The sequence below is a fragment of the Talpa europaea genome, assembly GCF_964194135.1.
Source record: "Talpa europaea genome assembly, chromosome: 4".
Taxonomy (NCBI): domain Eukaryota; kingdom Metazoa; phylum Chordata; class Mammalia; order Eulipotyphla; family Talpidae; genus Talpa; species Talpa europaea.
Window position 1 is genome coordinate 4,367,426 of NC_140070.1, and position 119,774 is coordinate 4,487,199.

Consider the following 119,774-nt stretch of genomic DNA (forward strand, 5'->3'; position numbering starts at 1 on the left):
CTCCCACCTGATTTCTGTAGCTGTAGTTTCACGTGTCCCAGGACCTCATGGAAATGGAATCATACAGTCCTGCTCTTCTGTATCCCCTCCCCTCGCTCAGCATTAAGAGTCAACAAAGATATTGTGTGTGTTGACCGCTTGCTCCTTGTGTTACTGGGGAGAATGATCTCCCACAATTTCTTTATCCACTGACCTGTGGATGAACACTTGAGTTGTGTTATTTTTCCTTTGCCATTATGGATCCCACCCAGCTGTGAATAGCACTTGCAAGTGTTTGTGTGGATGTGTTTCATGTCTTCTGGGTGAATACCTAGTGTTGGAATTGCTGGCTCACAGATTCAGTATGTGTTCAAGTTGACAGGAAATTTCCCACCTTTTTCAAAGGGGCTGTGCCCTTCCACAATCATAGCATGACACACAAGAGTTCCAGTTGCTCCACAACCTCATTGACACTTGGTACTGTCAGTTTTTAAAAACTGGCTCATGTTAGTGATTATCTCTTTGTAGTTTACTTTGCATTTCCCTGACGATTAATCAGGTTGAACACTTTTTGTGTATCTTCTTTTGCAAAATGTCTGTTGAGGTCTCTTGGCCCCCTCTATGGCGTTGAAAGTCTTTTTCAAATTGAATTGTAAACCTTCTTTATACTCCTGAATACAAGTCCTTTGTCTAATATATGAATTATGGATATTTCCTCCCAGTCTGTGGTTTGCCTTTTTATTTTCTTAAAGATTTTCAAGAACAGAGGGTTTTGATTTTAATAGAGTCCAATTTATCAAGATTTTCCCTTATGACTGCGACCGGAAGATTTATTATCACTGAGGACGGCTTTTCCTGAAAGGCACATCCTCTCCAGGAGCAGAGGCTGCCATTCCGGTGCTGGTGGTGACTCCACTGAGCTGACTGGTGTCTCTGACCTCGGGAGGACCCTGCCAACCAGATAGGTCAGAAGGTCCCTGTGATTCCAGCGTGTGCTCCCACACATGAGTCCACAGAACCGTGGCCAAGCACAGAGGGCTGATGCCTGTGTTTCATGGACGTCCACCTTTTCTAGTTACAATCACGGCTTCTGGTGATTTGATCCTGCTGGGAGCTGAGAGGAGACCAGGCTCAGCACCTGTTGGAGATGTCCCTACACATGTCAGTGAGCGTGTCTGGGGCACCGTTTCTGGGCAGTGAAGTTGCAGAGTGACGCTGGACGATGTCCGGGGAAGGAGAACTACATTCCTAAGCATTGGCTCTGAGTCAAGGGACTAAAATTTCATTTCATCTGCATTACCACGCTATGAAGTAAGGATTCTTAGACTTATTTTTCGAAGAAAGCTGGGCCCCAATGAATTTGCAGTGACCGGCCCAAAACACAGCAGGTAAATAACAGAGCAAGGATTCAAACCAACACTTTTCGGGCTCAGAGCGGAGCTCTTCACCATACAAGGGTCTCTCCCCAGAAGGATGTCTAGTAGGAAACCTGGTCAAAATTCCTATAGTTCCCTGACTTATGAGGTGGGAATAAAGTGCAGAAGATGTGGGGTGAAGGAGACCACAGGCCTTGATGCAACTTACCAGGTGTGGGGTCCCTCTCAAAACCTCCCCCCAGGAACCCGATTAACCTGGGCGGGCTGGAGAGTGTAGAGGAGGCTGGAAGAACGCACCCAAAGGATCAGAGATTTTAGGCATTAAAACCTGCAGAAAGGGAGTCAGAAATCACAAGGAAGTGGGCACAAGTTCTCAGGAGAAGGGACTGTGGATGATGTCAGGAGGAAGTATAACCCGAGGTAACAAAGGGGAATTCAGCACTGAAACTTACAGGAACCCCCGGAGGCAGGACTAGTGGAGCAGAGTGCCTTCCCAGAAGCCACTCACCTGTGCCGCTGCGGGACTGTGCCGACATCAGTGATGACCAGGAGAAAGTGAGCCATGAGCCTGGAAATGCTGGCATGTGAGGAAAGCACACTGAAACGAGGCATGATATCATGGCAAGAGCAAGCAGAAGGGAAGGAGCAGAGAGCTTGAAAAAAAAGAGAAAAAATGTGTAATGTGGGGTGGAAAAGAAGCCAAAGTTCTAAGGGAGAGAGATTGAGCTGGGGGGAGGGGTTAAAAAATGTGGCCCCTAGAAAGCCCCACTCCCTGGCGAGTCCTGACCATGGCTAAGCGCCCCCCATCTGGATTAGATGTGAACACTGCTTGACGGGGACGGGCTGCTTGCCTTCTGTTTATATCTGAAAATGCAAACAACTGCTATCACATTCACAAATCCCAAAAGAAAAAAATACTCAGAGAAACGTAGGTTTTCCTTGCACCTGTTGCTTCTTCCACGGGTCCCTTTCCAGGTTTCCAGAGGCAACTGCGTGGACCCTTCCAAATACAGTCACAGCAGGTGAAAGCAGCCAGATTTAGATTTTTTCAAACAAACGACAGCATGCAGTACATGCTCTTTGGCACTTTGCTATTTCAATGTTTAACTTTTGAAGTGTATCTGGGACTTTTTCCTTAGGACTACTGAGAGAACGGCCTTATTAATTTTTAGTAGCCACATTTCTTCTATCTCATATGCAGTTGAACCTCCTGGTCCACAGACTCAACCGGCCTCACGTGGGATCCCACACAGTGATGCCCGCGGGGGTGGCATCTGTCCTGAACACGTACAGACGTCTTGTCATTATTCCCTAATCAGTACAGCACAGCACTGACTTACACAGCACTTACACTGTATTAGGTTGCTGAGTGATCTAGAGGTGATCTAACTTACAGGGAGGGTGTGCGCAGGTGGTGTGCGACTGCTAGGTCGTGTCTCTAGGGACTTGAGCACCTATGGGGTCCTGGCACCAATCCTGGCGGATTCCAAGGGACAGCTATGGGTTTATCATAATGTAATGAGTCTCCTATTAATGGGAAGTCAGGTTCATTTCCAATCTTTTGCTATTATTGCTGCAGTAAGTATCTTGAACACACATCGTTACGTGCATGTGGTTTAGGATCAGAGTTGCAGTTTCAATGGATGCTCACCTTTTACAGCGCGGGGGGTGCCGTCTCCCTGTCTACGTGCCGGCCGGCTGGCCCTTGTGCACAGGTGAGGCTGGCCTGTCGCCTGATTGACAGGAGGAAGCCGACCCGAGCTACCATTACAGATGCTGTTCGTCTCAGTTCTACTGGCAGCACTGTGGGGCTTGGAGGCACGTAATCCTATGGTTTGTTCGAGAAGGTCCAGCTCAGCAAGGTGCCGGCAATTCTAGAGTAACCGAGCAACTTCAGGTCAGTCTCCAGGGAAACCTAATACCAGACAGGCTGCGTCTCTCTGGATGAAGGATACAGACACCGGGTCTCGAGACGTCTGTGTCCTTCATGCTAAGTTCCTGAGTCACTCTGTGGTCCCAGCTGATCTTGGGGAGGACCCAGACCGTCAGTTTGAGCAGAACTGAGAGCTCACACCTGGGCCTCTCCCATCCCAGGTGTGAGACCCTGGGGCCTTAAGATGACCTGTCCAGGCCCCCCCCAAACATAGGGTTTCCCAGATTCAGTAGCAATTAGGTATCTCCTCAGCACCCACACATCCACATCCAAACACAACAGGACTTCTGTGTCCCAAGTCAGGGCCTGGGGAAACCTGTTCTGCCCACTCCTCCGCGGTGTGGGAAGACAATGAGGCCACAGCGGACACAGCTCGGGGCGCTGTCAGCGTGCACTGGGCCACACGCCTGGCGCGGAACCGCGGGGAATAATCACTCTTTTGATCAGCAGCTCCTGTTTCACTTCCTCGTTCTGGGCACCGTCCACCCCTGGCCTGGCTCGCAGCCCATTCCCGCTTTGCTTTCCAGATTCTGAGCAAACAAAGCTGTTCCCACTGTCCTCTCCAGTCAAGCTGTGGCCTAGAACCGGGGGACCCGTGGGCCCCCAAGCCCAGAGATGAGCAGCCCTGACACTTCCAGAACCGGGCCTCATATTTGTCGCTCAGAGCCTTTGGACACGCGCCTGGGGGCCATTCCTGATTTCCAGGCCTTTCCTGCTGGTCAGCTCAGGTCATTAACAGTTTCATATATTTCCCGTGAACCCCAGATTCCAGGGAGGTGCCTCTTTAACCAGCGTTCCCCTGCCCCCTCCCTTTTAGAAACCTGTGAACTGTATCACACAGAAAAGCAAGCAAATGCGTAGGCGCCATTTTTAAAGAGCTCTGAAGCCAATGCCCGCACCCCCTTCACCAGGTGGAGGAAGAGGTCTCTAGGGCCGCGGCGGCCTCCTTCCTGGCCTCCCCGGACTGGGCTGTGTTGAGCTTCAGGGAAGATTTCTCCTCCTGAGCAGCTCTGAAAAAACACAGCGGTTAGCTCTGAGGTTGGCCCGCCTCCACCTTGCACCCCCCACCCATGTGGGTTAGGAAGAGGTATGAGGAGGTTGAAAAAGAAAAAGTCTTAAATAAAATCGCAGTTGAAGGAGAGCAGGTTCTCGCTGGTTCATCTTCTCTTTGCCTTTTTTTCCCTTTTCGTTGGGAAGTTTTTTTTGGCGGAGGGCACTAGCCCAGAGTTTGGCAGGCCCTTCCCTTTATCTGTGTCCTTTCCACCCCCTTACGCCCCGCCTTCCCGTCAGAGGTCGTCACTGTGCCCCAGTCGTGAGTCCACAGAGCAGCTTCTCATGTCGGGGGGAGTAATTCTTGAGCATAGCAAGTCCCCGAGTAACGTTCTATTCGACATCATGTCGTTGTCACCTTGATGTAAGCAAAAGGAGTCACCCCCGACCTCCTAGACCTCTGCACCCCCGCTCTCCCACCATTGTGTGGGATTGTTTTTCTTCTTGCTCGTTATTTGTACATGGGAATGCAATCGATTTTTGTGCATTAATTTTGTAGCCTGCACTTGGCTTAACTCATTTATTGTATTTAATAGTTTCTTGGTGGACTCTTCAAGGATATATATATTTTATCATATTACCTGCAAATAATGATAATTTCACTGCTTTTTAAATACATATTCTATCTATTTCTTGTTTTCTAATTGCTCTACCACCAAATTAAATAGAAGTGGTGACAGTGGACATTCTTGCATTGTTCCTGATCTTAATGGAAAAGTTTTCAGTTTTTCACCATTGAATAGGATACTGACTGTGGGTTTGTAGTATATGACTTTAGTATGTTGAGGTATGTTCCGTCAATACACATTTTGTGAAGAGTTTTTGTTAAATGGGTGCTATAACTTGTCAAATGCCTTCTCTGCATCTACAGATGTGATCATACGATTTTTGTCCTTCATTTTCTTGATATCTTGTATTACATTAATTGATTTGCATGTATTAAACCCTGGACTAAATCCCATTTGGTCATAGTGTACGATTCTTTTAATGTGTCATTGAATATGGCTTGCTAGTGTTGAGTGAGAATTTTTGCATTTATGTTCATGAGAGATAATGATTAGCGTCCTTTATGATGTCCTTGTCTGGTTTTGCAACTGTGGTAATGTTGGTTTAAACTCTCCTCAGGTAAGTTACCTAGTTTTGCTGGATTTAGGTTTTTCCCAGGGCCTTTTTGTTCCATTGTTTGTAGCACATTCCTCTATCTCTTTATTGTCAGTTTTTATGGGCTGAGCTAAACAACTTTCTTTCCTTCACTTCATGTGTGGGTCTTGTTTTAAGATTGCAGGTTGTACAATATAACTCTAGGTTGTTTGCCCAGGATCCTGGTGTATCTGCTGCCTGTTAGCCTCATGTCTCTGCACCTGTTTGGGTGACTCTAGCTCTAGCGCCTTACAGAGGTGGAAGCTGGGGCATCAGGGAACAAGAGATTGCAGGCAGAGAGGCCAAACATTTCAAGCCTCCAGAGGGGTTGCAGGTGCTCAAGCTGAGGAGGGGATCTGCAGTGGCCTTCTCCCTGATGCCCATTCCTCAGCGTCCCCAACAGCCTGAGGCGAGCATTGACTCACCAGCTGTGGTTCCACTCTAGTTTGTGGGTTCTGTGGTCAGGAGCTTTTCCCAGGGGTGTGGGCTGGAGCAGAGTCATCTGGGAACTGCAGGTTCAGGCTGCAGGCAGGCCCGTGCCCAGCCGTGACCACAGGGGTGAAGGCATGTGTTTCTCACCATTGTAGGAGCTGCCCAGAGGAGAAGTTTCCCTCAAGGCCCTCTCTCAGTCCTTTCTCAGGACAGTGGCACAGGGACGGGGCTGGAGTCAGGGAAGAGATGTGGCTGCGTCTGTCCCCAGTGGCCTTTGGGTACCGAGCCTTCCCTGAGACCCAGGTCTTTAAACCCTGATGAGAGGCAGCAGGCGGCCTGGGGGGATATCATCCCAGCCACGGCCCCAGACAGGGGCGGGGCAGGTGTTCCACATAACACAGAAGCCGACTGTGAAGGGAGATCTCCTCCTTGCGGGGCACAGGAGAACCTTTCCTGCCAGACCTTCCCCGCTGGCTCGAGTTCCAGCCGCCTATTTCCAGGGGCACAGACTGAGGCTTCAGCCCCACCTGAGCGCTGAGCGACGCTGGCAGGACAGTCGCGGCTGTCTAATGCCTCCAGCAGCCCCGTGGCGGGGGTGCCCAGTCCTTGGTTGATTTCTGGCAGTGTGGCGCTGCCCTCGCCCACCCGCCGGCCCCGCTGGTGTTTGGCTGCAGGTCTCGACCCTTGCGGCTCCTGTCCTGCTCTGCCAGAGGGCCCTGGGCGTGCACACCTGTTGGTGAGCAACAGGACAGCACCCCGGGTTCTAGTGTCCCTGATGTGGGTGTGAGTCCTGCAGTCACCAGCAGAAAAACACTTCATCTTGCAGTCCCCCCGTTCTTGGGCTGCGCTGGCCTGGCAGCTTTCCAAGCAAAAGAGATTGCAGTTTTTCTACCCTCTCTGCCACATCATGCTTCCTGGAGAAACTGAGGGCCAGTCATTTTTGGGGCCTTTTTTTTTTTGCATAGAAGAACTGGGGTGCAGGCCAGAGGTGCAGTGGTGAGAGGATTCAGCAGAGACAGTATGGGGAGCAGAACAGGCAGATCTACTGAAATACACTGCTGAGGGGAGCAGCGGGGAGACAGGAGAGGTCTGCTGCGCCATGTGGGTAGCTCCCTGGCCGGGGATGAAGCTCAGACCGTAGTGGTGATAGCACTGAGACTTAACCCCTAGGCCCACCTGGGAGGTCCCTCGGGCCTTTGTTTATACCTATCATTTTGTTGTATGCATGGGGAGGAGGTGGAACTGGTCTTTGCCCTTCCATCATTGCCAGATCACTCAACATCTCCCTACCTCATGGCAGCACCCGTCTTAGGCAGGGTCTCCGTGGATGTTAGGTAAGAGGCCTCAGTGGCCCCAGACTTTCAATTTTCTCCTGAAATACCCCAAGAAGAGGGAGTGCCTCTTGTCTACTAGTTACAGCTGATGCTTCTTGGCCAGTCAGCCCCCAGGGAACACGTTCAGTCCTGCAGCTGTGGGGCCACAGCCGCATGTCCTTACAGCCTCACAGCAGATCTGAGTCACTTATCTACCTCGGGAGATGTGGGGGAGCGGGGGTCGAACTCATCTAACCACAGAAGAGCCTGAAGGTGTTTACTCACAGGAAAATGGGGGTGTTGTTGCCAGATGAAGAGGGAGTGGATCCTGCTACAGGTAGTATTTGAGCTGGTTTATAGGATGGGTAGGACTTCAACCTGAAGAGATAAGCAGGGAGGGAATTCTGGGAGAAAGAAATGTTACAAGCGTAGGCCAAGGGGTAGGAAGGCGTCAGCCTGTTCCTCCCTGGAAGACGCCTGGGTGGCGAAGGGGAAGGGCCTCGTAGCCTCTCTGTTTTCTTAAGTGACGTTTTATTGTTGTTTTCATCATTGTCATCATCATGATCTGTCTTTAAAGTCCTTATTATGGGAGATTTCCAAGAGTCACAAAAGGAAAGAGACTAGATAACAAACCTCCAAGTCTCCCTCACCCAGTTTTACTCTTATCAGTGTTTTTGTCAACCTTTTTTGACTTGCCTCATTTCCCAGAGTACTGTCAAGCAGCCCAGCCATCAAAGCAGTTCACCCCTGAGTATTTCAGGTACGTCTCTGCAACAAACGGAAGCTTTTTGGAAAATACAGTCACAACCCATTGTCACACTTGGTATGATCTAAAAACAAACCTGTGTTCAAATGTCTATGATTTTCTCAGATTGTCTTTATAAATTGGTTTGTTTGACGTCCAAAGTTGGCATTTTGCATCCAAAGAATGTTCTCTTAGGTCTCGCTCTTCAATACATTTTTATTTGAAGATTAATGTCGTATCTCTTTTCATCCATAACATTCTGTCTTTGCTTTCCCATGCCCTTTATTTGTTGAAGAAACTGAATCTGCCAACACCTCAACAAACCGGCCAACACCTCAACATCCTGAAAATGATGTTGACATGTTTCTCTGGAGATGCTGTGAACACCCTGAAGGGAGATCTAGTAGGTGGTTATAGCTAGGCCCACTTTTCTTGCCTTTTCTTTCTTTTTTGGGGGGCAAATCTACTAATAGGTGGTGCTTTCTATTGCATCATATCGGGAGGTATGTAATGTCTGGTTCTCTTGAAGGGAATAATTTCAATTTCCACCATGATGAAAGATGTTTGCGATGGATTTGTGGGTAGCTACTATCTTTAATTTAGTTTGAGAGATTTTTTAGCCTTGGTTGGAAAAGAGTTTTAGGAAGTCATGAATGGATGTTTAATCGAAATGCTTTTTTCTGCTTCTGTTTATCTATTTTCCCTTCTGGTTTTGTAACAGTTTTCTCTCCTCGTAGAATCCACTGGGGAGGCCTCTGTTTTTTTCTGTTCTCTGGACAAGTTTGCTTTGGATGGGAATTGTGTCTTAGTATGTTTTGGTAGAATTTGTCCATAAGTCTTGTTCTTTGGGCCTGGTGTTTTCTTTGTGGGGATATTTTGAACCACCGACTCACTTTCTTTAATGGCTACAAAATATTCAGATTTTTAGACCCCTTAGGGAAGGTTTTAGTGAACTTCATTTTCCTATGGCTTTGTTCCATCTAAGTTTTCAAATTCATTGTGCTTAATGTTCATAACATTTCTCCTTAGTGTCACTCTTCTCATTCCAATAATGCTCATTATTGATACCTTCTTTCATTTCTCTTGGTCAGTATTGCCTAAAGTTTATCAATTTGATTAGTCTTTTCAAAGAACCAACTTTTGGGGCCTCCCTGGTGGCGCAGGTGGTTAAGCGCAGTGCTGTGAAGCTGTCCGCAGCCTCTGCAGTGCGAGTTTGATGCCTGCCAGCTGGCGGAGACACCCACATGGCACGGCAGACCTCTTCTGCCTTCCCTGCTGCTCCCCTCAGCAGTGTATTTCAGTCAGTCTGCCTATTCTGTTTCCTGCTCTGTCTCTGGTGAATCCTCTCACCCCCTGCACATCTGACCTGTACCCCGGTTCTTGTATGCATAAATAAATAAACCTTTAAAAAAATTTAAAAGAACCAACTTTTGACTTTGCTGAGCCTCTATTCGAAATTTTCTTTTTCCCACTTCACTCATTTCTGTTCTTTATTATTCTACCATTTTACTTTTTTTGTGTGTGTGCTTCGTCAAACTTCTTCAGTTGTTCATTTAGTGCATTCCCTGTGGTTCTTCTTCTTCTAATCTAAGTGTTTGAATCCAAGCACTGCTTGGTTCTGACTCCTCAGCTTCTGAGATCACATGTTTTCATTACAAAAGAGCTTAAAAATAGTTCCTGTATCTATTTCAACTTAATTTTTATTACAATTTTTTGACTCACAAACTTTTGGAAGTGAATTTCTATTTTTCATATGACCTTTAATTGAGTGTGAATTTCTACCCTCTGAAACGCAGTTTATGGGTATAACGTGAGTGATATCAAGTGGATCATCTGTGTAAGTCACAAACCTGTCAAGAGAGAGACAATTTCCACAAAACTAGTCGTAAGCCTTTGCCCTCACTCCCTGCTCTTCTCCTGTACAACCTGAGGCAAAACTCTGATCTTGAGCATTGCAGAGGGGCTTGCCTTTTCTAAATTTGAGAATAAGTGGAATCATACTCACACTCTGTCTGGTTTCTCTTTAAGGTAGCGCGGTTCTGCGTATTACCCATGATGGTGCTTTTCCTTGTTTTCTCTCTGCCTCTTCTTCACCCCTTTCCTCTCTTCCCCCTTCTTCTTTGGAGTAGTCGTGTTCCGTTTTACAAAACACCACTATTTATTTATCCATTCCCCGTTGATGGCTATTTGGGCCGGTTCCAGTCCGGGGCCATCGTGATGAAAGCTGCCGTGAATGTTTTTGTACAAGTGCTTTCTGCGGATTATGTTTGGGTTTCTCTTGGGTAAATACCTAGGGGTGGAAATGCTGAGTCATAGGGTGAGTGCGTGTTTACCTTCCTAAGTGTTTTCTTTAGGGAGAATTATGAATTCAACTTTTGAAATATATCCTGGGGGTTTTCAAGGATATTGTAGTCACACCTGTAATTTTAATTTTTCAAGGCTCTTGGCCATTTCATCTGGTAAACCTTGTTGACCGTGAGCCTTTGTTACTGTCTGTAGAAACCATAGAGATGCCCCCCCTCCCCCAGCTCCAGATGGGGAGCTGCCTTTCACCTGTTCCCCTCCACCCACTGAGGTGAGCCCCCACAGGGCACACTGCAGGCCTCTTCCCTGTCACCCCAGGGTCCCTAACCCAGGGCTGATGTGTCTCGGGTGTGGGGAGGGGCCTGTGGAGTGGGGGGTCCAGAGCCATCATGGGTGGCTGAGGAAGTGGGAGTCCATGGGTGGGGGCCTGGTCAGACCCGGCCCCCTTCACCCCAGCTCTGCTCACCGTGCATGTTGATTTATGTGGCACCTGACTGGGCCCTGGGCGCCCAGGTGTCTGGTTATGCTTTATCTATCAGGGAGTGTGTGAGGGTGTCTGCAGAAGAGAGGAGCATTGGGATCAGCGGGCAGAGATCACTCCCCACCCCAAAGCCGGTGGTCCTCACCCAGGGCGCTGAGGGTGGGGTAGGACAGAAAGATGGAGGACGGGGCGCCTGTTGCTGCTGACTGAGCAGCAGCTCGGTCTCTGGCCCTCGGAGCTCATACCGCCGGCTCCTAGTTCTTGGCCTCTGGACCCAGAGACCCCACTGCAGCTTCTGGTCTCCAGCTTGCCCGTTGGGGTCCCTGGGTTGTGGGACTTTCCAGCCCTTCTGTTGGTCTGTCTCTGACTGGGCCCGTTTCTCCGTGGAGCCCTGACTAATGCACACCTTTGCCTCCCCCACAAGAGGGCCAAACAAAGCAAAACAGGGCCAGGGCTCTCTCACCACCAGGGCTTCCTGGGGAGCGGCCACGCAGCCATAGACGGGATATGTCGTCTCCCGCAAAGCCAAGGCCTGAAACCCTACTCCCCGCAGTGATGGGAGAGCGGAGAGGCACCCCGGGAAGTGATCCAGCCATGAGGGCGCAGCCCTTGCCGGCTGGGCTTACAAGAGGCCAGGAGATCGCCCTAGGCCCTTCCTCCACGGAGGGTACAGCAGAGACCGTCTTCCCGGACCCAGCAGGTGGGCCCCGCAGACACGGAACCTGCCGGCCCCTGACCTTGGCCTCTGTCTCTGGAACTGTGAAAATAAATGTGCGCCTATCAGCCTTCCCTTCTGTGGTGTGTTACAGCAGCCGGAATAGACTGAACGGGATGCCCTGGAGCCGACCCCGAGACAGACTCCGGCTCCTTGAGCAGCCCCCACTGGCTCTCAGACACCCCGCCCTGCCTCCTGTGGGTCCCGGGGGTGCAGCCTCTCTGGCCCGTTTTATCTGCTCACCTTAGAGACAACGGAATCAGGAGGCATCACCCGGCTGTCGGGTCTAATCTTCAAAGCCCACTTTGGCCAGCGAGCTGTGGGACCCCGTGCGGTTATCCCTTTGGTCCCCCTCACCTTCTGCTCAGACCCAGCCCCTGGCCCACAGGCCAGTGTGAGCTCCTAGCTGAGCTCAGTGTTCCCAGAGCGAGGCCCAGGGGATCAGACTCCACAATGGGCCTGAACATCTAGGGGACCCCTGTTCCACGGGTCCCCTCAGAGGCCAGTGTGATGCAGGACCCCTGAAGGCATCGCACCCCCATCGGGCAGGAAGGACCAGAAGATACATCCCTTCTAGAAACAGCTGTTTACTGGGTCAGTAATACAATGTCCCATGGAAGCATATGAGGACGGGAGAATGAGGTGCAGCAGGGTGGGCGTGCAAACCAGTTGCACGTCTATTACAGGAAGGGAGGGGGCATCCAGGCTTTGGGACGGGAGGCCTGGTTCTGAGTTCGGTGGGGAGGAAGCAACTGCTTGCCCCATCCCAGGGGAGGGAACTCTGGTGCCTCAGGGCAACGCCTTGAGTCATGGTGGCTCCTTGGGGGGGAGGTGCCCGAGTCCCCTCTGCCAGTGTGTGGAGGGTCGAGGTGGACAGGGACAGAGTGACTGTCTGCGGGGCATGTTTGGGCCCTCCTCCTCTTCTGGCCTTGCAGCCTGTGCAGGACGCCATTGGGGTTCCTGTGGGCCCAGGTCAGTGGGCAGGAGGAGAGCCTGGGGGTCAGAGGGGAGAGCTGCCCTGTTATCAGGGTCCATCCTCCTTTGGCCTGGCGTTCCCCGGGCCAGCACAGAGGGACCCGGCCCCTGCAGGGAGCATCAGCCTCAGCGGGCAGCTCTGTGGCCCGGGGCCACCGCACCTGCACACCTGGCCCTGTGCCCTTCTCTGCTTCCCAAGAGCCGGCGCCCCTTCGGCGGGGTGCTGTCGAGCCTGGAGAGTGTCCCTGTGCGTGTGCTTGGACCCCGGGATGCTCCTGAGAGGCAGAGGCAAGAAGGGAGCCTGGGATTTCCTGGCACCCTACACTCTCAGGCCGCCATGTGTGCTGGAGTGCAGCTCCCTGCCTTGTGTGAGCAGGGCCAGTTCCTGGACTCGGCACCCAGGGTGACAAGAGGGGGCCGTGGCTGTCAGACACACCTTGTCCCCTGAGTTTGAACCATCCCCTGAAAAGGCTCTTCTGGGTCTGTGTGATCAGAGGGTCTGGGGGAACTGCCGGCTGGGATGGGGGCGAAGGTGCTGGAAAGACCGGGCTTGGTCACCAAGTCAGAAACGGTTAAGGCTTTCCTCCGAGGTAGCCACCGCCCTAGCGGGCTCTCACAGGAGAGGCAGGGCCTCCGCTCTCTCCTCCTGCCCAGCCAGGGAAAGCCCGTCACCCTCCTGGCCAGCAGGGAGATGTGTGTGTGTGTGTGTGTGTGTGCATGTGCATACGCGCGCACGTGTGCTGTCTACGGCACAGTCACTATTGGGGTGCCCAAAGTTGGCCGGCACAGGCCCAGGTCCCCATCAGGATCAAAGCACCACACCTATAGGTGCAGCTTTCTGGGGCTCGCTCTGCCCGAGCCCTCTTCCTGGCATCATGTGAGGCTGTGTCCAGGCCCTGGCCCTCCTCAGTAGCGGCTCTGGCTTCCTGGTGGGCCTGGGGGCCCAGGGAGGCCAGGAGGACCCTGGATCCCGGGCTCTCCCTTAGGCCCCGTGGGCCCCTGCTGACCTGGTGACCCCGTCTTTCCGGCAATCCCCGGTTTTCCCTGAGGCCCTGAAGGCCCTGGAGACCCTGGTGGCCCCTCAGGTCCAGGGGGTCCCACGTCCCCTTTGGGACCTGGCTGTCCTCTCGGACCCCCAGTTCCAAAGCTCCCCTTTGAGCCTTTGAAGCCTGGGACACCTCGCAGACCAGTGGGACCCCTCTCCCCCATAGGTCCAGGGTCCCCAGGCTGCCCCTGAGGGCCTTGAGGTCCCGGGGGCCCCAAGTTGCCAGGGTCGCCTTTGGGTCCTCGGCCGCCAGCAGGCCCTTTCACACCCGTGTCGCCCTTGAGTCCTCGTGGTCCGGGAGGGCCGGGGGCGCCTGGGAGGGAGAGAAGAGAGGAGAGGTCAGTCCCGGAAGGGGTGTCCCAAGAAGTAGGCACAGCCATGGGCACAGAGACCCCCGAGGCCGCCCAGGTCTCCACTGCGGCCTGTGGAATTCTGGGGGGCTTTTCCGCCTGCAAGGTGGGGACCAGGACACCTGCGTTCAGCTCCTGAGATAACACTCGGAAGTGTCCCGCTTCAGGCCTGGGGGCTGGCGGGCACCCCCCATTCTGACTCAGGGCTCGTCCATTGAAGGCAGGGGAGGAAGCACAAGCATCAGGGCTGGGGTACATGCTGGAGGCTCAGCCCAGCCGGGGAGGCCGTAATTACTCAGGAAGCAGAGGCTGTAATTAGCCCCTCTGGCGCTCTGGGGCATAGCCACAGCTGACTGCATGTCTGAGACAGGGGGGTGGTCTGCACCGGGGAGGGGGGTGGCAGTGAGCAGAAGAACCAAGTCTTCCAGGGCACCCACACTGCCCACCCATAGGTGGGGTGCCTGGGCAGGGCAGGGTCACACTCCTTCCACCGCCCAAAGCAACAGGGACGCTTACAGGGTAGAAGGAGCCAGAAACAGCAGGGGTCCCCCCAGGAGCACACTGGCCTGGGCCTGGGGGACTGGGGTGGCCATATAAGTTTTTGTGCCTCTTTGGCCCCAGGACCCCTACCCAGTCAGTGAGATTGCTGGTCTGGCTGCTGCCACCCAGTAGGCGCCTGCTCCTGCCTGTGTGGACTGCTGGCCATAGACCAGCCACAGCAGATGGTGAGATGGACACCAAGATGCCCTCCTGGGGCTTTGTAGGGAGATCAGGGGCCAACACCCCAGGGAGAAGGGGATGGTGGCCATGAGCCTGTGCCGTCCAGGCACACACTGACGAGGACTGGTTTGGGCAGAGTGTCCCTTCGAGGAGTCCAGCAGAGGCCAAGAGACCGAGCAGGCCTGTCAGCTGCCTCATGGGGCTGGAGCTGGGGCTGCCACGGTCAGGCGAGATTCAGGAGGAAAGGAAACTGTGGCCAGTGCATTTGCCACAAGGCCCGGGGAGCAGAGGCCGAGCAGAGCAGAGGCTTCATTCACTTAGGCTTGGCTGGACGGTAACTGGAGTCCAGGCCGAGAGCAGTGGGCCCTGCACACCCCTCATGCCTGCGCCCTGGGGTGTAGCGTGTGCCAATATCTGCCAGGGACACGGCGAGGTCTCAGCAGCGCTGGGTGGCCCTCCTGCCACCAGTGGCCTCTACGCTCAGCCGCAAGCAAACCCACACTCCTCGCTGTGCTACTTCCCTCGGCGCCCCTCCCAGGAGCTCCCAGGCCTAGACAGAACAACAGTCACGCTTTCTCCTTCAAACACGGAGGCTCCAGAACACTTGGGTGTGGCAGGTTTGTGCCCTCCCCCTCCCTGTTCCTGTCCCTCTCCCTCTCCTGGCTTCAGGGACCAGGGGAATCAAAGGGGAAATTGCGAGCACCACACTCTCCTCAGGACCTTGGCACGTATTGTTCCCGCCACCTGGCTCTCCTCTGCTCATCCCCTCCTCCTCTGCTACCCCCGACTCGCTCCACGCTTAGTTCTCAGCTCAGATCCCACCTGTTAAAGGTTGGTTTGATTTTACATGTCAAGGGAACTGGCCCACGAGAAGCCCAGGTACCTGGTCAAACACTGTTCTGGGTGTATCCATGGGGTATTTTTTCGATGAGGTAAATATTAAATCAGTATAGTAGTTTGCTGAGGGCGGGCCGCAGCCAGTCAGTTGAAGGCCCAGATAGAATAAAGGTTGGCCCCCAAGGAAAGAGAATTCTCCCACCTTCATCCCCACACACCATCTCTTCTCGGTTCTAAGGCAGCTTCTGGGTTTGAACTTGAGCTGGGACATCAGCTTGCAGATTCTGCACCTGCCAGCCTCCACACTCACGCGCACAATTCTGTCTCTCTATCTCTCTGTTTCTCTCTCTCCTGTTGATCTCTTTCTCTGGAAAGCCCTGACTAAAGCAGGGGGCGTGGCGTGAGGCAGGAAAGAAGAAAGCAGCAGAGGACAGAGCATCCGAGGGCAGACGGTCGGGAGCCCTGATGGGAGTGGGAAGGGACAGGGCTCCCCGAAGTCCAGGTCTGCCTGTTTCTCTAGATGCGCCCAGTTAAACAAATGCGTAAGTGAAAACCCAGATTTCTATGACAGGCGAGTTAGGAGCCCTCACACCTTTACCAAAGACTTGTTGTTCAAGTCCAGTTGACCCTTGAACATCAGGGGGGCTGACCCACATGCAGTCAAAAATCTGATAGTATAACTTTGGACTCCCCCAAACTTAACTACTAACAGTTGACGGAAGCCTTCCTGATAATCTCCATGGGCACATATTTTATATGTCACGCGCAGTAAGGGAGACGAAAGATAGTGAGGAAAGGGACGCACATTTACAGGCCTGTCCTGCGTTTATCTGTTTGTAAGAGAATCTCGGAACTGCCGGGACCCTTGTGGCTGGAACCTGTGTGGCTCAGGGTCAGCTGCTCCCCAAACTGCCAGCCGCCCAGCATTTTTGGGGGTTGGATTAACCACCAGGAGTTTTGCCAGAGCGAGGTACAGCAGGCCCTCGAAGAACGTGGCTCATTCAACATGGCTTTGCTGTAACATTGATGAGAAAAAAACATCCTGGAGACTTTATTCGAGGACCTGCTTTCGGCTCACAGTCGCTGCTTCCAGGAACCCCCGGCCCTGCTGTCCTGGTGTGCCCCGCTGGGTCCCCAGGCGCCTGGGTGTGCACGGCCCTCCCTGCCCCGCCGCTCTTACCTCGCACGATGGTGACGTTGCGGAGGATTTCCCCATGTCGTATGTCCACGGCCTTCATCTCCTCCACGATCATGGACAGGTTGCGGACGTTGAAGTCCAGCCGGGCGCTGAGCAGGCCGAAGCGCTCCCGCAGCAGGGCGGTGGTGCCCAGCATGAGGGCGACAGACTTATTCAGGTAGTAGAGCTCCTCAGCGTGGGTGTGGAAGCCCAGTGTGCAGGACAGCCGCACGTCGTCTAGGTACTTGAGCATGCTGTGTACGTGGTTGTCGGTGGCGTTGATGTTGGTGAAGATGGTGCCGATCTCGATCTCGTGGGAGGCCATGCGGCCCTCCAGCGTCTCGAACCTCTCCACTGTGCGGTTCTGCGCGTAGCGGGTGTGGTACTGCAGGTCGTGCATGTTCTCCTCATGGTCGTCCAGGAAGGACGAGATGTTGTCCAGCTGCAGCTGCAGGCCCATGACCTGCAGCACCAAGTCATGCACGCTCTCAGAGTTCTGACTGATGCGCTGTGAGGAGGTGCCCAGAGTGGCCTGGATGCTCTTGACCGCTTCGCCCGTCCTGGCTGAGGTGGCACGCAGGCTGCTGAAGAGCCGGGAGTAGTTCTGCCAGTCGGTGACCATCTTCTGGAGGGTCAGGGTCTCCTCGTCTGTCTTCCGCCGGATCCCGTGAATCCACTCAGAAGTCTGCCCCGTGGTGAAGTTGATCTGCTGCAGGGCAGTCTTGACGTCATAGCACTCCTGGGTGAGGTCCTTCAGAGAGAGGTCCAGGCCGGATGTGGTGGCCTGCCAGCCTCTCACCTGGGTCAGGAAGAACCCCAGAGACTGGTTGACCTGGTGGATGGAGAAGGAGCAGCCGCCCATCTCCTGGGAGATCTGGCTGCTGGTGGAGGACAGCAGCTCGTGGGTCTGGGACGTCTGGTCCAGCTGCACCTCCTGGGCCAGAAGCATCTTCTGGATCCCCTCCAGCTCCTCCTGCAGTCGTCTGATCTCCTGCCCCAGCTGCCCCGCCTCGTGGCAGAAAGAGCAGTTGTTGGGAGCTTTCAGATCTTTAGGAGAGAGGGCAACATTGTGAGTGGCTGAAGCACCAGTGGCTGCTTCTGTGGGGAACCACTTCACAGCGCGGGGAACGGCCAGCGGTTCCCAGCCCCTCAACGTCCCTGTATCCTGCCACGCAGTCCTTTTTGGAAAAACCCGGCCACCTCTGTGCAATCTGATTTTTACCAAATTGTCTTTAGTCTGATCTGAAATGTCAGGCTTAGGATATTTTCTCCATCTCATCATCAAATTCTCAAGGATACATCTTAGTACCTTCTCTGGGGTCACTGAGAACCTCCCATGCATTTCTACAGCTGTTCTCCTACTTACCCGCCTGCAGTAAATGTGCAGAAGATGGGCCAGGGTCTCTCTCTCTCTGGGATCAGTTAGAAATGAGGGACCGAGAAGTGCTAGCTGCTGGGGACCAGGACTTTCTCTTCCCTTCAGAGCAGAACAACCTCTAAATCCTGCAATTTTGGCTCCTTCTGTCTCATTCTCAGGATGGTGTGTCGCGCTAAGGCAGGAGGTAAACAGCAGCCTGCATGCTCATGCTGTAAGTCAGGGAGGGCTGGCTTGACAAGAAGCTTCAGCAGGCCCCAAACATCATGTCAGATATGTGAGGATATCCGGTGAATGGACCTCTCTCTGCCTCTCTCTCTCAACCTGTAAGTTCTGGCCAGATCTGGACTGTCCCTTGCCCTAGCCTGGGGTGTCCAGGGGGAGTGGGTGGCCCTGCTGGACAGGGTGGCAGGAGCCATGTCTGGGGAAGGCTTCCCTGCTCCGGACCGCCGCCCCCTTGAGGGACCCTGGCCCCACCCACCCCGATTACTACGGGCCGTCCATCCATAGTCATCAGCACACCTGCACACGTACCCAAGCCTTGGAGATTTTCTTGCATAGACACAAGCTTCTTGTCATAAATGGCTTGGGCCAGGGAGATGTCTTCAGAGAGAGAGTCCACTTTCCTAAAAACTGTAGGGGAAAATAGAGATGAGAAACTGGGCAGGGTCTTAGCTCAGAGAAACAGTAGCTGTGTGCTGTGTTTTAATCCCCCCCAAAGCCACTCACCCTTCTTCTATGAGGCTTCCTAGTTGGTATAAGGGAACAGGTGTCTTCTCAGGGCCAGAACTGGTTTCACATCCCTTAAGAATATCTATCTGTCCACCCATCCATCCATGCACCCACCCATCCATCATCTCGATATATTGATCTCTTCATATGTCTCCTGTAAGTGTGTACACGAATATATACGCACTTCTGTGTGTGCATGTGTATAATATATGTGTGTGAATGTATACGCCTATCAGATTTTTCTTTTCCAACATTTATAATAATTTTCCAACAGAGTAATTTCTGAAAGACTTGGACAGTGAATGGCCACATGCCTACCGCCTGGATTCTGCAATTAACATTCAATAATTCGTCCATCTGTCCATCTGTTTTGTCTTACATCCGTCCATGGCTCCACCTAATTTTGGATGCATTTTATTATTTTATTTTGTTACACGATTTTCTGGCTACCCAATCCAGAAAGGACTACCAGAGCTGAAGATGCCAAAAACTTTTCTCTAGACTATTCTCGCTTCCTAAAAATTATTCCTCATTTGGATGCATCTTAAATCATGTGTGATGGGTGCACAGAAAAGTTCACGGATGACTCATTCAGATGGGGCTGGTAACGAGGGACTCAGGCGAAATCCGCTCTGAGGTCCTCTTTGCTGCTCACCCTGTCCCTGCTGCTTCAGCTCCGAGTGTGAGTTCGGTTGTTGAAAACCACCATTTGTGGCTGCAGATCCAAAAATACCATGTAGCTCCTTACAGAAAAAAAATTTGCCAAACGCCCCTCTATTTCATAAGCTCCGTGAAGTCACGGCCTGCGTTTCATTATGCAGAGCGTGGCTCCAGTACGTAACAGCTACTCAACGGAAGGACTGCCGTGGGCTCCCCACGTCCAGAGAAGACTGGTCTGTCCAACCCTCTGGACTTCGGCTCAGTCCCGACTATGAGGCGCTGACGACAAGCCCTCACTCATCATGGGCCCCCTGTTCGTGTGGCTGCACTCAATGACATTCGCACAACGCAGTGCTAAGGACACGAGTCTCGGGATGTCTCCGCTGTTAAGTGATGCATACCTGAGCTCAGGCATACGCGCACAGTTGCTTGTTATTTTGTCTGACAGACACCACCGATCGCCTACCAGCCAGGCCAGGAAGGTGCTAGCCCTGTTCCAGGGACATGGGGTACCTGTGCTCAGGTCAAAGCCAAAAAGGCCCCTAAAGTTCCCTGCAAACATGGGCCCCACCCCCAATTCTTAGGATGCTCTGGGTCTTGGGGCAAAGCACTTCCCAGACCTGCTTCCTCCTCTGTGGAGGAATGTGACATATTCCTCCACGTTCCCACACATGGGAGGAATGCCACCGGCCTCCCATTGTGGGGCTGGGGGAGACAATTTGAGATACTCCATATACGCTGGTGCAAGAGGCCACGTGGGCCTGGATGTCACGAGGTGAAGCTCCAGCACTGTCCCTCCTGCTGAGGTGCTCTTGCTGGCGTAAGTTTGTGTCTATTCAAGCTTTACTATGGTCCCGGGGTCTGGGCTCTGAGGCCCTCACAGGCCTCACCAAGAGCCTTCACAAGGTCCCCACGGCCCCTGTATGCTGTGGTTGCAGCTCCTGCTCCTTCCCAAGCTGCCCCCCGCTGACGCCAGGCCCAGCCTCTCTCCGGGAGGCCTGTGAAGTGGCTCAGTGGAGAGGTGCCACCGAACAGGAGCAGCGTGGAAGTTCTTGGAATCAATGGTCCTCAAACCTGACTGCACATTGGAATCACCTGAGAAGCTTCTAGAAACAATTCAGGCCAGGTCCTACCCAGAGGCTCTGACTTATTCATCTGGAGAGGTGGGTCTGGCACTGGCATTTTTAACGGCTTTCCCAGGGATTTTAACACACAGCCAAGATAGAGAGCCACGCCCTCTGATGGTGAAATGTGCTGACTCATCTTGGTATCCCCAGCGCTTGGCGCATAGTAGGTGCTCAGCTTGGGTTGGTTAACTAGTGCTTTTGGCACCACTGGAAGATGATGAGGGTGTTTTGAAATCATGAACCATGTTGGCCTCCTTCACACCAGAAAGGCAAGTTACTATCTCCAACGAGGACCAGGACCAGCTGCCTCTCTTGGGAGGGTGCTCACTCTTGGGGTCTTTTGGGGGTCGGGGTGCAGGATCAGACAGCACCTAGGATGCGGCACCTTCAATGTCTCCTTGTCTCGCCCTGGTCCCGGCCTTGTCGCTAACATCTCCTCAACTGGAACCAACCAACCTACTGGCTTTCCTTAGTGAAAAGAAGTCTGGGTCTGAATCTACGCGTGGAGTGGGACTTCTACCAGCCTGGTAGCACCATCCAGATGGCGGAGTCTCTTGAATCCGCAGGCCTGCTCTCTCTGGGTGCCTCATCACTGCACAAGCTGTGGTGTGTATGAGAACTGGCAAACCTCAGACCCAGGCCTCACCCAGGCCACACAACCTGATTTACTGGGCTGAGGGGACACTGGATTTTGCATTTTAACGAGCTGCGGGAGCAATCTTGATACAGGCGGGCATCCAACAGCGTTAGAGAAACACACATGACCGTGGAAGGGGCTTGAAAATTGCCCGGTCCTGTGAAAATCACCTCAGCCCTAGATGTACCACAGAACCACCTGGACAGCAGCATGCTGAATTAGCTCCACCACCCAGAGGAGCCCCACATCCATGTTCTTGAAAGCTCCGGGGATTCTAACAGTACCGAGTACCACAAATCTAGTCCTGCCTCCTCATTCACCAGCAGGAAAGTGGAGGCCCTCACGCAGGCCACAACGCTAACCACTGACTGGGACTTAAATGCATCTCTGCAGTTTGGATTGGGCAGTAAAGTTCCCCAGCCAGGAGAGTGTGAGGAACCCCCTTCACTCCTGGTGGAAAAGTACCTTGGTGCAGCCTCCATGGAAAATGGAGAGTCCTTAAGAACAAAAATAGAAATGCCGCCTGACCCAGCCATCCCACCTGTGTATTCATCTGAGGACTATGGGAACACTAATGTGGGAAGATTTACACTCGCTGTGTTCCCAGCATTTCAGTGACTGAGACATGGAATCCACCCATGTGCCCAGTGACAGACGCTGGGGAAAGACAGTGTGGTATAGATACCCCATGGAATACTACTGATGAAACTGGGGCTTTGGCAACAATATGAAGAGACTCGGAGGGGATGAAACTAAGTGAAAAATGTCAGAAAGTGGAAATCAGCTACCAGAGGACTGACCTCATTTGTGGACTATAAACAACCAGAGAAAACAAGCTGGGCAGGCACAGCAAAAATGACTCTGAGATGCTGAAAACTACAGTGTTTACTGGGGGGCAGGGAGGGGAGCGCAGAGGTCCCACGGGTTAAGACAACAGGGTGTGGGCAAAGGAGGGAAGCAGGTGCACATGTCGAGGGGTGAAGTTGTACCCCCAAACTATACCGTGTTGTAAATGAGCAGTGAATCCCGGCCCCCTGACGAGAAGCCCCTGCGGCTGGGGTGGGAGCCTCACTCACCCAGAGAGGCCAGCACGGCCACGGCCACCAGGAGCAGGGCCAGGAAGAGGTAAAGGATCCGCACGGACGTGTGCAGAGACAGGTTCCTCTGGCAGCGGCTGCAGCGGGGCCCGAGCCGGCCTGTGGGGGACAGGGGGACAGGGAAAGGGCAGCAGCTTAGGCCGGGGCTGAGGCTGTGCAAAGGTCAGTTCCGTCCTGTCCTGCCCATCTCGTTGCGTTTCATGCTCTCGATCCTGGTTCTCTATCCTCACTGCCTTCTGTCTGGATCTCAGAGCTTTCCAGAGTGGAGAGTAGAGTCAGGACTCCTAAGAACCCCCTACCACCAGGCCCATGCAGCATTCATTCATTCATTGTCCTCAGCCCGGGGTGTGGGGGACACCTCTCCCCTCTCCACTGGCCTTCAGGCTGGGGCAGAGAGCCTGGTGTCACCACCTGGTGACCAACCCTCCTGGTTTGGGCTTTAGCTCTCCAAGTCTCGTGTCATGGGAATTGCTGGCTTCCCAAGACTATTTGTGTTAAAACTGAAAGGCACCTGCCCAGGGAGCCAGACTGCTGGCAACTGGTCTGCAGACCCTGCAGGTGGCCAGCAGGTCTCCCGGAAACCAAGCCAGGATGGCCTCTGGTTCGGGATGGCACCCCTGGCAGGTCCCCAGTGCCCAGGGAGATGCAGTGCAACCCCTCAGGCGAGTTTCACTTCCGCTGTACCCTAAGAGCCCCAGACTGTTTGCAAATCCTGATGCTCAGTTCACACCCCAGACCTAGATTAACCAGCATGCCTGAGGGCCTGGCTCAGCGCCCAAGAGCATGCTTGCTGCAAGGCCCGGTGCGGGCAGCTGCTCCGATCTGTGGGCACTCCACAGCACCAGCCCAGGTGCCCCGGGCTCTCAGGGTCAAAGTGCCAGGCTGGGGGAGAAGGACAGGCTTCTCAGGTGGCAAAGAACATGAGGCCAGGGACAGTGCTGGGCAGGCAGGGAGAGAGGCCCTGGGGCAGAGGGCAGAGGTCGCGAGAGGTCTCAGGAGGAGACCCGGAGACAGGGGCCACTTGTGCCAAACAGACATCACTCTGACCATGTGACTCAGGCTCACGCAGCTCTGCCCTTTCACCTCTGGCAGCAGCGGGGACAGGACGGCCTGACTTTGAAGCCGCGTAGACAGAAAAGTCTCTCCAGCTGAGGTGGGGGACGGTAGGAGGTGCTCACCCCAGAAAGGAGGTTGGGGGCCACCCCAGCCCTTACCCTGCTGTGTGCCCGGGAAGGATGGCATGTCCTCGTCGTCCCCAGCCAGCTCCTCTTCTGTGACGCACAGCGCATCTCCGTCGCCGCCCACCGACCTCACTGTGATGGAGCCAGCGTGTCAACCGGGCAGGGCTGCCAACCAGCCTCTCCCGTCCCCGCACCCTGGCACCACACACCCCAAGTCAGTCACTTGAACCCCAGATGACTGACATTAAGCAGAGAAGAGGGTGGACGGACATAAGACTCAAGTGGCTGGAGAACTGGGGTGCCCAGCACCTCTGGGTTTCATCTGCCTGCTCCATCTGTGCCTGCTGGGACCCCCACCAGGCCAGGAGATCCAGACAGGAGGCAGTAAGAGGAAGTAAGAGGGGGTGGGGACCCAGGGGTGGGCACAGTGGGTCCTGATGCAAGGCTGACTCTGTGTCTGCCCCGGGGCATCAGCTGTGTCCCCCCAATGGGAATGTTTATTTCCCTTCTTCCCCAAACACCTCTGTCCTCCTCACGAAACCTGGCCTTTTAGGGACCACGAGGACAGGGCCCACAACTAGCAGAGTGCGCCAACCCCCGGGGGCGGCCGAGACAGGGCAGGTGGGGCTGGGAAACCAGGCCGTTGTTCCGGGAGCAGGAGATGCCAGCTGGCGAGACAGCAACTTGCTTTCTAGCTGTCTGCGGAGGGGCTCCCAAAACCACGACAAGGGAGAGAAGATCAGCACCCGTGGCTCCATGACAGTCGCATCAAAACACTGGCCGGGCCGCAGAACGGGAAGGACAAACAACTGGGAGGAGACAGCACAGACAGAAAGCTGGAGGCCAACTTTATAAGGCGCTTGTAAAATGGAGAAGATAAAGGACTGAAATCCCCATAGAAAAGAGCCGCAGACTGATGCGCGCTGGGGGAGGAGCCCTGCGGGGAACTGCCGGGCCAGCTGTCCACTCGGGGCGACTCGGGGCGACTCGGGGCCCGCGGCACCGAGCATGAAAGCAAAGTCTCCACGTCCACGCCTGGCTCCAGCCGCACTGCCAGGAAGCACGCCGGGGGCGCTGGGGGTCAGGGGCCTGAATAATGGGAGTTACCCCCAGGCGCGTCAGAAAAACCACGTGTGCATGTTCACACATCTATGCGGGTGTGAGTGTGAAAATCCTTGCACCTACGCGTTACACACACGCAGGGCTTTCTTAAGCCCGTTTCTTAAAATCAGATGTACTGGCTCAGATTCCGCCTGCAAAGTCTGAGCCCGGCCAGCTGCGTCCCCATCAGCTCTCACGGGGAACTGGCGCCTTTGCCCGGGACGCGCCGCGTCGCCCGGCTTTCTGTCGCCCCTTCAGACATGCCCAGGAGCCCGGGCGTCTGCGGGCGCGCACTGAGCTGTGCCTTTCTGCGCAGCGGGCGGCCTGTGTCCAGTTTCCCGCCGAGCTGTGGATCTTTCTTTTCAGGTGAGGTTTATAAAGAAGGGAACCTTTCACGGGGTGTCTCCAGATGTTTCAAGCTATTTGTTTATGAAGATTGGTGTAGCTGGTGTGTGCCTGGCTCAGGGTGACCACAGTGCACCCCGGGAGGGGCCGGGCTTGGGGTGTGGAAGGCACCCCCTGATCCGTGGACTCATGAGGGGTTGTGGTCAAGCCTCTCTCCCAGGGATTTCCTTGCTGGGTGCAGGATGCCGGGGAGCGGCCGGGTGGGGCTGCCGCAGTGTGACTTGTAGACTGAGTCACCCCACTGTGCACACAGGATACGGCGGGACCCCCAGGCCCACATGAGGGCAAACCTGGGTCTTCCATGCTCTGCTCCCGTCCCCGCCCTGCACCGCTTTCCTTGTCAGCCAGCTCTCCGGCAGGCGAGCTCCCCCGTCACTGGCCTCTCCTTTCCCTCGGCTTCTGGATGGAGCTGGCTGTGGTGAGACTCAAAACCTTTAGCCACAGGTGTGACTCTCGCCAGTCACAGGAAGACAGTGAGCTTGCAGCCAGGACTGGGACCAAAACACAACAGAACACCCTCCAGGGTGATGCAATGCGACACGAGGGTGGGGGGAGCAGCCACTGTGGGGTGTGGACTCTGTGCTGGGGCTCTGGGGTGCCGGCTCCCTCCCAGCCCCACTCCCGCACCCAAGACCCGCTCCCGCCCCCTCTTCTGTGTTTGCTGCCCTGCAGCTCCAGGGCCTGCTTCAATCGGGCAAGGTACTCCTTGGGGGTTGCTGTTTTCTTTTTTCACCTCAAGCATTTCGCAGTAGCTTGGAGTTTATCGAGTACCCAAGTGTTAGCGCCCCAAAATAATTCAAGCCAGTAACATTGGAAGTAAAAGCTCCCAGTTTTTTCTTGGCTTCCTTTTATAACGTGGTTTGGGGGACAGTCTTCCTGTAGGCTGCCTGCTCAACACCCTGCACGGCTGAACCTCAAGCATTTCTTTTAGGGGCAAAAAGACGGCGGCTCAGAGAAGGTAAGGATGTTGCTTACATGGGGAAGCCCAGGCCCCAGCTCAGGAATCTTTCCCACCCAGCTGCTACCTCCTCTGTGGCGGAAGCGCAGGGCCTGCGGGCCAGGAGGGTTTCTATGGCTACGGGAGTGGGGGGCGGGTAGAGACACAGTGGCAGGGAGTGACGGGCCTGCCATGGAGCTGCTGGCGACCACCCAGAAGCACCAGAAACCACACTGCCCACATGCTGTGCTCCAGGCTCTGGACCCCCAGAGCCAGGTGGCCGGAAGGCCGAGGACGATACCGGAGCAGGAATGAGCTGAGCAGGAAAGGGGCTGTGGGTCCCCTGCCTCGCAGATGCCTCCGCTGGCCATGAGGGCCTCAGCTCGTCCTCCAGGTCACCACCTGTCACTGCTCGGCGGGGGCTTCCTGGATCCCCCCAGCGCAGGGTGCGCCCTTGCTGAGTCCCTGCGCCCCTTTGCAGGCTGCGCTGCTCTCCCATTCTTAATCTCAGGCTGCGCCCCGGCCTTGAGGATGGGAGAGGGCGTGTGTCCATCTCTGCTGTATCCAGAGCTTGGGGCGCAGAGATGCTCAATCTCCGGAGGGGTCTCCGCCCGCAGGTGGGATTACTGGGGGCTTGGGCAACAGCTCAAGGTTGTGGAATTTCAGGGGAGACTGAGTTCACAAAGAGCTAGAGCTGGCCGGGGCAAAATCTCCTCCTGATTTTACAGTGTGGGCGTGGGGGGGGGGTGGGTGGGGGGGGGGTGGGTGGGGGGGGGAGGGGGACACTGAATGTCACAGAGCCCCAGTGGGGTTTCCTCCCCACCCAAACAGGCTCCAGGTCACCCTCTCCTCAGGGGGAGCAAGGTGGGGGGGCGCGGGAGAGGGTGACGAGGCAGTAGCGCTGATCCTTTAAGTGCTGGGAGAAATCAACCTTTCACCCCTGGCCTCATCCATCTGCCGCCAGCTTGTGAGCAGGCCCGGCCAGCTCTCCCGCGGTCTCATGCCACAGGAGCCGCTGGGCTGATGGGCACCGCCGCGAGCTGTCTCCTCAGAGCTCACCCTCACTGCGTGGCCCTGCGACCCTGCAGAGCTCAGCCGGAACCTCGCCGGGCCCTCGGGGAGGTATCCCTCCCCTTCCTTGGAGCAGAAGGCCATCCTGGCCTTCCTGTCTCTGTTTTCTGGTTCTCTCCACCCCTCGGTGGTGCTTCTCGGCCGTCCCCGGGGACCGGGCCTCCTCCCTGTTCTGGCTCCAGGGCCAATTTCATCACTCACTGTTTATAGCCTTTGCAGGGAATCTGGGACGACTTAAATCAAGCAAGGCTGACATCGACCTTCAGCAAACACGCCCTCGAAAAGCACACAGCCTTGTCATAATTCGGCTTTCCTGCTGAAAGCCCCCCAAATTGGCAAACGTTCACCAGTGGGGATTAATTAAGACCCCTTTCCGGTACTTTGGGGAGCAGCCCAGGGCAAGGGAGGTGCCGGCACTCGGCACCATCTCAGCTTTCTAGAAGAGGGCGCGCGCACGTTTGGCCATCTTCCCTCCGCTGACAGCTCCGCTCCATAACTCATGGCCCTTCCCTGTCCCCAAAGAGGGCGTCTCCTCTTTCTAATTCACGGGACTTCCTGCTCCCTGGCGCTGAGCCTCGGACCTGGGGGGCCCCTCATTTACCTATGTCTGGAATGCTGCAGCTACTCTCCACGTTCATTGCAATTAGAGCATAATTCAAAGCATTTGGGAGGCTTTTAGAAGCCAAGTCCTTTGCAAGCACAGCCTTATTATATTCACATTACATCAAGTTTGTTCCGGACAGAGGACAAATGAAGAAACAGACATAAAGGATTGAGAAAAGCTGGGCGCAGGGGATGCAGAGGCTGTGACTGATTAGAGGATGATTGATTAAACAGGAATCTGTTACCCGCTTCCACTGGGCCAAGTGGGGTTCACAGAAACAGGAAGGGAGGTTCCTACCCTCCCTCATCCTTCCTTATTCTCCTGCCCGCAGGGTACACTGGCTTAGGGCAGGGTGCACCAGCTTTCCAGAGTCTTTCTGGAGACAGAGAACCACAGACTGAGTGAGAAGTGAATTAATAAGTCACAGAATCATGCACCTGTCATGTTACAAAGGCTCAGGGAGGTAATGAGACCTGCCAGCTAGTGAGTGGGTCCTGAACATCCAGGGACCAGAAGTGACATCCAAGTGTGCATGTGAATGCACACACACACACACACACACACACACCCAGGCCTTACAGACTGCACCCAGGGCTGGGCTGAGCCTGCTCCATCCAGGCCCACATCTGTTCACACGTCTGATCCCAGAACTTTGTCACCTCCTGGCCCCTTGAGTGGTTAAGTTTTCAGGAAATTGTCCCTCTGCCTCTTTCAGCACAGGGTGGATCACATGGTGGGTGTTCAAAAAGATGACCTTTGGGAGCCTCCATCCTTGTTAACTATTACCTTCTGCTCGTTTAACCCAGAGCCCATTTTTATGAAAAAAATAAAGACTGATGACGTGAAATAGGATTTAAATATGGTACATTCTTAAGCCCTCCAGGGTAGGGAGTGCTGGGAAGTGCTGATGCACTGAGGATGCAGAGGCTTAAAATGAACACACAGGGGCCAGCGTTTGAACAGAAAAGCACCAGAGAGGAGGCCAGCTTCCCTCCCTCTCTCGGAACAAGGGATGTATCTATTCCTCTCCTAAAGCCTTACGATGCTGTCGGTGCTTTTTGGGCCCTTGAAATGAGACTCTGGTTTCTCCCTGTGTCATAGATAAATAAGCCATGAAATTGAGGATGTCTCAATGCTGAAAACTGAGGAGCTCTGGAATGTCCTCAGTGTGGGCGGCCAAGTGTCTGGAATGGGTGAAGAAATTGCCATGGGTCGGCCGTGGTATCTAAGAATGACTGAGTTTCCAGGAAGATGGCAATGGCCTTGCTGATTCCAGGATGAAGGCTGTACTGACAGGAGGGAGGGGGCTAGGACACTGGGGAGACAGGGCAATGCCTGAACCTATAAGCCATAGGACAAGTTTAGGACGGTTTCTGCCTCCCTGGGCCCCCACAGGGATTGAAGCTGTCACCAGGGATGGTCCTGTCCCTGCAAGAAAGAAACCAGGCCCACGAATGACCTCTCAGAGGTCCCACCTGGCTGTAGACCTGCCAACCCATGGGCTGTCTGGTTAACAAAGCAGCAACAGCCTCTGAAGTCCAGTGTTGCAAGCTCAGACTCAGAAAGCAGAGGCAACCAGTGGGGATCTGAAAGCTCCTCTGTACCTTGCATCCCGAGGTTGGAACATCCAACCCAAACACCAGCGGGTCTGCCGCCAGAGGAGCAACTTGTCTTGAGTTCTCAGCTCCCACAGAGCCACGTAGAAAGATTGGAGGAAGGAGTGTGTGCTGGCACTCTGCTAGGTGCGACTGCTGACGGCCGGGCTGAGCCTGGTTCACCTTTCCGGCTGGAGGTGGAAAATAGCAGGACCTGTGAACCAACTGCTAACTCAGCTGTGGCTGCCACTCTGGCTGGCTTTCCGGTTGACCCAAAAATGTGGAGCTAATTCACTCATGAGCTTTTCCGGGACTGCAATCTTCCATGAGAGTCAGCAAGGGGGAGAGAGATTCGAGGAATTGAATAAAAGGTCTTTTTCTGGGCTCTTCAAGGAAAATATTTTGATGATTATCATCCATAGTTCACAGAGCAGGTTTTCCAAACAGCCAGTTGGGTCAGTAAAAATAAAGATTTCAGACTCTTCTTGGGAACCAATGCTATATTTAAAGTTGCAAAATAGTGAGAATAGCTATAGTTTAAGGTTGGAGATACTGTAATTACGGTTGCAAAATTGTTTTCATTAGAAGCCTCCTGCCAGTCCCCTGCCCCACAGGCTTCCTTTGCGGGTGGGTCTATATTGGGATGGGGACCCGTCCAGCCCTCTGGGCTCCAGCGGATCTGCTTCCCATCCCAGTAGAGACGCTTCCACTTCCTTTGGGGACGCCTGTGGGAAGGGGCACTGGCAGGAGGGTTCTGATGAAAACAGGGTCCTTCCCTTGCAGACCTGCTTTCCTCTAAGGGTGCTTCTCTGCTTCTCCATGCAGTGACCTGGGCCATGTGTCTGCTCCCTGCCCTGCCTGCCACCTCTGACTGAATCCTCAGAGCCCGTCCCCCACCTCCATTCAGAGCCCGTCCCCTACCTCCATTCTGCCTTCCACTGTGTTCACAGCAACCGCAGAGTTGTGGCAACCTCTGCTTTCTCTGAAACCCTCTTTATCCTAAGCGCCTGTCCTCTGCTTTCTGGCTCTGGGTTTTTCTAACAAGGAAACTTGACATTTGGCTGACATGGTTGGTGCTTCAGTAGACAGGAGTCACCCACATGCCTCCGACCTTTAGCCTTCTGGCCCACCAGATGCCAGTAGCAATCCCCCATTGTGTATTAACTCCATGCCCACCCCAATTCTAAATAACCCCTGGGGGGAGACCCCACGCTGATCACTCAGTGCAATAGCACCCAACCCTCCCCATCACATCCACACTCCTCTGTGTAGATCCTCTACTTTCCTGAACCCCCAAATGTAGTGGGGTGGGACAGGTGGAGTACAGGCCTTCAAACCCCATACTCCCTCTCTGCTTCTCATCACTTGGGGTCCACACCACATTGCACAGGGACCTTCTTTCCTCTCTCTCAGCTTCAGGTGCAAAAGAGTAAGAATACCACCTACCCCACAGGGCCGCTGTGAGACTCACAGTGAAAGGACCCAGCACCTCAGCAAGTACTGGGGCATGGCAGGAACGTCATCTGGGGGAGGGCTATTCTCTCTCCTCCTGAATTGCATGGACCATAATCCCTTCCTGACACCCATTACTCTCAGCATCAATTTCCAACTTTCAAGAATTCCATTTCCAAAACATGTCCCATGAAACACTTGTTCCAGAATGTTCTCTGTCATAGAGTTCTTTGGTCAAGTAAGATGGAAAAGGCTGCCCACTTTATTTCCATCTTAGAAACATGTTAAAACATTTTACTCATCGTAAAAATGTTGAAAAGTCCTGCCAAAAAAAAAAAAGCCTGTATTTAATTCTATATTTTTCAAACTGATTTGATGATAGAAATTCCTGTCATTCTTGAAAGAAAAGTCTATCAAATCCCATGGAACTGGTATTCAGAGGCACACCAGCTTCGGGGTACGCTGTCTGGGTGCGTTCACCACCTGTATTAGATTACTTCTTCCGCCTGTCCCTACATCAGCACTAATGGAGGCAACGTTACGTCAAAAGCCCACTGGTGTTCTGGACCTTAGGGTCCATGTTGTGGTGTCCAAAAGCATGCATGTTACTATTTACTCTTGGGTGAAAGTGGGAACCACCCCTGCTTACCCTTAAACACCTGCCCCCCACCCCACGTTGCTACTCAATACCAGAGAGCACGAGGCCGCAGAACTGCTGGGATTTGAGCTTGGAGTCCAGGTGGGTGTGAAGGCACCTGCACTCTGAAGGAGGGGGCTGCACACAGGGGTGCTTGGGACGCCCAGAGCCACGGCCAGGAGCTCAGACCAAGTTGGTGTCGTTGACCTGGTTGACAGAGTGGCGAATCTATGAGGCTGGGGGGGACTGTTCCAGCCTTGGTGCCCCATGGCAGTCAAGGAGTGTGCAACCACACACTCACCCAGAAGAGGACCAGCCAAGGAGGAGGGGTAGAAAAAGAACCCGCACCACCCCAGACCCCAACTTGGGACTTAGTCTTTTTTGAATGATTTGGGCACAAATCCCGTGTGTCCTTGGAGGCCAGTGTCTGAGCTCTTCTCGCTCGACCACGCACACAGCCACGCGAGCAGCTGGCCGGCAAATGTCTGTTAAATGTTGAGTATGCGCCGAGCACCTATGTCGGGTTCTGGGGGCGCCTGGTGCGCCTTGACCTTGGGGATCTAGGTCCAGGGAGGACCCGCGTGTGCCCCCGAACACACGAGGGACACCACCTGTGTCCCACGCTCTGAGCAGGAGCAAGACAGGAGGAAGGTAGAGAGGGTCCCCCGCTCATGGAGCTCACACCCCAATACTGCTGTGGGCTTTCAGCCTTATCCTGGGGGAGAACCGCACAGACACACAGGCTGCAAGATGGAAGGACAGACAGACAGACAGACAGACAGATGACTGACAAATAGAAAGAAATAGAAACTCCTACACAAAAGGAAAAACAACAGCGTGTCAGAGTGGGAAAGACCCGGCGAGGGGGCCGAGGGTCCAGGGGGATCGAGCCGTCGCTGTTACACAGCTAGAGAGCTGGGGGGACGGACCAGGCAGAACGTGGGGCTCAGGGCGTGCACACACACGCACACACACTCATGCACGCCCCGGGCAGCGCCTGCAGGAGTGGCACGGTCGGTCGCCAGGCCCTCTCCCTGCCAGGTCCCACACCAGCACAGCTGGTCACACTCACGCACGCTGCCAAGCCAGGCGCCGTCCGTGGACAGCTCGGCTCTTTCCTCTCGAGTGAGCTTTGGGGATGTCAGCCTGTGCTCATTAAATGACCCAGCCAGATGGCAAGGCGAGCGCTGTGTGTGCGCGCGTGTGCATGCGTGTGTGCGTGTGCCTGTGTCCGTGTCCATCAGGGGTTGGAGCTGGTTCCGGCACCTGAGCCCTGGCCCTGCCGCCCCCCGCCCCCAACCCAGTCGGGCCAGTGAGTAGCTCTTTGCGCTTTTGCCACGTCAGCTCCTGCTCATGTAGTCCCAGGCTCCTTCCAGCGCCCCGAGGTCTGGGGGTGCAGGTCAGGCTTTCAGAGGGGACCCAGCCTGCCTGCTCATGGGGGGATTCGGCCCCACCCCCTGCCAAGCTGGGGGAGTGGAATTTTCCTGCATCTCGTGCTGTGCGTCACAGCCCCCCCCTCGCCTGCCAGCCTTGGCCCACGTGGTGTGGGCACGCGCCGCTTCTTGGGGGAGGGGCTGCTCCTCCCACGCTCGGGGTGCAGCGGGTGTGGTTGCCCCATCTCGGCCGCTGAGGACAAGTCTCCCGGGGCGAGAGGGGCCAGGCAGGAGGGCTGGCTTCCAACCATCTTTGTCAGAGGCACTTCCGCTCCCCATGTGGCACTCGGGCCAGAACCCCTGGGTTGAGTCAGAGCATCCCACTAGGATGGCCGGGGCCACCCAGGAGGAGAATGAGGGAACATGTTGACCAGAGCCTCTGGGGTGGGGGGGGGGGCGGGCAGGCCGAGGGCCCGTGTCTTTGCGCAGCTCCGTCATCTTCACGGAGAACTGGGTTTCAGGCGGCAGGGAGGTGCCGGGGCAGGACCCTCTCACCAAGGTGGCCACCTCCTCGGGTAGACCAGCCGTGGGCGGCCGTCCCCCAGGGGCTGGGCGCGGGGTGGGCCTCTGGGGCCCAGGGGCGGCGCCTGGCCAGGTGTTAGTTTGCAGGAAGAGATGCGGCTGCCTGGGAGGCCGGTGCCGGGCAGGGGGCCCTGGGCGGGAGCAGCTCGGCTGGCAGAGGGGCCTGGCGCCCGGCCGCAGCGGTGGCTCCTGGGCACACGTGTGCTCTCTTTCCAGGGCTGTCCCGCCCACGCCCCTCGTCCCCCGAAAACATAACCTCAGCGTGTTTTGCTTTGAGTGGGGATAGCGAATCTTTGCCAACAGATGCAATTCTCAGCTTGGCAGGGCCTGAGCAGGGGAGAGCGAAGCCAGCTTCCCCGGGGAGGGCGGCCTGGAAGGGGCGGCCTGCCCTACCGGCCGCTTTGCTTTTTCCATGTGGGTGTAAAAACTCCTGATTCTTCATTCTCCGCCACCCCCAAGGCCAGATATTTGCTGTGTGCCCTGCCTGTCCCTCTCAGGTGGTGGAGGTGGCCCTTCCAGGCAGCTGGGGAGGGGCAGAGAGCAGACCTCTCTGCAGCCTAGGAGCAGGGGCGTGAGCGCCACCCCGGGAGCAGGGGTCAGGTGGGCATGGCTGAATGGGAGCAGGGCGAGGCTGGTGAGGTCAGGCTTCCTCCCAGCCAAGGGCCCCCACGGCACGCGTCCTCCTCTAGGCCCTCCTCTAGCCCCCGCTCGAGACGTGCATTCACACCAGGTCTTTGCCCCCTCGAAGAGGGGGTCACCGAGCTCCTGCCCCTCCTCCCTGGGAGCTGGGCGTCTCCTGCACGTGAGAGGCTTCTCTTTGCCTGTCTTCCCCTCAGTGTATTTTCTCCCCTGTGTCTGCCTGGGATGCCGGTGAGGCCAACAGGGGAGAGAGCGCAGTGCACTCCCACCGTTGTGAGGTCCAGAGCAGCTGGGCCCCAGCCTGCAGTGCGATGCAGTCTCAGGCCTTCCGGAAGCTGCTGGGGAGTGACCTGGCCCCGGGCTGACCTGGAGGGCAGCAAGCAGGAGCTTCCTGGGTGAGGCCTCTCTCAGCAGCCAAGGGAACTCCCTGGGGTTGATTATAACTCTCTTGCCTCATTTCTGACAGCCCAAGACATGGTGAGGCCACCAGAAAGTCCAGGGGGCTGGGCCACAGGGAAGGAGGAGGGGGGCAGGGGTATGGCCAGGACTGGCCGGTGAAGCTCCAGCCCCCCAGGAGCTGTGAGTCTCAAGCACGTCCCTTCTGCTGTCCATGGGGCCAGCAATGCAATTTGAGGGTCAGGAGCAAAATGAAAGTGTCCGGGGTCTCTTGGCAAAGCAATTAAGAGTCCAAGACCACAGTGCTTGGCCCCTGAGCCCGCAGCGGGGGTCCCCTGGGCACTGCACAGGCTGCTTCCTTGTGAAGCCAGCGCTGCTTGCTCAGGCCTCAGTTTCCTCAACTGAAACTGCATTCAACCCAGGTTTGTCCGTGGAGCGGTTCCCCACGGGACCCGCAGGTAAAAGGGACCTGCAGGCGGCTTGTCAGCGGCCCCGGGCAGCATAGTTTAGCACCCTGCAGAGGGTCCTGGAGGGTGCTCTCCGTCTGCACGTGGAGGCGGCGTGAGCTTCTTGCTGCTGGGTGCCTGAGCTCCGGCCAGGGAACGAGGGGGTCTTTCAAAGGCCTGGCAGAGAGCACTTAACCACCTCCCGGGTTCCCTGCCCAGAGGATGACCGCCAAGCCTGCCTCTCCCTGCCGCAAGAAGGCCCCGTGCAGGCCTCAGCACCCGCCCAGGGCCGGTTCCTCTTCCATCCCAAGAACCTGCTGCCAGGGTGGCAGAGGTGCCCACTGCGCTGGAGAGCTAGGGCCTGAGGGCTGCTGCAGCCCTGTGTCCGCAGGAGGTCAGAGGGCAGGTCAGCTGGGTTTCGGAGGACAGGGTCTGGCAGGGGCTCTGGCAGGGGAGCGCTGTCCGTAGAAGGGGCCCAGGCTGCTGGGGAAGGACTCTGCAGGGGGAGGGGTGCCGCAGGCCAGGGCTGTCAGCCCACTGACATCTTTCCTGCTCACTGGCTGGTTAAAGGGATCAGAAACTTCTCTGGAATTTATGACAGTTTTGGGGGAAGAGCCACATGGGAGGCAGAACCAGGCTGAGGAGGGGGTGCGCGTCCGCGTCTGCACCCCGATCCTCTGGGGTCCCCTGGACTTCAGGGTTCCATCCCGTCCTCCCAGTGCCTTTCCTAAGGCGGGGGAAGACCCTGCCTCCTTCCGGGGAGACCTCCCCGCTCAGCCTCCTGCAGGGAGGACGGCCCTGGAGCCCGGCGGGGGCTGGGGGGGTCCCCGGTCTGGTCTGGGCACTCCCGCCGGCGCCGCGGGCGGGCGGGGGGCTTACCTTTCATGGTCCCTTCCGCCGGCGCCCCCTCGGGCGGGCCGGGTGAGGCTGCTCGAGCGCTGGGCTGGGCCCTGGGGGCGAAGCCGGCGGGTCTGGGGCTCCCGGGGCTCCCGACCGCCGCCTACGCGCAGCCCGCGGGAGTGGGGCTCGGGGCGCGCCTCATGCCCGCGCCGGGCTGCGGGGGCGGCGAGCCGAGGGGAGGTCCGCGGGGTCGCAGCCGGGGGGCGCCCCGCCGCCCGCCCCGCCGCCTGCCCGGCCGTCCCGCTGGAGGCCGGCGAGGTCTGCGGCCGCCCCTCGCGCTCCCTCCGCCCGCGCCGCCTCCTCGTCACCGCTTGGGCCCCGGCCCAGATCAACTTCCTCGGTGTTTTCAAAACTGCCGCGGCCAGGCCCGGCCCCTTTGTGCGCCCCCCCGCGCGCCCCCGCCCCGCGCGCCCCCCCGCGCGCCCGCCCCCGCGCCCCGCGCGCCCGCCCCCGCGCGCCCCCCCCGCGCGCCCGCCCCCGCGCCTCCCCCTCCCCCGCGGGCCCCCCCCCCGCGCCCCGCGCGTCCCCCGTGCCCCCGCGCCCCCGCCCCCCCACGCGCCCCCCCGCCCCCCCGCCCGGCACCCCCCTCGCCCCGTGCGTCCCCGCGCCCTGCGCGACCCCCCCCCCCCCGCGCCCCACCTCGCCCCGCGCGCCCCAGCGCCCCGCGCACCCCGCCGCCACCCCGCCGAGCAGCGCGGGGGGGGGGGGGGAGGGGGGGCTCCCCGCAGCCATCGCCGGGCTCGGTGGGGTCCCCCTGGGCCAGCGCGCTGGGGTTTGGGCCCCATGGTTACTTCCTCGCCCTTCTAAGGGGCAGGGGCCCGGGGGAAGGAAGGAGCCCGGTGCCGGCTCCAGCCCACCCTGGTGCGCCCCAGGCTGGACTGTTAGTGTTTGAGCTCCAGGCGCCCCCCCACACCCCGCAGCCCCTCAGCCCTGGCGCTCCAGACGCTGGGGTCACGTCTTGTCTCCAAGCCAGGGCTTTCCGCTGAGAGAACCGGGCCTCACACATTTGAGGGGCCTCAGAAACAGTGGGGCTGAGGGGCACGGACTGCGGGGTGCTGTGGCTCCCGTCTGGGGCCCTCTGCTGCCGTCCTCGCAGGTTCTTCTTCATGGACGGGGCTTTTATTGGGCACCTACTGGGCACCACTGTTCTGGCCCTAACTCCGCCAGCGCCACTTGACAGGTCTGCTCTCCAGGAGGGGATCCAGGTGAGCTAAGGGTGCTGACCAGCCACCTCCCGAAATGCTGCTTCCTCTTTTCTACTTGAGGCAAAACAAAAACAAAACAAAACACAACAAAACATCTCTCCGTGTCCTACAGCTCATCTGCACCTGCCCCAGCTGTGCTCCTCGCCAGGAGTGGATTTGGGACGTGCTTCTACTTTTTCCTCCAGCCTGTTCCTCCCCCTTGAACTCTGGCTAAAATCTTGTTTCCTTGCCCTTTACTTCCTTTTCAAAAATCTGTGTCCTCTTCAAGCGTGTTGCAGAGTTAGCCGTGTCTTAGTCAGGGGTCTCCAGAGAAACAGAACCAATAACCTGCAGGCTGGAGACCTGGGGAAGAGCTGATTCTGAAGCTCAGGTCCAAAAGCAACTACTGGCAGGATTCCTTCCTTTTTTCCATTGTGGTCCTCAGCAGGCTGGATGAAGCCCCCACAGGATGTAGGCTCATCTGCTTCACTCCAACCTGTGGATTTAGTGTCAATCTCATCCAAAAATACCTTCACCGAAGCTTCCTACGATGCTTGACCAAATATCTGAGTATCATGGCCTAGCCAAGTTTGGGGTGCAAAGGAAATCATCTAGTACCCCTCTGGGTTCTTCTAAGCGGATAATCAAGCAAGCATTAAACAGGTTGATAGGAGAAGACAGCCAAGAAGAAGTTTGATGGACATGCCTGTCTTGTGTGTGCCTGGAGGGACCCAGCATGACCTAGTGACTGGCCCAGTGGCTTCAGAGTCGTCTTCAATAACTTAGCAAAAGCAGAAGGAAGGTTGGTTAGGGTGCTTGCTGGGGAAGGCTCAGTGGATAAAGGGATGCAGATGAGATTCTACCTTCTCCTCTGAAAGAGACAAGGAGGTTGGGTCTCCCGCATCAGCCTCATACCCTGCGTCCACTGGCTAAGCCCATGCCAGGTGTTATTTTGTTATTATAGCCGCAGCCCACCTGGGCGCAAGTGGACACTCACCTGCTCTCCGGATGAACACCCAGAGGCCTGTTTATGTCTTTGTTTTTCATTCAAAACTGAGAGAACAAAGTCCAGAACAATCTTGTCAGTGGCTACAGTGAATTGTTAGATAAAGTTCAAGAGAAATAAATTGAAATTCTACAGGTGGGTTCACCATCAAGTGCATGAGCACAGGATGAGGCGTGGTCATTTAGAGAAAAAGAGCCAGTTGCTCTTTGACCATGCTTGACATTCACTGACTTATCAAGCAGATATATTTTGACTATCTAGTCAGAACTGTGCCAGGGAAGGGAGTATGTTCCCTTTTCTTGTGGATATTACGGCTTTGATAAGAACTCAGAGTACAGTGAGGCTGCTGGGAGCTGATGGGGTCTTTGACGGCTTTCACTGAAAAAGTAATACAAATAATTTAGCAAACCTGGATGAAGGGCTACTGCTGGCCAGCTCAGGTCTTGAGAGCAGGAGCAGACGGCTGGAGGAAGAGGGGAAGCTTTGAACTATGTGATCTGAGAAATTTCTGTAGCAGGTGCCTGCCAGGATTTCTCTTCATCTGCCACGAGGACAGCAGTGAAGTAAAAAAAAAAATATTTTTGAGGGCCTTCCTTTTATTTAAAAAAAACTTTATAAATGTTGCATGCCATACCAGATTGAAATAATCTTTGATTTAATATATAGAGGATGGTTTGTCTGGCCTGGGGGTGGGGTGGGTCCACTGTGGGAGTAGTGAGGACTTCGGCAAAGGAAGCTGCCCTGGATACTTTTTGGAGTATTGGCTATTTTAAAATTCTGCGCATCTTTCACTTTATAAAACAAAAATCCATATAAAAGTAAAATTAATCATTTGAATTACTTCCACACATAGGCCATGCTTCTAAATATTCTTCTAAGAATGAATATTAAAATGTAAATTCTTCCAAAACTAAGATGTACATTTGGTACAATTATGATACGTTTTTTCAACTGCACAAAATTAATTTAAATTTCATACAGAAAAACTCATGTCCTAGAATAGCCCAGAAAAGTGATAGGAAGAGTGGACAATGTTACCTTCTCAATGTTAAATATTATTTTAAAACTATGTAATGAGAACAAAATTTTACACACGAATAAATTAGAGGAGTAGACTAGAAAGTCTTGAAATAGAGCCAAGTTTATTTGGGAAACTTCATGGGCGACAAACTGGCCTTTCAACTCAGCATGAATAGGGTGGTTTATTTGCTAAATCATGTTGACATAATTGGCTACACAACTGGAAGAAAATGAAGTTAGATCTCTGACCTCCCTCCTACACACACACACACACACACACCCCCATTTGGATTAAATATCTCAATACAAAACTAATACATATAGAAAAGTGGAAGAAAATTAGGAGAATGTCCATATTTTTGTGAGAGGAAGACAGTTTTCTGTAAGACAAGAGACCTAGAAAGTGCAAAAGAAAAGTTGAACAACTTTCACTACATATAAAATTTTAAAAGCCTCCATAGTCAGCCTAGTAAAAACACCTGCACCCACCCAGGATTACTTTATTAAAGAACACCTATAAATTGGTGAAAAATGGATGAATAACCCAATAAAATGGGCAAGTCATATAACAGGAAACTTTATTTGAAAATGATAAATTTCCAAAGAGGTGAAGGTGGCAAAATAACATTTTCACCCATCGGACTGGTAAAAATATTTAAAAAACTAATAATTTCCAGCCTGATGATCTCATGGGAAATGTGGGGTGCCCTAATAGAGTAGGTGTTAGTGCAACACCTAATAAATGCCATTTATTTCAGCATTAAGACCATACATGTTCTTTTATCCCTCAATCCCAATTTGAGAATCTACCTTATAGCAATAAAGCACCAACACATTCAGATGCATGCAGAAGGCTGTTAATTGTGGCAGACAAAGCAGGATGGGTGGATCGAATGTGACGGAATTGAAGGGTTAGATCTGTCTCTGTGTTGACTGGAAGGATGTCCGCAATATTTCATTAAGAGAAAAAGAGCAAGGTGACATGATTTTACCCTTATTTTTAAAAAGAAAGGACAAAGGCTGACCCTCCTCCACATTTATATAGACAATCTGTATAATCCACGTGTGCGACCAGGCACGCACTCCTGACTACCACGGTGTGTGTGAACAGACGCGCATTACTTTAGAAGTACGAGGTTTAGAGTAGAATTGATCAGAGGCCGACTGGTCACTCACTCAATAGTAGCTTTCCTCCCTACCTCTGTGAGTCTCACCACTGCCAGTTGCTTCAGTGCCCTTCTGAGCTCCCAGCACACCCCCGCCCGCCCCAGGGCAGCTGAAAACTATTTGAGAAGCACAGTGTGTTATAAAGTTCAGTGACAGTAGGCAGGGGCGCCTTGGGGGCGCAGGGGGCTTCCATCAAAGCACAGGTGGGAAGAGCCTCTGGCCTGCTCAGTCTAAGGGGGTGTCCTGTGTTTGTCCTGAAAGCCACAGGAGAGGGACAGTGGCAAAACCGAGTACGTGGGGACAGGGGCGCACAGAGGAAGGTGCCTCGTGAGCCCATTCTAGGAAAGCAGGGGTGAAGAACCTGTTTAACCTCAACTCACTCTGTTGAGAAACTTAACACGCAGCACCTTGAACAGGAGAGATGAGGCTGTAATAAGGAGGCAGAGCTCGACTCAGTGTAAGCCACAATTTGCTGAGATTCCTCTGGGCCCAGCTTTCTGTAGAATGAGAACAACACCACGTACTCTTAACAGGGACCTGGGAGGCTGTGAGGACACAGAGGCTCCCTGTATCCCAGTGGAGAGAGGGAGGCGGTGGGCCTGGGTCCGGTGGGCCTGGGCTGGGGTCGGCATCACTGCGATGGGGCTGGCGCATCTCTGGCCTCCCACAGAGCTCAGTGTAAGTTCCGGAGCTGGGGCCCAGGCTTGGTCATTTTTAAAGGTCCCCAATGAGTTCCATGGAGAACCACTGTTCTCAGGTAATTATTAGCTGGATTCTGGCTGGTTGTAGAAAAGTGGGTTTGACCTGAGGCAGACCTGGGGGTCAATTAAGAAAAAGGTGTCTGTTGATCTAAGAGTTGGACTGAAGGTGGAGTCGAGGTGGTCTGAGCTACAGGCAGCCCCACCGTCCCGCGTGGAGCAGCCCAGACAGCTGAGGGACTGGCCGCCTACAGGTCCAGGCCCAGCGGCTCAGGGGAGGCCGGCTAGCCGCCTCCCATTTCCTCATAAGATCCTCGGTGGGAAGACCAGGGAAGCACAACCCAGACAGTTTCTGGACCTTAGGGAGGACAGAAGATGCACCAGGACTCCTCACACCACCGCGGGCTGACTCTATGGCAAGTGACTTTACTCGTGGTTTCCTCCATTGGGCTGTAATTGACTGAATATTCTTATCGCGGGCCTCAGGACCCTGCTCCCTCCTGTTTCTAGTGTGTTCTGGTGTGTCTGAGGTGTGACCTGACAGAGGGTAGAGCTGAGTGAACAACGAGGGTGCACAACAGAGCCGGAGGGTTGGGGGGCGGTGAAGCCGGAGCAATAAACAAAGCTCGTTCCTCGACCTTCTCGCCTCCTCGGTGGTCTCCCACTCCGGGCAAGAAGTGAAACTAAGACCCCACACTGGCACAAGCCCACCCTGGAGTAATGGGGAAGCAGCAGTGCCTGCCCAAAGGGCAGCAGCCAGGTGGAAGCCCATCTAGGGGTTTGGCACAAACCTGCCCCCCTCTGGGGTCCGTCCTCGCTGGTACTGGCAGGCTCAGGGCTGCAAGAGAGACAAGGACCAGAGGCCCTGGACAGGGAAGGGGCAGCCACCGAGGACGGGGCAGGCAGCACCGCCTGGGTGTCACTGGGAGAAACCCACCAGCTGCTCTCAGAGGCCTGAGGGCTGAACAGGGCTTGCTCTGTGGATCCAGAGGCTGGAACTGGGCTTGGGGTAGCCCGCGCAGAGGCAGACCTGGACGCAAGCAAAGAAGGTCCTCCCTGCCCACAGCTTTCCCGGAGAAGTGCTTCAGGGGAATGCGTCCCCAGGCTGGGGCCTGCAAACGGAGCAGGATGACCTTCTAGGGGGTGGGGATGCGGGAGGGTGGACTAGGACCCAAGTGTGGTGTGAGGGCTGTGCCAGCTGATCAACTGAAAATATTGAAAATGCAGGGCTGTATGGATGGTGCCTTCCAAATGCACACTCTTTCCCTTAAGGTCGAGCTTTCCCACCTTCTTTGCTCGCGGCTGGCGCAATGGAGGGGCCTCCTTGGAAGCCGGCTGTTTCTGCCCCATCTCTTCTCCTCTCTCCCACTCCGCCGACTAAGCCCTCCTGTCCTCCACGGCCTGATGTTTAAAAGTACAATTATCGCAGATTTGGGGCAGGGGTGCCGGGTGGTGGGGGAGCCCCGGGACAAAGAGTTCCAAGGAGCCAGGGCGGAACTGATTTCTGACCTTGGGCGCTGATGTGCCTGGAGGAGGCAGCTCCTGGCCTGGTCTGGCCCCAGGCGGCTCCAGATCTTCATTCCAGAAAATGGAGTGACATGGGGAGGGGGGAGGGGTGGGAATTATTTCTCTGAATTCTCGTTGCATTTCTTTTACCTCGGGGCTGAAGATCTTTTCAAACTTGGCACTGCCTCAGTGAGGACGAGGAGACCCAGAGGCGGTACCGTCCAGACTCTCAGTGTCCAGACGGCAGAAACCAAACCCTGGGGCCAGGGGGATCTGGGGTGAGTCACCCAGAGCCAGGGCAGAGCTGAGGCTGTCAGGGGAATTCCAGGTCCCCCGTCCCAGGATCCTTCCTTCTATGCAGGCCTAGAAGCTCCCTTTAAAAGGGGTGGGCCTCGTGGCCAGAGACTGGGCCCCAAATTCCACCTTGAAAGTTGTGAATAGGAAAACTTGGTCCCTGAGTACGCCACCCCCCTCTAAGTCCTTCCCTTGTACCTTTTTCTTTTTATTGAGGTAACCTCAGTTCACAACACTGCACAGCTTCTCCCCTAGGCACCTGTATCTGTCACCCCACACCCACCACCAAATACCCAGTCACCAGCCACCACCAGCCCATGCACCCTGTCTCCTCCCTCTTTCCCCTCTAATAACCGCAATTCTCTTGTCAGTTTAAGGTTGGTTTTTGCTTTTGTCTTATTTGTTCAATTTTTTTCCTTTATAGTCTGCACATGAATGACATCACGTGGTATTTGTCTTTCTCCTTCTGACTGACTTTACTTAACACAACCACCTCCAGGCCCACCCATGTTGTCACAAATGGCAAGAGGTCATCTTTTTCATAGGCGAGTAGTATTCCACCGTGTCTATGAATCCCATCCTCACCCACTCAGCCACCGTCGGGTGCTTGGGTTGCTTCCATAGCTTGGCCACTGTGAGTGATGCTGCAATGAACACAGGGGTGCATGTTCGCTACCAAGGGAGTGTTTCCTGTGCTTCAGGGAAGTGCCCAGAGTGGGGCTACTGGATTATAGGGTAGGTATATTTTTAATTTTTTCAGAAACTCCACGCTGTTTTCCATGGTGGTTGCACCACTTTGCATTTCCACCAAGAGTGCTGGGGTGGGGTGTGCAGAGGGCACCTTTCCTCTACATACTTGCCAGCACTTGGCACGTCTTAGCATTTTGATAAGCGCCATTCTCACCCTGCTAGCGAGCTCTCACTGTGGTGTCCGCCTGCATTTCCCTGGTGAGGAGTGGGGTAAGCCAGGCTTTCCTGTGGCTTTTGAAGTTGCCACCCCACCTAGCAGTGGGGCCTAGCAGGGGGGCCTGCTACAGGCCCCCCTCCCGCCTCCCCCTTTCAGTGCTCAACCATCATGGGGGGCCAGAATGGGTGACTCAGCTCCCTCCCCAAGAGGTAGTATACCTCTGTGCCATCCAAGCCCCTGACCAGAGGGAGTCCAGAAACAAGTGTGTCCCCAACCTGGGGACCTGAGTGGTGCATAATTTTCTGAGCTTGTGCAAAATGAAAATGCCCAGCATCTTGTTCTAGATCCATTAAGAATTTCAAGCCTGTGGCTGCAGCAGAGCACAGCGTCAAGCCAGCAGGGGCACCGCCCCATGAAGTCCCTGGGGTGGCTGCACCCTGAGTGCATGGGGACATAGCAGCTTACAGGTCCAGGAATCCAGAAGCCAGGGGGGTCTCTGATTGCCCAGATATTGGCGCTGGCGATCCTCGCAAACATGCTGTTTCCCGTGGCCAAGCAGGGCGCGGGTGGGGGTGGGGGCGCGTGTCCCTGGGACCCTTGGGGAAGGGGCATTTCACACTTGCTCTTTTCTCCTCTAGCAAAAACAGCCTCTCCATCCATCCCAGCCTCCTCATTTCTGGTGCTTTTACAGTAAACTGAGCGAGAGGAGTGACGCATGTTGAATGTGAGAGATTAACGTTCAACAGGGCCGTGAGCTGTGCCTTTTTATTTTGGCCACGAGCCCAGGGGACCCCTGGAACGCGTGGAGAGGGGCTCCCGGCTGTGCACATCGCCCGGGCTCTCCCCTGCATCCGGCGCCGCCCCCAGCTTCGAGCCCCAGAGAACCGATACCGGGGAGCGGAGTGGGCAGCACCCCGGGGTTCTCCGGGGCCCGCGTGGCCTTTCGCGGTGCCGATGCGCCCCCGCGCGCCCCACGCCGGGTTCTGCACCAGAGCCCGCGCCCCTCCCGCGCGGCTTCCAGAAAACTCCCGGTGCATTTCACGGCATTCTTGGGGCGTGAGTCATGCAGGTTTGCAGCCGGCCCCCAAGGGGTGTGCGCGCGCGCGCGCGCGCGCGCGCGCGCGGAGCCCTATAAATACAGGCGCGCACCGGCCTCGGTGCGGCGCAGCCAGCGGGAGCGCACGGCCGGGTGCGGAGAAGCAGCGGTGAGGCGCCCCCGCCTTCCCCTCTGCGCGGTCCCCCGGGGTGGGCGGGCGCCCCGGGCCCGGTGCGCTCCGGGGGCCGGGGAGGGAGGCGGCCGGAGCCTGTTACCTGGCAGCCAAGCCCGGCCGATGCTGGGGAAGCGCGCAGGCTGGGACCCGGGGTTCCCGGTGCTCCCAGAGCGAGTCTGGGGGCGCACATAGGACAGGTGTCTTGATGCTCCGTGCAAATGTGCGGGATCGAGCCGTGGAAAGCTGGAGGCTGTCGCCAGGGCCAGCGCGCGGGGGTGGAGCGGCCTGCAGGTGGGCGCGCGCTGCCGCATCCCCTCCAGGCCGGGGTAAGGTGGGACCTGGGGGTGGGGGTGAAGAGGGGGGCAGCTGGCCTGCGTGAGTCATCTTGTTTACCCCGCATCCAGCTCTCCCGATAGTGCGTTTCTGAGTATGATGTTGGGATTTAAGTGTATGGTGCAACCACTGACATCCTACTCGTCGTGCTTCCTAATGCACCGGGCCCTCCAGAGAGGAGTCGCCCAGCGCCATCAGGCTTCTGGGCCCCGTCTCGTCTCATTTTTATAGATGATAATCTGAGGCCTGGGGAGGTTTGGGACTGTCTCCAAAGAAACAGCAAGGAAGGACCAGGATTAGAGGCCTCGGGAAGTCCAGAATCTCTGGAGCCAGAGAGAAAAAAGCAGCAGCAGCAGCCAGTTATTTTATTTATTTATTTGTTTATTATTATTATTATTTTTAAAGAAAGGGGCTGGGAATGGAAGCGTAAGCGCAGACACGGTAAATAGAAGGATTCTGGTGAGTGTTCATTACGACATGGGAAATTGCAGTCTATGGAAATGCCTAGCTCGGGGGCTGGGAGACAGAAAATGGACTCTTCGGGCACAGAAGTGTGCTTCTGAAGACTGTTTGAAGATTGTGGGTGTAAAGAATGTGAGCGTGTGAAAGTGAAGGAAATATATACGGGCCTAAAACGCGCCTGTCCCGGGCGTGACTTACAGGTGAATCTGGTTTCTCCTTTTCCTGGCTGAGTTTCCCCCATGTGGGGAGGTGCAGGCTCTAAACCCGGAGCAATGCGTGCTGAGGTCGCCCCTTCCTCCGGGCGCACCCCTATAAGGTTAAGGGTACCAGAGGCGGTGCTGTGGGCACTGGGCAGGGGGCCTTGGCCTGGCTGGGTCTGTCTCCCCCACGGTGGGCAGGGGGACAGTGGGCCGGCCCGCCCCGGGGGAGCGCAGCCTGTCCCTGGGCCCACAGTGTGGGTATCACCTGCAAGCCTGGTGGGAGAGCAGGTTCTGAGTCAGAAGCGGCATCACAACCCGCCCCCTGCGGCGTGTGGGCGCTGAAGGGAGCTGGTCATTGTACTGAGGCCACGCCGAGCCGTCGGGGGAACACAGGGGTCTCTGTGCCCATTTCAGCTCCCCTGTCCCCTCTGAACATGCCACTTTCCCCGCCCCCTGCAGGTAATGCCAATGCCCACGACTGTCCCTGGGGCAAATTCCGAAGAAGCCAGAATTCACTGCTATTCTGTAGGGGCCTTGTGCTCAGAACACCTTTCCCTCTTGGGGCCCATGTCAGATCATTGCACAGATGAAGCAGCTGGGGTTCCGTGCTTTAGGGGGTTGGTGTACCCAAAACTCTGGGGCTTAGGAGGGCTGGGTTCTATTCTGAGGCTACCACCAGCTTGCTGTGGGCCTTGGGGAATCCCATCCTGTCCCTGCTGAGGGAATAGGGTGGGCAGGGCAGTGAGCTTTTCCCCAAGTGTTGCATGCCTGGCCTGGGGGAGGCCTGCACTGGCTGCTGGGTGCTGGATGCCCCTCCTGAGCTCGGGCCCCGGCCGTCTGCTGCCTTTTCTTCAGGGCCAATGCCTCTGTGTCAAATCTATTCCAGAGGCCCTTGTATGGGTAGTTCTCCGAGGTGGTTCTGTGGGTGGACACAGGCTCTGTCCCTGCCCGAGGCATTTCAGGCCCCAGTGAGCGGCCAGAGTCTGCGGGGCATCAGCCTCCTACCCTCCTGGGGGAGGCCCTGAGCGTCCCGTCTCCCCCAGTGTGGGAGCCACAGCTCAGCGGCTCAGCTGACGACTTTGCAGGAGAGGCCTCTGCCTGTTCTACGAGTGTCCAGGGGGCTTCGGCGCTGAGGGCAGGATGGGGAGCCCCACCCTGGCCCCTCTGGGGTTCAGATGAACACAGTTTCAGGATGGGGCCCCTCCTCTCCCTTCTGCTATGGGAAATGGGTGGGTACAGATAAGGCTGGAGGTGCTGGCGGGGGGTGCAGGAGTTCTGTTTTATGCAACAACTTAGGCTTCTGGGAAAGGTCCGTTGTATAAGACCTGGCAGAGGCCCGGTCCCCGGACTCTGGGCAGCTGGCCGTGGTGCAAGCACCCAGCCTTGGCAGGGCACCCTGTGTTGACTTAGAGGGGCCTGGCCCTGTGAAAGGGGCCTGGCAGAGCAGAGGCATGTCCTGCCAGAGGGGTGTCTGGGAGGCTGCTCCAGGGGCCCTAAAACCCTCTGACCCCTCCCTCCTTGCTAGCCCTGGGTTGTCCTCCCTTTCCACTCTACTTGTACCAGTGCTCTCCCCCGGCTCACCTCTTGCGCAGGGGGGACGCACGAATGGGTGCTCCTACGTGACCCAGAGGGTCGACTGTCCCAGTTTCAGGGGGTGTGGCGACTCGCTGGGGAAAAGTGCTGAGACTGAAGGTAATGCCTGCGGTGGGCAGGTGAGGCAGCACACAGCAGGGCTTTGCCAGCCCCGAGGAGCCATCTCTACTTTAGGGGAGACAGGAGCAGGCAGGGTGAGTCCAGGGTTTGTCTGAGGGCATCAAATGGACGCCCTTCTGGATGCAGAGAGCCTGGACCTGGCTCAGGCATATTCAGTTACGGTGCAGGAGCAGGAGGGGAGGTGGAGAGAGAGGGCAGGACGGAGGGACTAAGAGGCGGGGGACAGCAAGGAGGCGGGGAGCAGAGGGGAAGGAATAAGTGGGGAGGGTGAGGAGGGGCCTTCACCTGAGCCCCTGGCCCCGCACTGCCTTCTTGCGCCATGTCTTGGGCTGCTGTCCTGTGGCTCCTCCCTGGGCCCCTCCTCAACTGTCATTGCAAGGCGTCCAGTGGCAAGTTCAGCCTGTTCTGGGGTTCCCTGGGCAAAAGGGAGAAGGTGCATCACCCAGCGGAGGGGCTAGCCCACGGCCAGGCCTGCGCAGGCCCCAGGAAAGCCTCTGGGGCTATGGGCTGGCGGGGACACAGCTGCCCGCTAGCTGTTACCATGACAGCCTCCTGTTCTCTGCAAACAGAGGCGTGCTAAGATTCCAGAATTGGAGGAGGCGAGATGAAGACTCTCCTGCTGCTGCTGGGGCTGGTGTTGATCTGGGAGAATGGGCAGGTCCTGGGAGCCAAGGACATCCAGGACAAGGAGCTCCAGGGTGAGTGGACCAGACGCCTGCTGTCGGCAGGGGCCACGGTTAAAGGCCCACTTTGTGCTTTAACCAAGGGGGGCTTGCTCGGTCGGCACCCCCCTGTCCCTCCTCTCCAGGCCTCCTGGCTCTTGGCGGCCAGGCTGCTTCCAGCGGGTGCAGGCGTGCCTGCTGAGCCGTGCCTGCTGCTGTTTCTTTCAAGTGTCCCCGCCCCATCCGCTCAGCCCAGTGCTCGCATGTCCTGCACGGACACCCTGAAGCTGGGCCATCCCATTCTCTGTGCAGCCCCCCTCTTTGATTTGCCATAGCACTGACTACACACATCCCCCATCTTTCCACCCCCCAAAACATGTGTTCTCTGCTCCTGGGGCAAGGAAGGGGAAATACCAGGCAAGACGAAGCCGGTCCTCCTGCAGTGCCCAGCCAGGGCCTCCTTCCGGGGGCCTCTCCTCCTTCCTGCTGGCCGGCGCTGCGGGGAGTGGGTAGAAACACAAACTTTGAGACCAGCCCCACCCCGGGCTGAATCTTGACTGCATTGTCTACGTCTTCCTCATCGGTGCATGGGGGAGACCAGGGAATATTCTGGGAAGTGCACTGGAGCCTGGGGCTGGCCCAGGGCCAGCACAGAGGACACCTGTCCGCATGGTGTGGTGTGACCCCCGTCTCCTTGAGGACAGCGCCCGGGTTATCACCCTGTCCTGCCACCTGGCACTGTGCTTGGGGACAAAGAAGTTCAGGGGTTCTGGAACCGAATTCCAGAAAGACGTGTCTGAAAGAATGATATATGTTTTTTAGTCACTTGTTATTTTAAGTTTTTAAAAAGAGCAGGTGTAGGTTCTCCGTAATATTAAGGAGGGACTGAGCTTTCCCATCTCCCTTTTGTCCCCACACATCCCTGGCCTCCCCCCACCACTATTCCATACCAGGGTGGTATCTTTGTTACAACCGATGTGCCCAAACCGATGCATTACTAATATCCAAAGTCCACAGTTTATATTAGGTTGAAAGGATGATATTTTGTACGTTGATGCTTCAACGGTTACACTGCCAGGATTTTCTCCCTGGTATTATTTTTCCTGCCGCCAGGGGCTCGCCTTCCAGAGCCTCGGGGCCTGTTCCCTGTCCCTCCTCTGGGCTCAGATTGTTTGCTTTTGGGAGCGGCAGGTGCAGCGGGCCTTGGGGCTTGCAAGCTGAGCCCTGGGACAGGGACCTGTGTTGGGGGAAAGCTGGGACCCCAAGGCACCCCCTCCCAGGCGCCCTGGGCCTCCTGGCCTGTCCGAATGTTCCAGCTGATTCCAGACTTCTATTCCCAGGGCCGTCTCTACTTCCTTTGACCTCATCCTTCCTCCCTGCCCTTCTCTTGCAGAAATGTCCACCCAGGGGAGCAAGTACATTAATAAGGAGATTAAAAATGCCCTTAAGGGGGTGAAACAGATAAAGGCCCTCATAGAGCAAACCAATGACGAACGGAAATCACTGCTGATCAACCTGGAGGAAGTCAAGAAGAAGAAGGAGGTGAGAGGAGCCGGTGCCCGGCCCCTGCCACCAGCGCAGCCAGGGAAAGGGTCTTCGCTCCTCGGGTGCCCTGCAGGGTTGCCACGGTGACCTGCCTTCCATCCAGGCCTGTGTCAGCTGACGCTGGGGGGCTAGCTAAGGAACAGGGATTGTTTATTTGCTTTAAAAAGCTGCAGAGGCTGGGATCTTGGATCTGGTTTTGTCAGGAGCCCGGCCCAGGGCTTGCTGCCCAGAGTCCCTTCAATAGATCTTCTGAACCCTGCTGCAGCAGGCTGGAGGCTCCGGAGGGCCTGCGAGCCTTGGAGGGGCTGGCATCCCCTTCGGGAATCTTCCCTTGGAGGGGGTTAAGGCAGGTATGGATCGCTGTCTTGCCCCAGGTCTTTTTAGAATTCAGAGCTACCTCATCTGCCACCACACGGCTGTACTTGGAGGCAGTTGTGTTTGGTGAAACAAGTCAGATGGAGAAAGACAAACACCATGTGATTTCACTCCTATGTGGAATGTAGACAAAAGGAACGAACAGATGAACTAAAGAAAATCAAAATAAACTTTCGGGCCATAAGGCCAGTGACTAGCTCCCGGACAGGAAGTGGGGCAAGGGGTGGGCTATTGGGGAAACAAGGAATAGATCTGGACTTTCCGTGGTGACCTAAATGTCGTATATACAGGTGCTGATTCTCCACGATGCACCCCTAAAACTTACACATTATCACACAGTGTGACTTCAAAAAAAAAAAAAGAACAAAAGGATAAGAGGTGCCCGAGGCTGAGAGTGTGGGAGCGAACAGGGTAGGCCTGGCCTCCCTCAGCCATAGGCAAAACCACTATTATTCCATCAACAACTTATTTTTAAAAACCGCCAGTCTCCTTAGGGAGCTACCACACCAAAAGCCTCCTCCACCAGCTCCTGCTCCCGGTGGAGGAGTATTCACACCCCAAAACACGGCGTGCTTCATGCTCGAACCCGGGGCCAGGTTGTGCTTTGGAAAGCTGCGGGGCTGGTGTCCTGGATGTGAACACCGGGACACACATCCGCCGGGGCTTGAAGGGAGGCTGGGGGGCTGGGGGCCGGGACCCCGGGCGGGCGGGCGCGGACACGTGGCCGGCGGTGGAGGGCGGCTGCGCAGTGAGCGGCCCGTGTGCTCCTGCAGGAAGCCCTGAACGACACCAAGGATTCGGAGCTGAAGCTGAAGGAGTCGCAGGGCGTCTGCAACGAGACCATGACGGCCCTGTGGGAGGAGTGCAAACCCTGCCTGAAGCAGACCTGCATGAAGTTCTACGCCCGCGTCTGCAGAAGCGGCTCGGGGCTGGTTGGCCGTCAGGTGAGAAGGGGCCTTGGTCACAGACTGGGCGCGGAGCGGGCAGGGAGGAGGGCCCGAGGAGGCAGACGTCACCCGTCACCCACCCCCACACCCCCCGCCCAGGCCAGATGCCCTCGATCTTTTGGGCTGCATGTGCCTCTATTGAGCGGTCCTGTCTGCTAGGTGTGTAGTAACAGAGGCAGACGCTGGCTGAACATCTGGGTCTTCCTGGGGTCCCTAGAACGGAAGGGCATGGGCTGACCGTTCAGAGGAGGGATCCGCTCCCAGCCTTGGGTCCGATGCCACGTGACGGTGGAGCTCGAGGGGCTCCCAGCAGAGCGGGACTCAGGAGGCTGGGCCGAGTGCGAGCTTGTCCTAACTGCTCCCCATCTGGCCGCCCAGCTGGAGGAGTTCCTGAACCAGAGCTCTCCCCTCTACTTCTGGATGAACGGGGACCGCATCGACTCCCTGCTGGAGAACGACCGGCAGCAGACCCACGTGCTGGGCGCCATGCAGGACAGCTTCGACCGGGCGTCCAGCATCATGGACGAGCTCTTCCAGGACCGCTTCCTCGGCCGGGAGCCCCAGGACTCCCACATGTTCTTCCCCTTCGCCTCTGCCCCCAGGAGGCCACTCTACTTCCACCCCAAGTCCCGCATCGCCCGGGACTTAGTCCCCTTCCACGCCTTCCAGCCCCTGCGCTTCGAGGACATGTTCCGGCCCTTCTTTGACATGATCCAGCAGGCTCAGCAGGCCATGGAGGCTCACCTCCACAGCGCTCCCTACCAGCTCCCCATGGAGGAGTTAGGTTAGAGAGACCCTGTTCTTCCCAAGAAGGGGCCCGGGAGATGCAGAGACCTGTCAGATGTAGGCTGTGCCAGGTGCTTGGGGTGCGCCATGCACCTCTAGCTTCCCTAGCACCCTGTGGTGCAGCCCCACCGGGGGAGGTGAGAACTCAGGCAGCGGGAAGGAGCTGTCCGAGTTCTCACAGCCGCTCTCACGGGACTCGCACGCCTTCGCTCTGCTCCGTCTTCCAGCAGTGGGGGACGCTGCCCCTCCCTCGGGAGTGGGGGGTGCCTTGCCTATAACTCAGAGTTCTACCGTCAGTCCACGTGCCAGCTCGGGATGTGAACTGGGAGCTGGGCAGGAATGGACAGTGGTGTGGAGGGGTCAGAGAGGCTGGGGCTCCCCCGCATTGCTTGTTAGTGTCCCTCCACCTGATACCCCCCTCCCGTCTCCAGAGGGCACCCACGGCCACACCGATGACCGCACCGTGTGCAAGGAGATCCGCCACAACTCCACCGGGTGCCTGAGGATGAAAGACCAGTGTGACAAGTGCCAGGAGATCTTGGCTGTGGGTGAGTCGGGTGGCCTGGGGTCCCGGGAGCCCCCTGGGGCCGCCTTGGTGGGGTCAGCGGCCAGGATAGGTCCAGCTCTATGTCCTTGCAGCCACCGTGCTGGGCGGGTCCTCCTGGGGCTCACTGGGGCTCCTCACCTGTGGGCCAGGTGAAGGGCAGGACTGTCTGGTCTAACTTGCCCAGCACAGCCTGGGTGACCCCGAGTAGGGGCTGCTATGATTCTTAAAAACCTGTTGCGTTGGCACGGCTCTCGTCCGAGGCACATGGGTCCTTGCCTGGGGGCTCGCAGCATCCCTGCAATATCCCCTTTGGCTGGCCGGTCCCGACACAAAGGGAGATTCCCCTTCAGCTGCTCCCTGCAGCTGATCAGATCTGGTCATTGAATAGCTGCGTTCCAAGCCTCTGGTGGTGTCTGGAACACCCTAGCTCAGGAAGGGTGTCTTGTCTCCCTGTTAAAGTGGGTCTGTGCTGAGACTTGTCTCTCGCTGGGCCAGGGCAGGCCCGCAGAGTCCAGTTACTACTCCCGGCCGCGTCCTGTAGAAGCCCCCCATAGGTAAGTCCCGGTCCTGGAGGCGGTGTGTGCAGATGCGTAGGTGAGCACATGCCAGGCCTTCTGGGCTCGGCCCATCAGGCAGTGCGGTTAGAACGAGCGCGAGTCACCAAGTACTGCCCACGAGACAGTGGGTCACCTGGGGCCGGACCAGATGGAGACCAGGCTGGGGCGTGGATGGTGTCCAAGCACCATCCATGATGCTGGCCTCAGCTCTCCTGAGTGAGCCTGCAGATAGACATGCTGCAAAGACACACCTAGAGAACCTTCGAGAACCATAGACCCAGAGTAGGCAGAGCCTAGGTTTAGGAATCAAATCGCAGGTTCGGTCTTGACCCCACAGGCCTCGTGGTATGACTTTAAGAAAGCAATTTACTTTTGGGGCCTCCACTTCACTATTGGTATAAAATGTTCATCACAAGTCAGACTCCACCTGAGAACTGGCCACGTGGACACCCGCAGCAGGTGGCTGTAGCATTCCCTCTCTCCAAAAGTGACCCTCGGCAGGGGACGTGAGTCCAGGTCTGAGCCCCAAGATCCATGCTCCCCCAGGTGTGGCTCATGCTGGTCCCAGGCCCCAAGGGAGGCTCTGTAGGGCCGGCTTCATGGGCTGATTTTCACTGGTGCTTCTGCCCTTTACGTGCTCTCCCGCCACGTTTGCGCCTGCGTCCTCGCCTCTGCGTCCTCGCCTCTGCGTCCTCGCCTCTGCGTCCTCGCCTCTGCGTCCTCGCCTCTGCGCAGACTGCTCGGCCGACAACTCCGAGCAGGCGCTGCTGCGCCAGGAGCTGAACACGTCCCTGCAGCTGGCCGAGAAGTTCTCCAAGCTGTACGACGAGCTGCTGCAGTCCTACCAGCTGAAGATGCTCAACACGTCCTCGCTGCTGAAGCAGCTCAACCAGCAGTTCAGCTGGGTGTCCCGCCTGGCCAACCTCACGCAGGGCGAAGACCCGTACTACCTCCAGGTCACCACGGTGAGGCGGGGCTCGCCACGGGGTGTGAGCCTCCTGGGACAAGGCTTCAGAGGGGCCCCATCCATCGCTTGTCAGGAGGCGGGACATAAAATCTTTCCTGTTCCTGGTTGCGCAGAAGCCCCGTCCCGGGAGCGAAGAGTCACAAGCCCGTTTCACACGGGAGCAGAGGGGGCGGCTCGGCGCCTGCCCGGGTTGGACAGCTGCCTGCCCTCAGCAGGGCTGGGCTCTCGGCGGGGCCTCCGCCTCTCCCCGTGACGAGAAGCTCCTCTGGCACTGGGGCCCTTCCCTGCAGGCTTCTCTCCCACAGCCTGGGCCCCTGGCTGCCCACAGGAACCTTGCTGGTATCCAGCCATCAGGGGCTCCCATCTAGTCCTTGGGGCACCTGCTGGGCTGGGCACGTTCAGGTGCTGTCTGCCCTGCCGCCATGTGTCCGCCATGTGTCCTCCAGGTGGCCAATGTCGAGACTCATAAGAGGCGAAGGGACCCGCTGTCTGCGTGGAAGCCTGGCTCTGGCTGCCCGACGGGGAGTCCGGCCTGTGACATCACCCTGTCTCCCTTCTCCCCTTGCAGGTGAACTCCCACACTTCCGACCCCGACCTTCCTGCTGGCATCACTAAGGTGGTCGTGAGGCTGTTCGATTCCTCTCCCATCACGGTGACCATCCCTGAGGAAATGCCCAGGAGCGACCCTAAGTTTATGGAGGCCGTGGCGGAGAAGGCACTGCAGGAGTACCGCCTGAAGAACTGGTGAGTGTGGGGCTCCCCGCACCCCTTCTGCCCTGGGGGGGCCAGCACATCCCGGGGGGCTGAAGATAGGGGGGGCTGGGAGGGCCTGCTTTTGCAGGCCAGGTGCCCGCTAGACCATAAACTGTGCCCGGAGGCCATTCTTTCTGGCGGATGAGCCGCAAAGTGCCGCCTCTTGGTGGAAGTCGAGCCGTCTCCTCTCCCCATCTTGCTTGCAGGGAGGAGTGAGCTGCGAGGGCTGCTGAGCGTGGGGCGTCGGATCCGGTGGCCCCAGCTGGGCCCCAGGGCCCCAGAGAGAGCGCCGCATGTCACCCGGGCCCGGCCCCGCCCCCAGCCTCTGCCTTGTCGGGACCCACACTAACTAACGCCCCCTCCGCTGCCCACGGGAGGGGCCCCCGCATGCCGCTAACCCAATAAAGCTGCTTGTCATCTGAACACACTGGGCGTCCTCTTTCTGCGGGGTGTTCTGCCTCCCCACTCCTGCGTCGTGCTTGGGGGGAAACCATGGGAAGAAAAGGAGGGGCTAAGACAGCGTGGGACAGTGCACTATTGGGGTGAATGAGAAACATCCACGTGGTCACTCAGATGACCAAAGTCTACTCCTCACGCACAGCTGGTCTTCATCCCAGCTCCTGAACCCTGGGACATGTTGGGAGTGTTAAAGGGGTCTCTGTTAGGTGAATGAGGGGACGGGGAGAAGCACCTAGGGATGGGGTGGGGTGTCTGGAGAGTCAGCATGTGACTAGAGGAACCCCCAGTTCCACCAGGCAGGAGGGAGAGGGGCTAGAGAGGGAAAGAGGCACCAATCCTGCCCTCCAGAAAAGGAGGGTTCTAGAGAGCTTCGGGGCGGTGCACACCTGGAGGTCTGGGGAGGGGCGTCTCGTCATCTGGCTGTTGGCTCGTACCCTCCATGGTGAACTGGTGGCTGAGGACAAGCGGGTTTCCTGCGTCCCGCGAGCAGCTCTAGCTGATTGACCGGCCCTGAGGGGGGGTCGTGGGACCTGCTGATGCAGAGTCTCGGCCAGAGGCACGGGGTGGGGGGGCGCGGGGTGGTTGGGGGGTGGCGCTGGGCTTGTGGCAATGTCTCGGGGAGGGTGGTCTTGGCGGCTGAGTCTGTACCCCGTGGAATCTGCCCCGAACTCAGCGTAGAATCAGAATCCACTTGGCTCTGCCCACACCACACCCTGCTGGTGTCTGAGAACCGCTTATCTCACGGTGGGGGCCAGAAGCCCCCCAAAGAGCACCGTATAGTTGAGAATAAAAGGAACGTCATGATGAGGTCGATCCGTTGAAAGATCTCTTGCTTTCAGGAGGAGAGATGTGTCCCGGTGCCGAAATAAGAGACATTCTGAGACGTGAGCCTTTTCCATTCCATTGTCCAGCTGTTCTGATTGGGGTGGGGCATCTTGTGAGGGAATACACTGAAAATTAGGGAGAAGGAGGGCATAATAACAAACCATACTTATTAATTATTATTAATAAATAATTGATATTTTCCTTTCGGAAAATGAAGTCCCCAAAAGACAAAAAAAAAAGAAAATGAGACCATTTTCTTCCCAAGAATGTTTGGAATTCTTGACCGTGGCATTGTTTTCCCTGTGGGTCCAGGCAGACCTTATCTCTGTTCGGGGACCACAGGCATTTCTCCTGTGCTTGGGTTTTTCCCAAGGGGGGAGTTTGCTGCTCAGCCTAAAATGTAGCTGGACTGCAGCTCGTGCTGCTGCGAGCAGGCGGCCGGAGCAACCTATCACATCGTTAAAGCAGCAGCCTTTCACTTAAGAATGTTTTCTAGTTCTCGAATTCTATTCATCAAAAATAATTCAAATAAAAAAAAATCTGGCTTCTTCCCAGGTTTATAGCAAAGTCTGTCTTTTCCCAGTGCCCCTGCCCCCCGCCCCAGGGCTGACCCCTCCATGGCGAGTCGCCCTCAGCCCCTTCAAGGTCAGGTGCGCCTCAAGCTGGACGGGTCCGCCGCCTGCCCGTGGCCCCCAGTGCCGGGGGCGCGTGGCCTTGCGCTGGCACTGGTGTTCTCCTGCGACCTCCTCTGGGCTCCCAGCCCCTCTCCCTGCCCAGCCCAGAGGTGGGGTGACAGGTGAACCCTCACTCCAGCCTCACATTCATAGGGAGATGCCTCCCCTCTTGGGAAGATCCAGACCTGGGTCCCATCCACAGCCCCTGCTGAATGGAGGAGGGGGCGGCCCTGCAAGCCTCCTCCCGGTGAGCGGGCACCCCCTGGTCTGGCCGCGTGGGTCGCTGCACGGTGCTCCAACCCGCGTGAGCCAGGTGGGGCCTGGCCCGGGGCGCGGCTGGGAGGCTCTGCCTTCCTCCTCCGGGGGCCTCGGCTGGTCACGACAGCTGCCACCAGGGGGTGCCCCGAGACCGCTGTTCAAGACTGAGGGTGCTGCCGGCCAGAAGCACCCTGGTCCTGCTGTGTCTCCAGGCTGGTGGGCTCTGCTGCCCCCTCCCTCCCTGACCATACAAGTGGCCAGGTTGACCCGGCCAACTTGGGGTTCTCCCCATCCAGGGCACCAACATGTGAAGAGAGTCACATCTGTCTTGGACTTTCAAATGCCCACACACTTGCATCCGGGGGAGACCTCCTGAGTGGCGGTGCAGGCTCTGGGATTCTCTTCCTTGGGTCGGCCCTGCCCAGAGTAGGGGCCAGGCAGCCCCTCTGTGGGGGAGAAGTTGCTCCCTGTTTTCTTGCTCTGCTTGGTGAGATTTGCACGTTTCCTTTGGGCTGGTGACCTCTCACCCCCAGCTCACTTTTAGAGCCCCAGCAGCTGGGTGATTTGTCTTCACACTGGCCCAGAGGACCCCATTCCTGCTCTTTTTGTCCTTCTATTTCTTCTTGTGCTGCTGACTGGACTGTCCCGTGTCGGGCAAGCCTCCCAGCTGCTGCACCCTGATTTCCCAAGTCTCCTGGGTTGAGGGGTGTGTTGCTTGGGGTGAAGCTGGCTTCTGTACCCAAAGTTTAGACCCTTAGGGTGGTGCTGGGAGAGAGGAGAATTGGCTAGTGGGAATGTGGAACAGAACAGCAAGGAGTGGGGTGGGGGGGACATAAACAGCAGGTCTAGATCAGGGGGGCCCCTCACCCCAGTGTGTGGGCTCAAAGACACTGCATCCCAGGGACACTGCAGTGAGAGTCTGGGGGAGGGGGACCTCCAGGCGTCCACAGACCCCAAGCCAGTGGGAGAGTACATTATATTCATGAAAGCCTGACCCAGAAAGGGTATTTGGATTCTATTAATTAGAAAGTCTATTTCCAGAACATTCTTTTGCCTGAGTATTCTAGGAACGGAAGCTTCCCAGAACCTCGAAGTTTCAGACTAAGCCACGCTCCTTTGTGTCAGGGTGTCCCCACCTGGGGCAGAAGCGGGAAGACCACACACAGCCGTGACTCTCCTCCCTCGAGCAGAAAGGCCTTTTAAAGACCTGGGAAATAGAACGTTGCTCAGAAGTTTAAAACACAATTACACAGTGGACGAGGATGTGAGATTCATAGATCCTAACAACTGAATTCAAGCTACTGATAAACAGTAAGACGCACTTTGGTATGAAAAGTTGGAAGACACAGCCCTCCCCGAATTGCTGGGTGGCTTTGGACAAGCCTCGTCACCTCTCTGAACCTGGGTTTCCGCACCTGTGGGCCATGGGTAACTGGACCCCGTGGCTCTTCCACAGCCTCAGGCTTTGCCTCCGATGCTTTCCTTTTTATTAATTGCACCCACCTGTTTCTTTCCCTCTGCCTTGTCTACGTCTCCTGGAGAACCTGAACTAATGCACGTGTTATATGAGACTGATTTCAGGAGACTGGCGCACGTGATTTCCCAGGCCTGAACTGGGGGGGCCCACACGGCCTGGGAACTCAGTCGGGAGCCCAGGAGGCAGAATTCATTCTCTTGCTCCTTCCTCTGTTGGTGGACACTTGCACTGACCCCTTCAGGATTGTGAGCAATGCTGCCGTGAGAGCGGGTGTGCAAACACCCGCGTCTGCTCTGGAGGGCTCCTCAGAGAGCAAAGCTAGCCCACCTGGCGGCTCCGTTTAGTTTGTGAAGCGTGCCCAGCCCATCTTCCCCAGTGGCCGCACACTTCACAGCGCCCCCCACCCCAGCCCCCTGCACCCCCTCACCCCTCACAGCGCAGAAAGGCTTCAGTCTCTTGGTCCCCCACCACACTTGCTACTTCCGGCTCGCTCGTGTGCCCGGATGGGTGTGACAGGCCATTTCACTCCGGCTCCGCTCTGCACGCCCCTCGGTCGGTGATGCTGGGCACCTTCTGCGCTCCCGGCCACACGGGTGTCTTCAGAGAAGCCTCAATTCAAGTGCTTTGCCCGGTTTTCTTCTGTGTGTGCAGAGCTGGGGTTCCCCACGTGCCCTGGAGACGGCCCCTCATGCGCTGCGTGAGCAGAGCAGGAGTTGCTCGAGGTCTGCCCTTAAGGTCCCGTTCGCTGGCCGCGCCGTGGCCGCCTGCTAAGCGCTCGGTGCACGCGCCACGACAGAGCCGCCGCCCGGCGAGGCGGCCCAGGGCAGGCTGCAGCCACGTGTGCAAAAGGAACATGAACAGCATTTTCTGGGCAAGTCCAAGACCTGGTGCCTGCAGAGGGAGACAGGGCTCCGCGAGCCCCCCGAGGCAGAGAACCCCCTGGGAGGGGAAAGGAGGGCGCGGAGACTGAGCAATGTTTGTCTTTATGAACAAGAAGGCAGAAGAGCCCTCGCCCCAAGCCCCCCCAGACAGAGGGAGAGCTGCGGGCGATGGATGGGGGAGGTCTGAAAAGGGGGGGGCTCGGGGTACAGGGCCCTTGATTGGCAAGAGCGCGTTGGCCCAAACACAGGTCAGGGCAGCTGGAGACGGGACCCCTAGGCTGGGGGCGCCGGCTGGAAGGTGGGGCTGCACGTGACCAAACCCCTGACCTCCTGGACAAACATATTGGGGCTTCCTGTGTCCTGAGAAAAGAGGAGGGGGCGACTGTGGGCTCCGGACAGGGGTGGTGCTGCTGCACGGAGACGGGAATGGGGGTTGGGTGTGCTGGTCACGTCTTTGCCAGCGCTGCTGTGAGGATAGAGGAGGGGGGTGAGGGCACCCCTGCCCAGACCGGCTCATCATGGGGGGCGGGCACCATGTGCGGGGGCAGAGGGGCAGGGCGGGGTCTGTTTCATCGCCGTGGGGGTGGGGGCGGGGGGCTGGGGCCTGGAGTCAGTAGAACACCTTCTCCAGGTATGCGTTCAGGAACATGCCGGAGGGGTCCAGCTTCTCTCGGATGGCGCAGAACTTGGAGAAGCCAGGGTACATCTTCTCAAAGTCCTTCCGGGTGCAGTTGTGGGCCTGTGGGAGCAGCAGATGCAGAAGGTGAGCTCGGGGCTGGCACGGCCGCGGGGCTGCAGCCCTGCCCCCGGGATACGCATAGCACACGGGTGCAGGCCCGTGCCCGCCATGCGCATCACACGTCATGCACGTGCAAGGAACCCGCAGGCACACACATGCACGCACAGATGCACACCCATGTGCACACACACATGCACTTATGTGCATAATGTAGAGGCCCAAACACAAGGGAAGGAGTTCCTGGACAGTGAAAAGTTGAGAAAACAAAGTCTCCCCAGGCCACTGTGGTGTGGGGAGGGGGAGAGGCCGCTGGCCCAGTTCCACTGAGAATCAGCACAGAAGTCCCAGCCCCTCCGAGACGCCCCGGCTTCCCGTCGGCCAGTGAGTCTCCCTGACCCCACCTGGCCTGCCCCCCCCCGGTTCCCATGAGAATCAAAGAAAGTGCAAAAGGAGGAATTTCTCTGAAAACTCTGAGGGAATCTGTCCCCAACTGTCAGAACACAAATAGCGCTGAGGCTGGGTCTGTGCGGGAAGGGGGTGCCCCTACTCCTTGGCTCCCCCAGCCCCAGGTCCGTGGTCACCCAGGCCAGGCCTGGGAAGGCGATGCCCTCTGGTGCAAGCTGTGGCTCCCAGCAGCGGCCTGGGCCCCAGGAGGCCCTGGAGGTCCTTACCTTGGCCCAGTGGGGCCTGCCCCCCACCCTCTTCATGATGGTCTCGTAGGCCAGCCAGTAGTCCAGTCTTGGCACATCCTTGCCGTAGGGCCTGAGGGCGGGGAGAGGAGGTGGTGAGGCCCTGTCCCACCCACAGTCACCTGGCACCTTCTCCCAGCCCATCCCTTGGCACGTGCCACGGAGGTCAAGGGCAGCTCTGCCTGCAGAAAACAGACATGGATAACCCGGCTACTCAGAGGCTCCTGCTCACTGCTCACCCCAGAAGGGCTGTGACAACGCTTGCACCTCTCCTGTAGCCTTTAACTGGCATCTGCAAGTTATCACGAGCTTAAATAATTTGAAAGACCCTGGTGTGCGCACACTCGTTACTATGTGTGCGCTGCTTGAATCAGTTGACAGAGCCGGGGACCTCAGGATCGCCTCGTGCAATGAAGGGAAAGCCTGGCCACCCCTCTCCACGGGCATCCTCACCCCGACTCAGCCAGGTCAGACTTAGGGCCAGAGAAGGTCCACGCCAGAATTTTCAAAAATTCCAATAAGCACGTTAGGCTGTGCCCCCCGCCCGTGGCAACGTCCCCACTTCTGGATTCCCTTTCCCTGGCAGGGAGAGCGGTAGACAGACAGACAGGCAGATGAGGGCTGAGGCTTGTCCCCACACGAAATAAGCTGTTTCCTCTCCAAGTCTTTCAGAAACTCCTCCCTGGCCTTCTGGACATGCCTCTAACCGGCGCGCTCCTGGCTTGCCCGTGGGCTTCCTCCAGGGTTGGGGATTCCGTACGCTGAGAGGACGCCCTGCTGGCAGTCGGCCCGTGGGAGAGGTGGGTTTCACTGCAGCAAAGGCCGAGAGGGGCTTTGCAGCAGGAGGGCAGAAGGAAGTCTGAGGCAGGAAATCGCACTGCGTGTGCCCAGCCTCAGACTGAAGATGAGGGCGTAACTAACTAGGGAAGAGAGGGTGCAGTCTTGGGAAGGGGCGTCTGCGTGGGGCCTGCTGATCTTCTTTTCTGGCCTCAGGATTCCTCTAACATGGAGTTCCAGGCTGTCAGAGCCCGCGAGTACACGCATCTGTCATTCAGCTTCATACATGGTAGCTGGTCATGTCAAGCTCATATGTAATTTACATATAAAACATTGATATAAAGTATCAATTTATATGATTATATTAATATAGGCTAGAAGTATAAATATCATAAAAGCATAAAGAACAAGTGCTGTAGAAGCTCATAGAAGAGACTATTTTCTGCCTCAATCAGAGAGGTCTCCCTGGAGAAGGGGGCTTTGAACTGATGCTGAAAGATGGGGTAGGAGAGGGTCCCTTAAGTGTGCAGGGTTGGCTCCCATCCTGTCCGCCCCAAAGGGCTGCTCACCTGTACATGATGATGTTCATGTAGCAGCTGTCCCTCTGGAAGCAGGGGCTCAGCAGAATGTCGTCGCCCCGGGTGAAACGTACCTCCACGGGGAAGTGGGCCACCATTTTGGGGTTGGCCTCCAGGGTGGCCTTCAGTGCCAGCAGGGCCTCCTTGGTCTTCTCTCTGCATTCAGTGCAGAGGGCAGAATCCGGGTCTCAGGGCTGGAAGGGGCTGCCAGAGCCACCTCACCAGGCTCACGCTGGCCTCCCGGCCCAGGGCCACAGTAAGGTTCCTGGGGATCTCCTAGATACTGTCCCCCTCAGCCTGGCGCCTAGCCTGGCCCCTACCTGGGGATGGCCCAGTCCTGCACGTGCTGCTTGAATCGGCACTCATAGGTGAAGACCTTGTGGCTGAGCTGGCTGTGCTCCCTCCTCCGGCTGAACAGGAGCCAGAAGAAGAAGCGGTTGATCCACTGCACGAGGCCGGGGAGGAAGGTGCTGTGGGCAGAGAGGAGGTACAGTGGCCACAGTGCCCGGCATTTAGGGAGCACCAGCTGTGTGCCAGGCCAGTGCCTGAGCTCCACACACACCAGGGCCTCCTTCTCTACCTGCTCAGCCAGTGTGCCTAGCGGGCTGGGCTACCCTCGGGGAAGGCGGGCTTGCTCTAAACCACCCTCTGCATAGCTGCAAGCTGTTGAGGATGAGCTCCCCGCACTTTATCCTACTTCTAGTAATGACGGGGCTGGTTTATATTCTTAATTGTGATAACAAAACAAGACAAAACCCATAATCATTTTGCGAAATTGACCATCTCAATCATTTTTAAGAGCACAGTTCAGCAGGATTCAGTTTATTCCCATTGCCGTCCAAAGGTCTCTAGAATTTTGCAACATTCATCAAACAACAACTCCCTTTCCTGCCTCCTGCAGCCCTGGCACCCCATTCTACTCTCTGTCTCTGAATTCATGCGTTCTAGGAACCTCCTGTGCATGAGGCCAGGCAACAGTGCTCCAATTGTACTGGTATTGCTTCATTTCTTAAGCAGATGGTACATGAGTGCTTACCATGCTATGCTTTAGAGTTAAATATGTGTTGCTGTATTATCTTGTATGTATGAAATAGTTAAACATTCTTTATGTGATGTCACCCCATATCTTGGCTGGGTGAAAAGTCACCACCCAAGGCCCCAGGAAGCGTCTCCCTCGTTTATAGTGACACCCCAAGGGCAGGCCTGGGGCCTGAGCATGAACACAGATTTTAGTCTTGGAAGGAGGTGGGAAACAGAGCAATATGGAAAGATTCACCACATCACCTGTGGACCAGAGAGCAGAGCACTGACATGCTGAAAAACTCCCCAGGGGAGTTGAATGTGTGGGCAGAGCCGAAAAACACTGCTCTCAACTGAAAAGACAAACCAACCTGCTTGCAGGAAGGCAGGAGCATTATTACCCTCTGACACAACACACCCTCAGCCCCAAATGGCACCCTTGCATGCCTACCTGATCCAGAGCAGGAACTCCAGGAGATAAAATCCTACGGCGTAGTCCCAAAACCAGCTGGCTGAAGACATTGGGGGCTGGGAAGCAGAATCGTGATCAGTTCCTGGCCTGGTATTCCAGTGTCTCTTCAGAGGGACACGGGTGCCAGGAGCGGCTGTGTATGGTGGGGCAGAGGGTTGACCCACCTGCCAGCATGATTAGCAGCCACACTTTTAGGTGGCACTGCCAACCCCCATGTCCTGCCTCCTCTACTTCGTGCTTATTTATATATTTACTGCGCAGAGGCGTGCACCTTCCCAGGTGTCCAGAGATCGTCTTTATTAACCCACCAGCAACCCCTTGCACACAGTGGATGTCACGGCCTCTGCCTGACTTGCCCTGACCACATCCAGCTTAAGTGAGGCCTGTTTCCTTCTGCCGAGAAGCATCCGCTTTGCTAAGCCACAGTAGAGCTCCTTCCCCTGTGCAGGGATGGGATCTAATAAGAGGCGCCGGGGGGAGGCAGGATATATCTGACAGTTGACAAGCTTGAGCCCAGCTGCCTGGGACTTTATTTCATCCTATCCTGGGCTGCCCACACTTCTGTCCTCGGCGCCTCTCCCACATCCTGGCTTTTCCTTGCCCTTCCATGCCCCCAGCCTGGCTCGGTGAGTTCACCCTCTCTCTCTCAGCTCGTGACTAAGGAGGGCAGGTCCGGGGGGTGGGGCGCGGGGAGGCGTGGGGCTGCAGGGTGTGTGAGCCCCGGCTGAGGCCCGAGCTACCTTGGTGGTGTGGTCCTGGTAGATGACGCTGACGTTCTCAGTGTGCGGGAACCAGAGGAAGCGGAAATACTCGGACTTCTTCAGGTGGCTGTCCAGGTTGTCAAGCACCTGGCCTCCGTGGAGGGAAGAGACTGTGTTGGTCACAGGGTGACGCGAGCGCTGGGGGTGGGCCCAGGTGAGCCTATGCTCTTTCCCACCCACAGAAAATCCTTAAAATTGCCCTAAAATCACCACATGGGGTGGCTGATGTCATAACACACTGGACATGAACATGGTGCACTTGCATCCTGGATTCTCTGACTAGATTCAAGGAGAGAGGTGACTTCTCACTTACTAAGGCTTGAGTAATTACGAACCGTATGAGTCTGGGCAACATCTGTGCATCTGTCCCATTTGTAAAATGGGACTCGTCCATGCCAGGACAGCTGGGGAGGTCACAGGCACTAATGCCCAGAGCGTGCTTACAGGGGTGTCAGGAACATGGCAACTGCTGTGCGAGCATCCGCTGCTGACGGCACAACTCTTACTCATCCTCACTAGCATCAGATCATCGTGTGCCGTCATCAGCACCTTCGTGATCACCACCGTCACCATGAGCATCACCATCATCACCCCCATCACCACCACCATCCACCATCACCCACCATCAAGCCCCATCACCACCACCACCATCCACCATCATCACCATCATCACCACCACCATCCACCACCATCCACCATCATCCACCGTCATCCACCATCATCACCATCTTCACCACCGTCCCTGACATCACCACAATCAGCATCGTCTTCCTCATCATCGTCATCCTCATCTCTCATGCCCATGACGCCTGACAGATTTCAGGTCCTTAATAATCGGCACAGGAGTGAGAAAATAGGTAAAGCACAGCCCGCGTTTCAATGCCCTCCAGCGCCACCGGGGCTGAGCAGGGTACCTCTCTCAAGGTTGAGGGGAAGGAGGTCTCCTGCAAGTGGAACCGGGGCACGCACTGCAGGGTGACGGTGAGGATGACGCCCAGGCAGCCCAGGTGCACGCGCGCGGCCTGGAACACCTCCGCGTTGTTGGACTCGGAGCATTCCAGAAGGGTCCCGTCGGCCGCCAGGAGGGTCATCGCCACCACCTGCGTTGGAGAAGGGCCACACTTCGGCGCCTGTAACCTGGGGGGGCCCTCCCTCCTGCGTGTTGCTGGGAGGGCAGGGGTCACCTCTCCCTGGAATATGCCCCTCATCAGGCACCAGCTGGAAGGAGCCTCAGTTTTCGGGGGGTGGGCAGAACAGGGATATGGGCAAAGGGAAGCAGCAGCGCCGAGCGTGTCAGGGGGCGCCTAGCACATAAGCCCCTCGCCTTGCTCATCCGGGGCTCCACAGTCGGAGTAAAACTCGCCTCTCTGCCAGGAGGGGTCTGATCCTTGCGAAGGCCAAGGCTGGGTGTCTGTGCACGTGCGTGGGACCTGCCCGCTGTCCCGACGTGCAGCTGGGCCCGGGGCTGCAGCCCCTCTGCCTGTTGCTCCTCCAGACACCACCGCAACCAAGCCATGTCTCTTCTCGTTTGGGGGACCCACTTGCCTAGGAGCTGAAGCCTCCTACTTGGCCACCCTAACCAGAAGCCACCGGGGTCTGCACGGAGAGGACGTTCAGCTGCAAACACCTGATTCATCTGGGGTCTCCCCTCGGCCCTCACTTCCAGAGGGCGCCTCTTCATCGCCTGCTGAAGCACTTCTGCACGCTTCACTCCTCGCTAATTTGGAAGGAAATTGCTTTTGACACGTGTAGTTGGCGGCTGGGTGCTCAGGGCGAGGAAATAGATAAAGCTGAGCTAATTCTGATTAACCGGGGCCAGGCCAGAGAGGAGAAATTGGCAGAAACGGGGCAGCGCGGCCCTCTGCGGGAGCAAGGGCGTCAGGACGATTTTTATGTAAGACCAGACTCTGTCCGGGATCCAGAGCCGCGCCGCTGGCGGGTGCAACCTCTCGGCAGGGTCCAGGAGAGAAAGAAGGTGGGCACTGAATTTACCAGCTGTGTGACCTCAGACGTGTCATTTTCACCTCTGTTTCCTCGTCTGTAAAACGAGGGTAACAACCATCTGGGAGAGAGTGGCTGAAGCCCCAGCCACGGCCCGGGCGGCAGAGTGGATGCTAAGGCTGTCAGTCCCTCCCCGGGCCCCCTGCCTGCGTGCTGACGGCACACGGACTGTGGGCCCTGAAAAGGGGCTTGTCTTCTGCACAAAACCCATCACAAGCACTTACGGAGGCCAACTGTGTACGTTCTCCTAAGCAGCTGATCGCCTGAGAGCCCGAGATCACCCCTATTTTCAGGTGAGCAAACGGAGGCGGCCAGAGTGAGTCGCACAGACGAGGGTGGTGGAGGCGGGAGGCAAAACCAGCCCCAGCCAGTGCTGCTGCTCTGGACAGACATTCGCACCCAGGGCAGAGGCGTGCCCGCAGGGGACCGCATGTCGCTGGTGGGGGGTGTTAAACCAGCCCCCATGGAGACCCCATTGCACAGCCTCGGCCATGGAAGCTGCCCTCAGAGAGCGGGGAGAGGTGTTGCCCTGCAGGGGGCGGCCTCTACGCAGGCACCGGGAACTGTCCTCGGGTCAGCCATGTAGTTGCATCTGCACCTGGCTGGGGAGTAGGCCCCTATTTACAGATGAGAACAGGGGTGTCCTGAGAAGTGATCCACCCACCTGCACATACCCGAGGAGGGCTGCAGGTCGGTTTTGAAACCAGGTTTGCCCATAATTAGTTCTCCATGAAGTTTAAGAAACACTTTCTAATGAAGGTCAGGTGTGAACCCAGGCCCTCCTCTGCTGGGCTCTGCCTCGAGCAGCCCCAGTGCCTGTCCTGGACTCCCCCTGGTTTGCTAACTGGAAAGGCCTTTGCTTGCCTAGCTCCTGGCTCAGAACTCTCAATGGAGATGCACCCTACCCTGCTCGCCCTTCTCGATAGGGCTGCCAGGAGGCTCCTTAGAGGCCAGGGGGAGCTTCAGCATGTAAAAGGGTTGGCTCCGTCATCACCGTGTCTGTTGGGAACAGATGCTATTTAGAGAAGGGGATGATATTCCCCTGCCAGGGGGAGACTTGGGGTGGGTTAGAGCTGGCCCTACTTCTGGGGGGAGACACCAGTTTCCCAGAGGCCTGGTGAAGAGAGCTCTAGCCCTGGCAGTCCGTGGAGCTCTGCAAAGCAGGTGGACTCACCTGGGTGGCCATGATGCCGTGTTTGATCCCCGTGTTGTGTGTTGCGGACCCCAGGACGCCGGCTGCGGTCACGTCGGACACGGCCCCCATGCTGGGCTCGGCAGGAGGGAGCGAGAGGGCACAGTCAGACTTTGCCAGCCCAGCGTCCTCGGGCTGCAGTGCGATCCCCCTGCCTGGGTCCTTGTCCCAAACTGACTGTGACTTATCTGACTTGCCTGCCCCTCCCCTCGGAGAGCCTCAGTTTCCCCTCTCAGAGGCTGCTCCCCTGAGGCGCCAGGGGGAGACACTCCTCCCTGTCCTCATCTCCCTCCTCCACCAACACAGTCCGATGCTCCTGCTGAGACCCCGCGGCCCCTGAGTCCCCCGGGGAGCGACTCTGTCCAAATGGCACACGCAGGCGTCCCAGGAAGGCAGAAGCCCCTGAGCCCTGGGGGCGGGCAAGGAAACCGAGTGGCCCTCATCCCAGTGATCTCGGGAGAAAGTCTGTGTCCCCCGGCCTCGCAGGCCCTGGGATGCGCGGAGGATTCTGGGTGCGCAGGACCACTCCTAGAGGCGGCCCCCGAGGCCGGGTTAGAAACCTGTGCCCAGATCTCAGGGACAGGGAGCGGGTCCGGCTACTGCCCTGGTGCTTTTGCTCCGGCCCAGCTTAAAGAAGGGCCCGACCGGCCAGGGTTCCGCGCCCCCGCAGCTGCCGGGACCCAGCCAACCTCAGCCCATGCCTGAGAGAGGGGCCCCGCGGAGTCAGGACGCAGAGCAGGGAGGGCAGGGGCCAGCGTGCTCCTGGCTGTGGCTGGCCCCAGGGCCTGCTTGCTACAGGACGCTGAGCCCAAGGGACCTGACAGACTGCTGGGAGGAGGGAGGAGGAGTTGCCCTGGCCTCTGCCTCACCCTGCCCCGCTGCTAGGCAGGGGGCCAGTGTCCTGTCTCTCCAGACCCAGCGTCTTTGTCTGTAAAGGGGGGTCTCCTTCCTCACTGGGTTGGGGGGCCCATGAAATGAGAGTGTGTGGAGCAGCTTGCCTGATGGGCCTCTTCCTACCGCCCTGGCGGCCCAGGTCACTCTGAGTGGCGAGGACCTGGTGCGGGCAGTGGTGGGGACAGGTCCCCAGATGATGGGCCCAGAGATGCCAGGTCCCGTCATTACAGAACCCGTCTCCTGGCGTCGTCACCGTCACAGACTGTCTGCCGCCCGCTCGGGGCCCCAAGCTGCACCCCCACACGCCCTCCCCAGGCCTGTGCTCATGCTCTTCCCTCTGCCTGAACTCCCCTCTTTTTTCTGGGTCACCACTAGTCATCTGTTAGGACTCGCCCCTGCAGGGAGCCTGCCCTGGTTGCTACCCCTCACACGCCTTCCTGCCTTAGGCCCCACAGTGTCCCGACACTTGTGTGAATTGGAAGCTGTCGCCTTGTATTATGCTTGTCACTTTGCGTCTGTGTGTCCCTTGGCTGGTTGCTCCTGCAGAGCGGGTCTGGGTTGTATCCTCTTTGCCTCTCCAGGCTCTGAACAAGGCCTACAGGCGGTAGACACTCAATATTTGAGTTGCCATGACCCTTGGAGAGGGTCATGGCAAACAGAATGTTTGCCAGAGTGAAAACTCATCGTGAAGCCTCAGGGCCTACAGTAAGAAAGTTGGGGCAAATAGACCACCCACACTTGAGGACTCAGGCCTCCATGGATGCAATTTTCCATTGTGAAGAGATTGCTACTTTCATGTGCAAAATGCTTGTGTCCTTAGTTTTTAATGGTCAAAATTCCACAGTTAGAAATTCACTCCTTTGGCTATGTTTGACTCCTCTTTCACTCAGCACCCTCTGATATTAAACCTGAGCAATCACTGACAGCATGTGTGGATGGAGGAGCAGGTGAAGCCACAGATAAATATTCCAGAAAGCCCTGTGGCTCAAACAGCATGCTCTTCTGTTCCTCTGATATTTTGCATATCCTTCTGTTTGGGTTCCTGTTTGTTGCAAGTTTTAAGAAAGACTTAATCCCTGTTTTCCCCAAGCTTGCACAAGACTGGTATTGAAAGCTCTGCCCATCTCTGGCCTGTTTCTTTCACTTCTCACGCAGCAGCCCCTGAGCCAATGGGGAAGAACAGAGAGAGGGCACATGCTGGGGAGCACGCCTGTCACAGACATGAGCCAAGGCCAGAGGGGCTGGGAGGGAGGTGTGTGGGGCTGGCCCAGCAAGGAGTCGGGGAGGGGCTCTTACTTGGACAGGGCCAGGCCGTGCTTGTCCAGCTGTGGGTGCAGGTCTGCCAGCAGGATGCCAGCCTCCACGGTCACCTGCTTCTTCTCTGTGTCCACCTGCAAGACACCAGCACAGGCCGGGGCAGGGCGGCCACTGCTCAGCCCCTGCCTGCAGGCAGGCTCCCCACGAGTGAGCATGTCTGTCCCAGTCTGTGGTCAGGCGGAGTCACCTCCATGGCAGACAGCCCAAGGGGGAGAGGGCGGAGCTCTGGACAGCTGGAGATTTAGGAATATTCTGGAATGTAGTGCTTTCTTTTCACAGGTGAAGGGAATAAGGAGCAGGGATGAGAAGAGATTGGCTAAGGTCACTGGCAGAGCTGGGACAAAAGTTCAGGTCTCCTAAGGGCACCTAGGGTCCCCACACTGAGACCTGGAAAGCACATCTCCCTGGAGCCTCTGCTGCATACGGGGTGGGAGAGCCCGTGGCCCGGGGTGGGGGGAGCGGGTGGAAGAGAGTGCAGCGGTAGGAGCAGCAGCCCCATCCCAGGGAGGAGACTGAAGTCCAGGCACTTGAAGTCGCCCCCAAGGTCACACCAACACAGGGCGGAACAGAGGCCAGCACCACATCTGCGAGACCCCAAGGCGCCAGCTCCCGCCACTGCCCCGGGCACACAGCTCGGGGAAATCAACTGCTGCGGCCCAATCCTCACTAATTAGCAATCAGAGTTAATTACTGCTGGGACTGATGTCTTGCCCGGAATGTTTTCTACAAGGTGGAGATCATCAGCCTGAGTGAATAAGGAAACGGCAGAGGAACCCAGAACGTCTGCAGCAGGGCTAGGTGGGTGGGGGGTCATTGGCAAGAATTACAGCTCAGAGTTGCCGACAACCAGCAGGTGAGAACAGGGGCCCTAACCAAAGCACACCTGTCTGGTACCCAGTTTGCTGGCAGGCACTGGGGGCAGGCATGAATTGCCTGGACAGGGAGTCAACACGGGGCTGGCGTCCGACTCCCGAGTCTGGGCCCTGCTCTGCGCTGATTGGCCTGCTGTGTGACCCTAGGCAAGTCACTTGCCCTCTCTGATCCCTCCTTAGCCTGTTTGTAAAAGGGTGTAGGGTAAGGAAAAAATGTCAGGCTTTTCTACCCTCCCGCCATCAGGATAGATGATAGATCCTTGTGGTCCTGAGTGCATGCCTGATGGCGGCACCTGGAGTAGGGTGTGGGCAGATGTAGATGGGATTCACCTGGGCTAAGACTGGGCTTTTAAGGGCAGCGTCATGAGGACGCCAGCAGAAGCCAAGAAGCCAAGAACGAAGAGAAGCAGAGAAGGCCGGAGAGCCCAGCTAGAGTGAAGACTTGCTGGGGGCTGGGAGGCCTGCCAGCCTCCCGGCCCCCCAGGACCCCTGCCTGCTGTGTACCTGGTAATCCCAATAAAAAGACTTGCAAAAAGCCACTAAGGGCTCCAGAACTCCTCCTTTACCCGGTCTGCTGGATCAGAAAGCCTGCACTGTGGTCCATTCCTGCCCTTACAAAGGGGTTAAGTGCAAGTTCTTCTGGTTTGTCATTGTGAATCCACCTTTGGAGACCTGACTTGCAATTTTCCCCCGAGTCTCTCAAGTGGCAAAGCCTAGCAGGGAGAGAGAGAGAGGCTCTGCTGGGGAGCTGAGGGAGCACGTGGAGTCCTCTCCTTGGGGCGTGCAGGCTGGAGCTAGGCCTGCTGGAGCTAGGCCTGCAAGCGTGCAGGCTGGAGCTAGGTGGGGAAGGTCAGGCCGCGGGAGGGTATGATGCCCGAGGGGAGAGGCTGGAGCAGCTTGGGAGCCAGCAGGGCAGGGAGCCAAGTTCCCAAGTACCTGGAGGACCCGGTTCATCTTGCCCATGTGGATCATGAAGCCGTCGGTGCAGGCGATGTCAGAGGGCGAGTGGCCCCCACCCACCACCTTCACCCGCTTGTTCTGCTGCCTGGCCAGCGCCAGCACCTGCCGACACAAGGAGCCCAAGGAAGAACATGTGGCCGGGGTGATGAGCAGGGGCTGGGGAGTCTGGGGTCAGTTTTATCCCACAAACAACAGGACGCCTCTGAGGGCTCTACCCAGGGAGGGAGCCCGGCCCAAGTGGCATTTTAATAAAATTACTGCTGTGCCCGTGGACGTGTGCAGGGGGCGAGGAGAAAGCGAGGCGGTGAGGGCTGAGGCCATCGTGGGTCGCGGCAGGTGAGGCGGGGATCGGGGGGAGATCCCAGCGGGGGCGGAGGGGGTCACTCACCTCTCGGACCTCCTCCACGGACCTGGGCTGATAGTACATCTCCGGGCAGCACCCATAGGTCCTCGCCCAGTTTTGGAAAGTGACCCCTTTGTACCCGTGGACCTGCGACAGAGCCAGGTCACAGCAGATAAGGGCTGCGGCTGCCCTGACCCCACCTGCGGCCCTGCTGGCATCAGATGAGAGGCAGAGCGCAGCCTCGCCCCCATCACCCTCCATGCTGGGGACGGCACGCGCGCGGGGCGAGGGCATGCACGGGGACGCTCTGAGGCAGCAGCGCTTGCGCCCTCCCGCTCTCCTGGCTGCTCACGGCCAGATGGGCAGGGCAGGCAGGGAATTCCGTCTGTGCTAAGGAGAAGGATCTAGATGGGGCCAGGGTGGATCTTGAGGAAACTCCTGCCCCACGTGCGGGGCGCCCCTCTAAGGGACACAGCCCAGGCAAACAGTAGGGGAAGGGCCACCTGAGCTGGCCTGATCGACCCCAGAATACTTGGGCTTTGGTGGGGCAGCCTCCCACCAGCTTTCCTTGGAGACCCCACAACAGCCTTCCTGACCTCCAAGCCCAGCCCTGGGGTAAGTCTCCCATTTGTTGGACACCTACTGTGTGTTGGCCCAGTGCTGGGGCCCTCTAGAGATCTTGTTTAGACCTTAAAATAATGCCGTGAAATAGGTCATCTTACTCCGGTCTTCAGGAGAGACATGGGGGCTCAGAGAGGAGCAGTGAGCTCCCCAGCTCACACAGCAACCAGGTGAACACACCAAATGAAGTTCACACCAGATTTCCACCCCCAGACCTTCTCCAGCCCCCCAGTCCAATTTCAGAGGGTCCCCATAACCTCTTCTGGGCCCCACACTTGACCTAATTTTGCCTTCCACCTGCCATGGGCCCAGCCAGGGCTCATGCCAGCAGGACTGACCCCTCCCCAGGCCTACCACCATGGCTCCGGCCGTGGCTCAGTGGCTGGATGGAGTTTGGCCTCCTCTGGGAAGAGTGTGCCAGGCAGGGGGTGCAGCCGAGGGGTGCAAGCAGGCAGCTCTGTGACCTGGGTGCTCAGGGCTGGTCAGGGCTGCCGCACACCCGGGGCTCTGGGGCCAGCAAGGCAGATAAAAGAGTCCCAGTAGGCTCCACCCAGACAAACAGCAGCATGGACCTGCCTCCTGACCTGGGCCCCTCTGGGCTCACAGGCTGGAAGGACAGAGTTTAGGGGGTGGCGGCTCTGCCCCTGGAATCTGCCTGAGCCTTGGCCCTGGTGCTGGGGTTCTGGAGTCAAACTCTTTAAACCTCCAGACTCAAAACTGGTCCTAAAGCTGTAAGTCAGGGAGGCTGTGAAGTGGGGGGCCTGCAGGGGGTTCCAAACGTAGGGGCTCCCTGCCTGGAGGAGGCTGCAGGTGGCCTGCCCTGGTGTGGCTGAGGTCCGTGACCCTATGTCAGTGTCCTCATGAGGTCTGGGGGTGAGCATGCCCAGCTAAGCTCCTTTCCCCTCTGGACCCTTCATGTTGGCAAATATTTGACAGCATAGCAGATAGTGAGAGATCAGACAAGTGGTAATCACTGCGCGGGGAGCCCGCAAGGACAATGGGACTGCCCAGCTGGCTGGCCTTTGGCTGCCGGGGCCTCTAGAGAGGAAGACGTCAAAGTAGGGGGGACACCAGAGCCCAAACTGCAATTTAAAGAATGTCTGCGCTTTCTCTCTGGCTCATGGAGAGCAGAGCGTGCAGGCCCTGCCAGCGCGATGAGGCTGTCTCACCTCGGATGCCTAAGTTTTATTTCCTATTTTCAGGGAGACAGATAATGAGGCAAAACCCACCCTTCTTGGAACTGTCTCAGTTCCTTGCCTTTCCAAACAATCCGCCTGACTGTGTCCTCACGAGCAGACGGAGGTCGCTCCTGTCCAGGCTTCGAGAAGCCTGTTTGACCCTCAACAGCCTGGTGCACTTGTCCTGGTTCCCTGCGCAGACGTGAGGGAAGCCCGGGCACAGAGGCCTTTGAAACGGGAGCAGGTTCTCACCTGCTCTGCTGCCAGCTGGCCGTGGGCTCCTGGGGCAGCCGTATGTACCCCGAGCTCGGTGCCCCAGAGCGTGTGCCGCGTGTGCTGCCTGCGCCTCTGCGACTGGGAACCTGTTGTAAAAGGCCCCGGGGACCTCCCCACCCCCGCCCCTGTCCAGCTGGCGAGAGCAAAGCCCCCTGCAGGGACTTGGAGTCCGGAGCAGGCAGATCTGTGCCCTGAGGCTCGCCAGCCCCATCCTCCTCCACCAGCGAGCATTTCGCCCGCAGGCACCGGCCTGCCTTCCTTAGGAGCGTCGTGACCACACCCCAGCACCTGCCTTCCTCGTTGCATGACAGCGCCAGCTCCTCTTTAGGTCAAGAGAGCTCAGGTCCGGGAGCCCCGCTGCCAAGAGAGGTACATCTCCATGTCTTCATCCTGACCCGCCCTAGCAATGAGCCATCAGCACAGACACGAGGGCGGAGGCCACATTCGGGAGCACCCAGGGAGAAGGGGGCGGCTGCAAGTCAATGGGGAGAGGCCTCCAGAGAACCCAGCTCTGCCAACAGCTGGGTCTCCACTTCCAGCATCCAGGCTGGGAGATTGTAAATCTGCTGTTGGAGCCCCAACTGCGGGGCTTCATTCTGGGGCGCCAGCAAGCGAATAGCCAGGCGTTGTTTGCTGTTCCACTCCAGGATGGATGCATGCTGACTGTGGTCCCTGCGGGAAGCACCAGCCAGCCAGGTGTGAAGGCTACAGCGCTCGGCGACGTGTGCCCTGCGGCAGCGCTGCCTGGCCGTGCATTTCCCAGCGCGTCCCCCACTGGGTTGCAGACACGAGTTGGTGTGAAAGGAGGAGCCAATGCCCCTGCTTGCACACAGCCCCTGGACCCCAAGTCCCTGCAGGCCATGAAGCAGACGTCCTGAATGGGGGCAGCTGGGAGGAGCAGGTGGCGTGAAGACGGGGAGGAGAGACAGGCAGAGACGCTTGGCAGAGACGCCTGGGGGCCGGGCTGCTCCTGGTGCTGGCGGGCAGTGGCGGCCGGTACTTGACTTCATGCTGGATTCTGTGGTATAGAGTGGGGTACATTGATTCTCCTGTCCCAGCGCTGGGGCCCCACCTAACCCCTTTCTGGTGCTCCCCCACCAGAAAGCACCTGAGGCCGCGGCAAAGCTTTCCGGCCTCAGCTGCCCGGCCCCGGGCTGAGCCTGTCTGGCCTGTCTTTGCGAGTTAGCGGGTGGCTTATTTTATTTGAAATCCCTTCCTCCTCCTCCCCTTTCAATCCCCGCAGCAATTCTATCAAAATCTTTCACCCCAGGAGCCTGCTCCCCTTGCCTTTGTGCGTGTACATGGCTGGACCCCCTTAGCGTGTGCACCCCTGACGGTCTGAGATCTCCGGGTACCCCTCGAGCGTATACCAACAGCCAAGCAAAGCATGTCTATATCTGCAGGCCCCTGGGCGGGGTCTCCACAGGGCCTTGCTGAGGGAGAAGCGCGCCAGGCTGCCTTCCTCTTTGTCTGTTTCCCTGAGGGGCCCCAGATGGAGGAGGCAGGGCCTGGCCCTCTAGGTTGCTCGCTCCTTTGATGGAGGGGAGAGAACTGGGGCGCTATCCCCACAGAGCCTCCAGTTCCCTGCCTAGGAAGGGCGGGCTGGGGGCTGCTGGTGGAGGAGGCACCTACCAGGCTGGCCACGGGACCCTTCTCCACACTCAGTGCCCCGAAGCAGGGGAAGGGGCCCCGCAGCTGTGGCCCACAGCGTGCAGAGCAGCCCACTGCAAGGTGGGGAGAAGGGTGGAGGCCCCACTTGGTGTTGCCCCAAATAAATGACTCTATCCCCACTCTCCTCAAGCCTTGTCCCCACAACTTCAGGTATAACATGCCCCGCTCCTGCCCCCAAACACTACGGTGGGGGTGGTGGGGGTGCGGTGAGCTCGGCCGCGGGTCAGGGGCGCCCCTCGGGGGAGTTTTCCCAGAGACCCGAGTCCCGGACCAGGTTTTCTTCCTTCTCCCCCACGACTGCCTCTGCGCGATGGCTTCCTCCCCGCACCGCCAAGCAGCCACATCAATTGCAGAAATTGCCTTTATTGAAAAGAAATATAAGTACATGAAAAGAAACGTCAAAATCAGCAAAAAACGGTGGGTATCAGCTAATGCCATCTGCGCTGCCCCCACCCGTGGCCGAGGCGATGGTTTATTGCTCTTTTCTTCTCTCTGGAAGACTCAGCCTGCTCAGTAATTGCTGGGCGCAACCTGTCCAGACAGCTGCCGGCCGGGAGATTAACACCAGCACAGGCTGCAGAGCTGGTTGTGAGACGGCGCCCCCCACCCCAGCTCGCTCATCGGGGAGACCGGGCTCCATCTCTGTCATCTGCACCCTGACATCTGTCACACCCGTGTGCTTACTGAGGCATTTGGTGTTTAAGGAATTCTGATCTGCAGGTATTATTTTCTCGTCCCTGTCAGCCCGCTCTTTCTCTCAGAAAGGCGGTGCGGGGCACAGAGTTCACGCAGCAGGCGGGGGGCTTGGGATTCTGCTGCCAGCGAGCGGGGGGCTTGGGATTCTGCTGCCTCTCGTGTTCTTTCTCCAAGGGAATCCAGGTCACTGAGGGAGACAGGGGCCCGGAGCCATCTCTCCATCTACTCAATCAGCGACAGATGCCACCGCAGTGGCTTTCTCTGGAGTCGTCTCATTTTGAGGCGCAGACACAAAGCACTGCCTGTCGTCCGCTCTGACGGCACCCCAATCACACGCCGCCCCATGCTGATCTGTGCCTGGCTCCTGTCTTGGGCCGAACGTGACAGCAAACAGGGTTGAAGTGCATGAGAAGCAGAGGGCAGGCCTCCTAACAATGGAAGCTATTTTTTTTTACTGATTAAAAAGTGAGCTTCCCACCCATGAAATGGGGGGGGAAATATTTGCAAATCCTGAATATTATAAGGGAGTAGATAAAGAATTCTTGCCACAACAGCCAGAAGGCAAATGACCTGCTTAAGAACAGGCAAAGATAATGAAAGAAATGAAACCATCATCCAAACCAAAAGGCCACCGATGCAGGACCAAGACGCCTCAGGCCACGCGCCCCACAGGGTTGCCATCCAGAACACACGAAGGACTCCAGCAACTGAGTAGCAAAAAGCAATATGGTTAAAAAATGGGGCGATCTGAGGAGACATTTCAGCAAGATGGCCGACATGCCCGTGGAAAGATGCACAAGGTCACCGACTCTGGAGGAAGTGGACATCAGAACCACAGGGAGATCCACCTGGCATCGGTTAGAAGGGCTTTCACCGGAAGGACCAGAGACAGTTGGTGAGATGAGAAAGGGATCCCTTGTGTACTCTGGGTGGGAATGTAAAATGAGGCTCCTCAAAAAATGAAAGCTAGATCTACCAATGATCCAGCTATTCCACCTGTGGGTATCGGTCCCAAAGTACAGGAAAACACTCATTCAAACAGACATACGCACACCCATGTCCACTGCAGCATTATTCACTCTCGCCAAGACATGCAGCAACCTAAGTGCCCACTGAGGAATGACTGGATAAAGAAGATGAGAAGAAGCGGACAGACGTGATGGAATACTACTCAGCCACAAAAAAGATGGACTCTTGCCATTGGCGACAACACAGATGGCCCATGGGAGCATCATCCTAAAAAACACCGCATTCCTCCAAGAGCGCAGATCTCAGCTGTTTAGCTTTATTGAACACGGGCGTTCTGGCCTCTGCGGAAATGCTCGAACAATAAATGCTGAATTTGCTACAGAATTAATTAGTCATAGAGAAGTCATCCCCTGGCTGCGCCATTCTGCCCACTGCCTCCAAACCACCCACCCTCTGAATAAGGCATTTACACCCAGAAATTAATCACACATGATTTTTCTCAATCTGGAAGGTACGGATCTAACATTGTGTCAGTTCAGGTTATTCCATTAAGAGAATATCACTTTCTTTGCAAACCCGCTCAGCATAATGGTGCCGGTTACAACAGAGGTGGGGGAGGCCCCCTCTGGGGCAGCATGCCAGCAGATGAAGATGTTGGGGTGCCTGCCAGGCTTGGAACAGCCCTGCTCTAAAGCTTCGAGGCCACCGGTGGGTCCCTGGCTTCAGCCTCCAGCCACTCGATGAGGATCTGATTTAACTCGGTGGGCCTGGGAGAAAACAAAGGCAGTTCACACCTGAGCAGACCTGCCACCCTGAGGCAGGAAAGCCTTTATTGAGGTGCTCCAATGCCCCCCCACCCAGAAGCGCTCCACCTGCTTACCTGTCCATCTGTGTCCAGTGGCCACAATCCTTAATGTGTCCCCTTTTCAGGTGGGGGATCTGGAAGAGAACCTCACCCAAGTGAGTAAATGGCAGGAGACCCGTGAGTCTGGTTTCGGATTCGCGCCACAGGCAGGCCCTGAGAGGGGGGCATCTTGCTTGCTGCTCCCTCCAGAACCAGCAGGGCCTGGCGTTCCCAGCCCTGAAAAGTTCTGCTTGTCTGGCTGCCACCAAGCAGCAGTGAACACGTCCCCTTCCCAGGCTGCCTCCCTCGTCCCTTGGTGCTGCATGCAGGCCCCCCTTCTGGAACCTGGAGGTCACTGAGAGTCAGAGCAACAAGGACCAGGGGCCGAGTGGGTATTGGTGCCACAGCTTGGGACATGGGGGACCCTCAGGGCACAGGCCTAGGTGGATGATGCTAGAAAAAATACAGCTTCCTCCCGGAGCTGGGAGTGGCCCCTCCCGAGCATAACGCACGTCCATGAGGCCAGTGGTCAGTTCCAAGGCCAGTTAAGGAACCGGAATTCCTACAGCAAGCATCAGGGTGAAGACCAAAGGCTCCCCTTTCCTTAGGTGGCTCCAGAGCCCCCGGGGCCCCCTGGCAGCACCCCGCTAGATGCACTCTGAACTGAGTCCTGCTGACACAGCCCAGCCGGGCTCCGAGACCACCCCAGTGGGACACAGGGCCCAGCCCTGCCACCCCACCCGCAGGCCTCCCCCCTGCTGCCCTACTCCGTGCTTTCAGCAGAGGGAGCAGCTCACCTGGCCCATACCTGTCACTGCCCGCTACGGCCCTGCTGCCCACGGTGAGCACAGCTCAGCCCGGCCCAGCAGACTTGGTCAAACCCCCAAACTCACGAGCACCTGCCACCCCGGGCACGTCCCACACGCACCCTGCTCCCGGCCATGCCCACCCCACGCTGCTGCCCTGCATGTGGGTTGAGGGCTGGTGAGCCCTGGCCCCGGGGCTGTGTCCTGTTCACTCCCCAAACCCCATCCAGCTGTCCAGGTCACTCAAGAGCAGGGACAGCAGAGCGAATTGGTGGGCGAGGGAGGGAGGGAGTGAGCGAGAGCCACGCAGGTGCCGGCAAGGGGCCTGCGTCTGCTCCCCGGAGGGGCATGCTACGAGGAAGCCCCTTGCAAGCTCACAAGTGCTGCAGCTGAATCTCCCACCCTGTGTCCTCGAGGCCGTCTTTCTTTGGGGACACCTGAGCCCCGTCCCAGAGGCTCCGCCGCCCTGGCGCAGGACCACCCGCTTACCCAGTCCTCCATGTGCTTGGACATCTCAGGCACGAGCACCGGGTCCTTCTCTGCGGTGACCATCAGGGCTGGGATCAGGATCTGGGGAGAGGGCTCAGGAGTAGGAGTGGCGGGGAGGGGGGCACCCCTCCTCCTGAGCCTGTGCCACCAGGGCCACCCCTGCCAATGGTGGGGGGAGCGCTCCTGGTCCTGCGAGGGGCTCCCTCCCCTGTAGCTCCCCCTCAGCGCCACTGCAGGCTGGGTGTCCCCACCGTGTCTGCAGGGAGCAGCATCCCCGCCAGAGGCCTGCAGCGATGCTGTGAGGTGGCAGGGCACAGACTGGTCCCTGGCACGGAGCCCCTGAAACCCTCAATTCTACGTAGTAAGAGCACCCTGGGAAATCTCTAGTTCTGGGAGACTGGGGGAGGCTTCTGGCAGGGAGGCCAGAAAGATCAAGGCAAGACTAGAAGCTCAGGAGGTTCAGCCCCACCCCCACCCTCAGGGCTCCAGAGGGCTGGGGGGGGGGGTCACTGAGTCACCTCCACCTCCGAGAGCTCAATGTCCCATGGGGGGCAAATGCCTGAGCCCTGGGTCCCCTCACACTGGGGGGCACTCACCTTCCGGCCCACGGCCTTGCAGCCCCACTGCCAGTTTTTGTCTATGTTCCGATACCAGTTTAGGGGGCCTCTGTGGGGGGCAGATTGCGGGGTGGGGGTAAAGCAGTAAAGTTTTGAGTAGACGATGAAGCCCCAGAGCCAGCTCTGCACGCAGGCAGCCTCCCCGGGGGCAGGAGGGCATCTGCAGGGGCACGGGTAGCTGAGGGTGCCGGTGGGGGTTGGGGGGCTCACATTTGCCAGGATCTAGTGAGCAGGGTCTAGAGCAGAGGTGTGGGGCACGGTGGGGGAGGGCGACAGCCCAAGTGGGCCTCGGGAACACAGGGGGCCGGCCCCATGGGGCCCAGCCTGGGAGGTGGGGAGCTTGGCTTAAGCCCTCACTGTTCAGAGGACACTCCCCTACCCTGGGGACCCTGGGAGAAGGATACAGGGCGTGGTGCAAAGGTTCCCCCTCCACCAGGGGTGCGGGAGCCCCTCCCGTTAGGTAGAGGGCCCGGGGCCCATTCTCTCTACCTGAAACCAGACCTCCGGAACTGCTGCACATAGAACTGGATGTCTTCCTCCGTGGTGATCCTGCTGAGGCTGGGCGCCTCCGGGGTGTTCACGAACAGGCCTCCTGCAAAAGGCCACTTGTCGCTCTCCAGGCCGAGCCAGACCACCGAGCTCTGTGGCTGCTGTCCCGGCCCAGGCCCAGTCCCTCACGGCCTCCTGCTAGCGCATCTGCCTGGACAGCAGAGGCCTCGCGCTCCTGCAAGTCCCCTCTCGAGCTCCAGGTCTGCTCTCACCGTCATTCTAGAACCCAGAGGCGTGGACACACAGGCCTCACATCCAAGACATGCTCGAGGACAGACCCTCAGCCCCTATTCGCCCCTCAGGCTCTACTTTCCAGGCTCTGCCGGCCCCCCCAGAGACCCTCTCCCTCAGACTCCAACTCGAGCTAGCTGAACGCCCGGCCTTTGCAGATAGTGGCCCCGCGGGTCTGGGCATTTTCTCAAGCACGTGCTCTGATTTCCCTCTTGGCCTGGAAGAAAATCCAGGCCAGGGAGGAGGTGTTTGCGTGTCCCTGGTGTGGACCCCATCTTCTCAGGGATGTACGCTGTGTCCTGCAGTCCCCAGGCCCTTTGCAGCGTGACCTTATGATGCCGAGTGGCAGTCCTGGGACTGCTGCCGTCTCACAGGGACAGTCGCCAGGGCTATGAGTGCCGGCAGTGGAACAGGGCTGGCTCACCACTGTCAGGCTCTTGAAGCCTTGGCAGTGCAGGAGCTGGGGCCAGACGTCCCTGATATGTATCAAAGGGACCAGTGATCAGGTGTCACCGCTGGGCAGGAATCCTGGCTGGTTGCTGCCCCGCAGCAGGGACCCCACCTGCGCACCTCCCCCTTTATGCTGTCTTCCCTAGAGACCGGACTCCGGGCTCCACATTTTGTTTCCTGCGTATGGCTCTGCCCCTGCCTCCCACCAGTCTCCACGGGAGGGAAATGAAGTGATCGGGACATGGTCCTGGGACGGAGGAAAGGCCAGTGGACAATGACAGAGCAGATGGGTCTGGGGTGTCGCCCAACCCCCATCTCGCATGCCCAGCTGACTCGCGGAAGTCGGCTCCTGTCCAAGTCCCAGCTCCTATGGGCAGAGGCTGGGACTGCCCAAGAGCTCCAAGTCTCCTCCCAGCTCTTGTTGTTTAAAATCTTGACTCCAAAGCCCCCACAGGAAAGGGACCCCAGACCCCAGTTAGGTGGGGGCCTATGGTGAGCAAGCCCAGTTCAAGGCTGGCAGGTGGCAGCTTCTGCCACAGCCCTCGGGAGGGTCTCCTGCCTCCCTCCCCTCCTGGGAAGGGCTCTTACCCATTTCTCGGACTTTGTGCACAGTGAGAAAACCCTGGAGGGAGAAAAGTTAGAAATGACGTGGGTGAAGGGAAGGAAGCCTCCTGCGACAGTGCTCGACACCCCGGCACGAGAGGACGTGGGACGCCATCAGACTGCACAAACAGGCAAACCTTGTGCACTCTGGCGCACGCGCGCACGGACTCGGCAAGAGACAGCAAACAGAGCCTGCAGCTAAGCAAGATTCTCCAGGAATACAAAAAAACCAAACTTGCAGAGAACGTAAGTGACCCAGCAGAGCAGCGAACACGACCAGTCCCTGCCTTGCAGCGAGGGTGTGAGTGTCCTGCTAACCAGGGCCCAAGCCCCGACTGTGGGTGTCAGAGGGAAGGTAAGCTGCACCCAGCCCCTGCCCCCGCCCAGCACCCCCCAACCCCCCATCGCGCCATCCCATCCAGAGCCCTCCCCCGGCTGTGTCACCCCCCCAACCCCCTGCCTGCACAACCAGCCCCAGCCCCCCCCAGCCACTCACCTCATCACTTGCTCTGAAGAAGCTCTTGAAAGTCCGACTCAGGTTCTGCTCCAGTTCTGCCTCCGCCACCCCCTAAAACAATCCGGGCCAGATGAGGGACTCCAGAGGACTCTCGGAGACAGCCCCTCCCCCATCTGACTGGGAGTGGCAGCCCCCACGCTGCCCACCCAGACAAGTTTCACTGGAAGCCACGCTAGGATTTCCAGACTGGAACGCGGGAGGGAAAAAGTGCAAATAAAATACAAGACAGAGTCTCCCCAGAAGGCGGGCGTGCAGATGCTGCTACCTTCCGGGTTTTGAAATTCCCTGGTGAGAATGTCCCGCCTGTGAGCACCCCGTGGAGGGACGGGGCAGCGCTGGTGCGGGAATAGGCTGGGGGACCAGCGGGGCCTGAGCATTGAGGGCCACGAGGAAGCACCTCACATCTCATTTTGCTGCAGTCACTTCTCAAGCAGCTCCTTGGATCTGGGCCTACATGACTGCAGGCGCCAGGTCAGCACAGCCTGCAGCGATGGCCCCTCAGTCCCCTCCCCCCACGGAGTCCCGCACTTCAAGGTCCTGCCCCCTCTGTGCCCTGCCCCGGGACCCAAACGTGACGCCTGGCCAGCAAGCTCCAGGGGCAGCACTGGGGGATTTTCTGACGGAAATGTCGGCGTGTGCACTGCAGCCATTCTCACCTGGAGCTTCGGCAACAAGGGGGATCAAACTTCTGCGAGGTGCCCGAATACCGAGGCCAGAGGGACCTTGATGGATGCAGGCCCTGGGCAGCCCCATGGGGCGCCTGGCAGCTGATTCTTATTTATCAGGAGCAGCCCCCACCCCAGAAACAGCCGCTGCTGGGTGAGCTCGGGATGTCTCGGTGTGGGGAGGAATCTCCAAAGGCCTCGAGGTCCGGCCCAGGCCTCGGCCCTCAAATGGTCCTTAGCAGAGCAGATGGACGCCAAAGGGCCAATGGAAAATCAGAGAGCTCAGGGGGTCTCGTCTCCACCACCTCAAAGCACAGCAGATCAAGCGGAGCCTGAGGTCAAAGGGGAGGCGTGAAGGGGCGGAGGGAGGAAGAGCTCACTCTGGCTGGGCGCCCTGCCCGGAAGGCCAGGCTGTAACTTCTGAAAGGCGCTACCCAATACTCAGGCCCACGCATCAGCCCAAGCTGGATGGAATGCCCAGCCCTCCCTTGTGGTCCCAGCACCGTCAACAGCGGACTTTGAACAAACAGACGGGGTTCAAGCCCCGTGAGGGACCCTTATTAACTGGATGACCGTATCTCCTGGGTTCCCTCGCCTGTGAAATGGGAGCCTGCAAGGATGTCCTGAGGCGAGGGCTGTTTCTCATGAGGCCGCACACCAGCGGCCACCCTGCACCGCGGCGGCCAGCACTGCGTCCACCAGGGAAGGGACCACAGCGCACTGGAGCCTGCCCTCTGGGAGCTGGGCCCTGTGAGTTTCCATGGACATACACTCTTGTCCCCCTGGCCGTGGTGGGGGACACACAGACAGGGCCGAAGCTGGGGATAGCAGGTCCCCACAAAGGCTGGCCGGAGGGGAGAAAGAGAGAGGGCTGAGCTGCAGACGTGGGTGGGCCAGCAGGCCCGACCCCCAGCAGGATGACTGGTGCTGACCACAGGTTGGGGTTCCTGCCCCAGATGTGCTCCGGTGCCTGGCCCTGACCAGGCTGCTGCTCCCCACTCAGTCAGGAAGCAATGGGGCCAAGTCACCTCCTATCTCTGGCCCTCAGTTTCCTCACCCGAAAAAGAAAGATCTAGCTGGATGGTTCCCAAGCAGGTAACAGCTTCGGACTCAGCTGAATGCGGGCAAGAAAATAAACCATAAGATGAAGAGCAACTCTCAGGCTCAGGGTGGGTGCTGGGGGACTCTGGGTCCTCCTCCCCCTGGGCCCCACCTCCTGCAGCTGAGTAGGGAGCAGACAGGCTGGTGGGACCCCCAAGCAGGGACCCCTGTGCCGATCCCGACCAGCCCCAGCTGCTACATTCACCCCAACCAGTTCCTGGGCCTGACCAGACAGCGGATCTGAATTCTGCTTGTTCCTGCCAAGAATCTTTGTTCTTAAGAACAAATTCACCCCTTCAGCTCTTCCTGCAGATTTGAGGCTCAGCTGCTATGCCAGAACAACTGATTTCTCCACAGGCACCAAGAAGCTTTGAAGCCCCCGACCCTGCCCTCACCAGGGCGGGAATTAGCAATCCTCTGGCCCCAGGTCACTTTTCTTATCAGGACTTTGAGCTGATCCTGCTCACCCCGCCCTCTCTGCTGGCTGGAGCGGGGCACACAGACTAAAGGGCAAAGTTCCTTGCATCTGGCGGAGATGACACACTCGGGCTTTGAAGTCAAACCAAGCAGGATCAATACCCGGCCCAGGCAGCACCTGAAAGCTGTTGTTGCAACCCAGGTGCCCTAGACTGGGGGCCGCGTATGCAGGTGGTGGAATACCGATTACTCAGCCCTAAAAAGGAAGCTCTGACACCCTCCATGACGGGGGCGAAGCCTCAGGGCATTGTGACGGCTTTTTGTGGTTCTGATGAAGGTCAGGGACTCTTTTTTTCTGGAAAAGTGCATGCACACATTGAAGCTGTGGGCACTTGCAAGACATTCCAGACCTTCTGGAACTCCTCTGGAGGATGGCTGTTTTGTCAGATATCCCTGTGGGTTTTCCTTGCTTCTTCAGCGATTTGTCCCCTTGGCTAAAAAGCCTTTCCCTCTCCTGCCCGCCCACCAAAGCCTGGGTCCAGTTCACATGCCTTCTCCTTTTGTAAACATTTATCTACATTTTCTTGTGGTTCCCAGAGGCAGCTGCACCCCATTACAGTCTTTTATGCTAACATCTCCAGGTTATTGAGACCCCACGATCTCAGACGACCGGCCCCCAGCTCTCGCCCTGAAGACCAAGACTACTTCAAACTAAGGCAGATGATTTGACTCAGTGCAAGTGGGCGGAAGCGGGAAGGTTCCTGCATGGGGCAGAGCAGGGCCTGGGCACCAGGGCCAGGGAAGGGGATTGGGGGGACAGGGAGGGAGGCCAGATGAGCATCTCTCCACCCTGCGCCTGGAGGCGGCTGCCGATGCCATGGCCTGAAATAGCTGACCAATGGGATCGCTGTCAGAGAGGAGTACATTGCTGGATGGAAAGTGGGGTGATCATGACCCCGCTTGGAAATGGACCCTCCCAGGACCAGAAGGGCCGGGGCTGGGAGAGAGGGGTGGGGAGACGCCCCCCTGCTCTTTATTAATCCAGCCCGTCCTCTCCCCAATGCTGGGACGCATCCTCTTCCTCTCGGAAACTGTCACCCTCCTGGTCACCCCAAGTTCCCTGCCCTTGTTCTGTTTGTTCTTGCTCTGCTGCTGTTTATCTTTTCTTGCAGACAAAACTACAGAATCCGGACCAGACTAGCTGGAACCAGGACAGAGGTGGAAGGAGACGAGGGCCAGGCCACGGCCTCAGGACCGCGGCAGGAACATGCGGTGCCGTCCTGCCGGTTTCTCTGAAATCCTGACGACGCAGACACCTTCGCCTCCTCGAGCTCCTTAGGGCTGCCCCATGGAAGCCCCTGCTCCCCCCCAGTTCAGGGAGATGGCCTCTGAGACAGCGGCCCGCCAGGTCCTCAGGAGGCTGGCTCCTGATGAAAGCCGATTTCCTCCACCAACTCCCGTCTCTCGAGTGTCCTCTTAGGAGCAGTCGTACCCGGACCCGGACTCCAGTGACAGAATTACCCAGGCCTAACTGGACACTGGGGTCCAGATCTACAAATGGAGGGGTAGCAAGAACCCCACACAGATGAGGCAGGTGCGGGGAGGAGAGCGCCCCGGGCCGGTGCCCTCATGCTGCTGCCCTCCGTGAAATGGGGGACACCCATCACCCCATCACCAAACTCTGTGGCACCTCCAAAAGGTATCTTGGACTTTGTGACACATGGAGTGATACCCGAAGACCCCCACATCTCTCCAGGCACACCTGGGGCCTGGCATAAGTGCCCCCTGTGATCACAGAGGGGCAGCTCCAAACTAGCGCTCAGTCTCCCTGACACCCCCCAGTTTGGAGAAGCAGGAGAACCTGTGCGTCCTCTGCCACCCCCACCCCCATGCCACCCCAAACCCACACACAGGAGGTGCCACCACCTGGAAAGGGTGCATCACTCCTGACCAACGCCTCGGAACCTCAAGGGCACAGAGGTCATCAAGCCAGTGGGGACGGTGACAGGATCGCGGCTCGGGCCCCACTTACAGGCTCCTGGAAGTAGAGCTGGTAATCAAACACGGGGTTGGCCTTGATGGCCTCCATCGTGGGCACCTGGGGGTTTGCTGGTATGAAGGGCGTGTTCAGACTGGCCACTGCCCTAAGGAAGGAAGCCAGAAGCGGAGGGTGGGCCAGCAGACCTCACACCCACCACCCTAAGGGGGACGGGGGTGGCAGCATCTTGTCGTTCAATTGGGTTGAACTGAACAGAGAGTTCCATAAGTTCCATTCTTGCAGACGCAGACAGGCAAAAAGTACCCTGGTTATCCGGGGCACACAGGAGGCCGCTGAGGATGATGGTCTTCAATGTGCTAAGGCCCCAGGCTAAAAGGGGAGGTAGGTGGGCTCCAACTGCAGCTTGCCAGCCAAAGGGGCTGTGGCCCTGAAGACCACTCTCTGGGCTCAGATCCCACCCTTGGAGCTCCAGCTGGCATCCTGGAAAGGCCTGTCCCCTCATCCTGCAGCCTGTGAGCTGGGCTGGGGTGCATCCTCTCACCCTGAAGGTGGCCCAGCTGTGTTGGGGTTGGCAGCACCCCTTTGGTTGAGTAACCCAAGGCCTCAGGGGAAGCAATTTGCCACATAGCCAGTTCAGGACAAAACGGAAGCCCCCATTTTCTGACTCCCTGTCCAGTGTCCCTGGGGCTTCATCCTAGGAATCCCACATCCCTGCTGCCTTCCCAACATCCCTCAAAGTTGGCCATGGAACCCCTGCTGGGCTGGTTCCCATCCCCCACAGGGGTCAGTCCTGCTCCCCAACTTAGCTCGGGAGGCTCTTCTTGTTCATGTGTCGACAGCCCTCGAGCTAAGGTGAGCTAAGTGTCACTGTCCCAGACAAGATGCTTGTTTCAAAGAAGTTTTCTGGGGTTTAAGACCCAAGGAACGATTCTAGGGGGAGCTGAATCCCAGCCTTACCCCAGCTCTTGACGCTCAGATGAACTCACCTCACTCTCTCGGGGTAGAAGAGGGCCATGTTCCACACCAGCATGCCGCCCCAGTCGTGGCCGATGAACACCGCCTGAGAGAGGCCCTGGGGGACGCAGAGGGAGCCTGTGGGGCCGCTCCCTGGGCCGCCCAGCCCCTCAGCACCCCCCGCCTTCCACGGCCCCGCTCCCCTCTGCACAGAGGCTGACACTTTAAATCTCTGTGAGAGACAGAAGCCATGAACTCCCTCTCCCTATGGTCAAAATTTGCTTCACTTTCTTTTCTTTTGCTTAAAGGAAGCCTGACTGACCTGGGTCTGCGCTCCCCTCCCAGCCCCCTTCCTTCCTGAGCCCTGACTATACCCGGGGCGCCCGCCACGCGTCCACACCCCCGGGCGCCCCAGTAAACCCACCCGGCGGGAAGGGAGGCCCGGCTGTGACCTGCCCGGGTGGCACGGGTGGTAACAGCAGAGCCACAGCTCAGACCAGGGCCCCCCTGAAATCGGGCTCTCTCCTCTACCCCACGCTGCGCCGCCAGCCCCTGCAGTGACGCTGGGGCCTCTCAGGCCCCCCGGCTGCCATCTTAGAAGGGGCCCCTCGCCCGGGCTTTCTGGCTCCTTCCGTGTGACTTCCCACAGGCCGACGCCAGTCACCAATGCCAACCTGACGGCCTCTCCAAGTCCTGCAACCTGGTTTCCATCCCTGCCTCAGGCCCAGCGACTCGTCCCTCTTCAGGGCAACTCATCACCGAGAACAGCCGTTTCCTCACGCTCACGCTCACGCTCCTATCCTCACAGCAGGTGCCGCCCTCGGAACGTCCTTCCCAGGGCTCTGACGCACTCTCCAGACCCCTCCTGCTCCCGTCTGTCCTCCCTGCCCCTCGCCCTGGGCAACTCCTGGCTCAGCCGCAGGCCCTGCCCAAGCCACGGCACCGGGAGCATGAGCGGCACCCCGGGGGCCCCTCGGCGAGCCACGCTGTCACGGGCGCACGCTCAGCTCTCACCACATCCCCCAAGGAGGTCAGTTCGAAACAGTCACTTACCAGCCTGTCCAGGAAGGTGACCATCTCCTAAGAGAGAACACGCAGTGTCAGAAGCCCGGTCACTCCCCTTGGGGACTTTGGGGCCAGAATGTCGGCGGTGGCCCTGGTTAGGGGCAGGGTCGTGTCCTCTCACGCGGAAGCCCCGCCCCAGCCCCTCGCCACGTGTCTGGATTTGGGGGGGGGGGGTCAGGAAAGAGGTGACTAAGGTCGAGTGAGGGCACGAGTGTGGCCTGACCCAACAGGACAGGTGCCTTGGGAAGAACAGCAGGTGGACACCGACGGGTGCCTGGGGAGACCTCGGGGGACCCGGGGGGGGGGGACTGTCCCCTCCGAGCCGCAGAGGCAACCACGCTGGAACCTTGACCCCGGTCTTCCAGGCTCCGGGGGCAGGAATGCACCTCTGTGGTTGAGGCCACTCAGGCTTTGCTCTGGCAGCCTGGGCCACGGCACCGTCTGGTAACCAGGCCCCCCAACAGGTTTAGGGAGCTACTGAGGGGACGTCGGTCTGTCCCGCTAGCAGGGATGTTTCCATGGCAAGGCGAGTGGTGGTTCTTCCTTGGAGGAAGAAGGGAAAATGTGCTCTGGACAGGCCTGGCTGCGAGCCTGTCCCCCGACCCAGAGTGGACACTGGCCCACGGCGATGCCCCCCCATGACTGAAGCAGGGGTCGCAGGCGAAGGTCATCTGGAATCAGGACAGAGGTGGCCATGCTAGGTCATGCACAGGAGGAGCTGCCCGGGGGGTGGCGGTGTTGGGGTGCAGAGAGGCACGTGCTGCGGGCCAACCGGAGCCCAGAGCAGACTGCCTTCGGGCTTCCCAGCCTGCTCCTCCTCCAGGACTCTGGCCCTTGTCCACAGGCCACACCAGGGGCCTCTGCCTGTTGCCACAGAGGCCCCAGCACTGCCTTCAGGAGCCCCGCCTCGCTGCCCAGGGCGGGCACCTTGCTCTCGCCGCTTCCTGCCCCCCATGTGGGCTGCATACAAGAGAGGCCAGAAGGGGACAGGCAAGAGGCCAAGTGGCAAGTAGGCGCCCTGCTGCTCCCCGAGGACGGCAGCTGCAGCAGGGTTGAGGGGGACTCTAGGCAGCTCGAGGCGGCGCAGGGGCGAGCTTGTGACGGCGAGACTTGTCATGTTCACGCCATGACTGCGCGGTGGGTTTTCCCAGCAGCCAGGAGGCTGTTTCTTCCCCTCGGCCCCTTCAGCCTTGGCTTCTGCCCGCGGGCTGGACGCCGGTGAGATCAGTCCCCCCTCCTAGAGCTTGGCGGCCCCACCCCACAAAAGCTGAGACGAGGGTCTCGCCCCCCTCATGGTGCTTACGCGGGTCTCGGAACTGCACCTCAGGTCTGTGGCACACGCGCGCCCTAGACCTAGGTCAGCAACGGCTTCACCAAAATACATTTTTAAGATCCTCAGGATGGAGAGGGGACAGCTGGGTAGCCGGGAGGGGTGTGGCCGCCGACACAGGATCCAAACCTGCCCCACGAGCTGTTAGCCGCCATCACTTCACCTCCTGCAATTTGTCTCCCCCCTGCAGGTGCTTAGGACAGGCGGTCAAGCTGGCGCGCGTGCTCCAAGTGTCATCTCAGCGCTGAGAACGGACACCCAGACGCCTGCGCAGACCCCTTCCCACGCCTGACTCACAGCCACGACGGCACCAGGGTAGGCAAGATGCTGCTGGTGTTGGCACAGACCCTCTCACCTTGCACAGCACCTCCATGGCGTATTCTTCTAGTTCTGCAATTACAGATAAAGGGACATTTAAGTCACATGATTAAAAATACACCCACAAAAACTAAGAGGTCCCCTGCACCTAAGAAAGTCAGTGAGCTCATTCTCTCGTAGGCGGAGGCCCAGGTTTCCGCACACTCCGTGCCCAGAGGCCCCCCACTGCGACAGCCCTGCTGAGGGGCAGCTGGTGGCAGAAGCCCGACCAGGAGGGGAGGCTCACCTTCCCGCCTCCACGCCCAGCGCCCGTCAGTGTCTGGTCGTCTGGGCTGAGGACGCCTCTGAACGGATAAAGCCAGAGGACCCCCCCACCCCCTAGGAAAACGATTGTAAACCCACACATCGTTTCACAGGTGCTCAGGACCCCAAGCCCCATTCTGGGATAGACACTCACTGGCACCCACAGATGTTGGGTGAAGAATCTGGCCTACGAGTTGCCATGGGGTCCAGCAATGCCTCTGCTGGGGGTATACACCCCGAAGAACTGAAGGGGGGACTCAAACAGAGACAGAACAGGGTGAGGGGACGAGAGCCACCCGAAGGGCAGCCTGCTCTGACTTGGGACTGGGGGAGACAATGGGCCAGGAGAGCCTGGGCACGAGGCAGGCCTGACACAGGACGGTGTAGACAGCCAACCCACCTGGAGGAGCGGACGACTCTCCGTAGCCCTTCATGTCCACAGCAAGCACCCGGAAGCCCGCCTGGGCCAGAGCAGGGATCTAGGAAACACAGCACGCAGGCACCCCAGTGTGGTCTCATCAGACTCTGCTCACATGCCCCCTCTGCTTGTACCTCATTCAAAGCGCCACATGGCACAACCTGGTGCCCTCACCCTGGGGCTGGGGCGAGCCTGGCCTGGGTGGGACGGCCATGGACAGTGGCGGGGGTTGCACACTGCATCCAGAGGCCCCTCTGACAGAGCACCTCTCCCAGGAGAGGCCTAGCAGATCTCCATATCCATCGCAGTGCTGTCCCAGCTGAGTGCCCCGAAGGAGTCTGCGTTTCTCTAGACTGCCAAGGAGGCGCGCAGGCCAGCACGGCGGAGCTCTGCAACGATCTCGGCCCCCATGCTGCTGAGGGGTTGTGGTCACACTTTGCAGACAACGCTCCACTCTAAGGCCTCAGCTTAACGATGCACAGGCGGGGCTACACTAACTCACCTTACCCCTCCTCTCACCTTGACAGGTAAATCCTCCCTCCCTTACCTGGTGCCGCCAGGAGAACCAGCTCTCAGGAAAGCCGTGGCACAGGCACACGGCGGGGCCGGAACCCAGCTCCACAAAATGCAGGCGCACCCCGGGCTGCAGAAGAGAGAGCGGGCGGCAGTGACCGTGGGGCTGGGCGGAGGCGGGCCGGCTCCATAATGGCTGAGGGTCACTGCAGGTGCCCTGTAGCCCCGGCCTCCTCAGGTGACACCCCAGCGCATACTCGCCCGTCCTTTCAGCATGTTAATAAAATTGCCAAACAGCCAGAAAACAAGAAAGATCTGTTACACCCCAGGTTGGGTGGCATTCTGTAAATGGGGATTGATGCCCCAGCAGCTGTGGAAGCGGGGCTCAGCTGGGGTGCCCAGAGTCACTGCCCAGGCCCCTGATTGGGGGCTGGGGAGGAGGGGGTGTTAAGGCAGTTCTGACCACCCTCCTCCAGGTCTGACGAGGAGTCTGACTGTGGTTAGACGTCCGGGCCCGGAGAGGATTGGAATGACCAAGTGTGCGGTGGAGGCTCAGACCCAAGCCTGGGGCCCTCAGCGCTCAAGATCCAGAGTGGCCAGAAATGTGCTCGAATTTGCAAATCTGGTAAGTGCCAGAGCCAGGGCCCAAACGGGCTCACCAGGCCCCAAGCCACCGCTGGGACCTGGTTTTGCTTTTGAGCTGACTGGAAGCTTTAGGGCCCTTTGCACTGTCCCAGGGCCAATGACAAAGACAGGCAGGTCCCGCCGTGAGACCAGGAGAAGCTCACAGCCTTGGCCATGCCAGCAGGCCCGCTCGGCTGTCCAGCCCCTGGGTCTCGCCCACGGCCTGGCCCTGGGTGCTCCCACACCTCTCTGTGGGACACACAGGGAGAGCTCGATAAACACCTGCTGGAGAGAAGAATGTTCCCCCAGGAACACAGGGCAGGAGCCAGGCACTTAGTCCCCCAGGCCACTGCAGGCCCCACGCGGCCTGTGGGTCCCAGGAATCTGATCAGTCACACGACCTGAGACCCGGGCCATGTCTTCCGCGGACTTCCAGAGAAGCCCGTGGGTAATACTACTATCCCCTTATAAACTGCGGATGCAGGGTGCCCTTGATATTAAATGTCCCTGCAGGCTACTTTAGTGATGTGGTTGGGGTGCACTCTGCGTAAGCGCTCTCTCTCTCTCTCTCTCTCTCACACACACACACACTCAGGGGGCTGGGGATGACATACCTTTATGGGCACATACCCATGGCTCACATCTCCTGGGCTGCAGGGGGCCGGCAGGGGCGCTGCAGTCTGGAGAAGCTGGAAGTAGGAAAGCCTTGGTGAGACAGCGGGGTTCCCCTCCGCGAGGCGAGAAGGCACAGGGCCAGGAAGAGTGCCCCTGGCCCTGGGCCACAGCCTCCCGAGCCCTGGGTGACTGGCCACCATGCCCCTCCTCTGCCGGGCAGTCTTCCTGTCCTGGCACTGAGCTCCGGCCAGGGGACGCGGACAGGCCCCTTCAGCTTGAAATCCCCTCGCCATTCTGCACTTTCTGTTCCCCCGCCTCTCAGCGGGGTGTGCCCAGAGACGTGCTGTGCAGCCTGGTCATCACCAACTGAACCGTCCCCAGCAGTGAGCAACGCAGCTGCGGAGTCCCCAACCCAAGGCCTCAGAGTGCGGCCACCTTTGGGAGAAAGTCTTTAAAGGGTTGATTAAGGTTAGAGGAGCTCCCTGGGGCAGCCCCAATGGAATGGGCTGGGGTCCTGAGAAGGAGAGAGGCCAGCAGAGGCCCTGAGGGGTGGCAGATGAGAATACTGGGGGGAGGTGGCCTCTGCAAGCCAAGGAGAGGCCTCGGGGGAAATCAACCCTGCCAACACCTTCACCTAGACTTGCCGCTCCCCAGAGACTGTCGTCTCAGCCCCCCATCTGTGCCAATGGGAAACCAACACCTGCCCTTTGACAGCATGGCCAGGCGGCCTCTGACGTCCAGTGAGACGAGCCAGCGCAGGGGTGCCTCCGCGCCCACGAAGCAGGCTTTGCTGTGAAGGCGGCCACTGTCCTCCGGGACTCAGGGACGCAGGAACAGGTGCCTGTGCTTGGCACTGCAAGCCTATCCAGGCAGGCCCAGGGCTGCGCGAGGACGCCCGCCCCTCCTTACTCGAGGGCAGAGCCTCTGCCCTCTGAAGGCCCCGAGGTGGGCACGGGTGGGACTCAACGACAGCACCATGTGCCTCCGCGTGGCTGGGAGGCCGCGAGGACCGTGCTTGCCTGCCCTGGGAAACCCAGCGGCTCCACTCCCAGTGTCACAGGAGCGGCGGGAGGTGGGAGAGAGCCCCCTTCGCGGTTCCCTGGGCTCTGGCGCCAGGCCCAGGCTCGGTTCTTGCTCTCAGAGTATCTTCCCCGTTCACAAAAGTCCTTCCAGGGAGTCGAGTGGACGGCACAGCTGGTACCGGACTCCTGCCCACCAAGTGACCAGGCAATGATGTGCCCTACATAGGGGGCCCGCCCCCTCAGCACAGGTGAGTGACAGCACCACGAGCATTACCTGTGTCCCGGTCACTTTCTCAAGCTCCCTCAGGGCCGCCTGGGTGTCGTGCACGAGGACGGTGACCATTCCAAGGTCGCGGGCCGGCTTCAGATTCTCCCCGAGGCAGTCCAGGAACACCACCTGAGCCCAGGGGCACGGACCCAGCGTCACCGAGCCAAGCACAACACGTGGGCCAGGGGCAGAGATGCGTCGGCAAGCAAAGCCGGCTACTCCCCGGCAAGGTGGGGGGGCTGGCTCCGCTCTCCAAGCCACTGCCACCCTCACAAGAGCCATCTAATCCCGTTGGCACGCACACGATAGTGCACACGGTGCACGCGTGCCCACACACACTGAGGTTTCAGCCTGGATTCTGAGCTGCTGGAAGATTAGGAAGGATGTGCCCTGGCTGGGAAGGTATAACCCCTCCAGGAAAATCAACAAGCATGAATAGACCCCAACCAATCTGGAAAGGACTATAGCAGGAGCAGAAAATAAACGCTTAAAGCCATAAAAGGTAAAAAAAAAAAAAAGACTTGGTCCTAGACAAGGAAGATGTCAGTGAAATTGAAGGGAGTCGAGAAGCAGACCCCAAAACAAATGACAGTTTAGCCTCTAATAAACATCCCGTGTCCAAGCCGTCAGCAAAAAAGATTATTTAATGGCGTGGGTGTGATTGGTTAACTGTTTGGGGCCCAAAACTGGCCTCTTACCTCACATATTACCCCCAAGGAGATCCTGAATGGATCAAAGATTAAGAGAAAGACCTTGGGGCTTAGAGGACGGCAGGGAGCACTGACCGACGGCCCAGACACGGGCAGGCTTAGACCCGACAAGTTGTAAGTGGAAAGACACAGCTTTAAGCAGTCACGTCAATGTGGAACTGGCATCACACGTGACACGGGACGCAGGGCTGAGCAGAGCAGAGGCAGGCAAGAAGGGAGCGGACGGCTCCAGGACTGGGGTTCAGGGCTCCATGTCACCCCCGTGTGGGGGGGCGAGGTCAGGACAACACGGAGGCGCCGGCCGCGAGGAAAAGTAACTTAACTTGGCCCAGTTGTCTCTGGGATGACGCGAGCAGGCAAACCCAGGAAAACTGCCTTTTTTGAAACAGGGAATCTGTTTCATATGAGGCATATGAGGCAGAATTCAGAGTGTGGGGGAGTCTGGAGGGGGCCTCTGGCGATATTGGGGCCCGCTCCTGCTCACCCTCCTGCCAGCTGACCCTGACTACCTTTGTGGTCTTGGGAATGTGTCCAGGGTCTGCGTTTCAGACCCTAAACAGTCAAAACAACGTCTATTTTGACCAAGGTCACACAGGAGCCACAGAGAGGGGCCAGATGCCCGCATCGGAGAGAACTTTCAAGGGGAAGGGAAGAGCAAAAGCCCTTTGGAGAAGTCCTGGCCCAGAAGAAGCGGAACCAGCCACTGGGCCTGGAAGGGTCTTGCCAGTCCCACCCGGCTCACGGCTCCCCCACTTCCTTCCCTGCAGTCTCTCTGGAGCAACGTCCTCCCCAGAAAGGGAGCACCACCTACCTCGCTGGGGCTGGCCTTCAAGGTGTCCAGCACGAGCTGGTAGAGCTGAGCTTCGGGCTTGACCATTCCGACCTGACAGGACTCGATCACGAAGTCGAAGTATGGCCTCAGCTCACACATCAGCTGGGCCATGCTGCCCCTGTGGGCGCTGTCATCCAGCCAGTTGTTGGTGAGGACGCAGGTCGTGAATCCTGAGCGAGAGGTCTCCTGTGAGCCGGCCGCTACAGAGCTCGGAGCAGCTCTGGGCCCCAAAGACGGGGTCCTCATTTACATCAGCCCCCCACAAGTCTCTCCTGACACCCATGAGAGCAAGTTCAGTGCAGCCCAGGGGAGACCCCACACCGCTCCGTCCCTTGCTGCTGCAGAGCAAGGTGTGACATTTGTCAGCTGTGTGACCCGAGTGTTTTCACTCGCAGCCCATCTTTTTATTGCAGCGTGACCGACACACAGCATTATTGCAGTTTCCGGTGTGCAACATAAAGACGCGACACTTGTCGGCATCGGGATACGATCATCCCAAGGAATCTATTACGAGCTCAGCGCCCTCTTACCCATGCCCTGCACTGACCTCCCGCGTTATCAATTTTGTCCCCAGAAGCCTTTGCTTCTTGATCCCCAACCCCCTCCCCTCCCCCACTCCATTCTAGGGTCCTCACCAGTGTTTTCTGTCTCCATGATTTCTGTTGAGTTTGGTTTGGTTCGTTTTATTTTATTTTTAAATTTTTTCTTTCTTTTTTTTAAACATTTATTTATTTATGCATACAAGAGCTGGGGTGCAGGCCAGAGGTGGGGGGGGTGAGAGGATTCACCAGAGACAGAGTGGGGAGCAGAACAGACAGACTGACAGAAGAACACTGCTGAGGGGAGCAGTGGCTTAACAGACCCTGCTGTACAGTCACTGTGACGAGAGGCTGGGGCAGCCGGTCACTGCCAGTGACCCAAACTAGTCCCTTCCTGGACCTCCAGTTGTTATTACTCTCACAGGAGAATCGAGGTCTTTCACCTCCCAGCTATTTTGATTGTGTTCCTCTGCCATCTAATGAACCGACGTGGGGCCAGATCTTGAGATGGCTTCCCCCCAGGCCCGCCGCTCTGATCCCAACGCCCACGGCTCTGGAGCGGCCGGGTCAGAGGCGGGCCGGCTCCTTACCCTTCCTCCTGAGAGCCAGGGCTGCCTGCAGCATGGGCTGGCTGCTCTTTCTTGCGGTGATCGCTTTGCCAATGATCTCGCTGATAGAGAAGTTCGCAGGGAGGCTGACTCCGGAGTCCTGGGAGCACTTCCTGCAGTCTTCTTCCATGAGCGGCACCCACTGTCACAGGAAGCGAGGGGGTGTCAGGGCACCAGCGAGGCCCCGGCAGCATCTGCTGTCCCTGACATAGGACTCCCCGTGGTCCCGAATCCCACCCTGACATGTGGTGTGGCTGCTTCTATTGACATTCTGCTCCCTAAGACTTGCTCATAGCAGTGCTGTTCCTAAGAACCCTGAATTCAATGCCCATGTTAAAGGCTGCTTCCCCCCAAATATGTATGCTGCACCCTGAGGGCTTCAGATAAGCCTTTAAAGAGGGGATTAAGGTTAAATGCGGTCATAGGGGCCACCTGATCCAGAAAGACTGGTGTCCTTATAAAAAGAAGAAATTAGAACACAGATAAACACAGAGGAGACCAACCTGCGAGGATGCAGGATGGAAACGACCACCTACAAGCCCAGGGAAGAGGCCTCAGAGGAAGCCAACCTTGCTGACATCTGGCTTTAGACTCTAGAACCCTGAGGTCCCATGGTTTGAGCCCTGGGTAGGTGGTGCTAGCAAACCAAGGCCCCCACGGATGGCAGGATGGACTGTGGCACATTTACACACTGTCATAGCTGCACTGCTGGTGACACTCCCAAACTGAAGCCCTCCGGCAGGATGGATCCTCTTGACAGGACTATCGTCACACATGGGAATACTATGCGGCACCGAGAAGGAGGCGATCTGGAGCCGCCTGTGCCAACACCTAAGATGGTCACAAAAAGAATGTCGAAGAACAGGCCCAGCTGCAAAAGGAGTTCCGCCGCGTGATTCCCTCACATCAAGGGCTAAATAGGCGCCAAAGAGCTAGAAGTCCAGCGTCTTGAGGGGCAGTGTCTGGGGGCAGAAAGGGGCACCCAAAGGCATCATATTTAATTTGTCTGGGTGCCAGTGGTGTGAGCGTATTCAGTTTGTGACAATTCACCGAGCTGTCACCAGTGTGCAGAGGATACACAAACACAAGGGGAAATGATGACCTTCAATCCCAAGGTCAATCGAGCCTAAGGAGCCTGGAGCATGACCTTACTGTTTTTCGACCACCTCCTCTGGGCACCGGAGTCTCTTAAAGGCTGCACTCAGGCCAGAAGCTGGGGCGTGTGCAGGGTGTTCACAGCAGGCACCACAAACCCACTCCAACCCCTGCGTCCATGGGGAATGTGACCCCCGCTCTGGCCCGGATTCTGGGGGCCTGGATGCTCCCCAGTCATTGGTGTGAGAGTTTCTGCTTGGCCCCAAAGAGGAAACAGCCCCTCTAATAGGCCTCTGTGTGTCTCCGCCTGCAGCCCACCCCAGGGTGGACGGGTGAGGCCGACGTGGCCCTGCCGTGGGGAGCTCACTGGCAGCCGACACAGAAGGCTACTGAAGGGGTCTGTGTGCTGTCGTCTTGTTAGGGGGAAAAGGCTGTCCTCAAGCTAATCCCATACAGGCTTTGTGGACTCCACCCCCACCCCAGGCCAAAGCCAAAGACACTGGGAACTCCACATCCCATCACCACCCAAGGGAAGGTGGCTGGGACCTGAGGGTGGGGTTCAGCAGCCAGGTTGGTATAAAGCCAGACATGTGGGCTTTGGGGGGGTCCCCCATTTTGGCTCTCCGCCAGCTCGCAGCGTCCGGCCAGCTCGGAGAGTGCCTTTGGGTTTCCAGGTCGGTGGATCGGGTAGGACGCATTAAAGACTTTATTTCCCTATTTTCTCCCTGAGTTGTACATTTTCCTTATTTCCCTTTCCTTTGTAAATAAACCTTTTATGAACCTTTTGTGTGTGCCTGCAGTGGAGTATTCATAAGTCCCTTGTAAGTGCGCGGGTGAGGACCCACAGCCAGGAACCCGTTCAATATCGGGGCTGCCTTATAACAGTCTTACCTGTGAAAACGTGATCTCTCCCTTCATGAGGCGGGTGCTGGAACCAGTGGGGCCTCCTCTCTGGAAAGCATCAATCAGAAAGCCTCTGCAAGACACGGGGCAGCCACATGGTGACCCTTCCAACAACAACAAAGCTCCGCACATTGTTCCAGGCCAATGTTTACAGTGGGCTGGGGTTGGCAAGCCAGCTCGATCACTCTGCACATGAATGAGGATGCGCTAAAGAAAGGTATCAGGGACACAGCTGCCCTGTCCCCTTACATATGATCTAATGGGAGCCTCATAAAAATTCCTAGGGAAAGTATTGCTTAATAGTCGGTCTCAGCTGGGTTGGCTTAGATGAACTCGCTTTGACATCTGTAAAAATGAGGGTTGCTTTGGATTTTGAGTCCCCTTTAGATGGAGCCTGTTTGCAGACTGATCTTCTATCATTTCCAGGGAGTAACAGGTGAGAGGCTCTGCTGGCCTTTGGCATCACAAGCCTCACCCCGGTAGAACTCCCCCCCACCCCCTGCTCCTTATTGGGGCCAGAGACTGAGCGGTTCCTCCGGCTGGGGGGCCGGGGTAATCTTTCCTTTTTCAAATGAGGACGCTGTCCTTCCTCCTGACCCGAGGAGTTGAAGCATGTTCATAAATTGAACAAGCGGAGAAACAAGAAAAAATGATTCTTGCTCATTCCCACCCGGGATCCATAATCCCGGGAATGTTCCTTACAGCTACTTTTCAACTTGTAGCTTTTCCCCAGAGTTGAACACTACTGCATCGTTTCACATTCTGGTGGGTTCCCCCCTGACATGTTCTTCCACGTCCCTGACACCCCCTCCCGAGCAGCGCGTGCACCGGGGCTGCGGGGTGCGCGCCCCAGAGGCTTTGGGGTGTCTGTCCAGCTCACTGCAAGGAAGCCTGCGACGCCGGGAACTTCTTTCTCTTCTAAATCTCGGCACAACGTCCAGAGGCCCCTTCTACTGCACGGAACGAAGCGGGCAGCAGGCGGCCGGCGCCGCCTCTCCCGTGGGGGGGCCCCCCCGCAACTCTGTCGCCCGCGAGGCCGGAGCCCCGGGGCTCCCCCAGGGCGGCCCCTGCTGCGACCTTCCTCAGCCCCCCCCCGCCCCCCCCCCCGCGACCCGCCGGCTGCGGCCAGGGGGGAAGGGGGGACCTTCTGGGGGCCTCCCGGGTCCGCCCCTTACCTGGGCAGCGCCAGGGCCCGCTCGGCGCGGCCGAAGGCGGTGGGGACCGAGGGCAGCGCCAGGACCCCGTCCAGGCCGAATATGGCCGCGCGCAGCGCCATCGCGGCCCGGCCGCGGCTCCGGGAGGGGGACACAGCGCGGCGCGGGGCTGGGGCGGACTCAGCGGACCGAGGGGATCCCGGCCCGGCCGGCCCGGCCCCGGCCCCGCCCAGCCCCGCCTCCGCCCCGCCCCGTGGCTGTCCAGCCCCGCCCAGTCCCCGCCTTCTCCCCGCCCCACCCAGTCTCCGCCTCCGCCCCGCCCCAGCAGTTGTCCAGTCCCCGCTTCGCCCCGCCCCTGTCGGGTCCAGGCTCCGCCCACTCCCCGCCTCCAACCCGCCCCTGTGGCTGTCCAGCCCCGCCCAGTCCCCGCTTCGCCCCGCCCCTGTCGGGTCCAGGCCCCGCCCAGTCTCCGCCTTCGCCCCGTCCCGGTGGTTGTCCAGGCTCCGCCCTTGCCCCGCCCCGGTTCTGGCCTTGTCTGGTTCAAGTCCCCTTCCCGCCCTTCTCCCGGGGCTCCCTTGGGGCACCAGCACCCGCACCCGCGGGCACCATCCCCACCGCCTCCCCAAGGCCTCCCAAGAGGGCCTGACTGCTCAAGGCAAACTTACCAGGCCTCCCCCTCCTGGCAGGCAGGTCTGCAGGGGAGGGACACGGAGACCCTTTCAGTGTGTGTGTAGCGGGGCAGCGGGGAGCAAGCCTTCACCCCGTGTTTGGGTGCGTGTCCTCCTCCTGCTCGGCTCACCCCGCAGAGTCACAGCTTGGGCACCCTTCTTTTGTAGGTGCCTTGTCTGTCAAGAATAAAAATAAAACACCCCACGCGTGGTGTGGCAACCCAGACTTCTTTGGTTCCCATCTCCCATGGAACGAGGCTAAGAAGATAAAATCGGACCATTATTGCCCCTTTGCAATTCTGCTTGTGTCAGCGCTGCCTGGAGCGTGCCAGCTTCCACACAGTCAGCTCCTGGTGCTCCTGGAACCCCTGTCTTCGTCTGCCTGGGGTGTCTGAGGCCCCAGCAGCTGCTTCTTGGGGCTCCAAGTGCCTCCATGCGCAGCTCCACAAATGAAAACTAGGGTCTGGCTGCTGTCCCTCCTCGCCACACGACTCAGGACAGAGACATTGAGACACATCCCTCTTAGGTGTCACCTGGGACTTTATCCAAGGGAGCCTCCCCGGTTTCTCTAAACGTGTGAGACAACATCAGATGCTTTCTGAAGCCAAGAACTACGACTTTCTTGCACTGCCCAGTCACCAATCTGATGAGCAAGAGGAATGAGGCACTTCGGGGTGTTTTGTTGCAGTGAACTTGACCCCTAGACCTTACTTCCCTTGCGCCATCACTTCCACCAGCCCCAGACCCGAGAGTGAGATGCGTCCTGAGAGCTGAACTGAAGACGCAGGGGCGGTCAGTCCTACCCGCGGTAGGAATAACTCAGCAAGGTCATTCGAAGCTGGGCTTGGATGACACTGGGTGACAGAACACTTTGCATGGAGTTTGGAAAGGTCACAGTTAGAGGTCAGTGGCTACCCTGGGTTTCAAGGCTGAGAGAGAAAGGGCCCACACATCTCCACAAGCCCACCCCATGGGGACTCCGCCTGACCTGTCAGTGCTACTGCAGATGCGCCCAGAGGCCCAAGGCTTCCGAGGAGGCTTCTGCAGCAGCCTCCGGGGCTGGCCGCGAACTGGGCCAAGGCTGCGGAGCTCGCGGAGGCAAGGCGCAAGACCAGAGCGGATCCCCGTCACCAAGCCGGCCCGCCGGGCCAAGGACATGAGCGTCTCTTCCTGACCCATCCACAAATCTGAGCTCACTGTCTTTTTCCCTGAGGCCGTCCCTCAAGAACGAGGTTTGCCAGTGCAAAAGCAGCCCTGGCCTGGCCAGCAGACCTAGTCCAAGGCAGCTGTCGCCAGCAGGGATGACAAAGGGTACGCCATCAGGGATGACAAAGGTACTGGGTGTTTAATGCTCCAGTGAGGTAGCCTCTGCCAACTCCAGGGCATCACCCTGGCCAAGCTCTCCATCGTCCCAGCGCGGGTAGGCTGCCGGGGAACAAGGTGCGCCAGCCCCACCTCGTTCTTTGCAAGGCACCCCTCACCCCTGCACCCAGGGCAGCGTCGTCTCCTCGGGCCTGTGCCCTAGCAGCCGCTGCCGGTTTCGGTGCTGATGACGGCGCCACCGCTCAGGGCTGCACGGCCATCCCGGGCGACTTTGCCAAGGCCGCCGCCCGCGCTGGAAAGAGACCGCGTTCACCAAGTCTGCCTGACGGGAGTCGGCGACGCCTGGCCAAGGCCCACATGAGAGCCTCCGTGCAGAGAAACAGCTCCGGCCGTGGCCAACACATAATATTTTCACCAGAAATACCGTGGGGGAGACAGGGAGGGGCCGCCGTCATCGGTAAGGAAGGGGCTGGTCTGAGGGGCAAGACTGAGCCCAAACTGCAGGTCGTGTCCTCAGGACGCCCCTGAGGCCCTGTCCCCTGTCTCCAGCGTGGCCTGTGCGCCCAGCCTGGCTCCTGCTTAGCAGTCGGCATCACCTTTCACCCAGTGGCTCAGTCCATCCAACTCCGAGGCCTGGGATCCCTGGCTGGCGGGGGCGGGTGATCCTGAACTCTGGCCCGGGGCTGGCCCGCGAACTGGGGCAAAGGTAACAGCTTCTGGCTCTCGCCTCTTTCTGGCAGTGTTTCTTCAAGCCTGGCTTGGAGCTCAGGTCTCCAGGTCTTTCACAGGATTATAGGCCCCTGATTTCCTGCTTTAAATCTTTCTACTTAAAGCAGCCGGAGTGATTTCTCTTGCCTGACTGGTGCTACTGGTTACCCGTGGAAAGCCCTTGACACACTTGGTATGTACTTGCACACGTACGTGAACAAGTAAATAAGGCCGCGAAGGGCGCACCTGCAGAACCGTATTTTAAAAATCCCCCAATGAGACGGAAAATGAACCTGGAAGACTCTGTGCTGAGAGTCACCTGTGTTCAGGGGCACCCACCACAAGGTGGGTGCCGCCACCACAGGGCCTCTGTCTACTCAGGGGCAGGAAGCTAACACATGGGTCTCATCTGGAGTATTTTCCAGAATCTGTGAGTCACAGAACTTCCTGCTGAATTCTCAGGCAATTAATAGAAGGTTGGCGCTGCCCTGCCTTTCTGGGGGGTCAGGCCTCCCTGCCTTCTCTGCCACCCAGAGTACCGGCAGATAAGCCCTCCCTGGCGATATGGAAACTGGGTGCGTTTTTGAAATGCAAATCCTAACCCTTATGTCCGCTCATTTTAATATGTATCAAATATGTTTGAAGTGATAGCATGGAATTATAAAACTTGGCTAATGGAGTCGTGAAAATTCAGAAATTACACCTGACACCAATCACTGAATTTGCGCTGAACTGCAGTGAACTCATTAGGTTTTGCTCAGGAGTCCCTGTAACCTCCGCCCCATGCCACCTCCTTCAGGAGTCCCTGTACCTCCGCCCCTGTGCCACCTCCTTCAGGAGTCCCTGTAACCTCCGCCCCTGTGCCACTTCCTTCAGGCTTTGGTTTTGCAGCCCTGTTTTAAAACATGGCTTAGCTCTTTAGTGCTTGAGAAGAATTTGCGTGGCTGCTTCATCCAGAAACAGGTCTTGCCAGCCTCCCCGGCCTTCCTTAGCCCAGCAAAGCTGACATACACATTAACCATCTGAGGTTAGTTCCCAGAGGCAGGCATAGGGACAGACTTAAACATATGACCTGCCACCTCCCTCCTCATATGAGAAAACTCTTGAGACACTCTTCTCTGAGTGCTTGATGCGCTGAGCTGCAAAGACCATCATCTTCCTCACAGGAGCTGTGGGGAGTGGTTTGGACGTTCAGTGCTGAGCTTTGAATTAAGGAAACTTCTCATGGTCATCAGGCTTGGATAGAGAAAACCCCCCCTACAAAATAATAGATAAAATCAGCAGCTCGTCTCTGGGGAATCTCAAGGATGAGGACACCATCAGCACCTAGAGTGATGGGGGATGGGGCTCTTGATGAACCGAGCTCCACCTAGACGCACGGGCCGCGTGGATGTCAGCGCACTGTTGTGTTTAATCAGGGGACGTTAGTCACAGCTGCCGCTCCTCTGCGATCCCCTCTGCCGCCACTGCAGGATGCCAGGACTCCCCAGCAGCTGCGACACTGATAAACCCTGAGGTCCAGATGGGGTGCCTGAGTCCAGAGGCCCAAAGTATTTATCTGGTGGCAAACTGATTACATGGAACCCTGCAGTGACCGGGAGGGCGTTTTATCTTTGTAGAAGATGCTGGCTCTGACCGGATGGAGGCGAAGTCTGCAAATGCCAAGGGTAATAATTTTTTGTGACAGTGAGGGCTATGCCTGCCTGTGTTGTCTCCCCTGGTGTAAATCTATTTTATTTTCTGCCACCTCATTACTTTATATGCTGTGTGTTTTTAATGGACTTTATGATTTACTTTCCAGGACACAGAATTTCAAGGTGACATTGCATCTGGATGAAAGCAAGAACAGGCAATGTCCGCAGAGGTTTGGTGTGGAGCTGCTGGGTGCCTGGGAGACTTAGAGACACAGCCTCAATGTCAGGAGGAGCAGGCACATCTACATGAGGAATGCTTGCCTCACGCTAGCTTCCTGTGCTTTCTTAGACTCTGTATTTGTCTACTTGGCACCTGCTACTCACAGGACGAAAATAACAGCCAAAGCTGTGTCTGTGTGTCCTGCAGGCTAGCTTTAAGGGACGTGCAAAAATCCCATGCATAACCAGTCCAATCAGTCCCAAACCACCCCCACCTCAACCCCCTGCTTTACTATTTCACACATCAAACCAAGATCCCCCTGGACCGAGTCACCCTAGTTCCAGGGACCAGACAACTAAGGCCACTGCCTTAGCCAAACCCACCAAAATCATTCAGACTGCCCGATCCTAAGCTGTTTTCCTCTCCTGCCTCATCTTTCCGACAAGAAACCCAGTAAGGGCTGCGGACCATGCCTTTCCCTCTACCCTTCCTGCTTCCTGGCGGCCCTGGGGCGTCCCCAAGGGCCCCGCTGGCCTGGCTCCCGCGTCTGGACCTGCGAGGATAGCTTCTTCCTGCATGACGGTCACTCCCGTGTCTAAGTGTCCGACCACACCTGATTTAAAGGCCTGGGGCACAAATTTTCAAACACCTGCAGCTGAGCCTTATTTTCCAAAGTGTAGTTATGGAAAGTTGGGGTGCACTGATGTTAGAAGCCAAGGAGCTAGTTTGAGGCCATTTTCCAGCTCTTAAATGCTTTTCAAACATCTTGGCAATGACCCCCCTTGAAGGCGGCAGAGCCCACCCCACACACAGTCCCCCAGCCCCACCCCCACCCCCAGCCTTCTTGCATCAGCTCGTGGGCACAAGGTCAACGGGACGCCTCTGTCCTGACCTCCGTACTGGGCGCTGGTGCCACAGGACGCGGGGACAGAGCCAGCCTGGCAGTTGCGGTGGCCGCTGCAGTGGCCAGGCTCCAGGGGCGGCGGCGACAGCAGAGCCGGGCCTGGCAGGGGAAGCTTTGTGTCAGCTGCAGCCCGGGCCGCGGGCGGCCGTGGCTCACGACCTGGGCTCCATTCTGGCTGAGGCTTCCCTCCCTCCCCTGTGCGCCAAACAGGGTGTCCAGGTTCCCCAGCGCCTCGGTGACCCACCCAGCAGTTACCCTTTAAGAAAATCATTTTCTGCTTTAATCAAGCAGCAGGTTTTACTGCTCGCACCCAAGAGCCCTGCGATGCCACGTGTGAGGGTTTCCTTCCTTCCGCCTTCCTTTCTCTTCTCCTTCTTCCTCCCTCAGGCTTTCTTGCTGGAAAGCACATACATGTAGTACTTGCCTAGTTTTAACACACACGCACGTGTATCTACTCTGTCCGTGGGGGGGTGTGTAGGAGCCTCTGGACACAGCACACAGCAGCACGAAGGTCAAACAGTGGAACAGTGATTTCTTTGCACAATCTGTCTTTAACTTCCTCAAAACATAACACGAGCAATCAAACACGCGCAGGCACGTGCACATTCCCTCAGGCGAGGCGCACACGTGATCCTCGCACACACGTTCCCCGGTCACTCTGCTCGCCCAAGCCTGTTCCTTATGTCAACTCATTGACTCCTCGTGACAGGCCACGCCGTGGGAACCCGTCGTCACAGCCTCCTTTCACGTGAGAGGAAACCGAGGTACAGATTGCTGGAGAGATCCGCCCCGGGCCACACAGCTTTCAGGGAGCAGAGCCAGAAGCGGAGTCTGCCTGTCTCGTGGGGGGCCCTTGGATTTTCAGAGTAAGGGCTGAGATGGCCGGGGGCCGCGGCAGCCCCAGGGGGCCTGACGATGGGAGATGGGGGGAGAGCACATGGGGGAGAGCACGTGCGGGAGAGGGAGCTGAAGCTGTGCAAAAGCCTGGGGGACACCCCAGTAGATGGGGTGTAGTAGATGGGGACACCCTCCAGATCCTGGGGCCCAGCTCCCCACACCCGAGGAGGAGCAGGGCGCCTGAGCAGATGTCAGTCCAGAGGAGGCCGGGGTTTGTGGTTCGGGGGACGCCCTTGCTTCTCTAGGGACTGGAGGCCAGGTCAAGGCTGGAAGGGTGACAGGCAAGCTCAGCCACGCCAGGTGACAGCATCAGCGACCCAGTGGCCCGGCATGAAGCTAACTGGGGATCTGGGGTTCGTCTGGGAAGAGGGACGGGCGAGATTGCAGCTGGCTGACCCTTGGCTCCATCCTCCATCCTCTTTCACTCAAAACCAAGCTGTTCTCTCAAGAGACAGACCCGGGACTCAGGAGGGTCCCCCTCTGTGGCTGAAGTTGGGGGGCTGAGGCAGTGACCCCAGAGCAGGGGGTACTTTAGGGCAGAGTGAAGCTGGATGGAGGGACAGTGAATTGGCTGACTGTCGCCACTGGACACGGCAGGCTGAATAGTCACAGGCTCCTCCTCCTGTGTGTGTGTGCGCGTGTGTGCGTGTGTGCGTGTGTGTGTGTGTGTGTGTGTGTGTGTGTGTGAGAGAGAGAGAGAGAGAGAGAGAGAGGAGAGCCGGGTCTGTGTGCTAGCGGGCACAGGCAGCGGTCAGCCTATGACCAGCCTTGCTCTGCCCTGCACACCCGGGGCTGGCTCCCAGGACGCCCCCTCGGCACACCACCACCACCGCCTGGCTCCCGAGCAGGGCAGCCCCGGGCTGACTGCCCTGCCTGCAGAACTTAGCCAGCCCGCCCTGGGCAGCAGCCTGGCTCTGGGGTGGGGGGTGTTGTCCCTCATCGCCACGCTGTGTCTGCCCCAGCATCTGTTCGGCCATGAAATGACATGACCAAGCCCAGGCTCACCTGCCTCTCCATTTGGGGCGGGCGTTTGTCAGCTGCCCAGGATTTTCAAGCCGGGCAGGTCCTCGGTGTCCTCTGGATGACCATCCGGCGCGGCCACAGGTAAGAAAAGTGCCCTCGAAGCTTGTGGAGACATTGTAGGATGGGGATGTTGTGGGGGTGAGGCTGGATACAGAATGTTGGAGGCTGCCTGCTTCTAGAAAAATTTGAGCCCTGTGGCTGTCCCTGCCAGGGCTGGGCAGTGCCCACCCCTCCTGCTGGCGGGGAGCAGCATCCCAGGAGTTGGTGGCTGTGCTAAATGGAATCTGCTTCTGTGCACAACGTTTCTTCCTTTGCCTTTTGTTTACTCATCAGCAAATATGCCACATGCTTTAATAAAGACTAACAGGATCAGTGGTATTCAGTGATTTGGAAGCTGGCAAGTTCATTGCTGGGGCTTTTCTGAGGCTGGGATGGTGGGGGATTCCTATATCAGCGGGCGGTAATCCAGATGACCTTTAAGATTCCACCCAACCTTGAGCTGTTAAGCTTCTGTGATTGATCAGTTATTGAGCAGCGTGGATATGAGAGCCGGAGCTATGCTCTCCCCCTTAAGCATCCCTAATGAGACTGTTTGGAAGAAGAAAGTATCATTTCCTAGAATTTAGGAACTTTCTTTGGGTATTGATGGAACTTTCTTTGGGAGAGCTGGAACTCCCCGTGATTGGGGGCACTGCTGGATGGCGGGAGAGGGGCTGGGAGGCATGAAGGCAGGCTTTCTGGAGAAGGTGATGTTCGTGGAAAGAATAAAAGGTGGTCTGATGGGTGAGAAGTTGAAAGGCAGCGGCAGCAGGAAGATGGACAAAGAAGCCGCCCTAAATTACGCTGAGTTCAATGGGACCGGGGCTTAGGGGGTGGTCAAGAGAGGCTGGGTGAGTTGGATGGGGGTTGGGACAGTCTGGACCCCACGTGCATCAGCAGCAGCCCCAGCTCAGCGGGGTGCTGGCGTCTGAGCACATTCACATCCGCAGTCATATGCAGTGTTTTCTGTGGAGGTTGCTCTGTGCACCTCATTCACCTGGACTCACTTTACAGATGGGACTCACCCCACAGCCAGCCCCTCCCCCAAAACTGTCACTTCAGTCATTTAGAGGATCTAAAGGTCCACGGCTCTTTCCTTGTGATCTCTTGCTACAGAGAGGTGGACTGTTCCTCTAATTACTGTTAATTACCTGGAACAATTTCTCCTCTGGTTTCCAGTAACGAATGAATGAAATTATCACAGTGGACTAATTACAAGGGATGCAAATTTGAGGCACCTTGCAGGAATATGTCCTCCAGAGTCAATGAAATCTCATTTGCACATTCTCCCAGAGCCCAGGACATCTCTCTCTCTCTCGCTCATATTTTCATGATGCAACTTCAGCTGGCCTGCGTTTCTGCTTCCCTTCCCCCTATTTTAACAAACTCAGGAAAAAATTCTTTCTTTAATATAGTGCCATTGCTTAAAAGGTAAAAACAGATCGAAGCCTTGGGATTTATGGTTGTGATGTTGCTTGGAAGGAGGGGGTGAAGCTGTGCATAGAAGATGCTTCTAGAATCTTGGACCCAGATGAGCCTGATTTTGGGGTTCAGCACCTCTCTTCTCACCACCCATCTACCACAGACCTCAGTTCTCATAGTGACTTAGCAAACATAAGCCTGGATGTGTTGTAGAGCAAACGCAGGGACCGGGCGAAGTACTCGTACAAAATCTCCCCCTGACAGGCTGGCACGGGGTGGGGCTTCACTTTGTGCTTGAGATGCTGAAGACCTGAATGTGAATTCCAGGTTTATGGCTGTTTAACTCTGGGGCCTTGGGCAAATCAGTCCACTTCTCTGGACAGTACTATTATTTTTAATTTACATATACTATGAGACCCAAATGAGGTTAAATGTACAAAACTTTCTTATAAATTTTAAAATACGCAAATGCGAGTTGTTCTTAGGAAGATCTTTTAGGCGTTAACCTCAAAGGGAACCCTGGAGTCCTCTTCCTTGCGTTTGCCCTGCTCTGTTTGCGCCATCCTGCTCTGTTTTCTCACAGCCAACCAAAAAGAAAGCAGGAGCCTCCACGCTTACGAGGTGGCTGAGATCAGCAACTGGCTCTTGTAACTCCCCTTCATGTTAACAAGCAAGCAAAGCTTCTAGGTGGTGGTCATAGTGGGGTGGGGTGAGTCACCTTTACTGGAGTCACCGACATCCCCAGAGAAAGTGGGGGGGTGGGGCCAGGGAGTCCTACACCTTGCAAGGCGGGGGATGGGAGAGACAGGAGCTGTGAGCTCGGCTTTGCAGGGGGAGCTGCAGGGGCCCAGGGAGCATCTAAAGTACAAAGTGAAGGCCTCCCCGGTGGCGCAGCGGTTGAGCGCTAGGTTGTGAAGCTGCCCGCGGCCTCTGCTGCGCCGGTTCGATCCCCGGCTGCTCCCCGGCCACAGGAGGAGGGTCCCACATGGCGCGCAGACCTCTCCTGCCGCCCGCTGCTCCCCTCAGCAGTGTACTTCTGAGGGGAGTGTACTTCTGCCTGTTCTGCTCCCCACTCTGGCTCTGGTGAATTCGCTCACCCTCCTGCGCTTCTGACTGTACCCAGTGCTTGTATAAATAAAAATAAATAAATCTTTGGAAAAAAAAAATCTCAATGACAGGGCCTCCCCCGGTGGCACAGTGGTTGAGCGCTGGGCTGCAAAGCTGCCCGCAGCCTCTGCAGCATTGGTTCGATCCCCTGCTACTGGCGAGGGTCCCACATGGCATGCAGACCTCTCCTGCTGCCCGCTGCTCCCCTCAGCAGTGTACTTCGCTCCTTCTGCCTGCTCTGCTCCCCGCTCTGGCTCTGGTGAATTCTCTCACCCTCCCGCGCTTCTGACTATACCCGGTGCTTGTATAAACAAGCAAACAAACAAACAAACAAACAAATAAATAAATAAAAACATGCCTCTAAAAAAAAAAAAATAAAATAAAGTACAAAGTGAAGCCCGACCCGGTGACGTCAATGGGAGACTTTGTAGGGGCCCCTGGTCCTTGCGCTTGCTCTGCAGCAGATCTGGGCTTATGTTTGCTACGACACCATGAGAACTGAGTCTGCGGTAGCCGGGTGTAGAGCTGGGCAGACAGTCCTCAGCGCTGCAGTCCCTCCCTCTGGCTTTCCCGCAAAGTCAGTCTCTGCAGGCAACGCCAGGATCTCAATTCCGCTCATCTCGCCCAACTCCTCGCTCAGATCCTCAACTCAACTCACTCAACTTAACTCATCTCTCTCAAGGGCTCACCTAGCTCACTCCACGCCGCCCGCTCACCCACTTCTCTTGCCGCCACCTGTTGGTGAGCAGAGGGCGGGGACCCAAGGCCTCCTGGGTCGTGTCCCTGTTCTCTCATCGCCCCTCCCCGTGTTAGCGCGTCTGTCCCCGTGTTACAGAGACAACACCGAGACCGGGCTCTGGGGACCTGGGTCTCACCGGCTCTCCTCTGGGGCAGGTCGGGCGTGGGTTACGGGGGCAGCTGCACGGTCCCAGAGGAGAAGCCCGCGTACTCAATTAAGCCAGGGAGAACCCTACAGCCCTTGGCTCGTGGGGGGCCCTTTTGTACCTTTGACATGACCTTTGGCATGACCCTGCCATGTTTTCCTGGTCTTGCTCAGGTTCGGGAGGTGAGAGGAGCCCGGCAGGAGCCAGCAGGAGCTCCGGGACGCCCCTGGAGGCCGTGCTGGGACACAGCAAAGGCCCGGCCGCCCCCTTCGTGGCCTGGGCAGCTCGGCACCCCCTCTGCAGCCATGGGCCCCATGTGCCGTGCGCGCCCGCCCTTGGCACAGCTCGGGCTGTGGTGGCTCCTTCTGATTCCAGCAGGTGAGTGGGCGCAACCACAGGCCGCCGGGTCATCCCTGTGCGCTCACAGGCCGCGTGGAGGAAACTTGCGCAGGGGGGCTCGGACGACAGCCAGAGCTGCAGGGGCCCGGGGAGCTCACAGCAGGCGCTCACAGCTCTGACAAGGCAGGGGGTCACCTTGAGCCTCCCAAGAACAGAGCCCCTCATCTGCAAGATCAGTAATGCCGAGACCATCGCAGGGCTAGCAAGGACGGTGCCCCCGAAGTCCGACCGGCCCTGGGGCCTGCGGGCACCCCGCACCCTGCTGCTGCGTGCCTCTGGCTCCTGGAGCAGAACTTGCCAGTCTGCGCGCAGCAGAAGCCCAGGAGGCAGAGCGTGCAAAACACGGAGAAGAGGCAGGAGCGACTCCCTCAGGCCTTGGGGAACCGTGGCTGGTGATAAGAGCCCCAAACTTGTGGTCTGAGAAAAAATAGGGGAGCTGCTGAAGTGGCATGAACCACAGTTTGTGCTTCATCGTCAAGCAGATGGGGGTGAAGGGCACTAAGCAGCCAGTCAGGGGCCTGCCTTTCTCTCAGCGGGGTCCCCACGACCCCCACAGCCAGACAGCTCCTCCATATTGCTGTCCTGCCCCCCTGGGGGGGCCTCAGTTCCAGGCAGTCTCGGCCCGGTGCCGCGACCCTCCCCACGCCCTGCCTGGCCTTCTCCCTGCAGCCAGGGCCTGGTGCTTGGGGTGCCGACCGCACCCTGATGCTCGGTGCAGCCGCCCCGCGCATGATTGTGCTTAATTCTCTAGAGCGTTTTGACGCAGGTTCTGGGGAGCGCCCCCCTTTGCAGATGAGGAGAGAGGCTGGGATGTGGAGTGGGTTGGGGGTCTGGGGAGGAGCCACCGCCCCACTGCGGCCTCCCGACGCCCACCCCTGTGCCCCCAGCGCCCGCGCAGCGCGGCCCGCGCGTCCAGGCCGAGGACCGGCTCTTCAGGCACCTGTTCGGCGGCTACAACCGCTTGGCACGGCCGGTGCCCCGCACCTCCGACGTGGTGATCGTGCGCTTCGGGCTGTCCATCGCCCAGCTCATCGACGTGGTGCGCAAGTCTCCCCGGGGGGCCCCTCGGCACCCCTCTGCAGCCTGCCCTTCCCGCCTCACCCCTGGAGCCCGCCTCACCCCAGGGCCCTCCCCGCGGGGGTCGGGTCTGCTGGTCCGCAGTGGGGTTCCCAGACGCCCAGCTTGCTCCACCTGGCATAAGTCCAGAGGACCCACGGGGCCTGTGTGATCCCGAAGACTCTGGGGGGGGGCGGATGAGCTGGTTTGGGGGTGCCACAGGAGAGCTACTGCTGAGTGGGGCCGGGCTCATCCCACGCCACCTGCTTGCTCTCGCCCCGCTGCTGTCCAGGATGAGAAGAACCAGATGATGACCATCAACGTCTGGCTAAAGCAGGTGAGCGCCCCCCACGCCCCGCGCCCCCCCCAAGTGAGTGAGGTGGCAGGCGGCGGCCCAGCCAGGGAGTGGCGGGGTGAGCACCAGCAGGGCGCAGAGGGGCCTGTGGCCCACTTGTGCCCTGGACGTGGAAGGCAAGCGATGGGGTGCATTAGGCTGCTGTCGGGCTGCACGCCTGGGCCCCAGCTCCGAGCCCTGTCTGGGCATCCTGCCCTTTCTAGCCTGTGGAGCTGGGGGTGGGGCAGGCCTGGATGTGGCAGTGCAGGTCCCGTGACCTCTCCCCACCCCAGGAGTGGGATGACTACAAGCTGCGCTGGAACCCCGCCGATTTCGGGAACATCACATCCCTGCGGGTCCCCTCGGAGATGATCTGGATCCCCGACATTGTCCTCTACAACAAGTAGGAGGAGGCTGGGGTCCCGACGGCCCTGGGAGGAGCTCCTGCGGGGCTAGGGGAGGGAAGTTGGGGGGGCGGGGTAAAGGGAGGCTCCCGGGACACCCCTCGGGAGGTGGCCCTCCTTGGTGTCAGCATCATCGCCTCCCTGTCGCTCCCAGCGATACCAATACCCATCACCACCTTTTCTCTGGATTCTTTATTTCTTTCATATCGCTCTTCACTCACACGGCTGCGTGTATCCAGCACCCACGACGTGCCAGTGCCAGGCGCTGTGCAGACACAGATTTGCCAACACAGTATTGTTTAAGAAATGTGCGTGGTGCAGGGTCTGAGTTTGAGGATGCAGGCTGGCTAGAAGGCGCGAGGAGCATCTGGGTGACACCCACGTGGAGGCTGATGCCCGTGGTGTGGATATTTTATTTTATTTTTTTAAAAAAGATTTATTTACTTATGCATACAAGAACTGGGGTACAGGCCAGAGATGTGGGGGGTGAGAGGACTCACCAGAGACAGAGTGGGGAACAGAACAGGCAGACTGACTGAAATACACGGCTGAGGGGAGCAGCTGGCAGACAGGAGAGGTCTGCCGCGCCATGTGGGTAGCTCCCTGGCTGGGGATCGAACTCGTGCTGCAGAGGCTGCTGATAGCTTTGCAGGTTGTGTCCCTTGTGCCACCAGGGAGGCTGGTGTGGGTATTTTAAAAGATGACATTCTTTATGGTTGCCTTGTGATCAAGACCCCAAAGGACAGTCTTTCAGCACAAGACTCAGAGTACGAGGCAGGGGAGTCCAATGGGAGCCCCGAGGGACCCTCCGCTAGCCCCGCAGTTGGGGGTTTCGTTACTAGAAGAAACAGAGACCCGTGCTTTGTGTGTTTGCCATCAAATAATTTCACTTGGGAGACAAAAATTTAAAATTAAAAGCAGTTTGGCATGATGTTTGCAAATGGACATTTTTAAAGTGGTCCTGTCGGGCGCCAGTCCTTGGGGCGGTGAGGGTGTGACAGGTGATTGGGGTGATGTCGTATGTCCTGCACACCCAGGTCCTTGGAAAATGTCAGGACACAATAGCTTTTTAATTGTTCGAAGTTCTGCAGCAAAAAACCAACAACAAAAAGCAACAACAACAACAACATTTCCCAACTCATTGATGTCTCCAGACGGCCCCGGGGGACCGCGAGGATGCCCTCAGGCACCTGCGATCAGCGGTGCCTGCAGGGTCCCTGGCCTCCAGCCTGGGTGCTGCTCCCTGTCCCCCGACCCATTTTCTCGCCCTGGAGCCACTCCCGAGACCCTTCTAGTTTCTGCTGCTGTGAGCAGGCAGAGGTCTGGGGCAAAGCTTAGCACCAGAGTTTTAGGATCGCTGGTGAGGCTTCGCCAGCAGGGCCCGGTCCTCCCGGGGCGGGGTGTGTGTGTGTGTGTGTGTGGTTGGGGGGGGGCGTGTGTCCCTCGGCAGCACATCTGCTGAAACGGGGACACAGGGGTTAAGCATGGCCCCCGCTGGGGATGACGCGACATCACGCAGCCTTCCATGTTTTAAAGAGAAGGGTCTTCCCCCACACCCTCGCCCACCCCAGGCCAGCGGGAAGATCCCAGAATCTGCACCTCTTTCCTCAAAATGGGGTGCACGCGCCATCTCGTGGTGATTATGTGAGGTGACAAAAATACATCTTTAAAAAGATTTAAATGTTGCCCTGATCCTTTTGTTACCTTTTGAAATCCACCTTTCCAACCTGCCCATCTCTCCGCCGGGAGCTGCTCCGTGGGAAAGACAGACGTCTCCAGGTGTGCTCCTCCTCCCGCGCATAGGGTGGGCGTGGGAGCTGGAGGGGAGGGCTGCTCCTTAGAGGCAAGTTGGGGGAGCCCCCTGCACCACCTCCCGGAGGGAATCCGGCTCTGACTCCCAGGAAGCCTCGCCTGCCGGGGCCCCCGCTCCAGTGCTCCCAGAGCCCGCGTGGACCACGCCCAGCCCCTGGACCATGCACCTCACCTCCCCCTGCCCCCCTTCGTCCCTGCTCCGCTCTGCCCCAGCCCAGCACCCCTGTTAGTTGTGACTTTCCCTTCCTCTGTCCTTGTGCTGGGGGACGCTCTGCGGGCTGCCCTCCACCCTAATCTCTCCGCCAGATCTCCTGTCACTCAACATCTGGCGCAAAGGGCAGCTTGCATGGTGACCTGCTCAGTCCAGTCAGAAGGGAGTCCCCCGGCCGTGAGGCCTTGGGGAGCCTTCCCATCACCCTCATTGTGCTGCTGCCAGACCGCCTCCTTGTGCTGTGGACGTTGGGGCCGAGGGCTGCCATTCATTTCTCCTGGTCCCTCCAGGTTAGGCTCGTGGTCACTTTGCGAGGCCCCCAGAGAGGCGCTGGGTGGTCAGGCTGCTCAGAAATCCTTCCTTCACCAGCAGGGTGTCCTCAGCTGCTGGGGGGGGAATATACTCATAATCAACATTTAATGTTAAGTGAATACAGATGGGCCATGGAACGACGTATTCCTGCAACACAAATAGTAAAAATGGTATATATCTGCTCGAAATAATAACCAGCGCTGGGTGATGTCTACAAGGCGGTAAGTTTACATTCTTGGTATTTTCCTATTTTCCACAAGTTGCTGCTTTTGTAGCTAAAACGATGGAGTTTGAAAGAGGACGTGGGTGGCCATAAACGTCTGTGCCAGGGACAGTCCCGCCCACTCGCTTGCAACCAAACAACTTGGTCACATCTGGCTGTGTGATTGGGGTCCCCGACTGCCGGTTGCCTGGGGCAGCCCGGCCCCCCAGCTGCTCTCTCCTCCCCAGCGCAGATGGGGAGTTTGCGGTGACCCACATGACCAAGGCGCACCTCTTGTCCTCCGGCACCGTGCGCTGGACGCCGCCCGCCATCTACAAGAGCTCCTGCAGCATCGATGTCACCTTCTTCCCCTTCGACCAGCAGAACTGCAAGATGAAGTTCGGCTCCTGGACCTACGACAAGGCCAAGATCGACCTGGAGCAGATGGAGCAGACGGTGGACCTGAGGGACTACTGGGAGAGCGGCGAGTGGGCCATCGTCAATGCCACGGGCACCTACAACTCCAAGAAGTACAACTGCTGCGTGGAGGTGTACCCCGACGTCACCTACTACTTCGTCATCCGGCGCCTGCCGCTCTTCTACACCATCAACCTCATCGTGCCCTGCCTGCTCATCTCCTGCCTCACCGTGCTGGTCTTCTACCTGCCCTCCGACTGCGGCGAGAAGATCACGCTCTGCATCTCCGTGCTGCTCTCGCTCACCGTCTTCCTGCTGCTCATCACCGAGATCATCCCGTCCACCTCGCTGGTCATCCCGCTCATCGGCGAGTACCTGCTCTTCACCATGATCTTCGTCACGCTGTCCATCGTCATCACGGTCTTCGTGCTCAACGTCCACCACCGCTCCCCCAGCACCCACAACATGCCCCGCTGGGTGCGGGCGGCCTTTCTGAGCCGTGTGCCCCGCTGGCTGCTGATGAGCCGCCCCCCGCCACCCCTGGAGCTCCTGGACCCCCCAGACCTGAAGCTCAGCCCCTCCTGTCGCTGGCTGGAGACCTGCGTGGATGCGGAGGAGCAGGGGCGGGAAGAGGAAGAGGCGGATGGGTGGGTGCGTGCGGGTGGCTCTCCCCGCTCCACCGGTGTCCTTTACAGCCACGAGGGGCTGCACCGAGGGGCCTCGGGCCCCCAGGAGGAGGCCCCGTTGCAGGAGAGTGGGGTGCTGCTGTCACCCCACATGCAGAAGGCCCTGGAAGGCGTGCATTACATTGCCGATCACCTGCGGTCTGAGGATGCTGACTCTTCGGTGAGCTGGGGCTGGGGAGGGGCCCCTGGGAGCCCCTGCAGCCTGGCAGGAACCATCTCCACCTGGGTGTCAGCTTGGCCAACCCAGTCTCCTCTGTGGGGCCCCTTCCCTCGCTCCTGCCCTGGGGTAGGAGATGGATTTGGCCAATGAAGACACTGATTGGCGGGTGATGGAATGGCAGTCGCCAGTGCCCGGCTGAGCTGAGCTGGGAACAGAACCAGCTGGTGAGGGGTGCATTCCCGAGCCACTGTGGGTCGCCCTCCCCCTAGTGGTGTGGGGGAGGCGAGGCCCTGGCTCCAGGGCCATGGAATCCACGGAATCCACTAGGCTACCATGCCCTCAGCCTTCCTTCTTGGTCCTGAGGGGTCTCCTCCTCCTCCTTGTTCGTGGCTCTGGAGTCTCTTGAGCTTCACTGTCCACTCACACACCCCGAAGCGACTTGGCTGTGCCAGATGGGTGGCCCTCCCTGACCCCCACCGTGGCCAGCACTGTTGGGCGGGTGGGTCACTGGCCAGGAGCATAGAGTTCTCACCAGCTTAGGGAAGGGCGAGAGGCCACAGGTTATCACTGGCTCGTCCTGGGGAGAGGTAAGAACCTCTGAGGGGACCTAACCTCAGAGCCAGACCTGCCAGCCCAGGCTGTGAGCCCCAGTTTCACAAGGACCCCTCTCTGCCTCCCCCCACTTCCCTGGGCCTCCTGATCTACCTTTGCCTACCTCCCATCTCCGCCTCCTGCAGGTGGGTGGGTGAGGAGGTGAGAGGAAACATGGGGGTAGAAAAGTCTTCACCATTTTTTTAAAGACTGGGGTGGTGGTTCTAGAACCTTCTTACGTCCCTCCAGTCTCCGTACCCCAAGCCTGCAGAGAGGCCCAGGCTGTGCGGGAGTGGCGGGCAGGGGCAGGAGCTTGGAGGGCCTGAGTCTGCAGACATTCCCCTCCGCCCCTCCCCCACCTGCTCTAGCTTCCCGAGTGGGGGCCACGCTGCAGGGCCCGTGCGTGGCGGGGACCCTTCCCTCTCCAGGCCCTGTGACCGGCGCCCTTCCCCACGCAGGTGAGGGAAGACTGGAAGTACGTGGCCATGGTCATCGACAGGATCTTCCTCTGGCTGTTCATCATCGTCTGCGTCCTGGGGACCGTCGGGCTTTTCCTCCCGCCCTTCCTGGCCGGAATGATCTGACCTCACGCCCCCCCTCATGGCCCCCTCGACCGCCTCTGTGGAAGCCCCGCGGTGGCCCCGCCGTGACAGCACCGTGACAGCGCCGCGCCGCGTGCACTCCAGGACCGCAGGGGGCAGGGCCCCTTTTGGGGGCGAAGAGAAGAGGGTCCCTCAGCTGGTGACGAGAGTCTCTGGAGTGAGGGGTGCAGGCCTGAGTGACAGGCGAAGCGGGGCGGTGGGCGGGGCTGGGCGGTGGGGAACAAACATCAGCTCTCAAAGGCAGGGAAGGTGGGAGAGGGAGCCACGGGGGTGGGGGTGGGGGTGGGTGAGGGTGGGTGAGGGTGGGGTGGGAGGGCTGTGGACAGCGTCTGGGATTCAGAACAGCAGGAAGCTGCCGCAGCGCGGGGTGGGGCTGTGGGAGGAGGTCGGGAGGGGAGTCTGGGGTCCGCCAGGGAGGGCGCAGCCTGAGCTGCGGGTGTTACAGTAAACGGGACAGGCTTTTGCAGGAGGCGGTACAGGGGAGGCCTCCGGTGGGGTGGGAAGGCAGGGCAGCCCCTCTGGGGGGTGACAGCGGGTGGGTGCCGGTAGCTGGGCCATCCCATCCACAGGACACACTTTCGGGTCCCCGGGTGCCCCTCGCCTGCAGCCCAGCGCTCAGCCTGCTGAAGACGCCTCAGCACCAGCCGCGCCGGAGGCTGGCAGCACCAGGGCCCTGCCCGAGGGACACCCTCTCTAGCACATGGCACAGCAGGGACACTGGGCACCCGGCTCAGGCTCCGGCTCGCGGCGCCCTCCCTGCCCAGGGCCCGTCCTGGGCTCCTCCATCAGCACCCGCCTGGGAGCTGAGGGTTCCGCTGGGCTCCTTCCTGGCCGCCTCTCGAGGCTTTATTATTCCCGCTCCCGGCTCCAGCCCTGGGGGGGCCACACTGGGCACGATCGCTCGCGGGGGCCGAGGAGAGCACGTCACTCCGGACTCGACTGCTGTGCCCGTGCAAAAGCTGCAGGACCCTCCCCCTGCGCACCGGGGGCCCTCGCGGCTGCTCTCCACTGGGACTGGAGCTGCCCAGGAGCCTGGAGAAGCCGCAGGCCCGCTGCTGCTAACTGACTCGGGCGCCGGGGCCAGCGTGGGGGTCCTGGCCGGAGGCGGAGCAGGGCAAGCTCCCAGTTTCCCTTTGGCCTTCGGGGTGTGCTCCTTCCAAGTCCCCACCGGCCTCTCCCGACAGACTCAGGGGAAATCCACTGGCTTGGGGATAGCCTGGCCCCACCTCAGCTCCTCAGTTCTCTCCAAAGAGCCCCACTCAGTGGCCCTTTTAGGCTTCCGGCCCTTCCCTGTCCCCGTGAACGCAGCCCGACGCCCCCGCCTCCCCTCCCAGGCGGGCCCTGGTGCGCGGCGTCCTGCGTGTGGGTCACGTGCCCCGTCCATCCTGCATGTCAGTAAAGAGATGAACTATATGCCAAGCGGCCGCTCCTTCAGCCGTGGACCCGCCTTCGTGTGCCAGGCCACTGAGCCCTCTGCTGCCCTGGTTGCTGGATGCCAGCCGGGGACAGGGCCGCCTGTCCTGGCCACAGAGGGGCTGCCCTGGGGCCCTCTGGGTCTGCCTTCGGTCAAGGGCAGAGGCACAGGCCTGGTGCTGAGGCCGGCACCGGCCCCTCCCCTGCCCCTGCCATGAGCCAGTTGGTTTCTTCCAAGGGCAGTGGCTCCAGGTCAGGGTCCCCCCAAAAAAAGAGGAGATCAGAACAAACCATAAAGCAAATGACTCCATTTTACTCATCTATAGTCATGTAGAAAGGTGAAAGTGTTCTCTAGAGACACTTTGGTGGATGAGGCGGGTGGGGGAAGGGCCAGAAGGAGTAAGAAAAGGGGAAAAGGGAGGGAGGAGGGACGAGTTGGGGGAATGGCTGTCTGGGGGGCATTGGGGCCTCGCCTCTCCCCTTCTCCCGACCCACGTCCTGCTGACAATGGGGGTGCTGGGCCCGGACTCCCACAGCTTGTTCTGGACTGTCCCAGGCTCCGGGGCACCCACTGTCAGCCCAGACGGTCACATTAAATAAATCCCAATATACACTGTACAAGAAAGCCAGCCCCCCGCACCTCGCCAGCTGCCGGCCCCCAAGGGAGGGGCCTCCACGGGCCAAGGAGGAAGAAGGAATGGCTTGGTCCCCAAATCGGCCTGCCTTGTCCATGCATGAAGCGCTCATGGCCACCGGATGCACCCCTGTACCCCCAACAGTTCGGGCAGGTGTGAGGAGGGTGTGGCCAGCGCATGGCTCCCCATGAGC

At 58.0% G+C, this 119,774-nt stretch overlaps 5 protein-coding genes across 8 annotated transcripts; 2 read left to right on the forward strand and 3 right to left on the reverse strand.

The window, feature by feature from the left end:
• Positions 1–13,349: 13,349 nt before the first annotated feature.
• Positions 13,350–45,040, reverse strand: SCARA3 (scavenger receptor class A member 3; the record flags this gene model as incomplete). The annotated part of the gene is made up of 7 exons (XM_084232071.1): positions 13,350–13,801; positions 16,576–17,619; positions 18,482–18,580; positions 22,180–22,299; positions 23,415–23,513; positions 44,613–44,850; positions 45,008–45,040. The coding sequence occupies 7 exons, from the start codon at positions 45,038–45,040 to the stop codon at positions 13,350–13,352; spliced, it is 2,085 nt and encodes a 694-aa protein (XP_084088197.1).
• Positions 44,486–54,784, forward strand: CLU (clusterin). Its single transcript, XM_084231761.1, has 9 exons — positions 44,486–44,506; positions 47,790–47,918; positions 49,276–49,424; positions 50,576–50,746; positions 51,128–51,533; positions 51,967–52,083; positions 53,375–53,604; positions 54,175–54,350; positions 54,566–54,784. The coding sequence occupies exons 2-9, from the start codon at positions 47,825–47,827 to the stop codon at positions 54,573–54,575; spliced, it is 1,353 nt and encodes a 450-aa protein (XP_084087887.1). The 5' UTR covers positions 44,486–44,506; positions 47,790–47,824; the 3' UTR covers positions 54,576–54,784.
• Positions 54,785–59,543: 4,759 nt separating this feature from the next.
• LOC311170166 (L-gulonolactone oxidase) lies at positions 59,544–71,689 on the reverse strand (the record flags this gene model as incomplete). The annotated part of the gene is made up of 11 exons (XM_084232564.1): positions 71,594–71,689; positions 71,182–71,307; positions 69,353–69,447; positions 67,145–67,235; positions 64,884–65,069; positions 63,949–64,056; positions 63,188–63,264; positions 62,037–62,186; positions 61,708–61,872; positions 60,344–60,434; positions 59,544–59,672 (listed from the first exon to the last, which is right to left on the reverse strand). The coding sequence occupies exons 1-11, from the start codon at positions 71,630–71,632 to the stop codon at positions 59,544–59,546; spliced, it is 1,257 nt and encodes a 418-aa protein (XP_084088690.1). The 5' UTR covers positions 71,633–71,689.
• A 5,958-nt stretch (positions 71,690–77,647) lies between these two features.
• EPHX2 (epoxide hydrolase 2) lies at positions 77,648–99,640 on the reverse strand (the record flags this gene model as incomplete). Of its 3 annotated transcripts, XM_084232559.1 has the most annotated exons (19): positions 77,648–77,726; positions 77,840–77,898; positions 79,099–79,179; positions 79,695–79,764; positions 80,205–80,307; positions 81,534–81,567; positions 82,045–82,116; positions 86,281–86,392; positions 87,234–87,319; positions 88,255–88,281; positions 89,952–89,986; positions 90,618–90,696; positions 91,183–91,278; positions 92,387–92,461; positions 93,684–93,806; positions 95,199–95,389; positions 96,349–96,508; positions 98,353–98,437; positions 99,540–99,640. In XM_084232559.1, 19 exons carry the CDS (start codon positions 99,638–99,640, stop codon positions 77,648–77,650), a joined length of 1,668 nt encoding a protein of 555 aa, XP_084088685.1. The 3 variants fall into 3 exon arrangements, with proteins under 3 accessions (XP_084088685.1, XP_084088684.1, XP_084088686.1); XM_084232558.1 differs by lacking the exon at positions 81,534–81,567 and having other exon boundaries at positions 80,205–80,356; XM_084232560.1 differs by lacking the exons at positions 81,534–81,567; positions 98,353–98,437; positions 99,540–99,640 and having other exon boundaries at positions 80,205–80,356; positions 96,349–96,550.
• An 11,012-nt stretch (positions 99,641–110,652) lies between these two features.
• CHRNA2 (cholinergic receptor nicotinic alpha 2 subunit) lies at positions 110,653–117,515 on the forward strand (the record flags this gene model as incomplete). Of its 2 annotated transcripts, XM_084232553.1 has the most annotated exons (6): positions 110,653–110,725; positions 111,634–111,785; positions 112,095–112,139; positions 112,430–112,539; positions 115,326–116,340; positions 117,390–117,515. In XM_084232553.1, the coding sequence occupies 6 exons, from the start codon at positions 110,653–110,655 to the stop codon at positions 117,513–117,515; spliced, it is 1,521 nt and encodes a 506-aa protein (XP_084088679.1). The 2 variants fall into 2 exon arrangements, with proteins under 2 accessions (XP_084088679.1, XP_084088680.1); XM_084232554.1 differs by lacking the exon at positions 110,653–110,725 and having other exon boundaries at positions 111,672–111,740.
• Between the last annotated feature and the right edge of the window lie 2,259 nt (positions 117,516–119,774).

Bases quoted from the DNA above. Each gene is read 5' to 3' on its own strand.
- CLU (XM_084231761.1), top strand. From the start codon at position 47,825: ATGAAGACTCTCCTGCTGCTGCTGGGGCTGGTGTTGATCTGGGAGAAT. The intron at 47,919-49,275 runs GTGAGTGGACCA...CTTCTCTTGCAG, and splicing joins CCAGGACAAGGAGCTCCAGG to AAATGTCCACCCAGGGGAGC. The intron at 52,084-53,374 runs GTGAGTCGGGTG...GCCTCTGCGCAG, and splicing joins CCAGGAGATCTTGGCTGTGG to ACTGCTCGGCCGACAACTCC.